Here is a 144,179-nt window from a genome sequence, read left to right as displayed (position 1 = left end):
GAGGGAAAGTGCTATTGCGTTGGAGCTGCTGTAGGGAGAGTGTTAGGAGTGAGTGTAGGCTTCAAGAACCCCAACGGTCCTTCTTAGGGCCACATTTAACCGTGTGCAGTATTGTGGAGGCTGCCTTTTACAGTGGTGCACTTTTTTTTTTTTTTCCAAATCGGCCGTGCAGAGCATTGCGCCCTGCAGTAATACTACAGGGACAGAAGTGGTTAGGCAGGGAGAGTGTTAGGAGTGAGTGTAGGCTTCAAGAACCCCAACGGTCCTTCTTAGGGCCACATCTAACCGTGTGCAGTACTGTGCAGGCTGCTGTTAGCAGTGTTGCACTTTTTTTTTTTTTCCAAATCGGCCGTGCAGAGCATTGCGCCCTGCAGTAATACTACAGGGACAGAATTGTGTAGGCAGGGCCAGAAAACATATATTATTGATTGAATATAGTCAGTGGGCCTTTCCTTAAAAAAAAAAGGGCAAAAATTCTATTTGGCCTGCAGGCTTGCGCCAATTTATTTCCTGGCTGGCAAATCACCGCTCTGCTGCAGTTAATAGCACTGCAGTTCTGTGACACACAGCAGGGCCACAGAACACATTTGTTACTTGATTGAATATAGTCAGTGGGCCTTTCCTTTTTAAAAAAAGGGGGAAAAAATTCTATTTGGCCTGCCTCTGACAGTCCTCAGCGTTCTGGGTACGTGTGTGGTGGGTGGAGAACGTCAAAAAAATCATACGCAGCCAGCTAAGTTTAACAGCAGTCTTGCGCCAATTTATTTCCTGGCTGCGAAATCACCGCTCTGCTACAGTTATAACACTGCACTTCTGTGACACACAGCAGGGCCACAGAACACATTTGTTACTTGATTGAAATTAGTCAGTGGGCCTTTCCTTTTTAAAAAAAGGGGGACAAAATTCTATTTGGCCTGCCTCTGACAGTCCTCAGCGTTCTGGGTACGTGTGTGGTGGGTGGAGAACGTCAAAGACTCCTCACTCCACTACAATGACACATGCTCAGGAGCAGGAAGACTCCCAGGAACTGTTCTCGGGCCCCTGCTCAGATTGGGCAGCAGTGGTTCCTCTCCCACCAGAGGAGTTTATCGTCACTGATGCCCAACCATTGGAAAGTTCCCGGGGTCCGGGGGATGAGGCTGGGGACTTCCGGCAACTGTCTCAAGACCTTTCAGTGGGTGAGGAGGACGATGACGATGAGACACAGTTGTCTATCGGTGAGGTAGTAGTAAGGGCAGTAAGTTCGAGGGAGGAGCGCACAGAGGATTCGGAGGAAGAGCAGCAGGACGATGAGGTGACTGACCCCACCTGGTGTGCAACGCCTACTCAGGACAGGTCTTCAGAGGGGGAGGCAAGGGCAGCAGCAGGGCAGGTTGCAAGAGGCAGTGCGGTGTCCAGGGGTAGAGGCAGGGCCAGACCGAATAATCCACCAACTATTTCCCAAAGCGCACCCTCGCGCCATGCCACCCTGCAGAGGCCGAGGTGCTCTAAGGTCTGGCAGTTTTTCACAGAGACGCCTGACGACCGACGAACAGTAGTGTGCAACCTTTGTCGCGCCAAGATCAGCCGGGGAGCCACCACCAACAGCCTCACCACCACCAGCATGCGCAGACATATGATGGCCAAGCACCCCACAAGGTGGGACGAAGGCCGTTCACCGCCTCCGGTTTGCACCGCTGCCTCTCCCCCTGTGCCCCAACCTGCCACTGAGATCCAACCCCCCTCTCAGGACACAGGCACTACCGTCTCCTGGCCTGCACCCACACCCTCACCTCCGCTGTCCTCGGCCCCATCCACCAATGTCTCGCACCGCACCGTCCAGCCGTCGCTAGCGCAAGTGTTTGAGCGCAAGTGCAAGTACGCCGCCACGCACCTGCACGCTCAAGCGTTAACCGTCCACATAGCCAAATTTATCAGCCTTGCGATGCTGCCGTATAGGGTTGTGGAAACGGAGTCCTTCAAAAGTATGATGGCGGCGGCCCCGCGCTACTCAGTTCCCAGTCGCCACTACTTTTCCCGATGTGCCATCCCAGCCCTGCACGACCACGTCTCCAGCAACATTGTACGCGCCCTCACCAACGCGGTTACTGCCAAGGTCCACTTATCAACGGACACGTGGACAAGCACAGGCGGGCAGGGCCACTACATCTCCCTGACGGCACATTGGGTGAATTTAGTGGAGGCTGGGACAGAGTCAGAGCCTGGGACCGCTCACGTCCTACCCACCCCCAGAATTGCGGGCCCCAGCTCGGTGGTGGTATGTTCGGCGGTGTATGCTTCCTCCACTAAAGCACCCTCCTCCTCCTCCTCCTCAACCTCTGTCTCGCAATCTAGATGTGTCAGCAGCAGCAGGACGTCGCCAGCAGTCGGTGTCGCGCGGCGTGGCAGCACAGCGGTGGGCAAGTGTCAGCAGGCTGTGCTGAAACTACTCAGCTTAGGAGAGAAGAGGCACACGGCCCACGAACTGCTGCGGGGTCTAACAGAGCAGACCGACCGTTGGCTTGCGCCGCTGAGCCTCCAACCGGGCATGGTCGTGTATGACAACGGCCGTAACCTGGTGGCGGCTCTGCAGCTCGGCAGCCTCACGCACGTGCCATGCCTGGCCCACGTCTTTAATTTGGTGGTTCAGCGCTTTCTGAAAAGCTACCCACGCTTGTCAGACCTGCTCGGAAAGGTGCGCCGCCTCTGCGCACATTTCCGCAAGTCCCACACGGACGCTGCCACCCTGCGCACCCTGCAACATCGGTTTAATCTGCCAGTGCACCGACTGCTGTGCGACGTGCCCACATGGTGGAACTCTACGCTCCACATGTTGGCCAGGCTCTATGAGCAGCGTAGAGCTATAGTGGAATACCAACTCCAACATGGGCGGCGCAGTGGGAGTCAGCCTCCTCAATTCTTTTCAGAAGAGTGGGCCTGATTGGCAGACATCTGCCAGGTCCTTGGAAAGTTTGAGGAGTCTACCCAGGTGGTGAGCGGCGATGCTGCAATCATTAGCGTCACCATTCCTCTGCTATGCCTCTTGAGAAGTTCCCTGCAAAGCATAAAGGCAGATGCTTTGCGCTCGGAAACGGAGGCGGGGGAAGACAGTATGTCGCTGGATAGTCAGAGCACCCTCCTGTCTATATCTCAGCGCGTTGAGGAGGAGGAGGAGGAGGATGAGGAGGAGGGGGAAGAGACTGCTTGGCCCACTGCTGACGGTACCCATGCTGCTTGCCTGTCATCCTTTCAGCGTGTATGGCCTGAGGAGGAGGAGGTAGAGGAGGAGGAGGAGGATCCTGAAAGTGATCTTCCTAGTGAAGACAGCCATGTGTTGCGTACAGGTACCCTGGCACACATGGCTGACTTCATGTTAGGATGCCTTTCTCGTGACCCTCGCGTTGCACGCATTCTGGCCACTACAGATTACTGGGTGTACACACTGCTCGACCCATGGTATAAGGAGAACCTTTCCACTCTCATTCCCGAAGAGGAAAGGGGTTCGAGAGTGTTGCTATACCACAGGACCCTGGCGGACAAGCTGATGGTAAAATTCCCATCCGACAGCGCTAGTGGCAGAAGGCGCAGTTCCGAGGGCCAGGTAGCAGGGGAGGTGCGGAGATCGAGCAGCATGTTCCGCACAGGCAGTGCAACACTGTTTAAGGCCCTGGACAGCTTTCTGGCTCCCCAGAAAGACTGTGTCACCGCTCCCCAGTCAAGGCTGAGTCGGCGGGAGCACTGTAAAAGGATGGTGAGGGAGTACGTAGCCGATCGCACGACCGTCCTCCGTGACGCCTCTGCCCCCTACAACTACTGGGTGTCGAAGCTGGACACTTGGCCTGAACTCGCGCTGTATGCCCTGGAGGTGCTTGCTTGTCCTGCGGCTAGCGTCTTGTCAGAGAGGGTGTTTAGTGCGGCTGGGGGAATCATCACAGATATGCGTACCCGCCTGTCAACCGACAGTGCCGACAGGCTTACACTCATCAAGATGAACAAAGCCTGGATTTCCCCAGACTTCTCTTCTCCACCAGCGGACAGCAGCGATACCTAAGCAATACGTAGGCTGCACCCGCGGATGGAAGCATCGTTCTCTATCACCATCCAAAACGGGGACATTTCTGCTTCATCAATCTGTGTATAATATTCCTCCTCCTCCTCCTCCTGCTCCTCCTCCTGAAACCTCATGTAATCACGCCGAACGGGCAATTTTTCTTAGGGCCACAAGGCTCACTCATATAATTTTTCGAATCAATTTTTATACGTTTCAATGCTCTTACAAGCGATGAAACTTTAACTTGAACCAATTTTTCGTTAAACTGGGCTGCCTCCAGGCCTAGTTACCACTTAAGCCACATTAACCAAAGCGATTAATGGGTTTCACCTGCCATCTTGGTTGGGCATGGCCAATTTTTTCTGAGGTACATTAGTACTGTTGGTACACCAATTTTTTTGGGCCCTCACCTACAGTGTAATCATTGTAATTTCTATGTTCTTCGCCTGCACTCATGGTACAGAAAGGTGTGTGGGGTTGGCCTACACTTTTGCTACATAAATGTAACTGGGGCCTTGTCTATACTGCAGCTACTGAAATGTGAAAGAGACTGTTATCTCCCTAAACTGCTGCAATGGGAATGTTACTGGGGCCTGTCTTGAGTGCTACTATTATTGAAATGGAACTAAGACTGCGCTCCCCCTATAATGCTGCTAGTGATATGTTAGTGGGGCCTGTCCCTATAATGCTACCGCTGAAATGTTAATAATTCTGGGCTGTGCCTATACCGTAGCTAATGGTATGTCACTGGGGTGTGGAAACAGAGGCTTCACAAAGACATGATGGCGGCAAGGCCATTTCCCACCAACGCTGTTACTGTTAAGGTGCATATAACCACGGACACGTGGAGAGGACACATAGTGCCTCCAAAACATCCCCCTCCTCCTCCAACAATGAAAACATTCTTGGCAAATACCTTTGCATTGGTCCGTCTGCTGGCAGTCCAAGAATTTCACCTTTAACGACACAACAAGAGAGCACCACCACCATCTCCCCGCCGCGGCCCACTTAATCATGGCCACATTCCGAAAACCAACTACATAAAACCGCTCTACTAGGTCCGCAGTCACCACCACATTACCACCAACGAGGTTACTGTTAAGGTACATATTACCAGTCTGACTGGGGCATGCAGTGTGGGCCGAAGCCCACCTGTATTGTATCTGACGTTAGCTCTGCTGAGTAGGGCACTGCAATGGGATATATTTATGTACCACCGGTGGGTTCCAGGGAGCCACCCATGCTGTAGGTGCACACGGAGTTTAACCTACATCTGTCCACTTGTAAAGAACCCCAGTCTGACTGGGGCATGCAGTGTGGGCCGAAGCCCACCTGCATTAAGCACGACATTACCTCAGCTGTGTTGGGCAATGCAATGGGATATATTTATGTACCGCCGGTGGCTTCCTGGCACCCACCCATGCTGTGGGTCCACAGGGAGTTGTTACTACATCTGTCCACTTGTAAAGAACACCAGTCTGACTGCGGCATGCAGTGTGGGCCGAAGCCCACCTGCATTAACCACGACATTACCTCAGCTGTGATGGGCAATGCAATGGGATTTATTTATGTACCACCGGTGGGTTCCAGGGAGCCACCCATGCTGTAGGTGCACACGGAGTTTAACCTACATCTGTCCACTTGTAAAGAACCGCAGTCAGACTGGGGCATGCAGTGTGGGCCGAAGCCCACCTGCATTTAATCTGACGTTAGCTCTGCTGTCCAGGCCACTGCAATGGGATACATTTATGTACAGCCGGTGGGTTCCAGGGAGCCACCCATGCTGTGGGTGCACACGGAATTCCCATTGCGGAGTTGTTCCTGCTTGTGACTATTTATAAAAAACCCCGGTCTGACTGGGGCATGCAGACACCTTGACAGAATGAATAGTGTGTGGCACATAGGTTCCCCATTGCTATGCCCACATGTGCAGCTCCAGATGGAGGTGGCACAGGATGGATTTCTCATTGCTTCTGTACAGCATTGTGGACCATCGCCCCGCCCCTTTTATGGGGGGGTCGCTGCCTAGCCATGCCAACCCTCTGCAGTGTGTGCCTGCTTTTCCTGTGGCAGACGCACTTATAAATAGACATGAGGGTGGCGTGGCATGAGGGCAGCTGAAGGCTGGGCAGGGACAATTTGGTGTACGCTGTGGACACTGTCGTGCGGGGGGGGGGGGGGGGGTTGGGCAGCATGTAACCCAGGAGAAGTGGCAGCGGAGTGTCATGCAGGCAGTGATTGTGCTTTGTTGGAGGTAGTGTGGTGCTTAGCTAAGGTATGCATTGCTAATGAGGGCTTTTCAGAAGTAAAGGTTTTTGGGAGGGGGGGGGCCCCACTCTTGCCGGTATTGTGGCTTAATAGTGGGACCTGTGAACTTGAGATGCAGCCCAACATGTAGCCCCTCGCCTGCCCTATCCGTTGCTGTGTCGTTCCCATCACTTTCTTGAATTGCCCAGATTTTCACACATGAAAACCTTAGCGAGCATCGGCGAAATACAAAAATGCTCGGGTCGCCCATTGACTTCAATGGGGTTCGTTACTCGAAACGAACCCTCGAGCATCGCGATAATTTCGTCCCGAGTAACGAGCACCCGAGCATTTTGGTGCTCGCTCATCTCTAGTCTCCTGACCTACCGCAGCGATGGACGAAAAAGTGGGACCTGTACGTCGTGTACCAAGGGGCTTAAGAGAGGGGAGTATGTTTGCACCCCCTCACCCCCCTCCTTTTAAACTCATCTGTTTAAAATTTTGTTTAACTCCTTTAACCCCTTAATGCTAGAGGATGTACTACAGAAGAAGGGTATATATGAAGGAGATCGCGCAACGGTCTCTCTTCATACAGTGCGGGTGCCGACTACATCTTAGAGCAACATCTCCAACAAGCCATGCATCAGAGCTGTTAACCTTTTAAATGCCACCAATTCTGACAGCGGCATTTAAATCCCCCGGCCGATGTTCGGGGGTCCGGTATGGCCATCCGCGATAAGATTGCAAAGAACCAAGCAGGAGTCATGGCAGCCAGGGGCCTGCTAAAAAAGCCCCTGGTCTTTCATAGTAGAATGCCTATCAAGCCATGCCCTTAGGGTGGCCTAATAGAATGCCTGTCTGATCACAGTATACTGTAATGCTATGGCATTACATCATACAGCAGGAGCGATCAAAAAGTAAATATAAGTTTAACATTTTGTTTTACTAATTATTAAAAAAATAATAAGGTAATGAAAGTAAAAAAAAAACAAGACAAAAAAAACACCTTTTGCCCTATTTATAATAAAAGAATCTAAATAATATATATCTGGTATCGCTGCGACAGTAATAGTCCGATCTATCAAAATAGCACATTATTATCCTGCACGGTGAATGTTGTCCGAAAAAAAAAAATCCAGAATTGTGTTTTTTTTGGTCACAAGGTCTCCAAAAAAAAAAATGTAACAAAAAGCAATTGAAAACTTTTATGTATTCAAGAATGGTACCAGAAGAAACTAAAGGACGTCCCACCAAAAACGAGCCCTCACACAGCTGTGATGTTGACGAAAAAATGCAGTTATGGCAGTCAGAAATGACGGCAGAAAATAATTTTTAAAAATTAAATATCTTTGATAATAAATAGAGATGAGCGAACGTACTCGTCCGAGCTTGATACTCGTTCGAGTATTAGCGTGTTCGAGATGCTCATTACTCGAGACGAGTACCACGCGATGTTCGAGTTACTTTCACTTTCATCTCTGAGACGTTAGTGCGCTTTTCTGGCCAATAGAAAGACAGGGAAGGCATTACAACTTCCCCCTGCGACGTTCAAGCCCTATACGACCCCCCAGCAGTGAGTGGCTGGCGAGATCAGGTGTCACCCGAGTATATAAATCGGCCCCTCCCGCGGCTCGCCACAGATGCATTCTGACATAGTTCAGGGAAAGTGCTGCTGGTGCCGGAGCTGCTATAGGGAGAGCGTTATGAGTTATTTTAGGCTTCAAGAACCCCAACGGTCCTTCTTAGGGCCACATCTGACCGTGTGCAGTACTGTTGAGGCTGCTTTTAGCAGTGTTGCACAATTATTTTTTTTTTGTATATTGGCCGTGCAGAGCATTGCGTCCGCAGTCTGCAGTCATTGTACAGAGTATAGGGCCAGTACTGGTGAGGCAGGGAAAGAGATATTCAGGCTATATAGGCAGTGGGCTTTTTCCAAAAAATTGGGGAAAAATACTATATTTGGGCTGCCTGTGACCGTCTTCAGTTTACTGCATGTCTGCTGGGGGTAGTAGTCCTAATTAATATGCAGCTAAGCGTTACAGCAGGCTTGCGCAAAATTGTTTCCTGGATCTGCTGTCTCTGTTACATGATCGCTGTCATCCCGCCAGAGGGAAAGAGTATACATAATATTATACGCTGCCTACAGTATCTATCTGCTGGGGGTAGTAGTCCTAATTAATACGCAGCTAAGCGTTACAGCAGGCTTGCGCAAAATTGTTTCCTGGATCTGCTGTCTCTGTTACATGATCGCCGTCATCCCGCCAGAGGGAAAGAGTATACATAATATTATACGCTGCCTACAGTATCTATCTGCTGGGGGTAGTAGTCCTAATTAATACACAGCTAAGCGTTACAGCAGGCTTGCGCAAAATTGTTTCCTGGATCTGCTGTCTCTGTTGCATGATCGCCGTCATCCCGCCAGTGGGAAAGAGTATACATAATATTATACGCTGCCTACAGTATCTATCTGCTGGGGGTAGTAGTCCTAATTAATACGCAGCTAAGCGTTACAGCAGGCTTGCGCAAAATTGTTTCCTGGATCTGCTGTCTCTGTTACATGATCGCCGTCATCCCGCCAGAGGGAAACAGTATACATAATATTATACGCTGCTTACAGTATCTATCTGCTGGGGGTAGTAGTCCTAATTAATACGCAGCTAAGCGTTACAGCAGGCTTGCGCAAAATTGTTTCCTGGATCTGCTGTCTCTGTTACATGATCGCCGCATCCCGCCAGAGGGAAACAGTTTACATAAAATTATATGCTGCCTACAGTACCTATCTGCTGGGGGTAGTAGTCCTAATTAATATGCAGCTAAGCGTTACAGCAGGCTTGCGCAAAATTGTTTCCTGGATCTGCTGTCTCTGTTACATGATCGCCGTCATCCCGCCAGAGGGAAACAGTATACATAATATTATACGCTGCCTACAGTATCTATCTGCTGGGGGTAGTAGTCCTAATTAATACGCAGCTAAACGTTACAGCAGGCTTGCGCAAAATTGTTTCCTGGATCTGCTGTCTCTGTTACATCAGCACTGTCATCCCGGCAGAGGGAAACAGTATACATAATATTATACGCTGCTTACAGTATCTGTCTGCTGTATCAGCTCAGCATTTTAAAAAAATAGAAGCAAAATACTTAAGGCCTAATACTGGCCTTTGGCCACTTGACTGCTTCTGCGCTGTGAATTCCACTAGCTCAGTCATACGCACCTACGTCTCACTACAGGCGTGCGCAAAATTGTTTCCTGGCTCTGCTGTGCGTTCCGTAAGGGAGGTCAGCCTCCAACCACAGGCCAATAAGCGGCACATTTAATTACAGCGTTCTGTTTCTGCACTACTGGTAATACAGCATGCTGAGGGGTAGGGGTAGGCCTAGAGGACGTGGACGCGGGCGAGGACGCGGAGGCCCAAGTCAGGGTGTGGGCACAGGCCGAGCTCCTGATCCAGGTGTATCGCAGCCGACTGCTGCGGGATTAGGAGAGAGGCACGTTTCTGGCGTCCCCACAATTATTGGGTCCACGCGATAGACCTTTATCAGAAAATGAGCAGTGTGAGCAGGTCCTGTCGTGGATGGCAGAAAGTGCATCCAGCAATCTATCGACCACCCACCGTCCACTGCTGCAACTCTGAATCCTCTGGCTGCTGCTCCTCCTTCCTCCCAGCCTCCTCACTCCATTACAATGACACATTCTGAGGAGCAGGCAGACTCCCAGGAACTGTTCTCGGGCCCCTGCCCAGAATGGGCAGCAATGGTTCCGAATCCTCTCCCACTGGAGGAGTTTGTCGCGACCGATGCCCAACCTTTGGAAAGTTCCCGGGGTCCGGGGGATGAGGCTGGGGACTTCCGGCAACTGTCTCAAGAGCTTTCAGTGGGTGAGGAGGACGATGACGATGAGACACAGTTGTCTATCACTCAGGTAGTAGTAATTGGAGTAAGTACAAGGGAGGAGCACACAGAGGATTCGGAGGAAGAGCAGCAGGACGATGAGGTGACTGACCCCACCTGGTTTGCTACGCCTACTGAGGACAGGTCTTCAGAGGGGGAGGTAAGTGCAGCAGCAGGGCAGGTTGGAAGAGGCAGTGCGGTGGCCAGGGGTAGAGGCAGGGCCAGACCGAATAATCCACCAACTGTTTCCCAAAGCGCCCCCTCGCGCCATGCCACCCTGCAGAGGCCGAGGTGCTCAAAGGTCTGGCAGTTTTTCACTGAGAGTGCAGACGACCGACGAACAGTGGTGTGCAACCTTTGTCACGCCAAGATCAGCCGGGAAGCCACCACCACCAGCCTCACCACCACCAGCATGCGCAGACATATGATGGCCAAGCACCCCACAAGGTGGGACGAAGGCCGTTCACCGCCTCCGGTTTGCACCGCTGCCTCTCCCCCTGTGTCCCAACCTGCCACTGAGATCCAACCCCCCTCTCAGGACACAGGCACTACCGTCTCCTTTTTTTTTAATTAAAGTATTTTTTATTAAACTTTTTCACCTTTTGCATATTTTAAAACATTTTTTTAACAAATCTTTCGTTTCCCCTCCCTCCCTCCCCCTCCCCCTCTCACCCACCCCCTTCCCCTCACCCCCCTCCCTCCCCCATCCCCCCTAAGATCTCCCTCTCAACGTTCTGTTCTTTGGGTAAACTGTCTCTGAATGAACACAGTGTTGTGTTGTAAACAATAATAACAGTTCTTGTAACGTATATTTGTTTTCTTCTTTGGTCTTCGTGTTGCTTATCTTCTTGCTGTTTTCTTTTATTGATTCAGGGTTAGATTTTTTGTTGCATTCGAGGGGGGGTCATATTTCTTTTGCCCGTTGCCCGGTCTCTCTCTCTCCAATCCCTCCTTTCTTAACTTTTCCCTATTACTCCTTACCACTTTATTTTATTGTATATCGAGTCTGTAATTTGTTCTACATTTCCCAATAAACTTTATATATATCCATTACATACGTTGTTATGTCTTAGTAAATCCCCGGTTTACTGGTGCCTCCCCACACGGCTCACCACTCCCTATGTATTTGATCCAACATTACTGCTCTGGGCGTGTATCCATCTCAGCCATATGTCCTGATATTTTTGACTGGTCTTACGCTTAGTGTAAATACTCCTTTCCCACGGTAAAATTTGGTTGACCTTATTTTTGAATTCTCCCAGCGTGGGTGGTTCTTCGTCCAACCAGCGCTGGGCTATTGTTTTTCTGGCTATATACAATAGTCTGGCTACCGCTAGTTTTTCATGATCATCTAATGTTAGATCCTGTATGTATCCCAGAATGCACACGTATGGTGTAAAGTCCATACGTATGCCAAATGCCGCGTTAATTGCATTTCTTATTCCCATCCAATATCTGTGCAATTTCGGACATCGCCATAACATGTGGATTAGGTCCGCCGTGTGGGTTTTGCACCTTACACATATCGGGGAGGTTCTCATTCCTATATTGTGTAAGAAGGCCGGGGTGCGGTACACTCTGTGTATTAGAAATATTTGTGAGACTCTGTGTGATTCGCTCAGAGATAGCTTGGGTGTCATTTGTAGGATTTCCTCCCAGTGCGACTCCTCAATGGGCCCTATGTCTGCCTCCCATTTTGCTCTTGTTGATAACGGGTTGTGTGCATTGACCGTGTCCTGTATATGGGAATATAGTACAGATATTTTCCCCGCTGTGGTGGTGGCTTTTCCTATTATGTCCGCTACTATATTTATTGCCATTGTTATTTCCGCCGTGTTTTTTTCCGCTTGTATAGCGTGTCTAAGTTGCAGATATTTGTAAAAGTCACTATTGGGGATGTCGTGGTTTTGCCTTAACTGCTCGAAGGTTTTTAGTTCCCCCCCCCTCCAGTATCTGGTCCATTCTCCTAACTCCCCTGTCTTTCCACCCTTGGAATCCTTTTAGCTTGTTGATTTCTGGCAGGTGCGGGTTATTCCATATGGGGGTATGTTGTGTGCAGTTTTTTATATCAAGCATGTTTCTGGTCTTCCACCATATTTTATGTATCAATAATAGCGTGGGGGCACTTTGACCGTTTTTTTTAAACGCTCCACGTTCCAGGGTTTCAAACAAATGTGATCCGTTAAAGAGATTTTTAAGGATTCTGAAACTAGCGTCGTGTGTTTCTTCTGTCTCCCATCCCCTGAGATGTTGCAGCTGGGAGGCCATGAAGTATGAGAACGGATTGGGCAAGGCTAATCCTCCCTTTTCTTTTGAATTGTATAGCAGTTCTAATTTTATCCTAGGTGTCTTCCCTCCCCATATGAGTTCTCTAAACAGTCCCTTGGCCTTGTGGAAAAATTTTTGTGTTATCCAGTGTGGGGAGTTGTGTATTAGATACAGTAATTGGGGCATCCATATCATTTTTATAAGATTCACTCTTCCTATGATTGTCATGGGTAGTTTTTTCCATATGTGAAGTTTTTGTTTCCATTTTTCCATAAGTGGTTCCAGGTTTATTTTCCCGTACTCACTGACCTCTTTCGTAATTTTAACTCCCAGATATTTAATTGTTGGGGTGCATTTCAGGGTTAATTCTCTGTTGGCAACTTGCATGTCTGGGGTGTCTATTGATAGTATTTCGGATTTGGTCCAATTGATAGCGAGTCCTGAGAAGGCTCCAAATTCTTTTATTGTTTGCATCGTGGTTTCTAAAGATTTTTCCCTGTCCCCTAAAAATAATAACATGTCGTCTGCATACAAAGCGATTTTCTCCTCCATGTTTCCTCTTATGAATCCCACTATTTCCTGGTGTGACCGAATTTTGCATGCTAGGGGCTCTATTGCAAGTGCAAACAGGAGTGGCGATAGTGGGCATCCCTGCCTTGTCCCTCTATGTAGTGGGAATGTTTCTGATGACCCCCCGTTGATGGACACATCCGCCTCCGCTCTAGCATATAGGAGTTTTACTCGTCTCACAAATATTGGGCCACAGCCCATTTTTTCTAGTACCTTCCACAGGTATTGCCACTCAACGCTATCAAACGCCTTGGCCGCGTCCAGTGAGCATATGATTCTGTCTCTGGTATTATCTACGGGTATTTGTAGGTTTAGAAATACTCTACGGATGTTCGTTGCCGTTGATCTTGCTGGTATAAACCCACTCTGGTCTGGATGCACCAAGGTGGATGCCACTTGTGATAGCCGCTTGGCTAAAACTTTTGCTATAATTTTGACATCCGCGTTTAACAGCGATATCGGCCTATACGAGTCCATCAACAGGGGGTCCTTTTCTGGTTTTAACAGAATTATTATTTTTGCTTTTCGCATTGTTTGTGGTAGTTCCCCTTCCTTTTCCGCCCCCGCCCATGTCTCCAGGAGTTGTGGTAATAAAGTGTCTGCATGTTGTTTGTAAAATTCTATTGGGAAACCATCCTCCCCTGGGGCCTTGTTATTTTGCATATCTTTTACTGCCTCTTGCATCTCCTCCAAGTCTATTAGTGCATCTAGAAACTCTCTCTGTTCCTCCGTCAATTTATGTGTTCTTATATCCGCCAAGTATTCCTCGATTTGTTCTACCGTTTTTTCCAGTTTCGAGGAATACAGAGAGGAGTAAAATTCCCGTGCAATCTCTCTTATGGATGTTGCGTCCCTGACTATCTCGCCTTGTGCGTCTTTTAGTTCAATGATGTATGTGGGGCTAGTTTGTGCTCGGGCTATAACTGCCAGCATATGTCCTGTTTTTTCTCCCTCCTCATAATATGTCTGTTTCCTGAACCCATTTTTAGTGGCTGCCGTTTCTAGGACGTATTTATTAAGGGCCTCTTGGGCCTGTTTCCATAGGTTGAGTGTTGTTATAGTTTTCTCTTTTATGTAATTTTCTTCTGATTCTTTTAGTTTGTCTCGTATTTTTTGCCCTCTTTCTCTATGTCCTTTTTTTGCCTGTGTGATTTGCTGTATGTATACCCCCCTCATATATGCCTTCATGGCCTCCCAGCAGACCGTCATACTTGTGGTATCCTTATTTAATATGAAGTATTCCTCTAGTGTTTTTTTCACTATTTCCTTGTTTAATATGTTTAGCCAGTGCGAGTTCAGATTCCATCTTTTTTGGGAATGACTCACAGTGTTACTGTGCTGTATGTCCAGACGTAGGATGGAGTGGTCAGAAACAACTCTTGGTAGATATTCTATCGAGGTTATATCTCTATATATCTGAATATTCCCTACCGCTAGGTCTATTCTAGATAAGCATTGGTATGTGGATGAGTAGCAGGAGTATTGTTTGTTTGTGGGGTGCCGTGTTCTCCATATGTCTATCAATGATATCTCGTTTATTAGTTTACCTAGTGGTGTCAGGTTCCTTTCTTCGTTTGCGTTTCCTGCCCTTAGTCTGTCCTGTGCAGGGTTAATGACCGAATTAAAGTCGCCTATGATAAGGACTGGAATGTCCGGTTTATCTGTTATGAAACCTATAACTTGCCTCATTATCATGTTATTATATGGTGGCGGAATATATACTGAAGCTATAATGCATGTGTAGTTGTAGATTCTGCAGTGTAGGCATATAAAGCGGCCTTCTGGGTCAATTTTTCGTGAGAGACATTTAAACGGTATATTTCTGTGTACCACTATGCTGACCCCCCTGGAGTACCTCGTGTGTGTGGAGTGGAAGCTCTGACCCATCCCCCTATTTTGAACGTGTCCGTATTTTCTTTTGATAAATGTGTTTCCTGCAAGCATATAATAGCCGGGCCTTGTTCCTTGATGACTTGCAGTACCGCTGATCGTTTTGTCTGGTCACTCATACCTCTCACGTTCCACGATACGACCCTTATCCTACTACCCATTTTCCTTGTTTTTTGTTTTCCACAGGGTTATTATTTTCTGGGCGCCTCCACCCCTTTTTGTTTTTATGAGTGAGTCGCACTGGGAGGGTCCCCATCTCTGTATTTGTGTCTCGCCCGTGTCGCCCCGTATATGTGTATGTGTATTACTGTTTGTTCTCCGCATAGGGCTTCTCCAGTAACATTTTGGTTTGGTCCCCCACATCCCCCAGTACAGACATTTATCCACATTTACTATACATATTTTCGTTATTTGCAACACATTTATCATTTGTACATTTACGTTGACATTTCTTCCCCTTATCCCACCCTGAATCATTTTTCTATCGTTTAACCTTATCCCTTTTAACTGTATCTTATCTAATATTCCCCTAATATGCGAGAGAGAGACCAAACAACAGACACCCCCAACATGTAACTCACTGATCCGTTGTCTCATCGGATCGGGGTACCAGTCCTCCATTCTCCTACGCGATGCATCCTGTCGTCCCAGGAGCTCCTTTCAGAAATTTTCGGTTCCCTTTGCATGAACGTTTCTTTAGGTGCAGCCTCTTCATGGTGTCTTGCGCGGCGATCTTCCCCTCCGAATCTGTTCTTCATTTTGATCTATCCAGGCACCTGCATCTTTTGGGTTTTCAAAGAATTGTGTCGTGCCCAGCGCCACCACTCTTAGTTTAGCCGGGTACAGCATCCCGTAGGGCACTTGTAGGTTTCGCAGTCGTCTTTTTATTTCTACAAATGTTGCTCGCTTCTTTTGTATTTCCGTAGAGAAATCTGGATAGAAGGAGACTTTCACGCCATTATATTGGATTTCACCCTTTTCGCGGGCCTTTTGGAGTATGGTATCACGGTCTCTGTAATGCAGTACTTTGATGAGTATCGGTCTGGCTGGAGCCCCCAGGGGGAGGGGTCGTGTCGGTACACGGTGGGCTCTTTCGACTGCAAACATTGCAGTTAGAGTGTTTCTTCCGAACAGTTCGGGCAGCCATGTTTCAAAAAATTCTGCAGGGTTTCTTCCTTCCGTCTTTTCTGGGAGGCCCACAATCCGCACGTTGTTCCTTCTTGACCTATTTTCTAGGTCGTCTACCTTGTTCTGTAGATATTGTATGTCATGCAGATTTTTTTCCACGTCTCGCTGCATCGGCTGTATTGCGTCTTCTACGTCGCTTATACGTTGTTCAGTTTCTGTCAGACGCTCTGATATTTTCCTCATATCTTGCCGTAGCAGGTTTACATTACTTTGCATCACCCCCATCTGCATATTAAGGTTGTTCAGTGATGCGTTGCCTTTAGTGATTTCGCTGAATATTTCTTTCAACGTAGACTCCCTGGCGCACCTTTCGTCCTCCTGCCTTTGATCTTTTTTGGCGGCATCTTCTGCACTTTGGGAGGTGTCTCGTATAGTGCTTTCTGAGGTGTCTGCGTGATTTGCGCTGTGCGTGCATATGCCTGGGCTGCTTGCATTATTCATGCTGTCTTCTGTGTAGTGTTCGTCTGGATTGACACTGTTTGCACCTTTATTTTTGTAGTTGGGGTTGTCTGCCTGACTTGTGACTTCCTGCTTATTTCCAGCATGATCTTGTACAGCATGTAGACTATTTTGTTTTTCCTTGTCCTTGCTGTGTTTAGCAGGGTCCGTTGTTGTGTTTGCTTTGTCTGCTCTTTCCTTTTGACTTTCACTTTCTGCATGTACTGTGTCTGCAGTTTCTTCCTCCCCTCCTGCTCCCTCCGTTTGTGTGCTTCTCTGTGGGCTCTCCCGCTCTCCCCTCTGTTGTTTAGGGCTTATGGAGTCCTGTTTTCTGCCCCCCTCCTCCCTGGCATACCTTGCCAGTTTACGTGCTGTGTCTGCACTGTTTGTGCTGGGCCGCGGTATGAGCGTTCTCGGCTCCCTCCCTCCGGCGCCATGTTGTTTCTGCCTGCCGCCGGCTTCATCTGCCTTCCCCCGCTCCTTGCCTCGCACCATTAACTCTGCTGCTGTCTGTTCTGTCTCCGGAGCTTGCTACTGTGCCTCCGCTGCTTTTTGATTGCCTTTCGGCGTCTCTGGGTCCCGTTAACAGGATGGGAATGTCGGATCTTGCAGGAGCTACTCTGAGATGCGACTATCTACATCTCCGGCCAGGCTCCGCCCCCCGGCACTACCGTCTCCTGGCCTGCACCCACACCCTCACCTCCGCTGTGCTCGGCCCCATCCACCAATGTCTCTCAGCGCACCGTCCAGCCGTCGCTAGCACAAGTGTTGGAGCGCAAGCGCAAGTACGCCACCACGCACCCGCACACTCAAGCGTTAAACGTGCACATAGCAAACTTTATCAGCCTTGAGATGCTGCCGTATAGGGTTGTGGAAACGGAGGCTTTCAAAGGTATGATGGCGGCGGCGGCCCCGCGCTACTCAGTTCCCAGTCGCCACTACTTTTCCCGATGTGCTGTCCCAGCCCTGCACGACCACGTCTCCGGCAACATTGTACACGCCCTCACCAACGCGGTTACTGCCAAGGTCCACTTAACAACGGACACGTGAACAAGCACAGGCGGGCAGGGCCACTATATCTCCCTGACGGCACATTGGGTGAATTTAGTGGAGGCTGGGACAGAGTCAGAGCCTGGGACCGCTCACGTCCTACCCATCCCCAGAATTGCGGGCCCCAGCTCGGTGGTGGTATCTGCGGCGGTGTATGCTTCCTCCACTAAACCACCCTCCTCCTCCTCCTACGCAACCTCTGTCTCGCAATCAAGATGTGTCAGCAGCAGCACGTCGCCAGCAGTCGGTGTCGCGCGGCACAGCAGCACAGCGGTGGGCAAGCGCCAGCAGGCCGTGCTGAAACTACTCAGCTTAGGAGAGAAGAGGCACATGGCCCACGAACTGCTGCAGGGTCTGACAGAGCAGACCGACCGCTGGCTTGCGCCGCTGAGCCTCCGACCGGGCATGGTCGTGTGTGACAACGGCCGTAACCTGGTGGCGGCTCTGCAGCTCGGCAGCCTCACACACGTGCCATGCCTGGCCCACGTCTTTAATTTGGTGGTTCAGCGCTTTCTGAAAAGCTACCCATGCTTGTCAGACCTGCTCGGAAAGGTGCGCCGGCTCCGCGCACATTTCTGCAAGTCCCACACGGACGCTGCCACCCTGCGCACCCTGCAACATCGGTTTCATCTGCCAGTGCACCGACTGCTGTGCGGCGTGCCCACACGGTGGAACTCGACGCTCCACATGTTGGCCAGGCTCTATGAGCAGCGTAGAGCTATAGTGGAATACCAACTCCACATGGGCGGCGCAGTGGGAGTCAGCCTCCTCAATTCTTTACAGAAGAGTGGGCCTGGTTGGCAGACATCTGCCAGGTCCTTGGAAACTTTGAGGAGTCTACCCAGATGGTGAGCAGCGATGCTGCAATCATTAGTGTCATCATTCCTCTGCTATGCCTCTTGAGAAGTTCCCTGCAAAGCATAAAGGCAGAGGCTTTGCGCTCGGAAACAGAGGCGGGGGAAGACAGTATGTCGCTGGATAGTCAGAGCACCCTCCTGTCTATATCTCAGCGCGTTGAGGAGGAGGAGGAGGAGCATGAGGAGGATGAGGAGAAGGGGGAAGAGACAGCTTGGCCCACTGCTGAGGGTACCCATGCTGCTTGCCTGTCATCCTTTCAGCGTGTATGGCCTGAGGAGGAGGAGGAGGAGGATCCTGAAAGTGATCTTCCTACTGAGGACAGCCATGTGTTGCGTACAGGTACCCTGGCACACATGGCTGACTTCATGTTAGGATGCCTTTCTCGTGATCCTCGCGTTACACGCATTCTGGCCCCTACGGATTACTGGGTGTACACACTGCTCGACCCACGGTATAAGGAGAACCTTTCCACTCTTATACCCGAAGAGGAAAGGGGTTCGAGAGTGATGCTATACCACAGGACCCTGGCGGACAAACTGATGGTAAAATTCCCATCCGACAGCGCTAGTGGCCGAAGGTGCAGTTCCGAGGGCCAGGTAGCAGGGGAGGCGCGGAGATCAGGCAGCATGTACAGCACAGGCAGGGGAACACTCTCTAAGGCCTTTGACAGCTTTCTGGCTCCCCAGCAAGACTGTGTCACCGCTCCCCAGTCAAGGCTGAGTCGGCGGGAGCACTGTAAAAGGATGGTGAGGGAGTACGTAGCCGATCGCACGACCGTCCTCCGTGACGCCTCTGCCCCCTACAACTACTGGGTGTCGAAGCTGGACACGTGGCCTGAACTCGCGCTGTATGCCCTGGAGGTGCTTGCTTGTCCTGCGGCTAGCGTCTTGTCAGAGAGGGTGTTTAGTGCGGCTGGGGGAATCATCACAGATAAGCGTACCCGCCTGTCAACCGACAGTGCCGACAGGCTTACACTCATCAAGATGAACAAAGCCTGGATTTCCCCAGACTTCTCTTCTCCACCAGCGGACAGCAGCGATACCTAAACAATACGTAGGCTGCACCCGCGGATGGAAGCATTGTTCTCTATCACCATCAAAAACGGGGACCTTTTAGCTTCATCAATCTGTGTATAATATTCATCCTCCTCCTCCTGAAACCTGACGTAATCACGCCGAACGGGCAATTTTTCCAAGGCCCACAAGGCTCAGTCATATAATTTTTGTAAACAATTTTTATACGTTTTAATGCTCATTAAAGCGTTGAAACTTTCACCTGAACCAATTTTTATTTTAACTGGGCTGCCTTCAGGCCTAGTTACAAATTAAGCCACATTAACCAAAGCGATTAATGGGTTTCACCTGCCCTCTTGGTTGGGCATGGGCAATTTTTCTGACGTACATTAGTACTGTTGGTACACCAATTTTTTGGGGCCCTCGCCTACAGTGTAATCCAATTAATTTTTTGCCCACCTGCATTAAAGCTGACGTTACATCAGCTGTGCTGGGCACTGCAATGGGATATATTTATGTACCGCCGGTGGGTTCCAGGGAGCCACCCATGCTGTGGGTCCACAGGGAGTTGTAACTGCATGTGTCCACTTCTAAAGAACCCCAGTCTGACTGGGGCATGCAGTGTGGGCCGAAGCCCACCTGCATTTAATCGGACGTTACCTCAGCTATGATGGGCACTGCAATGGGATACATTTATGTACAGCCGGTGGGTTCCAGGGAGCCACCCATGCTGTGGGTCCACAGGGAGTTGTAACTGCATGTGTCCACTTCTAAAGAACCCCAGTCTGACTGGGCCATGCAGTGTGGGCCGAAGCCCACCTGCATTAAACATGACATTACCTCAGCTGTGATGGGCAATGCAATGGGATATATTTATGTACCGCCGGTGGCTTCCTGGCACCCACCCATGCTGTGGGTCCACACGGACTTCACAATAGGGAGTTGTACCTGCCTGTGTCTATGAATTAAAAACCCCGGTCAGGTTGGGGCATGCAGTGTGGGCCGAAGCCCACCTGCATTTAATCGGACGTTACCTCAGCTGTGATGGGCACTGCAATGGGATACATTAATGTACAGCCGGTGGGTTCCAGGGAGCCACCCATGCTGTGGGTACACACGGAATTCCCATTGCGGAGTTGTACCTGCCTGTGACTATTTATAAAAAACCGCGGTCTGACTGGGGCATGCAGACACCTTGACAGAATGAATAGTGTGTGGCACATAGGTTCCCCATTGCTGTGCCCACGTGTGCAGCTCCTGATGGAGGTGGCACAGGATTATATTTCTCATTGCTTCTGTACAGCATTGTGGGCTATCGCCCCGCCCCTTTTAAAGAGGGTCGCTGCCTAGCCGTGCCAACCCTCTGCAGTGTGTGCCTGCGGTTCCTCCTCATGGCAGACGCACTTATAAATAGACATGAGGGTGGTGTGGCATGAGTGCAGCTGAAGGCTGCGCAGGGACACTTTAATGTGCGCTGTGGACACTGGGTCATGCGTGGGGGGGGGGTTGGGCAGCATGTAACCCAGGAGAAGTGGCAGCGGAGTGTCATGCAGGCAGTGATTGTGCTTTGTTGGAGTGTGGTGCTTAGCTAAGGTATGCCTTGCTAATGAGGGTTTTTCAGAAGTAAAAATTGTTGGGAGGGGGGGACCCACTCTTGCCGCTATTGTGGCTTAATAGTGGGACCTGGGAACTTGAGATGCAGCCCAACATGTAGCCCCTCGCCTGCCCTATCCGTTGCTGTGTCGTTCCCATCACTTTCTTGAATTGCCCAGATTTTCACAAATGGAAACCTTAGCGAGCATCGGCGATATACAAAAATGCTCGAGTCGCCCATTGACTTCAATGGGGTTCGTTACTCGAACCGAACCCTCAAGCATTGCGATAATTTCGTCCCGAGTAACGAGCACCCGAGCATTTTGGTGCTCGCTCATCTCTAATAATAAATAAAAGTAGTACAGCAAAAAAAAATATATATAAATTTGGTATCGTTGTAATATCAGGTCATTTCTGGTGCACTTTGTACGCCATAAAACAAAATTCACCCAAAGATGGCGGAATTTTGTTTTTCCACTTCACTACACTTAGTTTTGTTTAAAAGTTTTCCAGTACATTACATGGTAAATCGGGAAAAAAAGGACCATGTCCTTAAGGGGTTTGTTCCTTAGTGACCACTAGAGATGAGTGAGCACCCAAATGCTCAGGTCCGCGTTATTCGAGTCGAGCTTTTCGTAAAATTCGAGAGCTCTACTCGAGTAACGAACCCCATTGACTACAATGGGAGACTCGAGCATTTTTCCCCCTTCCTCCTCCTCCTTCCCTCTTCCCCTTCTCCTTCCTGCCAGACCAAAACTTTTCAAATGACGCGAGCTGCGTCGCGGCAGGGAGGGGCCAAAACAGGCACGTCATAGCGGGGAGGAGCTAAAAACTGGGGCGGGGTCAAACACGATTTGATGCTCGTTCGAGTAACGAGCACCATCGAGTACGCTAATACTCGAACGAGCATCAAGCTTGCCAGAGTATGTTCGCTCAACTCAAGTGACCACCTATATGCGTTTTCACATCCTGGGTATCTGTGCCTTACTCTACAAGGCTAAGAAAACATGTCGGCCCTGTAAAATAGAGTTGTGTGGTCGGCAAGTGTGACAGCTCCCCGCTGGTCATGTGATCGCCATTTTCCAGTGGTATAAAAAGGTAGCGATCTACTTTATTCAGACCGCCACCTGTAATCCGTAATTTACAAGAAGCCCCAGGAACATTCGCCCTCCTGCAGTTCCAGGAGCAACTTGTTGAGCGCCTTCTGTGTGAGATCGACGCACCTCAGCAAGCTTAGGAGTTTTACCATTTTGAAGTCTCACAGAGCGCCACTTTTTACACCCCATTCCTGCAACTGAGTCAAGAAATACCAAAAAAAAGTGTTGGGTTTGCAGCAAGAGGAGGAGGAGGATAGATACCCGGTTTTATTGCCCCATGCGCCCATCCCAACCAGATCTCCATAATTATCCTTGTTTTCAGATATACCATGCAGTTCACATTATCACTTTTATCAAAGATTCAGGGAATGCTAAAAGAAAAGGGGGTGGGGGGTTGGTAGGAATTCTTCTCTCGGGAGTCAATTTTTTTTTTAATTTATTTTTCTGTGGGGCCTGGAATTTGTTTAGTTGGGTCTTGAAATCCAGTGGGTGTTCCCTCCATTATAAGCCATGTGTCATGTAAGCAGATTAGGGCTATTGCTAAACACAGAAGAACCAATGCTATGAAATTTGGGGTGCATCTCCCCAGTTGTCCTGCATGAACCACAGAAAACTCACGGAATAAAAAAAAAAATTCTCATTTATTTTTCACCTGCTTCCTAATACATTTTTGCAAAAAATTTAAAAAAAAATGCCCAGAGTGTTCAGTACACACCTAGATAAATGGGCTGAGGGGGTCTAGATTTCAAAATGGGGTCGCTTGTGGGGGGGGGGGGGCATTCTATCATTTTGGCACCTTGATGGCTCTATAAGTGACAGTTTATTCAGTTGTGCCCTGAAGTCCAACGGGTGTTCCCTCCATTACAGGCATAGCCATGTGTCCAGTAAGTAGATTGGGGCCACAATGGGTATGTTTCTGAACACGGGACAAACAGGAGTGTCATTCTTCATTCATATGTATGTTGGACAAACAAAAAAAAGGGAAAAAAAATATTTTTAAAATGACACAATTGCCAAAAATTGTCTATTGTGCAGGTGTCCCATTATTTCAGATATCACACTCTATTGCTTTGAAACAGGGTCCATGTGATATCGGCGGGGTTCATCATGGAACCACAGAGTCATCTACAGAGAACCACATTAGCGACCCAAACCCCACCACGTACCTGCTGCACCAGGTGTCCCTCTCACTGCTGAGGGTCTCAGGTATTATATATCTAGGTGATCAAGGTCATTGCTGGCCAATCAGGGACTCTACTGAATTCTTGTGGACTAGGACAACCATTTGACCATTGCTTGGCAATGAGTACACCCAGTGGCTGCTTGAGTATACTATGATGCTAGCACCATCTTGGAAGAGGGCAATTCCATGCCAGCACCACCTATACTGGTAGAAAACGGTATATGATGATTAACCCCTTAAAGATGCAGCTTTTTATTTTTTTCTCATTATCCTTTTTAGTTTTGCCTCCCCACTTTCAAAAAAATCCTAACTCTTTTATTTATCCATCGACGCAGCTGTGGGAGGACTTGTTTTGTTGCGGGACGAGTTGTATTTTTCAACAGTACTATTTAATGTACTGAAAAACTTTAAAAAATTTCTAAATGGAGCAAAATGGGAAAAAAAGGAAATTCAGCCATCTTGGAGGGGGAATCTTGTTTTTAAGGTGTACACACTGCGGAAAAAAAGACTTTATTCTATGGGTCGGTACGATTACCACGATATAAAAATGTATATAGTTTTTTCTTTTTTTCTCTGCTACTGTAAAAAAAAAAAAAAATCTTTGAAGAAACATAAAATTATTTTCTACCGCTATCTTCTGACCGCCATAACCTTTTTTTTCCCATCAACACAGTTGTGTAAGGGCTCGTTCTTTGCAGGACGTCCTCTAGTTTCTATTGGTTCCCTACTGGAGTACATACGACTTTTTGATCGCTTTTTATTAAGCTTTTTCTTGGAGATGAAGTGACCAAAAAAACCTCAATTCTGGTGTTGTGGTCTTTTTTATCGGACAACGTTGGCAGTGCGGGATAAATAAGGTGTTACTTTGATAGATCGGACTTTTATGGACACAGCGATACGTTTTCTTTGCTTTGACTTTTTTAATGATAAATAAAGGGAAGGTTTTTTTTTTTATAACTTTTATTACTTTTTTTTTTGTCCCCTTAGTAAAGCTTTTTACATTTTTTTGGTCCCCTATAGGGAACATACACATGCGATCATTTGATCGCTCCTGCAGTATAATGTAATATCATGGTATTACATTATGCTGTGATCTGACAGGCGGTCTATCAAGCCACACCACAGGCATGACTTGATAGACAATCTGCCATGGCAGTCCTGGGGGCTTTTAGAAGGCCCCAGGCTGCCATGGCAACTGAGCGGCACTCTGTGATCTCATCATGGGGGTGTTCGGGACCCTGTAAAATCGATTAGGGGATTTAAATGCCGCTGTCAGAACTGGCTCGGCTCCGGATCCCCCTCCATACACACCCCAATGAACAGGATGTTAAAGGGGGTGTACAAAAATCTGAAGTTAACCCCTATCCACATGCAAATTGTTGCAGTTTTTAAAAATGATTGCTAAGGATTGTTCACCGGCAAACACTGCACAGTCATTAACCCCTTAGTGACGAAGCCTGTTTGCGCCTTAGTGACGGAGCCAAATTTTGGAAATCTGACATGCGTCGTTCAACATAGCATAACTCCGTAAAGGCTTTACATATCCCAGTAATTCTGACATTGTTTTTTCGCCACATGTTGTACTTCATTTTGGTTGTAAAATGAGACCGATATAATTTGTGTTTATTTATTAAAAGTACCAAAATTGGAAAAATTTTGAAAAGATTGTCATTTTTTCACATTTTCAACTGTAATATCTCAAATATGTCCAAACATACAGTACAAATTTTTGATAAGATATATATTTCCATCTGTTTACTTTATTCTGAATGCACACTTGAAAAACATTTGCGTTTTTTTTAACCATTTATAGGACGTACAAATTTAACATTACTTTTCAGCATTTTGAGGAACACTTTGTGTTCCTGCACCAAGCCAAGTTTGCAAAGGCTCATGAGTGTCAGAATAATAGATACCCCCCCCAAATGACCCCATTTTAAAAACTGCACCCCTTAATGTATTCACAGAGGGGTGTCATGAGTATTTTGACACCAACAGTTTTTTTCAGGAATTTATTCAATTTAGAGGAGAAAAAATAAAATTTCATATTTTTGCAGATATGTCATTTTAAAGACATATTTTTTTCCTATAGTGCCCATGAAAATGAGGATTTACACCACAAAATGGATCCCCCTGTTTCTCCCGTGTTCAGAAACATACCCATTGTGGCCCTAATCTTATGTCTGGATGCACAACGGGGCCCAAAATGAAGGAGTAGTCGGTGTCTTTCAGAACATAAATTTTGCTTGAAGGCGTTTTAGGCCCCATAGCACATTTGTAGAGCTCTTGAGCGGCCAAAACCAAAGAGAACCCCCACAAGTGACCCCATTTTGAAAACTAGACCCCTTAACGAATTTATCTAGGGGTGTACTGCCCATTTTGACCCCACAGTTTTTGAATGAATTCAAGCCAAGCAAAAGGAAAAAAATGTGATTTTCATTTTTTTGGCAATTCTGTCGTTTTAAAAACTGCTTTTTTTGTACAGCACACACGCGAATGAAGACTTGCACCCCAAAAATGGATACCCCTGTTTGTCCCGTGTTCAGAGACATACCAATTGTGGCCCTAATTTTATGCGTGGATGCACAACGGGGCCCAAAATGAAAGGAATAGTCGGTGGCTTTCAGAACAGAAATTTAGCATGAAGGTGATTTAGGCCCCATTGCCCACTTGTAGAGCCCTTGAGCGGCCAAAACAACAGAGAACCCCCACAAATGACCCCATTTTTAAAACTAGACCCCTTAACGAATTCATCTAGGGGGTTACTGTGTATTTTTACCCTACAATTTTTGAATAAATCTAAGCAAAGCAGTAGGGAAAAAATTACAATTTTCATTTTTTTGGCAGTTGTATCAATTTACAAAATGGGTTTTTTTTGTACAGCACACATAGGAATGAAGACTTTCACCCCAAAATGGATACCCCTGTTTGTCCCGTGTTCAGAACCATACCCGTTGTGGCCCTAATTTACTTAAAGGACACATGGCTAGGCCTATAATGGAAGGAGCACCCGTTGGATTTCAGTGTACAACGGAATAAATTCCAGTCCCCATTGCCCACTTATAGAGCCATTGAGCGTCCAATACGATAAAGAACCCCCACAAATGACCCCATTTTAAAAATTAGACCCCTTAACGAATTCATCTAGGGGTGTACTGCATAATTTGACCCCACAGTATTTGAATAAATCTAAGCAAAGCAGAAGGAAAAAATTACAATTTTCATTTTTTTGGCAAGTTTGTCAATTTAAAAACAGGTTTTTTTTGTACAGTGTACATAGGAATGAAGACCTTCAACCCAAAATGGATACCCCTGTTTGTCCCGTGTTCAAAAACATACCCATTGAGGCCCTAATCTACTTACAGGACACATGGCAAGGCCTATAATGGAGGGAACACCCATTGGATTGCAGGGCACAATTGAATAAATCCCAGGCCCCATTGTTCATTTGTACGGAATAAAAATTGACTCCCTAAAAATCGCCCCCCCCCCACACACACACACACACACACACACTCCGCACCCTTTGCGGCATTCCCTAAATCTTAGATAACAGTAATAATGTGAACTGTGTAGTATTTCCGAAGACAGGGGTAATTACGGAGGCTGGTTGGGATGGATACATGGGGCAATAAAACCGGGTATCCCCCCTCCTCTCATGCTTTTTGGGGGTATTTCTTGACCTCAGTGGCGGGTATGGGGTGTAAAAAGTGGCGCTCTGTGAGTCTCTGTAAGCTTGATGAGGTGCGGAGTGAAAAACGCCAGGCCCACGCAGCCGTAGGTGGAATCCGCTTGCGGAGGCCCACGCAGCGGATCCCAGCTGTGAGCCCGGCTGTGACCCTGTGTATGGCCGTGTAATGTACTGCGCATAACTGCCTACTCACACAGGCGGTCATGCGCAGTACTTTTTTTTTGTTTGCATTTCCCGCACCGTCGCTTAGCGATGACGCGGGTACCCGCAGCCCGTATACAATGTAGTTGCGTATGGGCAGCGGGTATATCTGTGACCATGGTGCACAATAGGCTCTATGTTGCGGATATCCGCAGTAAAATAGAACCTGCTGCGTTCTCTTTTCTGCGAGTGCATTACGCAATTCTGACCCGCTAATGTGAGCGGAATTGTGTAATCCAATGCGATTGATCTGCGTATTACCACGGATCAGACGCATGCAGAATCCGTAATTCCTATCCGGTCATGTGAGACCGGCCTAAGGTAGATCGCTACCTTTTTTTCACGTGACCGGGGACCACTCAACGAGGCCACCCGTCACTGCTCCAGGCTCTCGGCGACCGTTGGTCGCTGGGAGCAAGGAGATTTTAAATTTCCTGGGCTCCTCGACTCCTGCACATGTATCCGGTGTTTTGCCGGCGGTTGCATGTGCAGAATCCAGGAAAGTTCACGGAGGAAGATTGCGTCGGGGTGCAAATACGGAGGCCTACGGTAAAAAATTTTATCTCCTCTCACCGATCGCATCGGTGAGGGGAGATGAACCTTCACCTTTTTTTTACTTTTACGTGATCGCCATTATCCATTGGATAACAGCGAACACGTGATCAGGAACCACTCACCGTGGCCCCCTGTGAAATCTCCAGGCTCTCGGCTAAGTTTTGTAGCCAGGAGCAGGGAGATTTTAAATTATCCTGGCAATCCACGGCTTTTGCGCATGCGCCTGCCATTGTGGCGACGGGCGTGTGCGCAGAAGCTGGGGTATGGTCTGCGGATAAATCCGTGGGCCTTAGGTACGTAAGCTTTTTTAACTTTTTTTAAACTTTTTTTTTTTTACTTTTTACACTTTTTTTTTCACTTTTTACACTTTTTTTACTTTACATGATCACTGCTATCCATTGGATAACAGTAATCATGTCCCAGGTGAAGTCTCTCTGCTCCTGGCTACACATGGCAGCCAGGAGCAGAGGGATTTTAAATTTCCCGGGGCTCGAGCCCCTCTGTGCACGCACCCGATGATTGACTTCGGGTCCCGGGACATCGGGGAGGACTTAGGTGAGTATTTTCACCTCCCCTCATGGATCTTATGCATGAGGTGAGGTGAAACTGACACTTTTAAAAAAACTTTTTTAACGTTTTCACGATCGCCGCTATTCAATGGATAGTGGCGATCGAGTGCCCGGGGACTGCTCACAGCAGTCCCCGGTAACACCTCCTGGTTCCCTGCTACCTTCAGGAGCCGGGAGCCAGGAGATTTTTAAATTTGCCGGGGGCTCCTGGGCTTCTGCGCATGCGCCTGACGTCATCGACCTGTGCGGCGCATGCGCGCTGGAGCAGCCCCTTCAATGGGACAGAAGAGGCAGACTGCGCAAGCGCGTCTAATCAAGGCAGAAGAAGGCTTCGGTCGGCGCCATGGAGACGGGGACGCCAACACAGGGGGTAAGTATATAACTTCTGTATGGCCAATATTTAATGCACGATAATTACAAAGTGCATTAATGCTATGGAATATGTTGCAGCCATATTGGAAAAAGGCAGTCAGTTTGCATCATTATTCTAATACACTACACTTGCTTTGATTGGCCAGTGCTGCTCACATGATCAGTGCTGACCAGTCAGAGCAGCATGTAATGTCTTAGACTACCAATGCATAATAATACACAGTGTGCATCAGGTAGTCAGAGAAGCGGCGTGGACATCTTGGTTTCTCCAAGCCCGAGGGTCACTAATGCATAGAGCCAAGAGATGACTAAGAAAAATATACAATAGTGTCAAAACCAGCTATACTGGTAAAAAAAGTGTATATGGGCAATAATGCTCAGAGCAGCATGACATAATAATGCTGATTGTGAACCAATATGGGGGGAATTTATCATCAGGGGATTTTTTGCTGACTGTTTTTCTGCTGCTTCTTTTCCATTCTCGGTTTAAAATGCGACAAATTCATTAGACGTCTATAAATATGTCTAGTCTACGTTGGACTGGAGTGACTAAGGCCCACCAATGAAATTCATTCCGGTGGTCCACTGCAGCCAAATATTGGCTTAAAGGGGTTGTCCCGCAAAATGAAGTAAAGTTACATACTTCTGTATGGCCATATTAATGCACTTTGGTGAGAATGGTGGCAGAATGATGATAAGAGTGGCAGTCTGAGTAGCTTAGCTGGATTCAGCACCAAAAGTTCTCCTAGTGTGTGAAGTTTCATTGCTCTAGAGTCATTGGAACTGGCTTGGTAATGGATTGAAATAGCCACTTTTTTCAGGTTGCGCGCTGTAATCACATGACAACCCCCTGGATTAAGACCTGTAGCTCGTGAACCAAAGCACTTTGAAGCCTAATATTCTGGCTATCTTAGTTTAGGGTCAGGGTCTATCTTTGTGCAAAGTTTCATTGAAATCTGAGATGGTCGACTGGGAGCGTTGGTTGAACTGACGCGGAATGACCCTTTTATCACCTATCCATAAGTCAATTGTGGTACAACCCCTTTAAGCTGAGCTCTTGCACAAGGGCTGATTAATGTCTAAGGGTGCTTTTTTATAAGGAACCATCTGTTGGGCAACAGATGCTTCCCTTGCTTTTACACAGGACTGACCATCGCTGGCTGAATGGAGATGTATCAAGCCTAGGATCGTTCCGGCCACCCGCCACCATTCACAGTAAACAGGCAGTCATTGATAAGTGGATGACTGCCTGTTCACACAGAAAGATTTGTCGTTTAGTTTTATCCATGCAGAAACTAAATGATGAATAGGAAGCAAATGAATTCTCGTTCGCCGTTCAGTCTGTACATGCAGTTACACTGAACAACTATTGTTCAGGTTCCTAAGATCCAGCGAGAATCTGAACAATGATGGTTCCATGTAAAAGGGCCGTAAGAGTTGTTTCTGCACATTATCTCCCAAGGTTAATACAATTTGCTTGTCTTCTGGTCATTATCCCCCAAGGTTAATATAGTTCACTTAAAAGACTCATGAAAATAGTCAAAAGCAGAACAGGCTGCTAGAACTACGGCAGCTTATGGGGGGGGGGGGGGGATGTGAAATGAATTAATATATGCAAATGTCATACAAGACCTTGCAACAAAATGCTGGAGAGAAATGTTGTACTTCTATTACTTACAATGGTTGGACGATTATCATCACTGCTGTGCATTTCCCTATATAAAGCTCTGGCCCAGGTACCTGATAAAAAAAGAGTGCAATACAAAATGTGACATTTTAAGTAAGAGAAGATGATATCAGAACGGGGCGAGAGTATACTGTGTGCATAATTTCATGTCAATCGGTAGTACAGTTTGTGCGTGACGCTCCATCAAACAAACAGTGACAAATATATAGAAGATGCAATATAGTGGAAATATTGTCCCGAACAACCCGACCAAAGGGGTGGATCTCTGTGGTGTTGACAAATATTATTACATTCCCCAATCAGATCTTACTTGCTACATGAGATCAACCAACTTTAACACTGGAGAAGATCTTCTATTCTTTCGCTAGCAGCCTTCTTGTAGAGGGGCAATCATGATCTGGCTCATAAGAATGGTAAATTCTAAATAATTAAGGGAAATTCTTACCACTGAGTGACAAATATGAACACGGATGAAGATGCCGATCTCAGATACCCGCTATACATTAATGGTAAGCGGAATATCAACAGTTAGTTGTATAAGCTGTTATAAAGTTGTATTTGCTGAGTTACAAGCAAGTCTGTGCTGGATCGATCTCTTTCCTCCTAATAAGGGCCATACTTCCCCCTATTTGAAATATCCTGTTAGAACACATGCCATAACACCCCCCAATGTCGGTGTCGTGTCTTAGCTGGAACGTGCGGGGGCCTGGGCAACGCTAATAAGCGTAGGGCAGTTTTTTCTTACATCAAACAATTTAATCCTCACATCGTGGGCTTACAGGAGACTCACCTTACTATAGACAAAGCTGACTCCCTCAAAAAACCGTGGGTACAGTGGACATGTCTCTCCTTCCATACTTCACTCTCCAGAGGGGTCTCACTCCTTGTGCACAAATCTTTGAGATGGAACCCCATAAATGTCAGAAGAGACCCTGATGGTAGATTTGTATTTGTACATGCAGAAATAGACTCTAAACCTACGTTATTTTATGCATATATAACCCACCTCACAACAACCTTCACCTTATACAGGCTGCCATAATTTTCGCCCACCAGTTCCCCTCGGCTCACGTCATCTGTATGGGAGACTTTAATCGAGTAATGAACCCGACTAAAGATAGGTTCCAGCCGTCCCATGGAGCCCACACTACAGATAGCTCCCCTATGCAACAAATCTTCGATGGCGTGGGTTTGCTGGACCTCTGGCGCCTGAGACACCCTGACACCCTCGAATTCACTTGTCACTCCACAGGCCACAACGCGCTGTCAAGAATCGACTACATTTTATGCTCCTCATCACTTGCACTGTATATACCAGACATAACCCATTGCCCACGAGGCATCTCTGATCATAGCCCGATATTACTAACTCTCAAATTTCCCAGCTCCAAGATCGCCCCTACTTGGAAAATATATCCATTCTGGCTCAAACTCCTGAACTCTAATGACTAGAGATGAGCGAGCACCAAAATGCTCGGGTGCTCGTTACTCGGGACGAAATTATCGCGATGCTCGAGGGTTCGTTTCGAGTAACGAACCCCATTGAAGTCAATGGGCAACCCGAGCATTTTTTTATATCGCCGATGCTCGCTAAGGTTTTCATTTGTGAAAATCGGGCAATTCAAGAAAGTGATGGGAACGACACAGAAACGGATAGGGCAGGCGAGGGGCTACATGTTGGGCTGCATCTCAAGTTCCCAGGTCCCACTATTAAGCCACAATACCGGCAAGAGTGGCCCCCCCCCCCCCAACAACTTTTACTTCTGAAAAGCCCTCATTAGCAATGCATACCTTAGCTAAGCACCACACTACCTCCAACAAAGCACAATCACTGCCTGCATGACACTCCGCTGCCACTTCTCCTGGGTTACATGCTGCCCAACCCCCCCCCCCCCCCCCCGCATGACCCAGTGTCCACAGCGCACACCAAACTGTCCCTGCGCAGCCTTCAGCTGCACTCATGCCACACCACCATCATGTCTATTTATAAGTGCGTCTGCCATGAGGAGGAACCGCAGGCACACACTGCAGAGGGTTGGCAAGGCTAGGCAGCGACCCTCTTTAAAAGGGGCGGGGCGATAGCCCACAATGCTGTACAGAAGCAATGAGAAATCCAATCCTGTGCCACCTCCATCTGGAGCTGCACACGTGGGCATAGCAATGGGGAACCTATGTGCCACACGCTATTCATTCTGTCAAGGTGTCTGCATGCCCCAGTCAGACCGCGTTTTTTTATAAATAGTCACAGGCAGGTACAACTCCGCAATGGGAATTCCGTGTGCACCCACAGCATGGGTGGCTCCCTGGAACCCACTGGCTGTACATTAATGTATCCCATTGCATTGCCCATCACAGCTGAGGTAACGTCGTGCTTAATACAGGTGGGCTTCGGCCCACACTGCATGCCCCAGTCAGACTGGGGTTCTTTAGAAGTGGACACATGCAGTTACAACTCCGTGTGGACCCACGGCATGGGTGGCTCCCTGGAACCCACCGGCGGTACATAAATATATCCCATTGCAGTGCCCAACACAGCTGATGGGCCGTATAGGCTTGTGGAAATGGAGGCTTTCAAAAGCATGATGGCGGCGGCGGCCCCGCGCTACTCGGTTCCCAGTTGCCACTGTCAAATAACTGCACTCTGTTGCACTGTGGACTGGAATACAGCGGTGATGTAACAGCCAACACAGACCCAGGAAATAATTTTGCGCAAGCCTGCTGTAACACTTAGCTGGCTGCGTATGAATTAGGAGGACAACTACCCCCAGCACAGACCCAGAACACTGAGGACAGTCACAGGCAGCCCAAATAGATTTTTTTCCCCAAATGTTTTTGCTAAGGCCCACTGCCTATATTCAATAAATATGTCTTCTGTCCCTGCCTCACAATATATGTCTTCTGTCCCTGCCTAACCACCACTTCTGGCCCTGGAGTATGAATAATTACTGCAGGGCGCAATGCTCTGCACGGCCGATATACAAAAAAAAAAAATGTGCAACACTGCTAAAAGCAGCCTCCACACTACTGCACACGGTTAGATGTGGCCCTAAGAAGGACCGTTGGGGTTCTTGAAGCCTAAAATACTCCTAACACTCTCCCTATAGCAGCTCCGGCACCAGCAGCACTTTCCCTGATCTCTGTCAGAACGCATCTATGGCGAGCCGCGGGAGGGGCCGATTTTTATACTCGGGTGACACCTGATCTCCCCAGCCACTCACTGCAGGGGGATGGTATAGGGCTTGAACGTCGCAGGGGGAAGTTGTAATGCCTTCCCTGTCTTTCTATTGGCCAGAAAAGCGCGCTAACGAATCAGAGATGAAAGTGAAAGTAACCCGAACATCGCGTGGTACTCGTTACGAGTAACGAGCATCTCGAACATGCTAATACTCGAACGAGTATCAAGCTCGGACGAGTACGTTCGCTCATCTCTACTAATGACCAAACACCAATCCACATATCAATGTTTCTAGAGGCCCACGATGTAACACTCACTACGCCCTGAAATGGGATACCTTTAAGGCATACCTTAGAGGATGTCTCAAATCAGCCATTTCCTACATTAAAAAAATCAACATCCCAGATAGACAAAGAGCTTGAGACCCAAACATTGAAAACAGAAAAAATATACATCTCCCACCCTACAGACTCTAATAGAGCAAACTGGCTTGGTCTTACCCGCCTTTATAAACATCAAATATATATCAAAACCAAACGTAAATTACTCTTTACGAAACAGCAATACTTTGAGCTAGGCAACCAATCTAGCCATTTACTGGCAAATCTTATTAAACGGGAAAATAATGCCAACACGATCCTAAAAATCAAAAACCTTCAAAACATAGAACTCACCGATGCACGAGCCATTACATTCATGCTGCAGGGACTCCAATATAAGCATGAAATCATCGCTATAAATTACAATAAACATGGAGTCTTTAGGAAAAGATTATAATTAGAACCTCCAACGCTGATGTGAACGAGCAGTAATGCCGATCTTTCTGTTTCACAAACGTTGAGAAGTAATCACGAGTCCCGAACTCTGGCTAACCACTTCTAGTAAAGGGTCTTAGGATTCACACGGCCAGTTTTTTACACGTTAGTTCCATCCGGTTACAATATGGATGAAACCTGCATGTGAAAAACCACTTGCTGCCAGATTGAAAGATTGCTGCTTGTCCTATTTTGGGGCAATTCATTGCAGGGAATTGCTCATTACTTTCCATGGGATTGTTGAAAAAGAAATCATATCACACTTACATGGCGTGTGCTTTGCATGCGAGTGCAATGTTGTTCCCCACATGCATGAAGCTTACATAGATGCAATGGCTTTTTAAGCAGAATCGCATTTCACTGACATCAAAAATCAAATCAAGTTTTATCATCAGTCCAAATTTCTCAGACTGATATCGCACTCACCTGTGTGAGTCCAGCTTTAGTATTACGTGGGCTGCATTCACACGAACGTATATCAGCTCGGTTTTCACGCCGAGCCGATATACGTCACCCTCATCTGCAGGGGGGGGGGGGGGGATGGAAGAGCCAGGAGCCGGAACTGAGCTCCCGCCCCCTCTCTGCCTCCTCTCCGCCCCTCTGCACTATTTGCAATGGGGAGAGGCGGGACAGGGGCGGGGCTAATTCTCAGAACTTAGCCCTGCCCCCGTCCTGCCTCCTTTCATTGCAAATAGTGCAGAGGGGCGAAGAGGGAGTGGAGAGGAGGCAGAGAGGTGGCGGAAGCTCAGCTCCTGCTCCTGGCTCTTCCATCCCTCCCCCCTGCAGATGAGGACAATGTATATCGGCTCGGCGTGAAAACCGAGCCGATATACGTTCATGTCAATGCAACCTTACTCTCAGACTTTGTTCCCATGTTTTCACAGTCGGCCAATATACGCTGTGATCTGATGAATTGGATTCCAATGCATTAGATCACATGGCCGTAATCCCGCGACGTAAAAAAGCGCCCGGCTGGTCCACTATAGCGCCAGGCGTTTTTACATCGGGCCCAAAAGATAGTCCTGAAACTATCTTTTGGGTCGGAATACATTGGTCGCTCCTATGGGAGACAATGACAGCGGCCAAAAAAGGGAAGTGGGAGGGAGTTTAGCAGTGTGACTGCAAAACTCCCTCCCTCTTCTCCTCTCCCTCCGGTTGATTGCAATGGGTGGGACGGAGCTAAGATCCCACCCCTTCTCTGCCCCTTTTCCGCAGCCAGCAACGGGAGGCGGCGGGATGGGCAGTGCTTAGCTCCGCCCACCCCCATCCATTGCAATCAGCCAGAGGGGAGGAGAGAGGAGGTGAGCCGGCGAGGGGGAGGGAAGGGTGATGGCATTGCGGCCTTGGCATATATGCACCAACGTTAGATTTGTGCGCCCGTTCATGTGCTTTTACTGCTCAGATCGTAGTGTATATTGGCCGGCTTTGAAAACAGCGGCCAATACACGCTAGTGGAAACAAAGCCTCAGGTTGGGACTGATCTAGAGTCTGTATTTAGGCAGATGATCTAGAATTTGGCTTGTGGTCTCTATTTTGGAGGGATCTGGATCGGGGTAAATATACAGTGTTTGGTCCTGGGCTTTAACCCTTTGCAATCCAATTTTGGATTCAGGGTTTCCTAGCGGGCTTTCTCTTTCAGCCATTATACAATGGCGCCATCTGCTGGCTACAGTCAGTACTGCAGTATTGGACATGCTGGAGAGGCCCCTGACAACAGAGCGGCCAGTAATATTCAGTAAGAATACCCTGCCAGATGTCTTCCGACATCGGAGCTGTACAGCCTTCAATCAGAATGTCTTCAGACGTCAAACAGTGGTTTGGAAAGGGTTAAACCCATGCCATCATAAATATGTGGTGCAGGTTTAACCCTTTCCAATCCAATTTTGTATTCAGAGTTTTCTAAAAGACTTTCTCTTTTTGCTGTTATACAACAGTTCCATCTGCTGGCTAAAGCCAATGTGTGTGCCGGAGAGGCTCCAACAATGAAGTGTCTGGCAATAGCCGGTAAGAATACCCTGTCGGACGTCTTATGACATTGGAGCTGTACAAGCTTCAATCAGAATGTAGGAAGACGTTAGACAGTGGATTGGAAAGGATTTAAGCTCCTGCCAATGGTGGAGTAAAATAGTGGCAGCTGCCCAAATGACCCCTTTTGATGATCCGCTGCTACTAAAATTCCCAGTGGGCCCGTGCAGGGGCCACTCTATCTGCTCCTGGCCTCTGCCGGCCATGCTGCTCACCCACCAAGTTCCTAGTAGGGCAATGATGGGACATGCACATATGATTGCTGATGCATCAAAAACTGGCTTGTGTGATTGCTCTACCCAGAAGTGAGCAGATGAACTGCATAGACTGCAGAGGTTGGGAGTGGGAGGAACAGCACAGCAGGTGAATATAACTTTTTTTTAACTATACACAAAAGGCAACGCTACTGCAGGAAGCACAAAAAGAGGTATACCATTACTGTGTGGGTCCCTGGCGTTACTACCACCTGGAGCACTATCGATGGGGAGATCATGGGGACGTTTTGTATAACAAAGTGAAGTCCCTGGAAAATGAAAGTTAAAGATGTCTGTGTGTCAAACTCTGCACAGATAAGTTATGACCAGAAGTCATCATGACGGCCTGGGCTGGATGAAGAAAAAGGGAAAGTGAACAACTTCAGTCAAAGGACATAATGGTACTGTAATCATTTACACGGTCTGTAAAGTGCCTGTGTAGATCTAGTATATATTGCTATGTGGTCAGTGTGTTCGTGGGGGTAATATTAGTCTTTGCATAGTATTTTTTTTTCTTCTAGGAACAATATGGTGGTATAATGTGGTCACAGTCTCAGGTATACCTTGGCCCTCATATAGTGTTAATATTGATGTTTGTAGTGGTCTTGTTGCAGTGTCAGTCTGTTGGTATTGATCACTATGTAGTGGTAATATGTGATCACAGTGTGGCGGTATGATTTGGCCCTTATATAGCATTATTATTGGTGATGTAGGTCTTTGTATAGTGGGTTTTGGTGATATGGCGCTAATTATACCAGCTATGATGATTACAGTGATACTGCGTTTGGTTTTTGTAGTTCATTGCCAGGGCTGAATCTACGTGCGTATTTGTGGCAGAGTCGCTACGGATTTTTACTCCATTCTTCCAGGCAGATTCAGAATGGAAAGTTCTGCAGCAGAATCCACAATATTAGCGTAGCCTTAGGGTACGATCACATGTAGCAGATTTTGGTGTGGAGCCGCACCTCCGTTCCTGACTGTTTAATGCCTTCCATGGTGCGAGCGTGGCAGGTGACAGTGAGGGGGCTCTGCTGTCACCCATCAGCTACCTGTGAGGAGACTGCGAGGTGCTGATAGGTTGCCATGGCAGTGGGAGGCTTGATAGAAGTGTTCATGTCACGTAGCCTATCAGATCTCGTCTCTGTATCAGACCTGGTCTCCGGCAGAGTGAGATTGGCTGTCGTCATAGGCATAATACACTGCATTACAGAAATAATACAATGTATTATCCTAGCAATCAAACAATCGCATTTTCAAGTCCCCTTAAAGTTTATCAATCCAGTGTACAATAAAAAGAAACACATAATATGTATCACTGCGCTTACAACAACCTGAGCAATTAAAATACACTCAGTTAAAAAATAAAAATCACACCCTCAGAAGAAATTGTCATTTTACTGTAAAACTCGTCCTGCGGTTCCATCTCAGGCAGATGTGTAGATGATGAGAGTTGTGGTGATTAGATGGACGGTCTTGTCACCGGAGGCCCTAAAAGTGGTTCCCCCCTTGGCCTATAAGAGGCTCTCGGAGGCTCCTTGTGTGTAGTGACCTCTTCTTCCGCTTGTAGAGCTTGTTGACCGTTAGACGCCTCTACGACGCAGAGAAGAGAGATTTCAGCTCGTTACCAGAAGGGGGCGCATTATTGGGATGGGAGGAGCTGGATGGTCACAGCAATGAATTGTCCCCCACAATTCAAAGATTGAGCAACTGGGCCGACAGTCGTTTGGTTTTTAGGTGAGCCAAGAACCAAGCGACTCCAACAATGTGTCGCTTAGTTCCGTATCAATGGCAGCTTGTACTCCGGACGACTATTTCCCAAATTCACAGTTTCCAGCAATTATTTGGGCGATAAATCGCCCCGTGTACAGGCACCTTTAAATGATTATAAAGTCAGTGGTTATTATTTGAAGCGGGGCACCCTGTAGACGGTTGTTTGGTCTTAGTCAATGTTGTAGTTTTTTCCTGGGAGCTGCCATATTGGAGATACACACTTCCTTCCTGTATAGTCAGTACAGCAAGGAGTGCACTTTATGGCAGCTCAAATTAATGGGAGTCAGTTGTCATAAATCTAAGACTTTTACAGCCCCCTCCTCCAAGGGAGTTGCATATAGAGCCTTTCTCTTGTATATTCTGTTGCTGTACTACTTCATCTAGACTTCCAGCAGTCCAATATGGTGGTCGTTAACATCCTGTCCACTAATGATAATACAATGTTATTCCTCATTCTGTATCTCCATATGCAGCAAAGCGAACACGTGAGCTACAGCAAACAGGGAACATCAGCTTATTGTGACTGCTCTAGAGGCCAGTGTGAGAACTGCAATATCTCAGGAAGTTTGTATGTGGATAGAAAAAAAAAACAAACTTTGTATAATTAAAACCAGATTAATAATGTATTTTCTCACATTATATTCCCCTTATCAGCTTCCGCATACACCAGGCCCAAGATAGCATGGGCTGCCCTTATGATCAGACTTTCACACCATCCAAACTTGGAAGAACAGGACTCCAGTTCAAGGTGCTGTAATGAAATCAAGCCCAAGAAGGAGCCTTACCAAGAGGTCACAGTCTAGATTTGTTCTCATATTCTTGGTTTGTCCACATTGCTTCCCTTGCTAGTAAAACTACCCACTCGCAGTTACCTTGTGGACTTATTTCTCCAATTCTCTACAATCCCCAAAACAGCACCGCATCTATGCAAAGGTTGGTTGTGGTATTACAACTCATCCCTATTTACTTCAATGGAGCCAAGCTGCAATACTAGACAGATTCATGGACATGTGTCTGGTGTAGATAGAGACACTCTGGTGGGTCTTCTGCTCCCATATCCCTCTCATAGCCTCATCAGCCTGAAGTTTATCATTTAAAAGAGCTTGCCCTACTTCCTAAACTGATGACGTATACTCAGGATAGGTCATCAATAGCTGATCAGTGGGGCCTGCTTCCTGGGACCCCCACTGATCAACAGGTTGCCAGGGCCAGTGGTCTAATGTATGGAGCCGATTTATTGCTGGAAGCATAGAGCACCATACATTGCATAGTGGCCTGGCTTGGTACTGCAGACCTAATCCCTTTAGCTTCAATGCGACTCAGCGTTCAGTACCACAACAGGCCACTTTGCAGTGTACAGAGCTGCTAGCAATCAGCTGATCAGAGGAGATTCTGGGCGTCGGACACTCATCAGTTATTGATTGATGGTCTATAATCAGGATAGGTAATCTTAGAGATGGGTCAACTCCTCTAACACGGTTTATTGAAGGGATTTTTAGCCCAATCTAAACAAGCAAAGCTGCAGTGTAAAGTATGGTGGAATAGAGCATCAGCCCGAGTTTGGAGTAGAATTAAACAGAAGCAAACCCTGAATAATTCCAGTAACACAAGGTATATAATGCCCATTATATAAATAAAGCACACGGTGTTTAATGTCAATAATTTATTAGCAATTTAATGTAAATGCAGTAACAGTCATTCCTCCATCTATAACAATAAGCGAGATACATTCATACCTGAGCACCACCGCCTGCAGCAGCCCAGGAGCACCGTCTATGACTGAGGCCGCAGAGGTCGGACAGATAGAACCCAACGGCCTCCATTCACCAAGCAGCAAGGAAAAAAGAAACATTAACGATATATCCCCAGATTGGGATTGGATGGCAACAGATCTTCGGATACTGCAATCCTCTGGATTTGCGTTGCCAACACCCATGGATGCCATGAGCGTTGGCCCTAAAAGAACATTTCCTCTTTAGAAAAGTCATAATAATATAAATTTAAAAGTGGTCGTGCAGGATTGGAAAAACAGCTACTTTCATCCACAAACAGCGCCACACTTGTCAGAGTTTGATACTGCAGCTCAGCTCAGTTAAAGTAAATCAGGCCAAGATACAATGTTACACATGAGGGGACAAGTGTGGCGCCATTTTTTGAATAAAGCAGCCATGTTTCTTTAATCATGTACAACCCCTTTAAAATCACCCTCCAGTTTCAGGACAAAATTCTGCCCTGGGACTGAAGGGGGCGCTGTTCTTCTGTGCGATGTCCCTCTGATCCACTGGTTTGAGAACCTGTTTTTTTTGCTGTGCAAGGTCATTGCTGCACTTTTCTAGCTAATGCAGAATGCTCTCTGATTGGCCCACGCTGGTGATGCCAGCAGTGCTGCCCAATCAGAGAGCACATAGGGTGCATAGGTAGTCTAACACTACCAATGCACTGTAGGAATTAGGTAGTCTGAAGATTGTCGGCCATCTTGGATAACTGAAAAAGGGACCCAGAACCAGTGGATTGGAGGGATCAGCACAGAAGACCAACAAAAGGTATTATTAACTGCCACCTCCAATCCTAGGAGAAAATTTTATCCAGACACCAAGTGGTCATTTTAAGTCCTTCAGATCAAAGGATGGGGAAGCCGAACAAGGAGGCGCTATCTAGTGTAGTAAACTTGGTTTGGTAAGACCAGACTGAAAACACCACAAATGTCTATTAGTCTCACCTGGAAGAGTTGTGCTAGAATGTGCACAACTACATAAAGCACTTTAGAGATGGTGAGGAGCTGCAAGACGTTCCTAGGTCATCGGGAGAGACTTCCCCGGGCTCAAAACCGGGTACAATACTGAGAAGACGACAAACCAACTGTAATTGGTGCTGCTCCCAAACACCTGACAGGGTGGTCGACAAAAAACTTTCAGAAAGAGAAACAAGCTGTAGGCTTCTACCCCAGAATGGGGCTTCCTCAGGCCTGAAGAAGATATTTGTATTTGATTTTGGAGCAAGTCCAGCATTGTCCTCTGTCAGGTGTTGGGGTGCAGCACTAATTACAGTTGGTTTGTCTTCTTCCAAGTCCTTGAGATATCATCTAAGCATTTTCACAACTTGAGGATGTCTTTTTTTAGAGGAGGAAATGGACTTCAAGGTCACAAGAAATGGAGAAGAGATGGAGATGCTGGCGAGTCCATATTTTATACTTTATGAGATGACGTATATCAGAACCCTGTTCCTTGTGCCACGATTGTCCACAGAAAGAGGACTGGAAGAGTTTAAAAGACACATTTCTCAGATAGGAGGTCATGGAGTTAGTCATCTCCATAGAAGTCATGTATGGTCTGAAGTCCAGCACTGGACAAATAATCCAGGAATAGTATAAAAGTATGAGGACAAAGTGTCTCGATATCAATGTGTCCTCCTAGTAACGAGAGAGTCTTACCCAGAGAGTGCCCATGCCACCCAATGCTACATAGGATACAACATTATACAGTAACATGGAGGGCGACGCCACCTGTACAGGAGAGCACCACAGTGGTATCAGGAAGACCAAGTAGTCTAGAAAATAAATAATACTCCATCTGCTTCATATAATACAGACAAGATCTGATAAACGCGGAATCGACGACAACCTTCTCTACCTCAGCGGAGATTATACACAACGGGGGAGGGGAAATTAATACTGTCAGATCTCCATTGGAAACACAAGTCCGGCCCTCCATCAAGGTCTACAGTGATCATCAGTCATGGGAAATACACTCCCTGCAAATCCCTGAGAAGGATTCAGAAGACTGAACTGCGGCCGAGGCGGCGCGTCGTCACTGGAAGACAGAATTTTTGCAGAAACAAAGGATGTTTTTGATTTGATGTTGCAGAGATAAAATTCACCATGATGACACAAGGCTCCAGTCCATTATGTGAGGAGGGGGTGGAGGGGGTGACATATCTTCTTATTCCAAGTCTGGATGCAGTAATACAAAAAAAAAAAAAGTGTTCTTCGGAGGAGTCACACTTTTTGCGGTCATCTTCCAGTCTAAGACATTAAACGCCACTCATATCGTTCCCATCTATTGTGCAGGTCTCGTCGCGTAAATCGAACGAGCCTTCATCAATCAGTTAAGTCTTGTTGGAGGTAAAAAGTCCTGGGTTACCACCACTAGGGGGTGTATTTTCGTCACCTGGCCCAGCTGTTGAACTGACTGTCCTGGCTCGCTACGGACTTGACGCTGCAGCGCTTCTTGACAATCATATTGATGTAGGCTCTCATGATCTTTGTGATCTCTCCCACCTGGAAGGAATAAGGACAAGACCAGGATGGAGAGTTACTAAGAGAATGGATAAGAAACATCCACCAGTCTACCGTCTATACACTCATGGTCATTACAAATCAAGCAGTGGTTGGAACCGAATGAAACTTTCTAGTATAGGTGATAGAAGACTGATCGTGGGGGTCTTGCTGCCGAGAACGGGGGTGCCATGTCCCCTCTCCTCCTCAATGTGGGATCACTGCACCCCCTGCAGTCAGGAGATTGAATGGAATGACTGTTGCACATGCACGGTGCCGCTCCATTCATTTTCAATGGGGATGCCGGAGATAGAAATAGCTCTCAAGCTAAAGTTGTCAGTCGCATTGAAAAGAATGTAGTTGCGCTGCGTATGTGTGACCGCCGCTCCGTTCAGTCTCCACATTACTGTGGGTGGGTGCAATGAGCCGAGGGGGTGATGAGAAGAGGCGGGATACGGGATCCCTGTTCTCAGAGGCGAGACCCCCATCAATCAGACTTTGTAAGCTCTTCTATGGATAGGTAATAAAAGCGAATTCTGGTACAACCCCCTTAACCCTTTCCAATCCAATTTTGGATTCAGGGTTTCCTAAAAGGCTTTCTCTTTTTGCTGTTATACGATGGTGCCATCTGCTGGCTAAAGCCAGTGTGTGTGACCAGAGAGGCTGCGACAGCGGAGTGGCTGGCAATAGACGGTAAGAATACCTTGTCGGACGTCCTCTGACATTGGAGCTGTACAAGCTTCAATCAGAATGTAGGAAAACGTCAGGCAGTGGATTGGAAAGGGTTTATACTATTTTACTACACTACTAACTACAACTACAGTCTGTTATAATCTATTACTACTAGCACAACTAGCACTGCTTCCATTAATCCCAGATTATTTCTACCACCAATACTGTACTAATACTATACTTCCACGCCTCTGCTGCCATTACTAACCGCTTGGCTGCTCCCATTAACCCCTACACTATTTCTGCCATTAATACTTTACATTACTAATACTATAGTACATACTACTACTAATACTGTATTATTATGGGTTACTACACTCTTTATTCGGAAGGCCCAGTCTGGCATGACTATCAAACAGCACCTCGTGATCAGCACATCGTAATGGGGCCATTTAGGACTTGTCTGCTGTCATGGACATCCCGCACCACTGTGTATGAAGCACGGCGGCCCTCGATCCCATCACATGCAACATCGCACCCAGAGGGCATACATGCACCCCATTTAGGCTTAATGCTTGTGATTGCTTGCTATGGGCAACAAGGACCGTCTTATTGTTACACAGATTTGACAAATAGGGCCCTTTTTTAAATCTATGACGACGCTAACCTGGACTGTTTCAAAGAACATTTCTCTGTCGTCTACTGTGATCTTGAAGGTGTTGGGCTGCGGAGCACCGAAGAAAATGATATGTTCATACTGAAAGGTCTCCAGTGGCTTTGGATCTCCACGTTTGTAAACAGAAACATTTTCTGCACTGACCCCGAGCCACAGATCATTGGGAAATCCTCCTTCCTTATACTGTAGAAGAAGAAATGCCATACCAGTTATTTGTATTCACCAAACACCATGAATGCCGTGTACATAGGGGGGCGGTATTATAGTAGTTATATCCTTGTACATAGGGGGCGGTATTATAGTAGTTCTATTCTTGTACATAGGGGGCGGTATTATAGTAGTTATATTCTTGTACATAGGGAGCGGTATTATAGTAGTTATATTCTTGTACATAGGCGGCAGTATTATAGTAGTTATATTCTTGTACATAGGGGGCAGTATTATAGTAGTTATATTCATGCACATAAGGGGCAGTATTATAGTAGTTATATTCATGCACATAAGGGGCAGTATTATAGTAGTTATATTCATGCACATAAGGGGCAGTATTATAGTAGTTAAATTCTTGTACATAGCAGGCAGTATTATAGTAGTTATATTCTTGTACATAGGGGGCAGTATTATAGTAGTTATATTCTTATACATGGGGAGCAGTATTATAGCAGTTATATTCTTGTACATAGGGGAGCAGTATTATAGCAGTTATATTCTTGTATATAGGGGCAGTATTATAGTAGTTATATTCTTGTATATAGCGGCAGTATTATAGTAGTTATATTCTTGTACATAGGAGGCAGTAGTATAGTAGTTATATTCTTGTACATAGGGGCAGTATTCTAGTAGTTATATTCTTGTACACAAGGGGCAGTATTAAAGTAGTTATATTCTTGTACACAAGAGGCAGTATTATAGTAGTTATATTCATGCACATAAGAGGCAGTGTTATAGTAGTTACATTCATGTACATAAGGGGCAGTATTATAGTAGTTATATTCTTGTACATAGGGGGCAGTATTATAGTAGTTATATTCTTGTACACGGGGGGCAGTATTATAGTAGTTATATTCTTGTACACGGGGGGCAGTATTATAGTAGTTATATTCTTGTACATAGGAGGCAGGGGGCAGTATTATAGTAGTTATATTCTTGTACATAGGGGGCAGTATTATAGTAGTTCTATTCTTGTACACAAGGGGCAGTATTATAGTAGTTATATTCTTGTACATAGGAGGCAGGGGGCAGTATTATAGTAGTTATATTCTTGCACATAGGGGGCAGTATTATAGTAGTTCTATTCTTGTACACAAGGGGCAGTATTATAGTAGTTCTATTCGTGTACACAAGGGGCAGTGTTATAGTAGTTCTATTCTTGTACACAAGGGGCAGTGTTATAGTACTATTCTTGTACACAAGGGGCAGTGTTAAAGTAGTTCTATTCTTGTACACAAGGGGCAATGTTATAGTAGTTCCATTCTTGTACAGAGGGACAGTATTATAGTAGTTATATTCTTGTACATAGGGGGCAGTATTATAGTAGTTATATTCTTGTACATAGGGAGTAGTATTATAGTAGTTATATTCTTGTACATAGGAGCAGTATTATAGTAGTTATATTCTTGTACATAGGGGGCAGTAGTATAGTAGTTATATTCTTGTACACAGGGAGCAGTATTATAGTAGTTATATTCATGCACATAGGGAGCAGTATTATAGTAGTTACATTCATGCACATAAGGGGCAGTATTATAGTAGTTATATTCATGCACATAGGGGGGCAGTATTATGGTAGTTATATTCTTGTACATAGGGGGGGGGGGGGGGGGAGTATTCTAGTAGTTATATTCTTGTACACAAGGGGCAGTATTAAAGTAGTTATATTCTTGTACACAAGAGGCAGTATTAAAGTAGTTATATTCTTGTACACAAGAGGCAGTATTAAAGTAGTTATATTCTTGTACACAAGAGGCAGTATTATAGTAGATATATTCATGCACATAAGGGGCAGTATTATAGTAGTTATATTCATGCACATAAGGGGCAGTATTATAGTAGTTATATTCATGCACATAAGGGGCAGTATTATAGTAGTTATATTCTTTTACATAGGGAGCAGTATTATAGTAGTTATATTCATGCACATAAGGAGCAGTATTATAGTAGTTATATTCATGTACATAAGGGGCAGTATTATGGTAGTTATATTCTTGTACATAGGGGGCAGTATTATAGTAGTTATATTCATGCACATAAGGGGCAGTATTATGGTAGTTATATTCTTGTACATAGGGAGCAGTATTATGGTAGTTATATTCTTGTACACGGGGGGCAGTATTATAGTAGTTATATTCTTGTACATAGGAGGCAGGGGACAGTATTATAGTAGTTATATTCTTGTACATAAGGGGCAGTATTATGGTAGTTATATTCTTGTACATAGATAGCAGTATTAAAGTAGTTATATTCTTGTACGTAGGAGCAGTATTATAGTAGTTATATTCATGCACATAAGGGGCAGCATTATAGTAGTTATATTCATGCACATAAGGGGCAGTATTCTAGTAGTTATATTCTTGTACATAGGGAGCAGTATTATAGTAGTTACATTCATGCACATAAGGGGCAGTATTATAGTAGTTATATTCTTATACACAAGAGGCAGTATTATGGTAGTTATATTCTTGTACACGGGGGGCAGTATTATAGTAGTTATATTCTTGTACATAGGAGGCAGGGGGCAGTATTATAGTAGTTATATTCTTGTACATAGGGGGCAGTATTATAGTAGTTATATTCTTGTACACGGGGGGCAGTATTATAGTAGTTATATTCTTGTACATAGGAGGCAGGGAGCAGTATTATAGTAGTTATATTCTTGTACATAAGGGGCAGTATTATGGTAGCTCTATTCTTGTACACAAGGGGCAGTATTATAGTAGTTCTATTCTTGTACACAAGGGGCAGTGTTATAGTAGTTCTATTCTTGTACACAAGGGGCAGTGTTATAGTAGTTCCATTCTTGTACAGAGGGACAGTATTATAGTAGTTATATTCTTGTACATAGGGGGCAGTATTATAGTAGTTATATTCTTGTACATAGGGGGCAGTATTAAAGTAGTTATATTCTTGCACATAGGAGCAGTATTATAGTAGTTCTATTCTTGTACACAAGGGGCAGTGTTATAGTAGTTCCATTCTTGTACAGAGGGACAGTATTATAGTAGTTATATTCTTGTACATAGGGGGCAGTATTATAGTAGTTATATTCTTGTACATAGGAGGCAGGGGGCAGTATTATAGTAGTTATATTCTTGTACATAGGGGGCAGTATTATAGTAGTTATATTCTTGCACATAGGAGCAGTATTATAGTAGTTATATTCTTGTACATAGGGGGCAGTATTATGGTAGTTATATTCTTGTACATAGGGGCAGTATTATAGTAATTATATTCATGCACATAAGGGGCAGTATTAAAGTAGTTATATTCTTGTACATAGGGGGCAGTAGTATAGTAGTTATATTCTTGTACACGGGGGGCAGTATTATAGTAGTTATATTCTTGTACATAGGAGGCAGGGGGCAGTATTATAGTAGTTATATTCTTGTACATAGGGAGCAGTATTATAGTAGTTATATTCTTGTACAGAGGGGGCAGTATTATAGTAGTTGTATTCTTGTACACAAGGGGCAGTATTATAGTAGTTCTATTCTTGTACATAGGAGCAGTATTATAGTGGTTATATTCTTGTACATAGGGGGCAGTATTATAGTAGTTATATTCTTGTACATAGGGGGCAGTATTATAGTAGTTGTATTCTTGTACATAGGAGCAGTATTATAGTGGTTATATTCTTGTACACAGGGGGCAGTATTATAGTAGTTATATTCTTGTACATAGGAGCAGTATTATAGTACTTATTTTCCTGTATATTAGGGGGCAGTATTATAGTAGTTATATTCCTGTACATAGTGGGCAGTATTATAGTAGTTATATTCTTGTACATAGGGGGCAGTATTATAGTAGTTATATTCTTGTACATAGAGGGCAGTATTGTACTAGTTATATTCTTGTACATAGGGGGCACTATTATAGTAGTTATATTCTTGTACATAGGGGGCAGTACTATAGTAGTTATATTCTTGTACATAGTAAGTATAATAGCAGTTATTGTCCTTCCACAACTTCTTTTGGCAGGCAGCTCATACCTCAACATCAAAGAGCGTGGATCCATATCCTGGCCACTCAATAACGATCACCATATAATTCACCATAGCTTGGTGCTGGGACATTCCGTGAAGACGACTCCATTTCTCCGCTATACTGGTGCGAGCTGCAGATAGTTCCTCTTTTACCCACATCTCCATCATCTGTTCTTCCTCCATCTTCTGTTTCTTCATAGATCCTACTTTAAAGCCCCGTTTCAAGGTTCCCTCTAGAAAGCTGGTTCTCCTCCTCTCCAGCGTCTGACCAGATGTGCTGCTGATCTTGGTGGCCTGAAGAATCTTATTCTTTAAGCGCTGAACTGGGTAAACAGTCTCCATTGACCATGTGACTTTGGAAAAGTCTCCGTGTTGATATTGCAGTCTTAAGGCAGCCAAGTGCTGTAAAGTGTCTTCAGGGGCCGGGAAGTGACCACTTGTAAGACTTTCATGAGCCTAACAAATTAAAAACCATCAAATGCAGAAGTAAAAATCATAGTTGCTTCGATGTGCACACAGTCATACAAAAATAATGGTCAATCACTGAGTAGGACCGCCCACTGGACTCTTTAAACCCGGAATGACCAGAGATTTAAATCAATAAATGACAAATTATTCTGAATCCTTTTCCTGCAGAATTATCTATTAATCTGCTCGGCTTCTCCTGCTCTATAACTTGCTGCTGGTGGTTTAAATGGCTTATTCAACATAATTGGTTCCTTTTAAATAGGACTGACCTGCTCAAACATGAAGGCGAACTCAACACCTTCTTTAGGAACGCTCTGCACATCCAGGAAGCAGTAGAGCTTAAAATACAGAGTCCACTGACCCGCTACCTCGTCTTCATCCCCCGTGCTGGCAAGTCTGAGGAAAAAGAAACAGAGCACCACAAGATGAGGGTTATGAGAGATAAAAACCTGCACGGGAGTGGAAAAACTGGAGAGGTCATTAAAAAGTATGTCTAGCTGTATGGACTGTACAGTTTACCATTGCTTATCTTGCACCGAACCTGTATTGTCCTCCAGAGCTGAACTCACCATTCTGTTGGTGGTATCCATGTCAGATTATAATTGGGGTAGTTCAGGCAGCCACCTAGGGCCCAAGGCTCTCAGAGGGTCCATAGTCTCCCAAACTGCCCAACCATCTAAGAAGCTTAGCAACCTGTATAGCAGCATCATCACAATGCAGTCAGGGTCTACATAGCCCTATTCTTCCATTCTTCAGGAGACGGGGGAAAATTGGGCTATACCCGGCCCTGGACCGCCTTGTAATGATGCTGCAGCCAGCACCTGGAATACAAGTGAACCATGTGTGGCACAGAGTGCTAGGGCAGCAGAAATGCAGTCCTAAGCACTTGCTCACGACCTGAAGGTTGTGAGTTCAATCCCTGAATGGTTCAAGTAGCCGGCTCAAGGTTGACTCAGCCTTTCATCCTTCCGAGGTCGGTAAAATGAGTATACAGCTAGGTGTGGGGGGGGGATAAAGATTTATTTATTTTTATTCAGTGTGACCAGTGTTGTAGGGATATGGAGGAGCAACAGAGGGGCACTATATGTGGAAGCACAGAGGGGGCAACAGTATTTGTGGGGACACAGAAAGGGCTGCATTTGTCGATTGGACGGAGCTCTTTTATTTTAATGCGCACAGTGGGGGTATTATTACTATTCCAGAGCAGGAAGTGGACATTATAACCTTGGGAAAGGGCCCCAAAAGGAAAAAACATAGGACATAAAGAAGAAAAAAACTATTAGGGTGCATTCACACGGGCGAGTGTCATTTTTCAGCAAGTGCGATGCGTTTTTTTGTTCCTGTAGTTAAAACTGATAAAACAAAAATCCATCGCACCTCGCATGCAAATCGCACAGCATGCAAGGATGATGCAAATCACACAGCATGCAAGGATGATGCATTTTTTAAAGCTCCCATATAAAACAGATGATTCTTTGTGAAAAGAAATAATAGAATACGCAGCGATGAGACAAAAGTTGCTCATGTGACCAAACAGATAGAAACCCATAGCTTCTTTTCACATGCGAGCTTCTTCTATATATCACAAATCGGATGGAACTCAAGCATGAAAATTGCCCATGTGAATACAGCCTTCATGGTCATTCACACGTATCTGCGCAGCGTAATACATAGTCAACAGAACCCTCTGATTCCAATGGGTTCACTCATATGAGCATATTTTTTCCCACAATTTTTGATTGCGTGAAAAAAAAAACCCACCCATTTTACACACCATGATAGGCCATTGAGGAGAATGGAGTGAATATGCATTAAACCTGCGTGCTCACTAGGTATTTGCACAGTAAATACATAGGCCCTTCCGCATATTTTTTGCCTGCGCAATTATGCACTGTATTTGTGTGCAGAAACACCAGCAGGAGTCAGTGAAATACGGGGAAGTAAGCAAATTTTCAGTCGACTAAATCCAAAGTACATTTACGCAACCGAAATGAGTTTACACCCATGTCAACGAGCCCTTACTGTAGGTCAAAAAAGGGGCATTATTTTTTGTGGTGGGCCCTATAGGGTAATTATTACTGTGACGGGGCACTATGACTTTGAATCACTAGTACCTTAGGAGGCACGTATATGGTTGACTATAGTTATGCCATCTGGCTCAAGTTGTGCATGTAGTCTACCTAATCCGCCACTGGGGTGGTATTGTGCTGCAAAGACCATGCACTTATGATAGTTGCGAGTCATACTGCACCCACCGATATTCAGCCAGTCAGCTTGTAATCACTGGCAGCAACAAAGCATTAGCCAGTACAGAAAGCACAAGTGTGTATGGGGATGTTTTACAAGTAAGATAATGTAGGACTTGATAAAAAGCTTAGCAAAAAGTAGAACCTGACCTTTCAAACTTTGCAAGGACGTCCGCCACGATAACCCGACTCTCCACCGCCCGGTCTGTCTGCTTGTTACGTTCAAAGAGGGCAAACATGTTACGACTGTCATCCATAGACAGGCCACGGATTAATTTCTCCACCACCTGCAATGACACAGATCACCCAAAATCCTCACTTAGGTTCTACAGGCTTAAAGGGGCAAACATGGAGTCATGATTGCGTCCAATTTGTATTGATCCGTGAGCAGTGCCCCCCCCCCCTAAAAAAATGGCGACTGCAGGCAGCCAGAAATATAGGATTTATCTCAAGTTCTATGCAGAGAATTTAGGATCTCTGATAAATAGATTAAGGAATTAAACAGCACAGGGCCGTTATTAGGGAGAATCTGACGCATTCAGCTAAAGGGGCGTCACAGAACACCCGACTCCCAAAACCTGTCATTACCATGACTTACTGTATAGTACTATTACATTCTGTCAACTATGGCTTTCTTATTTGGTGACTGTATGGTGGTATTATGTAAGCACCATATGGCGATATTTTACACTGCACTTTGGGGTCAAGGCTCTAATTTCCATATAAGGAAGCGCCAATTGTGGGAAGGTCGGGGGCTCTAATAAAAGAGTCTATCAGAATTGGAGGGGATTTACTTCCATATATGACCAGCTGTTAAGGTATACAATTCCGTAGTCCTCTATACTAACCTCTCCTGCTGTGGTATGAGAATTAATACTGATCTGACAAGAGCCTCCACCATGACAGTAGACCGTTGTGGTCATGTGGCTGCGTGTGAGCAATGCAGAGATCTCTTCTTGTGATGGAACTAGCTCCCTACATTTAGTTTTCTTCAGAGCATCAGCAATGAAGTGAGCAAACTGCTCAACCTCCGTGCCAGGAAAGTTGTCCCGCACTCTGCAAAAGAAAAAAAAAATTAAGTCAGACATTTCTTAAAAATTTTAGACTAGTACTGCATGTCTATCTGCATCCACTAGGTGGCAGTAACATGAAGGCACAATGGGCATAACCATTACAGCTTTCTAACAGCAGCTGATTAGGGGGCTCCCAGCAGAAAGTCCCCTGATCAACTTATTAGGTGATGACCCAACTTCCATTGAGAAAGAATCCATCCCCTGCATAGTAGGATTAGTCATTTGGCAGGCACCATTAAGAATTATAGTATCAAATTTGGGGGAATAATCAAAAAGCGTCCATCTCCACAAAATACAAGCGACAGGAACACTGAAAAAGCAAACTGCTGAAGAACAATATGCTTTTCACCAAAGGATCTCAACCATACCTCTTAAGGTGGAATTTAAGATAGCGCAGGATCTCTCGGCCAGGCAGGAAAGTGCTACTCATACAAGTGAGCAGCTGCCAGTGGCGCAGGTTGCCCGCACTGTTGGGTTGAGGGACGTGATTGGTCTGTTTGATCAGCTGACAATAAACTTCATCTCTTAAGGGTTTCAGGTCTTGGCAGGTCTGCAGGATGCCCTGGATTATTGGGACTGGATCAGGGACAGTCTCAATCTCCTGGAGGGAGTTGAAGATCCTCACCGCCTCGTCCTGCAGCGTTGTGTAACCTTTCTCCTTTTGCACTATAATGGGAACAGAGAAGACAGCATTCAGGAGGTGCATGAACTAATGTGCATTGTTTCCAGGGACTTGTGCGTCTTAGAATCATCAGTGCTGCTTGCGAACCTGTAATAACAGAATCTTTATACCTGAGCCTTGAAGTGCAGCCAAGTTTTCAACAAGTTTTCTATAATGCACCAGGTTCTCCTTACCCTCGTTTGCACCTAGTTTCAGGTCTGCAAGTTCTGATTTTCAGGCGGTCTTCTGCATTTTTCTGTTGCTCTGCTGTTTGCTATCCACTATCAGGGAGGGGGGCATATAGCAAACCTAGCATTCTGCCAGTAGTTCACTGTCCTGACTTCCTTGCCTTTACTTTCAATGATGGACTGCACTCTCTCTGGTCTAATCTGCAGGGAGGCAGTATCTAAATACCTGCCCCTCTCTTCTCCCAGGACAATTTAGGGACATCCAGAGACAATTTGTTAGTAAACCCACTATAGTGTGTAATGTATGCAAACACCCACACTCTCAGTAGGAGAGGCAGAGACTGCAGAGATCACTATCACAGTGTCTACAGATTTGTCAGCCTGTAGCTTTTAAGTATAGGGGAACTGCCTGTGAAGATCGCTCCTTCTCCTGTTGCTATGGAAACATCCCCATGTCCTAGTTACTAAGGAAGCTCTCTGTACCTAACAGTGGATTGCAGAAAAGCTGGAAGGGAGACCCCTAATGGCAGCCACTTTAAATGTGATTACAGTGGTAAAGCAACAGCAAGTATATTAGAGAAATGAGAGACTAACATGCTAGTAGATGAGCAGAAGTTGTCTAAAAAGTTTGTGTCCCTTTAAACTGCTAGACACCAAACTCACTATGAGGAGAAACCCACAATGTATTGACTGTCATACCAGTAAGGAAGGGGTTAAAAGTATTTGTTCACTCATGTTTCTCCTAAGCCAAAAATTGTAGCGGAACTTTTCTTAGAAGCCTGCATTGTACTGTTCCTCTGTTGTTCCTCTTGGAAATGTATATATAAATGGGGAACAGGGCACTACCATATCGCTTCTCCATAGGCTGTTTTCCCTATATAGTCCACCACTGTCAGCACTGGTTGGAAAGTATGAGACTTTAGAAAGAGACACCCCAATGAGGCCAAATACGCATCTGATACTAAGGATGATACGTACAATTAAGGTTGATGTCCCCATAAGGCAGTGGTAGAAGTGGCGAGTGCAAAGGATGCTGGGTGTATCTTAAGATTGGGTTTCTTCTGTACGTCTGCTCTACAGCTTCACTGTTCAGGCTGTTCTCCTGCAAGGGAATAGTACAATTAGCACATTATTGGGTTCTGAGGGGGTGGGACATTTGGACTACTGAAAGTTAAAAAAAAAAAAAAAGGAAACTTGGCATTGACATAAAATATAACAGTTCTTATCTCTAATCCATATGCTCCATTATAGAGTATGTTCGTAATAGAGTTACATCCTGTATTATACTCCAGAGCTGCACTCACTATACTGCTGGTGTAGCTGTGTACATACATTACTTTTCCTGTACTGCTCCTGAGTTACATCCTGTATTATACTCCAGAGCTGCACTCACTATTCTGCTGCTGGAGTCACTGTGTACATACATTACTTATCCTGTACTGATCCTGAGTTACATCCTGTATTAATATCCCAGAGCTGCACTCACTATTCTGCTGATGGAGTCACTGTGTACATACATTACTTATCCTGTACTGATCCTGAGTTACATCCTGTATTAATATCCTAGAGCTGCACTCACTATTCTGCTGGTGGAGTCACTGTGTACATACATTACTTATCCTGTACTGACCCTGTGTTACATCCGTATTATACCCCAGAGCTGCACTCACTAATCTGCTGCTGGAGTCACTGTGTATGTACATTACTTATCCTGTACTGATCCTAAGTTCCATCCTGCATTATACTCCAGAGCTGCACTCACTATGCTGCTGCTGGAGTCACTGTGTATGTACATTACTTATCCTGTACTGATCCTGAGTTACATCCTGTATTAATATCCCAGAGCTGCACTCACTATTCTGCTGGTGGAGTCACTGTGTACATACATTACTTTTCCTGTACCGAACTAGAGTTACAGCCTTTGTTATAGTCCAGATCTGCATTTACAATTCTGGAGGCTTCACAGCTGTACTCTCCCAGCATCCCTCCCTTCATTACTACTTGCACAGATCTTGCTGTGACAAATTGAATTCTCGGAAGAGTCATCACTACACTAGACAATGTACAGTAATCCGATGTAGGAAAAACGAATGCCCCTGAATTTTAGGGGTTCAGCTAAGCCGCTAGAGGCAAGTCTAAACAAGCTTGTTGACTGTTTCCAACTAAGACCAGCAAACTTTTGACTGCAGCGCAGTAGGTAAACTGCATAGAAGCATTCAAAAATGGGATATTACTCTTATGGAATGCTTCATCCGCTCTGCGCGATACACCTGAACATATTCTTTAATCTTGCATTCACCTTGATGTCCCGGATGAGTTGTTGAGTGGGAGTCTCTATGGGGGATTTGCTGTCAATCACTCCCTGGATGGCGTTGGCCCACCTCATGGCCTCATTGAGAAGCTTTGTATACAGCCTGTAGGAATGTTTCCTCCCGTACACGACGATATTCCAATAGCCTACAGACAAGAAGAGTTGAGATTACAGAGCCGGGTACAGAGAGGACGGAGCTTCCCAGCACAGATCTGCTTCTTGTACCTGTTTCTGTGTGAGTCTTCTCATCCGGCTGCACCACGGAGCACAGGCTGTTCAGGACCAGGGTGCCCAGTTTGGATGCCATTCGTTCGGAGGACTTGTAGTAATCCAAAGCATTTCGTGTCAGCACAAACCAGCGACGTTTTAATTTGAGCGACGCCATTTTGCTGCTGTTCTGTACTTCTTTATGGAGCCAACCTGTGAGAGCAGAAACATGAGCGACGCAGGAAATCAAGAAGGGAGAACGTATCCCATACAACACGGCCAATCTGCAGCCGAACATATCAAGATCAGCATTCAGAGGGCAAATATACAGGGTGGGGTCAAAAAGTGTGCTGCAGCACTTTATCTCTGTACTGGTGCCCTATATTGTAATAACAATAGCCTACTTGAATAGGCATGTATGCGCTACACGGTGCAGTGGAGTATGGGCCTCCGGGTGCCCCGGAACATGGATTTCAATTTTATGTTGTGGTCTTTGTAAAAGGCAAAGTTGGAGAGTAGCATGTGAGAAGCAGAGATTGATTTTCCGCTTCTCTCCAAGTCCCGTGGGACCACCGCTATGACTGAAGTAAGGAAAGCGTACTTGAAGTAGTCTCCTCCTGCTATGATACATGGCAGGAGCCATCGTTGGGTTCTATAGACATCTGTGTGTCCCTCTCCAGCAAATAAGAGGAGTCAACCACTGACAGCTGAAGGGCCACAGGGCTCAGGCGCGTGCTGCAATCTCAGTTGATGGAAAAATAAAAATGCTATGGCTCTGAGAACGAGGCAGCGCAGCAGCGGAAAAAAAAAAGTGTTTTTAATGTAGATACATAGTAAAACATACAAACACCAATACGTTGGTCATTAAAGCGCAAATAGGCTTTGTCACTGAGACTCATTTACCTCTCACGAGAAACTCCTGTCCGTCCACCTTGGCTTCTCCTCGAGGTTTCTGCAGTAGAGAGATCCAGTGGTGCATCTCCTCTGGAATATCCGTGTTGCAGTGAATGACGCGGTTCGCAGTGATTATCACAAAGGAATTTGGTCTGGATTAAAGAGATATTACAGATAAGGATCAGTAATAAACAGCTAGGACCCACATTGTATGGAGCGGGATTGACCCCCGATCCCCTTCCATACAAACCCTGAACCTCCATTATGTAACTGTATGTCATGGAGTGTTAAAGGGTTAAAAAAAAGTTTTAGAAATGTATTGCTGTAAACTGTTCATGAACCCAGATACTCCAGAGTGCAGGCCAAACATTATGAGGTTACTACAAGGGTAATGGATTGTCTTTATTTGCAGCACTGCTAATTTAATTGACAGGAATATAAAGCAGCGCTTATTACCTATCCGGACAGTCCGAGGCGCAGACAGAATCAATGAGCCCCACATCTAGGGTTCCCTGCAGGAGACAGAAAGAGGAAATGGATGCATGGGATAATGACCGACCGCGGCACCACAACTCTGCAGGAGACGTGAAGCAACTGAGACTCCTGAGAACAGCGAGTGACTCACACAAGGCCACTTACCACAGCATTCTTGGGGTTGGCTTGTTCATCCCTCATATCTCGCAGCTGTTGGGAGGTTGCGCTGTGAACTCTACTCAGGACATTAAACCAGCCGCTGCAAGAGGTGAGAAGGGGATAGGGCTGGGAGTTAGACTTCCCGAGCAGCGATATTGGTGAGCTGACTAATAAGTCACCTAACGGAGAGGAATTGTCCACTCCTACGCATTGTATAAGAAGAAACAAAAAAAGTTGTGCCACTTTCCAATGTCCTTGTTGTTTCGATTTCTCACCACTTTATATTCTGTATAACAAGCAGAGCTCTAATGTGTGACAGCTGAGTATTTGTTACAATGGATTAGTCAAGAATATGCTGTGAGCCATGTACTGTAGGACAAGCTCACTCGTGTCCGGATCATTTGCTACAAGGTATCCGTGCAGATAAATGTGCATCATCCATCTGTTCCATTCTCTTAGGATTTCCTAGTCAAGGTACATTGTGTAAACCCTCAGCAGTGAGATCTCTACAAGCTTTCAGCCTCCGGATGTCAAAAGGGCCACTCCAGCGAGAACACACTGGAGAGGCCCTTTTTTTCATCACCCGATTGCCTGTCACACTCTGGAGGTCTTCCCTACATATTGCAGTTACTTTCTTGCAGTGCAGCCCCTGTCTGATGCTTATCAGGCACCATCTGGAGAGTGAGATTTGTTTTACTTTCACTTTCAAATCTATCCCATGATGCATTAGCTGAGGCTATACCATTTCTGCCTGCTGTGGGAAGGGGTGGAGGTAGTTTATCATTATCTTCTATATTTTTTTAAATACTCTACAGCCCATACGTTTACAGTCAGGAGGAAAAGCTGTGATCTCCACTATTATATCTGTGTGATCATCAGTAACTGATAGGAGTGCATATGTCCCCCTCTAGGCAGTTTCTGTGGTAGATCTTACACAAGCTGAGAATTTGACTAGAAAATGAATCCATAACCCCCAAGTAGATCTGAGCTGGTCAGAATGGAGATCACATGACCATCTGAGGAAAAAGAGCAACAGTAGTACTGGACACAGTAGGGATCCGGGTGTGGGGAGTATTAGCTGGTTTGTTATTTTTCACCATACAGGACCAGTTTAGCTACAAATTTAAATAACTTGGACAACCCCTTTAAGCTTTAAATTTACATAAGGCTCAACTTGCACCTTATCATAATCAAGACAACCCTTTTCCACATGAGCTACTATGGAGAATGGAAAGAGCTCGCACTCTGACAGCCTCGGCTCTCCCAAATGTAGCATTAAGTGCAGAACATATTTTAGGCGTTATAGTAGGCAGTGAATAAGAGGATATTATAATGTAGCCTTTACCTCGCATCTTCTGGAGTTTCTGCAACAATATGATACGTTCGCTCCTCTGTAACAATATCCAGAGCATTCTCCTTCTCATGAATATCAATGATGGCTCTAAAATGACAGCACACAGTTATCAGAGGCATATACTCTGTATATAATATACAATGCATGCCTCCAGCTCTCCTGGGACTCACTTGGCTGTGCGGACATCAATGGTGCCTCTTAGACGTTCTTCACTATCATTCTCAAAGTACATCAGCTTGGACTCTCGTAGCACAAACCAGCGGCGTTTCCAATTGCGTCGGGACAACGTAGACATCCCACCGCCCTTCTTGTAGAGCCAGCCTGATTTCAGAGCCTCCTGCTTAGTCCGGAACCACATGAAGGTTTCGTCTTTGAGGACACACCACCGACGTCGCCACATGTTCATAAGGCCACCAGCTAAAAAAAGAAGACGAGAACAGTTTGTTGTAGCTTTACGATGAATAGAACTAGGCTTTCCTTTGCTAAGAGCAAATTCTCAAGTTTGCTATTCTACCCCTGTGGCCAAATACCTTGGCCGTGGCAGCACGGCTTGTCTGTGCCACCACCTCCTGGTTCCCCACCAGTCCCCCACTTTGCTTTACCCACGACTCTGGACCAGAGAAACGATGACAGGACAAGACTGATAAAACCCACTATTGTGACCAAACTTCAAATTATTAATCTAGCAGCATGCAAACACCTTAAAAGGAGCACCAAGTAGAACGTTCTAGTATAACCTATTAAAAAAAAAGAGCCTTGACCTCAGTCACAGCATCAGACCTATGTATGGAGATGTTCCTAGAGGTTTTCATTGCTGGATAGATTTTGGGGGTAGAGATTTTCCTCGACTTCTTGTCAGTTCTCCCATTGACGAACACTACAATAAGCCTCTCTACTGTCTGAAATGTGCGCAATCTATTATTCCCTGCTATCAGCTAACTGCATAACAAAGGCAGGGTAGATAGAGAGAGTTCATTTAACATAACTTTCTAGTCTTTTCGATATTTTGAAATCAAGGTAAATTAAAGGGCTTGTCTAGTTCTGAAAAATCAATTAACGCAACCCTCCAGGTTTGGGACAAAACTCTGTCATGGGTAAGGAGGGGGAATATTATGTGGAGAAGTTGTACTCTGCCATCTATCACGTTTTTGGCTATCCAAGGTGGCCAACGCAATCTTCAGTCTAGCTAATCTGCACAGTGCAATGGCAGTTTTAGACTACCAAAGCACTCTACCTGCTTTCCGATTGGCCATAACTGCTCATGTGATCAACACTGGCCAATCAGAGAGCAGTGCATAGTGTGCATTAGGTAGTTAGAAAATTGCTACAGCCATCTGTGACAGACAAAAACAGGGCCCGAAACCAGAGGAATGGCAGAAAACAGCAACAACTGCAGGTAATATACCCCCTTGCCTCAGGACAGCATTTTATCCCAAAAAACAGAGTCGCTTCATGGAATTTTGATTTTATAGATTCTCCCGTTTGCTTCATCTATTAATTAGAGTGCAGAACTGTTACAAAGAGTCGACCTGTCTGGAGTATCTGGCAAATCTGTACATTACATTGACAATATACTGATTTCAATGAGAACAGTGTAATGCTTTAATTCTCCTGCGGAGGTGCTGTAGGGGAATTCAACATGTCCTAATCTGTTCCCACACAGATTACCAACAGATGTCTAAATTGCCCAGCAGTTTTATACCCTATAACGACTTCCAAGGTAACAGTCTAATAAAAAGGCAATATAACATATATGACGTTAAAATGATCTGTTAGGTACATATAAACCATTACCTTTCATATACAGGTAACTGTGAAAATAGGGTGGGCCTCCTCCATTAAACAGAGTGACACGGGAGGTCATGAGCTCTTCATCGGTGTCAATATGACTGTCTTCTTCATCACTGTCCAAGAACTACAACAAAAATGTTGAATAAATGTCAATCGTCCACAACGGAGGCTTTTCATAACCATTCTGTAATCTCAGCACAAACACTTCCTGCAAAACTCAGGCAAAACACTAACATCCAAGTACAGTAACATTAAAAACCTTTTCTGTGGCCATTGAAATACAGATGAGCTCAGAAAAGTCAATATAGCAAGTGAAAAAACAGAACTATACACATCAACCCAAGACAAGTAACGAAATGCAGAAGCTTCGGCCAATAACAAGGCAAGACCAGAACTGGCCAGTAGGGAACATTATTTTTGGCCCGGAAAACTCACCGAATCCATACTGCCACAATGTGATCCAAAGCTACCAGGTTTGGAGATACGAAGAATCTCTTCATCAGTTAAGTGACCATCACTTGAGTTCCTGGCATCAGTAGAACCTGGTGGACCTTCATCAAACTCTTCATGGTCATAGTCTGACTCCACATCAGGCGGATAACTGTAGATGGGCTCCTGTGCTTCTTCACTGTTACTCTGGACATCTGACAGACATTGATAAATGCTCTCAGATTTGTCAGAAAGGGCGCTATACACATCTTGAGTAGATGGAGGTTCTAGAGGGGACACCTGTGAATCAGTAGAGTTGCCTGGAATTTGCGTGTAGGTTCCATTCTCTGAGAAGCTCTCGCTGGTCTTAAGGACATCATCATACTCATCCAACAACAACATTGGGGGTGGAGGAGGTAACATCTCATCATCTGCATGAAATCCTTCATCTACCTCCTCTTCAGCTAAAGGTGCCACCAAACTTCCTTCGACTCCATTCTCCACACTGTTGGCGCTCTCATCCAAGTTTCCAAAGTCCAACAGCTCCAAGAACTCTTGAGCCACCCGAGAGGCTTCCTTCTCTAGCTTATGGATCTGTTCCTCCCGCTGTCGTGTCAACTCATTACGGGTATCCACACAGGTGATGGACACTCCGTCTATCTTCTGTTGCTGATGCAGTCTATCGATCTCTTTTTCAAGTCTCAAAATCTCATCCATCTGTCGTTTTTCCTCTTCTTGTAGAAGAAGGTTCTCCAGGTTCCGGGCTTTCTCCTGTTCTTCCTAGAAATAAATGTCATAAGGGTTAATACTACGTAGATGTTCTTGCCAAATATGTAAAGCACATGGAAATAGGAGTGATTAAAAATGTACTATTGGATGGGAGAAGGATTGTATTACCAATGAAGAAATGTATCATCACTCTGGTACGTGGCCACTCGACTCCCACGCCCCAAAAAGCAGACTCCCTTTTGCTGGACACTTTCTATGCCTCATTGAGACAAGACTGACAAGAATCGCTAGCTCATGAAATTCAAAAAGTGGCCAAAAAAAAAAAAAAAATCACTTGGCAATGTACATTTATTGAGGTCTGGCGTATGGTCGATCTTTCATGGGATGATGCTGAAACTGTTGCCTTTGATTTTAACGATGATATTCTTTTGTCATCCGATGTGCCGAAAGGTGTGGGAGCACCCATCCAATAGACTTACTAAGACCCAAGTCTTAGTAAGTCTATTGGATGGGTGAAGTCTAGAAGGTCCAGCATAAGTCTATTGCTGATAACAGAACAGGGAAATATGGTGGTAATTGGTTTTGTTTTTTTGCCGAAGCATGGGGTTGGACACCTATTTGACCAAGCTGGTATGGACCGCTATCTTCTCCCAGTGCATAAATGATCTACAAGGGAAAGCATGAAGGGTGCATTTGCAAGACTCACCTGCGCAGCCCTGAGCTCAGCCTCCAGTCTCTCCTGCTCTCTAAAAGAGAATGAAAAAGCAGCATTAGCAGATAGAGTAGACCAACTCAAGCCAAGAAAGATATTTGAAGAACTTGAGTCTTTTAAAAGATTTTATGAAGAGTGTGTCTATTGTGCATTACTAAGCAATTAGTGCTGCTCATAGTAACCACAGTTTATGGATAGCTATACAAGAATTGGAGCTGCAACCAATCCACGAATGGTAGGAAGAGTTTTTAGACCCATTACCTTCTCTCTTCCTCTTCTCTTCTTTTCCGCTCTTCTTCCATCTTTCTTTGCTCTTCCAGTTCTTGTCTCCGTCTTTCTTCCTCTTCTTTTCGCTTTCTCTCTTCCTCCTCTCGCCGTCTCCTCTCCTCCTCCAGCATTTGATAATACAGATGTCTCGCAGTCCTTCCACGCCAGTGCTTCTGAAGCTGCAGAGCAGAGTGTCGGAGCCTCAGGTATGCTGTTTTACAGAAATGAGCGCGGTAATTCTTCTGAATTGTGATGATGCTCAGACGCATATGCTTATACTGCTTCCTGCAAGGAGAGGGAGGAAGTATGTGAGTGGATCAATTTCACCAAGGACACTGTCAATAGCCATGTCTTAGTTCCTGCTCTTCCTATATACTCCATAGAGTAATAATGTGGACGAGATTATCCACCACATTGTTCATTGGGGGAACTATTATAGTGGTTATATTCTTGTACAGAAGGGGGCAGTATTATAGTAGTTATATACTTGTAATAGAAGGTAGTATTATAGTAGTTATATTCTTATACATAGGGGGGCAGTAATATAGTAGTTATATTCTTATACATAGGGGGGCAGTAATATAGTAGTTATATTCTTATACATAGAGGGAGCAGTAATATAGTAGTTATATTCTTATACATAGGGGGGCAGTAATATAGTAGTCATATCCTAGTAAATAGGGAGCAGTATTATAGTAGTCATATCCTTGTAAATAGGGGTAGTATTATAGTAGTTATATTCTTGTACATAGGAGGCAGTATTATAGTAGTTATATTCTTGTACATAGGAGGCAGTATTATAGTAGTTATATTCTTGTGCATAGGGGGCAGTATTATAGTAGTTATATTCTTGTACATAGGGGCAGTATTATAGTAGTTATATTCTTGTACATAGGGGCAGTATTATAGTAGTTTAAATTCTTGTACATAGGGGCAGTATTATAGTAGTTATATTCTTGTAAATAGGACGGAAGTATTATAGTAGTTATATTCTTGTACACATGATACAGTATTATAGTAGTTATATTCTTGTACATAGGAGGCAGTATTATAGTAGTTATATTCTTGTACATACGGGGCAGTATTATAGTAGTTATATTCTTGTACATAGGAGGCAGTATTATAGTAGTTATAATCTTGTACACAAGGGGCAGTATTATAGTAGTTATAATCTTGTACATAGGGGACAGTATTATAGTAGTTATATTCTTGTACACATGATACAGTATTATAGCAGTTATATTCTTGTACATAGGAGGCAATATTATAGTAGTTATATTCTTGTACATAGGAGGCAGTATTATAGTAGTTATATTCTTGTAAATAGGACGGAAGTATTATAGTAGTTTTATTATTGTACACAGGAGGCAGTATTATAGTAGTTATAATCTTGTACATAGGGGGCAGTATTATAGTAGTTCTATTCTTGTACATAGGGGCAGTATTATAGTAGTTATACTCTTGTACATAGGGGCAGTATTATAGTAGTTATATTCTTGTACATAGGTAGCAGTATTATAGTAGTTATATTCTTGTACATAGGAGGCAGTATTATAGTAGTTATACTCTTGTACATAGGGGCAGTATTATAGTAGTTATACTCTTGTACATAGGGGCAGTATTATAGTAGTTATACTCTTGTACATAGGGGCAGTATTATAGTAGTTATATTCTTGTACATAGGTAGCAGTATTATAGTAGTTATATTCTTGTACATAGGAGGCAGTATTATAGTAGTTATATTCTTGTACATAGGGGGCAGTATTATAGTAGTTATATTCTTGTACATAGGGAGCAGTATTATAGTAGTTATATTCTTGTACATAGGGGACAGTATTATAGTAGTTATATTCTTGTACATAGGGGACAGTATTATAGTAGTTCTATTCTTGTACATAGGGGACAGTATTATAGTAGGTATATTCTTGTACATAGGAGGCAGTATTATAGTAGTTATATTCTTGTACATAGGTAGCAGTATTATAGTAGTTCTATTCTTGTACATAAGGGGCAGTATGTATGATATAACCACCTCAATATCTTATACCATCAGAGATGCTAACTTAAACCTCTCTTTAACCTACACCAACAAATATATTAACCACATCTCCACAACCTCCTGCTCTAACCCCTTAACATCAGCATTTTTATGAACTGCTTTATTCCCCTTTGACCACCAGGGGGGGGGGGGGGGGTCCTTTTACACATAGCAAGAAATGGTTTGCACAATTGAACAATGACAGAATTTGCTTGTACAGCCAGTTTGTACAGGCAGATAAAATTGTTAAAATTTTCTTGCTCAATTAACGACTTAACGATCGCTGTTTACATGTAACGAGTTGAATGAGTGATGGGTGATGGATTTTTTTTTATCCTTGCATAAAATGAACAATGAATAAGTAGAGAACGAATTATCTTTTGTCGTTCAATCATTGATTGTTCAATGTAAACCCAACCAATCAAATTCACACGATATAACCATTTTTTGAATGGTAAAAGGTCCCTTAGTCACCCCAGACAAAAAGGGACATCACCAATAATCCCTAAGCTACCTCAACTGTCAGGAGAGACAGGCTATTAAATCACTAATCTCCATAGTTCCACAAGCCGTGGTCAAGGTAGTACCTGCATAATTAATTTTTCCCCATTTGAGCTACTATTTATGGATGACTCTTGCATGGACGGAGGAACAGGAAAGTACTTGCATCTTACATGTGACTCATATCACTTCCCCTCTTCTCCGCTGCACTGATTTCTTACAGCAACAAACACTGCGCCGTCCTGAATCCTATTAGTCAAACAAAAACATTACCTTGTCCTGCATCCTGCCGGCTGACCCCAAGTAACAGCAGGGACTAAAAATAGGACAATGCATTTATCACCGTCACCTACCTCCAATCTACGGTCACCATTGCCGAAACGGTCAGGATTTCTACTTCTTCTCTCAATAGTTTGAATGTTCTTATGTGTTATACATAGAAGTACATGTAAATAAGGAAGATAGAACAATACCTCTGCAGCGCCACCTATTGGATGGCAGCATTCCTGCAAATCAATGTCCGACCCTTTATACAGGTCTTTGAAACAAAGATTGGGAATTGAACACCAAGCCAGAATCCATACACAGACAGCTGTTTCGGGGTTTTGACCCTCATCAGTGTGCAGTAGGATCCTGGCTTGATTAGCAAGAGGCCTATGATGTGGGTCAAGAGGGGCATCAACTCTCCTTAAGGAGAGCACCTAGAAGGTCAGTGAGGAGACTTAAGGCCATTCATGCAAAGGCCTCTAACTAGCTAAGCCAAAATCCTACTGGACACTGATGAAGGGCAAACATCCCGAAAAACAGCTGTCTGTGTATGGATTCTGGCTTGGGTTTCAATTCCCAATCATTGTTTTAAAGGTCGAACGTTGATTCGCAGAAATGCTGCCATCTCATAGGTGCAGAGGTATTGGTCCATCTTCCTTATTTGCATATATTTCCCAGAATGGCTTTATAAGTCTACTCACTCACCTTCTAGGTTCTCTACTTAAGGAGTGATGATACCCCTCCCAACTCACATAGACGTATGTGATGGGAAAATTAGACTAAAAGCACTTGGGGTCAGGATAAATGGAATGAAAGAACTGCAGGAATTACTTAAGAACAATGGATGAGGTTTATCAAAAGTGTTGTAGCATGCATGGCTGAGTCTACATAAAACTGCCCCTCTTAGGTCAGCCTGTCCAGATAATCTTCCTGCATGAGGCAACTGCCAGAGGAGCAACATGAATTATCCTCCTGGCTCTGTCTTTTCCCCTGAGGTGCTGCTGTCAGTCCATTTGAGTCCCCGTAACACAATTATTTTGTTCTGGGCCGGTAGCCGCGTACCCAGCTCGGCCCTGGGGCCGGTAGCCGCGTACCCAGCTCGGCCCTGGGGCCGGTAGCCGCGTACCCAGCTCGGCCCTGGGGCCGGTAGCCGCGTACCCAGCTCAGCTCTGCTATAGTACTGTTCACTGAGCTCTTCTGGGTATGCTGCTATCTTGCTGCTTCCTGCACAAGCAGAATACAGGCAGACTGCTCATCAGTGCAATATACATATATAGAGATTGCTTTTTTGATATGACTTGAGAAGGGAAGGTGGGGGGGACAATTACATCTGACTTAAGCCTGAACTAGTACCATGTACTCCTCTAATTGGCACAATAGTAAAACTTCCCCATTGTTGCAGACATGGATGAATCTGATGAACCCCACATGCTCAGGAGTTGGACCATGTCTGGTAAATGGTGATATGCATGCACTACTCCGCCTCGGGAATATCTTCAATGTCATTAAATATAATGTAAAGCGTTATTGTGGAGCGCACAAACCTTACCTGGCAATGTATCCCTGGATATAGGCTCGGATGACCAATGCTGCCCTCTTCAGCTTCTGATCTCGACTCTTCTCCAGACGCTGCTCCAGAGCCTCTTTCAGGAACACCTGTGGGTGAGCAAAGACCCCCTCTGAGTGAGGCGATGGGAGCCATATGACAGGTGGGAATAGCAGCAGTGTGATCTGTGCCGCTCTGTACTTCTCACCCTGCAGCACCAAGAGAAGCCTGGAGCTATGGGGAGGGGTTGGGCAGAGGAGGAGTAGGGGGTGATCGAAAAGATATGAGTCAGTGAGCGAGGCTGGTCACTATTCACACATGAGAAGGGAATGCACCACACTAGCAGTAAGCACACAGATGAAGCAGAGCTGGTCAAATGTAGCAGAGCTTGTCAGATGCAACAGAAATTGTCAGACGTAGCAAAGCAGAGTTTGTTACACGTAGCATAGAAGAGCTAGTCAGATGCAACAGAGCTTGTCCGTTGCTACCAATCTTCAGGATATCATACTGTACCATGTCCTCTTACATCATTTACCTTCTAGGGCATCACCATTTGGAAATTCTCGGTATTAGTATGGTAGATTTACCTGCAGTCCTATGTCAAATCTACTAATTTGACATGATCAGTTGTGCCAAACTATAAATTAAGCTTGGATACCAGTAGAGAAGAGTTTGTCATGTTGATATCCTACAAAGTTACGGTCTTTGATTTGCTATATGACGGCAGGTAAGACTACTAAGTGATTACAGCGCATATACAATACAGCCCAAAGTGCTAAATGACAAACTCAGCACAACTATATCTGTATAGGACACACAGGATGGGTTTGCAGGAAGAGATTCAGACACACGCAAGCAACATAAACATACAAGATGCACCAGAGTTGAGACAAACCACCAAAAGACCCCCAAAACAGACATGAAGAACACAGGACAAGCTTGGAAAATACAGGCGTAATGATCTGCAGACAAACACCATGGAAAGGGTCCCAAGTAGGTGGCAGTGCCCAGCAGCACTCATTACCCTCCGAGCAGCATTTGGTTCTCTATACTGAACAAGTGATTGCAGCTGTTTTATTTGGTTGAAAAAATACGACAAAGAATCTGCCCCCCTCCTTGTGCTCCCGGCTTCCTTCCAGAAGTTGTTCCTTCCGTTCACAAACAATCGACGGGAGAAAAAGCACATGGAGCCGAGTCAATGAGCTGGCTGGAAGTAGGTGCAAGTACGTATGCTCTAGAGCAAGGAGGGGGTGCAGGCATAATAAGAACAATATTGAACAAAGCAACATATAACGGGGGTGAACCTGAGGTCTAGCCCCTCCTGAAAAGGGTTATTTACTTTAGAAAAGAACACAAGTCAATAAGTGGACCCTGTCTATTGTTTGATGGCTTCAAAAAGTGTATCTTGCTCTGGAGGACCTAGAATAGTTTTGCATTACACTTATGTTCCACCGATTTTAATGGAAATCATGCAATACTACATTTCACCTGTGGTGGTGCTGCAGGGGACTTGAACGCTTGGTCTTGTTGATCGCTGCAGGTCGCAGCAGAGGGACAACCCATGATCAAGTTACAGTTTGTGGAAGAGTCTAATAAAAAGGGTTTTTCCAGAAGAACACCACTTTAATTTGTTACAAATGACGGAGGGTGACTGTAGGGTCCTTAAATGGGATAACGGACAGACATCCATAAAACTCCTTGCCCCCATAATTACTACTTTTGGGGTCTGTATTTTAGGATACATAAATTGTGTAACTTTAGGCTGAATATCAAAAGCCACTTGCGGCTGAGACACCACCCAGCTACAATAGCCAATGGCTACACGATCTTACTGAAAGGTTGGCAAGACTATGTTCCTATTGACAGCAGAGATATGGTGGAGTCATACAAAAACACAGCCCGACTAAGTGGTCAAATAAGCGACCATGGGCGATTATCGGTCTATGTACACAGTCCCCCAACTGGGCACTGATCAAGATGTCATTTAGTAATCCCTAGACGTTCCGTTTCAGTGAGCTGAAGCAGAACTACTATGGAGCAGCTTCTCGCTCATTTGAAGTGAACATGAGTTGTTCAAAAGTTGGAGGCGGGCGGCGGGATCCCTGCGCGCTCCACCTCCATTCTCTGACAGACTATTGCTCTTGTGTAAAAGCACAGTGGTGATAGCCGTGGGACAACTGTTGGGTACTTGTAGAAGTCCCTTTAGCCTTCAGGTGGCCATACCCATTTAATGGACACCGCACAAACCTGCCTATCAGCTAATGTTTATGGGACCACAACCCCAATGGCAAATTTCAGGAAAGAACGATCAAGGGAAATTGGATTTCAACTGCCTGATCCTTATGTTCTCAGCACATAAGCTGCCGCCGGAGGTGTCTGGCAGCAGATTTTTCCTCTCCACATTCAGAACACACGCATGCTCAGCCAAACCTGCACATCTAGGCAGATGCTGGGTGAGAAAACTGTCAGATGAGCGACCGATCAGCCAACTGCTATCTAAGCTCTATAGGCAGCCTTATACTTCTAGCTATACTCAGCATCAACATATTAGGCTACACAGTGATTACTGCCATGTAATGAGATGCAGGGCTGACTATGGTGCAATCACATAGGCCATTCACATGCATTAAATGGATATTCCCTGTTGGAACAAGTTATCCCCATCTGCAGGATAGTGGAGAACTAGCTTATCAGTGGGGGTCCGACCGCTGAGACCCCCACCAATCCAGAGAAAGGCGGTTCGGCCGGCTGTCAAAAGGAACAAAGCAGAGGTCATGTAGGTGCGCCGCCAGTCCATTCCATTCCCTTCAATTAGAGCGCCAGGGAATGCTGAGCTCTTGAATCCTTTAAAGCAGGAGTCCCCAACTCCAGTCCTCAGGGACCGCCAACAGGTCATGTTTTCCAGATTTCCTCAGTGTTGCACAGGTGATGTAATTGTCGGTCCTCAGACATTGCCTCAGGTGTTCTTACCATAGGATATCCTGAAAACATGACCTGTTGGGGGTCCCTGAGGACTGGAGTTGGGGACCTCTGCTTTAAAGGATCCGATGGAGCGCTGTCCTGCATACTGAAACATACATTTGTAGAACAGCCTCTGACATCGGAGTGCTGTCCTGCATACTCCATTCATTTTCAGTTTCTCTAATGATTAGATAGATATGAGACAGGCCCACCGATATGCATGTATAGACTTCTGCAGAAATATCCTATTAATGCCTGAGGAAGAACGCCAAGTAGATATGGAAGCTTTTTGTTAGCCATTAAAAGGCATCATATCTACAATATTACTTGGTTTCTCTTACTGAGAACAATCGCAGTAAAATAGAGTACGACGTAGGTCAGATTTGCTTGGACCTACATTACGCTCGCCGTGTGGATACATTATCAGACAGTTTGTAGCTTAATCATTGCATAATGAAAAAAAGTACAACTCCTCATCTGACCACATGACAATATGGACATATTTGTCGCAGATGGACGCTGCACAATAAGGGTTAAGAACAATATTAACTGCAATAACACTTCTTGACTGTTACAAGAACGCATCCCATTCAATGCTCAACTACGAACACAGAAAAGGCGCAGCCTGTGACCTTGGGCAGAACAAAGGGCTTTCTGTGCAGCATGCCCGAGGCAACAAGCTCCAGATCCCCTCCACAATAGCCCAGTGTAACTCTTTAGGCATGGCAGGCATCCACCAGCTCCAGGCTTGTGCCACCCAACTGGGGCGAGCTACATGTGACTCCCCGCCAGCTCTTTCTTTGACATATCTCCATGTGATGTCACCTCGCCTATGACCCACACAAACCCCCCGGCCCACAGCCTCATACCACAGGGTGTAGTCACCGCCGTCACAGGGCAAACAAATCAGTCATGGCGGTTTATCACTTCTAACAAAGAGACTGTCTCCCAGCACAGAAACAAGGCTCATTTCATAACCAGCAGAATATTTAACAAGACGTTTCATCAGAAGAGAATCCAACACTAATACAAAGCTCATTCCAATCACTAAACCATTAACCGGCACCGTATAAAGCGCCAGTTGTTGTAGAACTAGAATTACCAGCACAGCTACTGCTGATGAAGCTCCACCACAGCTATAAAACGGATCTAAATCCATGCTGTATACAAGAGGCAGAGCGAGAGTGTCATGGTACATAAGCTATATATGGCCGCTATATAGTACTATATTTATCGAATAATGGCAACGATATGTTCCAGTCAGTGTCCAAAACAACTTCTCCCCTAGAAGAAGTTGTCAGAGCGGATGAAACTGTATCTGTGTGATTGTAACAGTGATATAAGTAAGTGGTTACAAGATCAGAGCAAAAAGGATCATTTATTATGGAGAACCGACCCCTTGTAGGGAGGATCTAGTACCTTGTTGTACTGCCTCTAGCTTGGATACAAGATGTGATACAGGTGGGCATGGATGCTCTAGTACCCTGTTGTATCGCCTCTAACTTGGATACAAGATGTGATACAAGGGGGCATGGAGGCTCTAATACCCTGTTGTACCACCTCTAAGCTTGGATACAAGATGTGATACAGGTGGGCATGGAAGCTCTAGTACCCTGTTGTACCGCCTCTAGCTTGGATACAAGATGTGATACCAGCAGGCATGGAGGCTCTGGTACCCTGTTGTACCACCTATAGCTTGGATACAAGATGTGATACAGGTGGGCATGGAAGCTCTAGTACCCTGTTGTACCGCCTCTAGCTTGGATACAAGATGTGATACCAGCAGGCATGGAGGCTCTGGTACCCTGTTGTACCACCTATAGCTTGGATACAAGATGTGATACAGGTGGGCATGGAAGCTCTAGTACCCTGTTGTACCGCCTCTAGCTTGGATACAAGATGTGATACCAGCAGGCATGGAGGCTCTGGTACCCTGTTGTACCACCTATAGCTTGGATACAAGATGTGATACAGGTGGGCATGGAAGCTCTAGTACCCTGTTGTACCGCCTCTAGCTTGGATACAAGATGTGATACCAGCAGGCATGGAGGCTCTGGTACCCTGTTGTACCACCTATAGCTTGGATACAAGATGTGATACCAGCGGGCATGGAGGCTCTAGTACCCTGTTGTACCGCCTCTAGCTTGGATACAAGATGTGATACGGGCGAGCATGGAAGCTCTAGTACCCTGTTGTACCGCCTCTAGCTTGGATACAAGATGTGATACGGGCGAGCATGGAAGCTCTAGTACCCTGTTGTACCGCCTCTAGCTTGGATACAAGATGTGATACCAGCAGGCATGGAGGCTCTAGTACCCTGTTGTACCACCTCTAGCTTGGATACAAGATGTGATATGGGAGGGAGGCTCTAGCACCCTGTTGTACCACCCCTAGCTTGGCTACAAGATGTTATACGTCCAGGCATGGAGGCTCTAGTGCCCTGTTGGGCCTCTAGCTTGAATACAAGGAGGAATACAGGTTCAGTATTGTGTCCTGCCACATATCGCTTCACATTTGCTGTAACTGAGCCTCTAGATCGTGCAAGCTCGTAGGTTGTTGAATTTGGCTTCCCAGATGATCCCATACATGTTCTATTGGTGATAAATCTGACAACTGGGTAGGCCCCGGACGTGTGGCAATGTTGTGGGGACATTCCTGAGATATATAGTCCAATAGATAGTCTAATAGATTGCCTTCAGAAAAACAATATACTGCATTACTTCAGGAATGCGATATACTGTATAAACAATCAAACAATTGCTAGTTCAAGAACCCTATGAGGACCACAAAAAAAAAGTAAAAAATATTTTTTTTCTATTACAAAAAATAAAATTTTGTTTAAAAATAACTTTTTCACATTTTTAACATAACGTGTATTTGCTCCTGCCACATGCATAAAAGCTTGATTAAATTATTCTGCACAGTGAATGCTACCAGAAAAAATATATACACCAAAATCATGCTTCTTTTGTTCATCAGGTCTCAAAGAAAAAAAAAAAAATATTATATATATAAAAAATAAATCATACAAACTCGTTGATGGGAAAACTAAGATTTTCGCCACAGGCTATACAATGTATATCCTCCCCACAAAACTGTGCAATTGTTCTTAGAAATTTTTTTTTTTTAGTTCTGCCACTGGAAAATACAACCCATCCTGCCAAAAACAAGCCCTTATGTGGTTAGGTTGACAGAAAAATAAAAGAGTTATGAAAAAGTGGCCGCATCCTCAAGGGGTTAAAAAATAAACCAGCATTACACAAAACTCCTGCTAGTGGTGGCTGCAGGCCAGTAATGGTATAACATCCTGTTTTGGTGTTTTACCTTAGTCTTTCCAAGCTGCCATTCTTTCTTGGAGTCATCAAAGGTCTGCAGGAAAGCTGCACATCTTCCCCGATCATCATCGGTACCAGTAATATTCTTCAGGAGCATCTTATACCTAAATACAAAAAAAATTAAAGGGGTATTCCAGTCACAGACTAACATTTTATAATCTAATGTACAGCATCACAATAAGTCATTCTATAATAGGTTCACTGTAATTGGTTTAACCAATTTCATTATTTTCAAAAAAACATGTCCACTTCCTCTAACATCTTGTCCGCATTTGCTACTTTCTTCCCTGTCCATAGGCTCCAATATTCTTTGAGCAGTGCATGATGGGAGGACAGGGGAGGAAGAATCATACTGTATTGCTCATGTCCAGTTCAGAGTGCTGGAAAGTCCTGTCTGTCTGCTTCAGCAGGGAGGTTGGTGCCAGTAAGTTGTAGGACCTGTGAGCTGTGGGCGGAGCTACAGATCTGGCTGTGAGGCAAGCTCTATGCATGCTGGAAGTTGTAGGTAACAGTCTATTGCTGGTTTACTGCGGAAGTAATGTATGTGAACACCGCAGAAGATCGGAGTCTGCACAAAGAAGAGGGTCCAAAACCGCTAGATAAAAAGGTTGCTACTACTGAGCTGTATTTCCTAGATTTCAGTATTTTCAGAATTTTCATGTTGTGTCCGGAAAACCCTTCTAAGTGTCAGTATTTTTCAATACAATAAATTCCAAATCAGTGAAAAAGTTTTTTTTAATTGCAATTCCCCAAATTACAGTAATATTAAGGTCAGCACCACCTTAAAGTGACAATGCAAAGATGACACATAGTGCCAGTCCCACTAATTATCCTAAAGCTATACATCCTATAGCACAGCTTATATCAAGGACTTTTCCAGTTTTATGCTAATAAAGTGTAATTGCTGTATAATGAATATTCTGTAATTTTTTAATATACTTTCTGCTTTCAGTGTATCTGCTTGCTGTCAGTGACTGGGAACATTCTTGTATGGGCACTTATAACAGTAATAACACTAATCTATAAGCCCCTTGTATGTGCTCACCTACTCATGAATTCTGGGTACTGCCTGCGTACAGGATACCCTGCCCTCCTGATCTTCACCGTCTCTAACATTCCGGAGTACCTCAGCTGATTTAGGACCACATCTGGATTGAACAGGTCTGGCAGCTAAAAGGGGAAAAAAGAAAAAAAAAAGGATTAATGAATAAAGGGGTAAAATCAGTTAGCAGGGCTTCGATGTTTGTGTGAGAAGTTCTGTAACTCTTTTAAATAATTTGGGGCACATTTATAAAACGTTTTTCGCTTTTTTTTTTCTAATTGTAAATTTTGCGCAAATATATATTTGCGCAAATTTTGCACGTTTTCTCATTTCTTCGTCAGCCCCACCACTTCTTCAAAAAGTGTGTGTGTGTGGTGGTTGTGGTGGTGGGGGGGGAGGGGGAGGGGCAATCCATGACTGACAGATTTTTGTATAATTTACGCCAGGAGCTGGTATAAAATTATACCAGAAATGTACACCCAGTCAGACCTGGTGTACATTTCTGTCTAGGTACATGGAGTTACCGGGAATGCACTCTATACATGAAGAGACCTGTGGCTCTTCATGTATTCCGTGCACCATGCATATACATTGTACTAAGCTCGATGCAGGAAATGCCAGATTTAGCAAATTTCCCCCTTTATGTTTTAATTCCTTACCATTTGTAAGATCTCTGCTTGCTTCCATGGAACACAAACATTCCCTTCCAATACAGCCTTTAAAACTTATATAGACCCAATACCAATGACTGAGGGCTTGTTTACATGCTCTGAGCTACAGACGGAAGCACAAATCTCACACGCGATCGTTACAATGTATCGATGTAAATAAAATGTATCAGTCTGGGGTCCAGGATGTTTAGCTGACAAAGCACTGTGCAGACTGGAAGTAGTTTTAGCAGACTCGGCTAAACAATCTTAACCACTTCACGACTGCCTGATGTAAATTTATGTCACGCGGTCATGAAGAGTGTATGGCGTGGGCTCGGGAGCCTCATCTGCTCCATACCCAGCGGCTATCAGCTATTAAAATAGTCCGATATTATATGCAGAATTGCGATTTTTTTTTTTTCTTATCTCAGTTCCCAAAAAATTTTAAGATAAAGTGAGCGAGACAACATATGTTTCCCAAATTAATTACAGCTCACTCTGCGAAAAAAAAAAAAAAGGCTCTCACACAACCCAATCGATGAAAGATGTTAAACAGTTACAGATCGCAGAATATGGCGGCAAAATATTGCTTAAGAAAATAATTCTATTTACTTTTTAATAATTTCAAATTATATTAACTTGGCATCACCAAAATTGTACTGACCCACTGAGAAGATGTGAAGGGATAACTTGCTGATCAGTTGGGGTCTCACTGCAGAGACCCCCATAATCTTAAAAACGAAGGAAAAGGAGATTGAATGGAGCGCTGGTCGAGCAAGTGCGCTGTCACTCCATTAGTTTTCAACTAGACTGCTTTAGATACCATGTTTCCTCAAAAATAAGACCCTGTCTTATATTCATTTTTTGCCCCAAAAGAGGTACTAAGTCTTATTTTCGGGGAATGTTGTATTATACTTACCTAGCAGGCTCGGTCCAAGTCCTTCCCACTGCTTTCCGGAGCTCACATATGCTGAGCTGCGGCATTGATTGGCCAATTCATAACTCCTACCTCCACAACACGATGACTGTGATTGCTTCTTCTACCAATATTCAGCCAATCAATGCAGCGCTCAATGAACCAATCACAGCCATCGCTTTGGTTCACATCAAGCGCCGTATTGATTAGCTGAGCAGTGCTCGAGAACCAATCACAGACATCGCTTCCTGGAGGTGGGATTTATGAATCCCGTAACCAAGAAGTGATCTTCTATGGGTGAATAAGGACTGCAGGACACATAGCGGAGCTCCGGACAGCAGCGGAATGACCCAGACTAAACCTGCTAGGTAAGCATTCCCTTTTTTTTGCCTTTTTTATGTAATGCAGCTAGGGCTTATTTTGGGGAAGGGCTTATATTTCAAGTCTCCCAAAAATCAGGGTAGTGCTTATTTTCAAAATAGGTTTTATTTTCAGGGAAATGGGGTAGTTGAGGTACGAGCACTCTGGTATCTCCGTCAGCTCCATTGAAATAAACAATGCGGCAGCTGTGTTTTCACAGCCATTGCTCCGTTTACTGTGACTTCACTGTGGGTAGGAGAAGTATCCCCACAGTGACAAGAAGAGGGGGACATAGGAACCCCTTTTTTTAGGATTGATGGGGGTCTGAGCAGTGAGACCCCCACTGATCAGCAAATTATTCCCAATCCTGTGGATAGGAGATGACGTGCAATTCTGGTACAACCCCTAAATAAAAAAAAAGCAAAAAAAAAAAAACAACTTTTAAACAAAATCTGAACATTTTTGTAAATGATGCAGAATTTTGAACAGCGTTCTAGACTCCTGAATTGCAAGTAATAAGACTGAGGATAAATAAATGTCAGGATAAGATTAGTATCCTAGAGTAAATAGAATTAGAGGAGTAGCGAATGGTACATGGCTGTACTCACCTTCTCTGTATTGGGTTTTATGCAGCGGATGAAGAAGGGGTTGGAGGTATTGAGCATTGCCATGAGCGAGTGGAGGGACTCCTTAAAAAAAATGTTAAGGAAAACTAGATCAATACCAACAATGATTTTAGAGCAGTGACCAAAATATGCAAACTGTCTGCACGCTCACTGATTCAGTACCAAATAAATACAAAGGGAATCTCCACCTTTTATCATCACATCATTTTTACATCCAACATTCTGCAATGATTTCCCAATATATCTTTATAAGGCCGCCTGCAGACGGGCGAGTCGGATCCGGCGGCGAGGATTATCGCCGCCGGACCCGACCATCTGCAGAGAGCAGCGCGTAGTCACCCGTGGCTGGGCACTGACGTTTCTGTGCGGGCTCTGCGAGCCCAGCAGAGAAATAAGGCATGCTGCGGTTTGTTTGCCGCGCAAGATTTTGTGCGGACAAACCGCAGCCGTCTGCCTAGGATTGTGTTTGCTAACGCAATCCTATGGCAACTTCCAAGGGTGGAAATTCCGCGGGAAATCCCACTGCGGAATTTCCGCCTGTCTGCAGGCGGCTTAGCAGTCAGATCCACTGAACATTTTTCTGATACACTTCGCCAAATCCCTCTTATAGTAGTAGAGTTATATAACAACGTTCTGGCTGCCTGCAGACACCACTAGGGGGAGCTCACTGCATACTGTTATACACTGAACCAAATAATAAGTATATATCGTAAGCCTCCTCTTAAGACAGTCAGTCAAGAGATTTGGAACTCTGCATCAAAAACAGACAGACTGCCGTAAAGATATATATTGCTACTATTAATTTCCTAGTATATTATTGAATAGGAGTGTGGATACAAGCAAGTTGAACAATCAGCACGGCACTTACTCTGAACTGTGAGCTAACTGTTGGCTTTTTCTTCTGTGTCCCCATCTTCAATGTTTCCGTCCCACATCTGCTGGAAACTTTTTCAAATAGATCATAGATAAAATCCAACCTAAGTAATGAAGGCAGAAGTTTATGGGGATGCATTTAAATCCCATGTTGGACCTGGGTCAGATGCCCCCACGTGGTGGATCTTCCAATAATCTTACCTGCTGTCTCTCAGCATGTTCAAAATGTCATCACGGAACGTGTCCCTGTTCTTCTCCAGGAAGCCGATCACATCATACATGACCTAAAAGGACAAGGACAGAGAACCAGACGATAGGCAGCTGCACAGCACACCTGTACAATGCTAAAAATTGGTCTTGAATGTTCTTGGCGTTTATGGGTATGTGCACACGGCAGAATCCAATGGATCCCACCTCTAAGAAACATGGCAAAACTCAGTCAAGCCGCATACTCTATGTTGAAGTAGGGCTAAATCATATCCGGGGCTAAAAGGTTGCGCTTTCATACTCCATTATGGGAGCAAGAAAACACCACCCAGTGGCTGAACAGCACAAAATTATCTGGTGTCCTGTTGCCATGCCAACCCGTCAGCCCTCCGCGATTACATCACGGGGGTCCGATGATGTCACAGAAGGAGCACCCTCCCTCTGTGAACCCTTTACATGCTGCTATCTACATAGATCGCAGCATGTAGGGGGTTAACAGCGGGGATCGCTGTCCTCACGCATCTCCGCTGTTGCAGCGGGAGGCTGGCTATCAGTAACAGCCAGCTCCCGCTGCGCGACGAGCTCCATCCACAGGACATAAGCTTACGTTCCGATGGCGTTAAAGGGGTTGTCCGGCCAGAAACATTGCATGTCATTACTTCTGTTTGCCCATTTCCATGCACTTTGTAATATACATTGTGCATGGAAAATGAAGCAAACAGAAGTTTTGGACTTAGCTGAAGGGGTGCCCAAAACTTCTGTTTGCTTCATTTTCCATGCACAATGTATATTACAAAGTGCATGGAAATGGGCAAACAGAAGTAATGACATGCAATGTTTCTGGCCGGACAACCCCTTTAAGTACCCTACATCCGTAAACTTTAGCTTTGTGGTGTTAAGGGGTTAAGGCATTTTTTAATGGAATTCAGCAACTGGGGTTCTGAATGGAAGATCTGATGTGGATGTAAACCTGCCTTCACCCCTGTGAATGGGCAAAATGCATGTGAGGAGTTTTCAACCCAATTACACATGGATCTGCATCAGATCTTCCACATATGGGTTTTGCCCATTCACAGGACTAAATCAATGTGTGGGTCTGCAGCAAAATACTTCACTTAGCCTCGGATTTCCACCAAGGTTTTAGAGGCAGAGTCTGTGTGGAAAAATCTACACTGAACTCCGCCGTGTGCGCACCCCATCAGAACTGGTTACTCTGTGCGCCAGGATCAGGGGGATTTAAGATATTTCACACCCTTACCTCGCCTGCATAGTGCTTGATGCCAAACTGGTTCTCCGTTACTCTTGGCTTTACATAATGTGGGTTGTTCTAGAAAACAAACAGAAGTCGCGTATTAAATTATAGCAGAAATCATCAACATAGATTTTCGGGGAACTTGTGTGAAACTGACCACAAAAAGGTCACAAAAACTTGCACTGAAAAAGTGAGAGGAGTTTCTGAAGAGGTTGGGGATATTTTGGGAAGGCATTGAAGAATATAAGCTTCAGGGCTCCTTCACATGGGGGTATTTTACATCAGTATTTTGTGAGCCAAAACCAGGAGTGGGTCCAAAATATGGAAGAAATGCAAATATTTCCATTACACTTTCTCTCTACTCCTGGTTTGGCTCACAAAATACTGAAGTAAAATACACCCGTGTATAGGAGCCCTCAGTTTGCAGATGCCCTTAAGGCCCATTTACACTGGACGAGTGTCGGGCAAACTATGCCTGACACTCGTCCCTGTGTCTCTGCGCTCCCGTGCTCCTGCACGGGAGCTAGCACAGCTGGCTCGTGCATGGAGCGGCCAGCAGGTGCACGGGGCAGTGCAGGAGATTTCTCTCCTCTCGCTCCCCCCGCCCCTCTTTCACATAACACAGCGGCTGTTTAAACTTGACAATGAGCTTCATCGCTCATCTTTTATGCAGCATAAAAGGAGTGATGGAAGATCATCGCTCATCGTGCAGTTTAAACAGACGCTGTTCCATAGCAAATGGCCGCTGTGAATCTCAATGGAGAGGGGCAGGGGAGCGAGAGGAGAGAACTCTCCTGCACTGCCCCGCATCCCCTGCAGAAGCACGGGAGCGCAGAGACACAGGGATGAGCATCGTTTGCCCCACAATCGTCCAGTGTAAATAGGACTTTAGGTGGAGCTTTCTGTCATTTAAATACCCCTATTTAACTCAATGTTAAATTTGCCTTTCGTAAACCCCTTCCAGTGGCAGCTTCAATTAGACAAACTGTTATCATAAAACTGTGTTTGTGGGGAGGACTTGATTAAAAAAAAAAAAGACACACAAAGTCATGGCTACTATTAAGAAGTTAATTGATGCGGGATTTAGGATCTTTAAAAAAGTTGTCACACTGTAGAAATAAATTCTGAAATAAATGACAGGAGACGCACAAGGAACAAAGACCCAATTATGTATCAGTCAGCTGGCAGCACTTACAGCATGCTGGTTATGGAGCTTCTCTAGCAGGGTGAAGTCTGTGCCTTTGGGAAAACGACTTTCCTCATTGATTAAAGCCAACAAGCCAAGTTTCTATAGACACGACGAAAGAGAGAAGAAGGAGTATGAATTATGGATGGCAGGACAAGCAAGAACATTTTTCAGTCTGCACATGATCCTTCCAGAAACAGAGAACAGATCTCACCTTTTCCACCAAGTCCAAACATTCGGCATTGTCCATCCAATCAATAGCTTCCCAGTTGATCCCTTCCCTGCAACAGATGTAGTCGTATTACAAGTGAAAATGAACAAAAAAAAACAACTAATATGAATTTCTAATATACTTTGCATATTCATTTCTTACCATCTAAGGCTCTGCTTGCTGTCAGTGAATAGAAACAGTCATGTTCACATCCTAAGATACTTTTAACCCCTTAAGGACCAAGTGTGCTAAATATACAGCACTTGGTTTGGGGCTTTAATCCTTGCTGACAGCAAAAATACGGCACAGAATTAAAGTCTCTGCTTCGCAACCAAGCAGGAGCAGGTAGGAGTTTGTCAGCTGTTAGTCGTCCTCCTTTCCTGGATATAGAGCGCTCAATAAGCACTATGTACTAAGAAGTGGAAGTATAATTTCCACTATGGGACCCGGTGATCACATGATAGCCAGGTGCCACCGTTAGAGCAGAGCTGCAGGTTCCTAGCAGACCCTGATCAGCTCCAATAATGACTATTGTCACTACTGGGGAAGATTTTTCCCTGTAACTGGGGGCTCCTGTGAATTCCCCAGCTACAGTGAAAAAAAAACGTGTGATTTAAAAAAAAAAAAAAAAAAAATGTGAATGACCCCTACAGGTCCTATATGAGGTCATGGGGTGTCAGATATTAAAGATGGGGTGTCAGATATTAAAGATAGTTACAAAAAAAAAGGAAAAAAAAATTAAATTACAGAATAAAATAAAGATATATACATAAAAAAAATGACCCAAAGTCAACCAAAACAGTCGCCGTATGTGCCCTGTAATTCAAAACCATACATATTATTTATCAAAACGCCCGAGACAAAATAAGGTACCCAATTCCCATAGTATATTTACGCTATAATAAAGTAATTTAAACAAATTTAGCTTTATACCCCCAATAAAAACTAAAATGGAAAAAAAGACTGAAATAAAGAAATATGTATTTAAAAAAAAAAAAAATAGCCCTATATGTAAATGGAAAAAAATGCAGCAAAAATAATTTTGGTAGGTCAAGAAGAAAAAAAAAAAAAAAAAAAGGGCAGTAAAACCAGCGCATGAGTAAAGTCCCTAAAAAGTGTCTGGTCCTTTAGGTACAAAACAGCCTGGTCCTTAAGGGGTTAGACAACTGAGGCTTTGTTACAACGATTAGTCTAGTGTTTACATCCACTAATAGCACGCAGCAAGATTAAAAATTGTGAGAGAGATTTTAAAGAACATATTAGAAGCTACAGAACGTTTCCTTTTACAATTAATCTCCATTTACATAAAACCGAAAAGCTTCCTTAGGCTGCATTCATACGACCGTATAATCGGCTGGGTTTTCACGCGAAGCCGATATACGGCATCTCTCTCTGCAGGGGGAGGAGGCTGGAAGAGTCGGGAGCAGTGCTCTGAGCTCCCGCCCCATCTCCACCCCTCTGTATTATTTTCAATGAGAGGCGGGACAGGGTGGAGCTAATTCCCAGAATTTAGCCCCGCCCCCATTCCTCCTCACATTGCAAATAGTGCAGAGGGGCAGAGAGGGGGCGGGAGCTCCGTGCACTGCTCCCGGCTCTTCCAGCCTCCTCCCCCTGCAGAGAGAGACGCCGTATACTGGCTGGGCGTGAAAACTCAGCTGATATACGGTCATCTGAATGCACCCTTAAAGGATTTATCGTCTGAATGCACCCTTAAAGGGTTTATCGAAGGAAGCCGCCACCGGTATACACCAGGGTCAGAGCGGAAGCATTGCTCTGACCCCCATGTAGCAGCTGGCGCTCGTAATTGCAAGCGCAGCTCTCATTGCACTCAACGGGAGCTGCACTTGTAATTGCAGGCACGGCTCCTATTGATTGCAATGAGAGCTGCACTTGCAATTATAAGCAACGGCTGCTACACAGGGGTCAGAGCTGGATAACCCCTTTAATTGATACTATGCATTTAAAAAGAACTTTGAAAATACTCAGTTGAAATTTACAGTTTCAGAACTACAAATCCTGCGCATACAATGTGTCTCCATGGTACCAGACTACAAACACACAGTATGTTGCTAAGTCCTGCAGTTCTAATCCCTTCTATGCACGAAGCCAGGTAACACACCAGTGTATTCCAGCCGTATTTATACATCTATACTGTGAACATGTATCCCGGCCTGACCGCGGGTATCCCGACCTGAACTCTGATCATCATAAATTCCTACAACACCCAGAATTCAGGTCAGGATAAGAGCAGTCAGGCTGGAATACAGGTCCATATTACAGATGCCTCAGTGCGCCCGAAGTACACCGCTGTAATATCAGCCTTATTCTTATTAACATACATTTGGTAGGTCGTAGGGAGCGTAACTGCAGAGCCAGACTACACAGGATTAGCTTGTAGTCTGTTACCATGTAAGCACTCAAACATTTCCCATTGTCTTGTGCAAAGTTAAGACAATTTGCAGAGCTGCTCCTCCATTACCTGTTATATTCCAGCTGTTCCAGGGAAAATATGTGTTTGTTGAAATATTCCTGAAGCTTCTCGTTGGCATAATTGATATTAAACTGCTCAAACCGGTTCACCTGGACAAAACAACAACATGGAGTCAAAAGTCGCACAACCTGGTCCATGTCCTGTCAAAACCCTTCCTTTCATGAATAGTCACCCTCTATAAAAGGGATTGTAAGAGACAAAAAACTGTTACCTGCCTAAAACTGAGACCAGAATTGTCCCTGGGCTGTGTCTGAATGATAGCTCAACCCTATTCCAAGTGAGCTGCAATACCACACACAGCCTACAAAACAAAAGTGGCACTGTTCTGGGAAGGAAGCAGCTACTTAAAAAAAAAAAAAAAAAAAAATCTCATACAGATAGATACTTGGCCGTTGCCTTGAAGGAGTTATCCAGGGACAAATTTTCCCCAAACTGGCTCAGCCTGCTCTAGTAATAACAGAAGACACTCATCTTCCCTGCGCCCCCGCAGAGGCCACAGGACCTGGAGTCTTGTTGTCATCACTCTGCTCTTCGAAGTAAAGATCAGCAGTGATCAAGCAGAACAAAAGCTGTCGGGGTGTGGGGAAGGCGAGTATGTCTTCTGTTATTACTAGAGCAGGCTGAGCCAGTTTGAGAAAGAAGTGTGTCCCCAGATAACTCCTTTAACCCCTGTTGACATTAATAAAGAGTAATTGCTCATGTGTGACTGCTTCTCTAATAGCAATGGGGACCAGGCACTCCGCTCTCTTAGAAGTGCTCTGACCCCAATAGAACAAACCTGTATAAAACGCAAGTTCAATATCTTTGCCAATACATTGCTTTACTCCTCTTGTACTGATTTTTTTAGAGATATTTTGTAGTGACCCAAAAATATTACTACATAATTGCATAAATGTGACTTTAGCATAGGGTTCAGTTTAAACAAAAAGGAGAGCACTTGGTAAATTTGATCAATACAAAAAACTGGCAAGTATTTTGTATAAATGTAGATCTAAAGTCAAAATATCCAAACAAACAGATCTACTAAAGAGTGGAGAGCAGCAGACACCCCAAAAAAGACCCCAAATACTAAATAGTTAGTAATCCGGGGGAATAAAAGACATCCACCAACCCAAAACACCGTGGGGTAAAAAAGTTTTAAAAAGTTCTACTTTAAGACCCCTTTTAACTTTTTTACCCCAGGGTATTCTGGGGTGATGGATAGAGTTTAGTTTAGGTAAGGATAGAACAGTTCAGTGACTCAGCTCCTTTCACAACCAATCAGTACTACGCTGAGTGGAGGAGTAAACGTTATATAAACGTTACAGTAATGTTTCAGAAGTTCCAGAGAGAGTAGAGATTAAGAGGAGAGTAGAACGTTGTGTAGCAAAGTGTCATCTTACACATTTTGCTTAGGGGACAAATTCATCACAGTTCCTAAAGGTAATTTCTGGATTTGACTTCTGGAGGATAAAAGGTTCTTAGTGAAGGGTGAATATTTTTCAGGGCCGTGGTGTAAAAATAATCATCAGCAGTACAGAAGCAAATAAAGAGGCAGCAGCACTTCTAGCCACCACCTTCATGATAGTATTTTGGAAACTTGGATTGTAAAAGGATGTTTGCCATCATTATCTGGACACTAAATAAACGCGAGTTAACCTTTACCCATCCTGTTTCCCTGAACCACTTCCACTGTGGGCTTCTTGCTACACCAAGACATCACATCAGGGAGTCGAGACCAGCTATTACAATTAGACGATAATTTGCAGTGTAGTATAGCCAGATAGGAGAGGGATAAATACCGTAACTACCACATTGAATATCACCTCCCACTCTGGCATACTACATTTTATTCTCTATTCAGACAAAGGCCAACTACAAATTCTTGTAGTTTCCTGTTAGAGAGTAGTGCATTATGGGAGACAAACTGCATACAGATTCCAAGAATGACCCAGCAGGATTTTTGCTTTCACTTTTGGTGTGTCTGAAGTAGAAATTAACGGATAGCTCCGAATTAGTACAAGGTAAGGAAAGACATGTAAAAGTGGAGTTTTGCTTGAAGGCTGCCTCAATAATGGAAGTTACCTGGAAGTTTTCAAATCCAAAAATATCCAGAATCCCAATAGACTTGAAGTTTTCTTTTCCCCGGATACGAATGTTTATTTTCCCAAGCAGCCAAGAGAAACACTGAGCGTAGAGCGCCATCGCCAAGGAGTCTCGGGAGTCTATAGCCTGGGGAAGGTAAAGTTGGGACCATTTACAAGTGAATGCACATTAATGACAGGTTCATGTGAGGAGGCAAAAATTCAGAAGGAATTTGGGGCAAAATCCTCAATAGAAATGGACATACTGTGGATTTAAAAATCCTTACCACATGTCAATTTCCAGGGCAGACAATTCTGTAGTGTGTGAATCAGGCTTGTTGAGATCTCATCCACATGGCTGCTACTGTAAAATTTGGGGAGGATTTTCCATGTGCAAATCCATACCATACAAAAATCGGTCTCCTTAGGCATTGAGGCTCTAAACGGGTTGCTGCTACAAATGGCACGGATATAGTGGGCAGACTCTCTGTACCTACATGTCGTTAATGACATATAGGTACAGTCAAAGCGATTTGAAGTCAGTAGCCTTGACAGTATGAGCGCAAGATCCCCGAGCCTGGAGGTCAGGGGACATGAGACATGAGATATACCTGGGGTACAGGTGCGCTCATGAGGTTCTAAAACTGCAGTTGATTGTAGTGTAAAGGCTATTCTCAACCTCTGTGAAGGTGAGGTCTATGATTTACTCCCACACCAGGGTGATCTTACTGAATTCCTGATTTTGCAGTACCTGTTCCACTGTGAGGGGAGAACTGATCTCTTCACCCCTTAAAATCATGGATCTTTGGGTGAGAACCTCTGAAAGCTGGAAGGAATCCAATCCCAAAAGGTCGGCGACTTCACACAAAACTGAAGGAGAAACAACAAGAGTTTCCATCAGAGACACTATGCAATTTATTGTTGCAGCTGTCAGCAGTTTCATGCTGACTTTAGGCTAGTTGGCCATTTAAATGACATCTGTACACACAATCAGCAGCCATGTACAGGGCGCCCCACCCGCTGGAGGCCTGGAGGGAAATTGGCTAAAAAGCGGTATTCACACGGGCAAGTGCAATTTTGGGCAGTGAAAAACTGACTCTTTACATGTCATTTTCATGCGTTTTCCTCTGTGCTGCACTTTTCAGTTCTTCTTCTCCTCGCATGGTCCTCATAGTAACCTGCGTTATAAATGCATTGCACTCGCATAAAAATAGCATGCAAATCGCACAGCATGCGATTGCGATATGTTTTTTTAGACGCTCTAATAGAAAATGGGCGATTCTTGAAGAACTGAACAAAAATGGGACACGCAGCAATTTTTCTACTATTAGTCCAAGGGTGTGAATTAACCCATTTTTCTTGGGGGAGTTTAGTCTCTGAATCAGACAAACCCACATGGGAAAATAAAAATCGCCAGTGTGAATACAGCCCAACTCCAAGACTAATGAACACATTTTTATGAAATTTGGTCAAAATATTCCTTACTCAATTAGAATTAGGAATCCCTCATAACGTGTTGGAGGTGTCCTCAGTTTGCAGTCAAGCACGCCAGAACCCAACAAAACCATATTGCTGAATGTTCTGGCAAACATATACCGAGCGTCATTCCGCGGCTGCACCGATCTGCACCGAGCGTCATTCCGCGGCTGCACCGAGCGTCATTCCGCGGCTGCACCGAGCGTCATTCCGCGGCTGCACCGAGCGTCATTCCGCGGCTGCACCGAGCGTCATTCCGCGGCTGCACCGAGCGTCATTCCGCGGCTGCACCGAGCGTCATTCCGCGGCTGCACCGAGCGTCATTCCGCGGCTGCACCGAGCGTCATTCCGCGGCTGCACCGAGCGTCATTCCGCGGCTGCACCGAGCGTCATTCCGCGGCTGCACCGAGCGTCATTCCGCGGCTGCACCGAGCGTCATTCCGCGGCTGCACCGATCTGCACCGAGCGTCATTCCGGGGCTGTATTTTTATAACTAGCTAGATTCTGGGGCTGTATATCTATGGAGATTGGTTCTGAGGCCATATTTATAAACAAATTGCATTAAAATGTGTTCATTAGTCTTGGAGTTCTAGCCCATTTTTCTGGGTCTCCAGCGGTTGGTCCACCCTATATCACAGATTTCTCAGGGATTTGTTCAGACCACCGAGTATCTATATCCCCATGTACACACAACTGCCAATGATCAAGCAGAATCAGAAGGGAATGCGTTGTATCCAGAATCTCTCAGTAGTGCAGCCTCAGGCTTTGGACCTGCAAGTCCAAGCAATTATATCACAGCATAGGAGTAAGGTATTAGAAAATGGTCTTCACATTTTTTATATATGCTAAAGTAGGTTACTTTAAGGTGGAGAGAGATACTTGTGTAAAGCAGTCTAAAACATGTGCAACTATTTGTCCTTGTATTTTGTAATGATGCGTGGCACCACTTTACAAGAAGTTACCACCCGGAGGTACTTATTACTGAGACTTTTACTACCATTCACTACACTTTATAATGCTTATCACCTGCTTTGGTTGTGATCTGAGCGCCCCCTGCAGTCATGAACTCCAGATTCCCTAGTTGCAGCGTACCAGAAAGCAGCTTCCATACTTCCCGGATTTCTTCATCACTGAAATCCATCACTTGCAGTGCAGTCTGCGACCAGGATGAAAACAGACGATCATTACAGAGGAGTCACAAGTTAAAAGACAGAGATCGATAAAGTGACAGAGACCTCATTCTTCAATGTAATTTCACTTTGACTCGAGATTCCATTTTTTTCATTTGGTTCTCCACTTTATATATTAGACATCTAAAGGAAGTCTGTCACCTACATGTCACCTAGTAACCCAGTATATGGTTATATATGCACTGCCATAAGGAACCCAGCGTTACCTTCATTTTTTTGCCAAAGTGTCTCCTATGTGAAGATATTGGCCAATTACTTTCTCCTGTGCCATATGCTTATGAGCCCTGGAGAGCCGGAGGTTGACTGCCCATTGGACGTCCCAGGGCTCATTAGCATATAGTGCAAGAGAAACTTATTGGCTGATGTATTTGCATAGGAGACACTTTAGTTAACGATAATGCTGGGTTATTTATGACAGCGCATACATAACCGTATATTGGGTTAATAGGCCAGATTTAGATGAGACTTCCTTTAAAGCTCACATATGCTGTAATGCAGGGGTGTAACTATAGGGGGTGCAGAAGATGCGGTTGCACCCGGGCCCAGGAGCCTTGAGGGGCCCATAAGGCCTCTTTTCTACATATTGGGAGCCCAGTACTATGAATAAAGCATTATAGTTGGGGGCCCCGTTCCAGGTTTTGCACTGGGGCCCAGAAGCTTCAAGTTACGCCTCTGCTGCAATGTCAGGTCACTCAACCATAAATTGACTAAATAGTGCTATAAGCCCCCATTGTATTTTACACTGATGCAGTGCATTGTGACTATGAAGCTGCGAGAGGCTGCAGAGTCCTGTAAAAACCTGAGAGTTAACAGTAACGCAGCAGAAATTTGAAATCATCTTTGCATGTGAATAGGATAGAAGATAAAACCAATGATCATACGGCATAACGAGTACTGAAGCTTTATGCAGTTACAAGCGACAGAAGCCCTCTACTAATCTAGTCAATGCCTTTACAGAGCAAGTCTACAAGAGTTCATGGATATGGAGAATAACGTAGCGAGAAGCTCATTTGTAAAACATTTCCAATTTAAGTTATTTAACTCACCAAAACTTTGTTATACATGTCTTTATCATTGAGTCCTTCAGCTGTTGAACACCCAGAGGAGCTGAGATACTGATAGGAGTGAGGGTCCAGGAGGGAGAGCGATTCTGTAAGGAGCCAATCATTAAGCAGCAGTTATTAAAAAGGGAAATCCTGCCAAATTTTCTATTACTTTAGGATTATGGTTTTTGTTTTTTTTCAATATACCTATAAAAATGGTCAGTCTGATTTTTCTGTAAGTTGTCCAAAAAAAACTTAGAAAAAAGTTAACAATCCTGCATTTGCCCATTAGGAAAAGAGATTTCTTTTTTCTCCCTTTTTGCATTTTTGCCCACATCTTCCAAGAACCATTATTTTTTACATTTTTCCATAGACACAGTCGTAGAAGAGCTTTTTTTTTTTGCGGCACAAGTTAATTTCTTTTAATGACATTTAATGTACAGAAAAACTTTTAAAAATGCTAAAATTGGGAAGAAAAAAATAAAAAATAAAATGCAAGTGTGCCATTTTTGGGGGAGGGTGGCTAATTTTTACAGCGCTCACAATGCGATTAAAATAACATGAAATGTGCTGCCTGGGTTAGTCCCATTACAGCAATAGAAAATCCATAGAACCATTTTTTTAATGTTTTTCTATTTTTAAAAAGTAACTAAAAATTATTCTTATAAGCCGTTTTCTGTCACCATATTCATAACTATATTCATAACGATTTCTTTCATCAATTGGGCTGTGTGACGGCTTGTTTTTTGCAGGGTAAGCTGCAGTGTTTATTGCTACCATTTTGGGAAACGTGTCTTTTTGATTACTCAAGGATTCAAATTTCTTGGAAGTTAGGATAGAAGGAAAAAAATAAAAATAAAAATCACCACAGTTCTGGCATTCTGTCTTTTTTCTTCTTTACTTTTACGGCCTTCACCATGCAGGATAAATATTGTCATATTTTAATAACTCAGACTTTTGTGTACAAAGCGATACCAAATATGTCAGGCTTTTCAATTGTTTACATTTTTTTAATCGAGAAAGCAGGAAAAAGGTGTGGTTTTTTTTTTTACTTTAAATATATCACTTTTTTCCACTGCTAAAAACTTTATAAACACCTTTTTTTAATATTTTCATTTAGTCCCTAATATGGGACTTGAACTTGTGATCATTTCATCGCTTGTACTGTATAGTGCAATACTTTAGTACTGCAGTGTATAATAATTTTTGGTGTTGCCCATCAAGCCCTGCCGCGCGTAGGGAGCAAGGTGATGTGTTTTTTATATTTGCCCGCCCCGACTCCCACATTCACCTCCCACTTAATTTATGGTGCTGTAGGGAGGTGACAGCTTCCCTTTAAGCTTTTACATGTTCCTTTTTACCGACAGCAAGTAGAGATCTTACAAGTGGTGACAAATTCAACCACAAGTATCTTGGACATTTGCAGAATCTATTTCAATACAACAGATAAAGGAGTATTCCCCTCGTAGATATTTATTGCATATTCACAGCATATACCAGAAATGTCTGATCGCTACCGTTCCCAGTGGCAGGACTCATATCCATCTCTAGAATGGGGGGACTCCCGATCCTCTCCCGCCTGCCACTGGGTGCTGAATCTGGGCTGCAACTGAATGGAATGGTGGCCATGATAACTGAAACAGTCACATGGCTGTGCAACATGGTTTCCGTAATTCCAACAGAAGTGAATGGGTGTTATATCCATCTGATGCTACGCTGTTTCCATGTCATAAATGACGCGGCCTTTTTTTTTTTTTTTTCCTTCCCCCATTTTCGTTTTTTCCTCCCCCCTTTAAAAAAATCATAACTCCTTTATTTAGTCATCGACGTCGCTGTATGAAGGCTCATTTTTTGCAGGATGTCCTGTATTTTCCGTTAGTACTAATTCGGATCTTATTGATCATTTTTTGACTTTTACTTTTGAGTCCCCCTGGGTGACTACAATATACGATGCTTTGATCGCTCCTGCAGTATGACGTAATGCTATAGCATTATGTCATACTGCATTCTGACAGGCAGCCTATCAAGCCACCCCACGGGGATGGCTTGATAGGCAGTCTCCCAAAACAGCCCTGGGGCCTTTTTAGAAGGCCCCCGGCTGCCATGACACCTGCACGGCTCCCGCGATCTCACCGCAGGGGGGGCCGTACGGGACCCCCGAACGTTGTTCGGGGGATTTAAATGCCGCTTTCAGAATTGACAGCGGCATGTATACATAGAGGAGCATTAGATTCTCCTTAGGCTGCAAGTACTGATATCCCTCTGCAGAATGTACCACCCCTCCCACTCCCCTCATTTAGGACCTAAAGAATGCTTGCACCAAATTTCACGCTCGTACAACACCAGGAAGTTACATTACATAGGGGTGCACTTACTTTTGCAATTAGCCATGAATACTCGAGTTGTGACTCTACTTTTCCCATTTAAGACCTAAAGAATGGATGTGCCAAATTTCATGTTTGTACAACATTGGGAAGTTAGAGAATTAGTGGTGAGTCAGTCAATCAGTGCTTTCACCTTTATACTGGGGCATAACTATAGGGGATGCAGTTGCACCCGGACCCAGGAGCCTTAGGGGGCTATGAATAAAGCATTCTAGTTGGGGCCCTGTTACATGTTTTGCATCGGGGCCCAGAAGACTCAAGTTACGCCTCTGCCTTTATATATACATATAGATTAGTAAGAGATACTAGAACTCTACCTTTTTCTTCCTTATCAGCCCCCGCGAGTAGAGCATAGAATATGTGATAGTTCCTCTCTCCAGGACTCTGCCGCGTCACTCTGGTCTAGTCATGGAAAAAAATAAAACTGGAAGGATTAGAAGTGTTTATATGCTATATAATCAACAAGAATTCATCACCACCTCACAGTGGAATACATCCTCAGACCGAGAGCAGGAGTAACTTACCTTCTCCAGTAAATCTGGTGAGCAAGAAATTAAGGAAAACAGGAAAAAATATTAAATATCAAAGCACTGACAGTGACCTCACATTCTCCAAGTGCAATGTTAGAAGTAGACACTAGAGGGCAGTCATCCTCTATGTTCTTTTGGAGTATATCCCTCCCTAGGCTCTTCAGCAGCAGACTTTCTATACAGGGGTTTAGTTATAGGGAGGTTCCCTCTCACCCATTTCAGGAGCCCTGTACTATTAAATTACACGAGTTGTGGGGGGTGTTTGTTACAGAGCTTACATCGCGGCACAAACTACACCTATAGTTAGTTCATGATATATACATTTATGTGACACACAAGACTCATCTACAGTCACAAATGACCAGTATGCGGTTCTATTCACATCATGTTGGAGTCTTCAGTCAGTGGTATATTATCAGGAGGGTTTCCCGCAATGCTGTATACCCCAACAAAAGGCACTGACGTCACTATCTACACATATACCACTCATAGGTTGCCATGTTACACTGTATACTGCTCAGTATACTTTGTTTTACTGTCAAAATAGAATAGCGCGCCCTGCTACGCCATTTTATATAAACTAAAAATAATATTGATGCATACCGCAGGGATGCTCTCTAATTCTTGGCATCCACTGGGGGAATATAATAGAATGGAATCCAGTTGATTTATATTCTAGGAGCTTCCTCAGTGTATACTGCAAACACATGGCTCTAATGTGATGTGAACAAACTAGAAGACCTTTCAGTATCGATTTCTAACATATTATAAAAAAAATGAATATTAGTGATCAGCAGCTGATGTTCTGGTATGCTCAGTTGTTCATTTATTCACACATTTCCAGGAGGAATAACAGAGGAACGACACCATAGAACTCTAAGAAGAGATGTCCAAGAATAATTTCATGGGAGATTCAAATGTTTTAGTAAATTGACATTTCAGCGCAGGAGATAGGTCCTTTTAAAAAGAGCAATGGAAGGGCTTAGACTTTAATATACACTCATTGTCAAAATGGAGCAGAACGTTCTCTGTGTGATTGTAACATTGATATAAGTAAGTGGTTACACTATCAGAGCAAAATGATCATTTATTGTGGGGAACTGACCCCCTGAAGGGAGGCTCTAGTACCCTGTTGTACCACCTCTACCTTAGATACAAGATTCACATTTGTACAAAGAAAGACTAGAAGCAATGGAATGAAACTGACAGGGAAGAGACACAGATGAGATATTAGACAATCAGGGGGATGAATGAGTGGAACAGATTACCACAGGAGGTGGGGAGTTCTTCCTTAATGGAAATGTTTAAAGGAAGGCTGGACAGACATCTGTCTGGGATGATTTAGTGATCCTGCACTGAGCAGGGGGTTGGACCCGATGACCCTGGAGGTCCCTTCCAACTCTACCATTCTAGGATTCTATGAAGATGTGATACAGGCGGGCATGGAAGCTCTAGTGCCCTGTTGTATGGCCTCTAGATGTGATATGGGGGAAGGTATGGAGGCTCTAGTAGCATGCCCTCACACATCCACTAGTCCCAACACCTCCTAACAGTCTGGTCAGACGCTCCTCTCTACTGGTTGTCGGGGGCGTCCTGAGCCCAGTCCCCTCGTGTGCCCTCACACATGCACTGGTCCCAACACATCCCAACAGTCTGGTCAGACACTCCTCTCTAGTGGTGGTCTATAGGGGTCATCCTGAGCCTGGTTGCCTTGTGTGCCCTCACACATCCACTGGTCCCAACACCCCCTAACAGTCTGGTCAGACATTCCTCTCTACTGGTGGTCTGTCGGTGGGTCCTGAGCCCGGTCACCTTGTGTGCCCTCACACATCCACTGGTCCCAACACCTCCTAACAGTCTGGACAGATGTTGTGCTTTACTGGTTGTCGGGGTCATCCTGAGCCTGGTCGCCTTGAGTGCCCTCACACATCCACTGGTCCCAACACCCCCTAACAGTCTGGACAGATGCTGTGCTCTACTGGTTGTCGGGGGCGTCCTGAGCCCGGTCACCTTGTGTGCCCTCACACATCCACTGGCCCCAACACCTCCTAACAGTCTGGTCAGACGCTCCTCTCTACTGGTGGTCTGTAGGGGGCGTCCTGAACCCGGTCACCTTGTGTGCCCTCACACATCCACTGGTCCCAACACCTTTTAACAGTCTGGTCAGACGCTCCTCTCTACTGGTGGTCTGTCGGGGGGCCTGAGCCCGGTCACCTTGTGTGCCCTCACACATCCACTGGTCCCAACACACCCTAACAGTCTGGTCAGACATTCCTCTCTACTGGTGGTCTGTTGGTGGGTCCTGAGCCCGGTCACCTTGTGTGCCCTCACACATCCACTGGTCCCAACACCTCCTAACAGTCTGGACAGATGTTGTGCTTTACTGGTTGTCGGGGTCATCCTGAGCCTGGTCGCCTTGAGTGCCCTCACACATCCACTGGTCCCAACACCCCCTAACAGTCTGGACAGATGCTGTGCTCTACTGGTTGTCGGGGGCGTCCTGAGCCCGGTCACCTTGTGTGCCCTCACACATCCACTGGCCCCAACACCTCCTAACAGTCTGGTCAGACGCTCCTCTCTACTGGTGGTCTGTAGGGGCGTCCTGAACCCGGTCACCTTGTGTGTCCTCACACATCCACTGGTCCCAACACCTCCTAACAGTCTGGTCAGACACTCCTCTCTACTGTTGGTCTGTCGGAGGTCCTGAGCCCGGTCACCTTGTGTGCCCTCACACATCCACTGGTCCCAACACCTCCTAACAGTCTGGACAGATGCTGTGCTCTACTGGTTGTCGGGGTCATCCTGAGCCTGGTCGCCTTGTGTGCCCTCACACATCCACTGGTCCCAACACCCCCTAACAGTCTGGTCAGACGCTCCTCTCTATTGGTGGTCTGTTGGGGGGTCCTGAGCCTGGTCATCTTGGGGGACAATTCATCAATATGACCATCCAGCTTCTCACATCCCAATAATGCGCCCCTCTCAGACTCCGGTAACTGGGTGAAATCTCTTCTCTGCGTCGTAGAGGCGTCTAGTGGTCAACAAGCTCTACACAAGCGGAAGAAGAGGTCACTACACACAAGGAACCTCCGAGAGCGTTTTATAGGTTAATGGGGAAACACTTTTAGGGCCTCCGGTGACAAGACCGTCCATCTAATCAGCACAACTCTCAGCATTTGTATATCTAGCTGAGATGTAGTTGCATGGTTTCAGAATAACCTGGACCTCTGTTTCAGACCACCTGTCACAAACAAATGAGCGGTTCAGCCAGCAAGGTTTGCATAGTTCTTAAAGAAGTGAATGAGAGCTATGGCATCATTAGCACAGCAGTAATACATTGCTTCCGTAATTCGGGGAGTTACAGACACAGCAAGGTGCGCTCTGCTACGCCATTTCTGTAACTCCCATTCACTTCAACGGGAGGCAGTTACTGTTCGGGTGGTCGGCACTATAGCAGCGGATTCCCATCTCAGCTATGAAAACCGAGGAAAACTTCTAAAGGCTCTTATTAAAATGATCATAAACAGAGATTTTGAAAAACATGGAGGAATTACTACAGAAAACCCATTATATTGGAACATTGTATAAAACATACGTCTCATTATACATTGGAATAAGCTGTATCTCCTAAATTCTGAATACCCTTTAATGATAACAGGCCTGACTTATTAGGAGAGGAACTTCAACTTGAGACTAGTTGGGTCCCTGACAAGGCATGTTCCCCATTTTGTAAAAATATGCCGCCGACATGGGAAAAAGAATTAAACAAAATAAAGGAACTTCTCCTTCCCGCTCTGAACCTATATACCAGCTCATTACAGTACAGGAGGTGAATACTGTAGATTCCTCAAACTCTTACACATTTCCTTAAATTAGAGGTAAAACGCAGCTTCCTCCTCCCTGCCGATAGCTGCTTTCATTTTTACAAGTAAAAACAAAAAAGTCTCACATAAGTATCAGCAGCTGACATTATAGAGGATGGCGGCTGATAACATATCATACTGTACAATTATAACATGTATGGACTCCATGCACCAAAGGTTCATTGATTCACATCACTGCTAACACATGTGCCAATACAAAGAGCAAGAAATGATGCAGAATTTTACTGTATTATAGTAGTCATATTCTTGTACATGGGAGGCAGTATTATAGTAGTTATATTCTTGTACATAGGGGAGCAGTATTATAGTAGATATATTCTTGTACATAGGGGCCAGTATTATAGTAGTTATATTATTGTACATAGGGGGCAGTATTATAGTAGTTATATTCTTGTACATAGGAGGCAGTATTATAGTAGTTATATTCTTCTACATAGGGGCAGTATTATAGTAGTTATAGTCTTGTACATAGGGGCAGTATTATAGTAGTTATATTCTTGTACATGGGAGGCAGTATTATAGTAGTTATATTCTTGTACATAGGGGGCATCATTATAGTAGTTATATTCTTGTACATAGAAGGTAGTATTATAGTAGTTATATTCTTGTACATAGGGGGCAGTATTATAGAAGTTATATTCTTGTACATAGGGGGCAGTATTATAGTAGTTATATTCTTGTACATAGGGGGCAGTATTATAGTAGTTATATTCTTGTACATAGGGGCAGTATTATAGTAGTTATAGTCTTGTACATAGGGGGCCGTATTATAGTAGTTATATTCTTGTACATAGGGGCAGTATTATAGTAGTTATAGTCTTGTACATAGGGGGCAGTATTATAGTAGTTATATTCTTGTACATAGGAGCAGTATTATAGTAGTTATATTCTTGTACATAGGGGGCATCATTATAGTAGTTATATTCTTGTACATAGAAGGTAGTATTATAGTAGTTATATTCTTGTACATAGGGGGCAGTTTTATAGTTTAGATGGGCTGATTTGTCATTCAGCTTTATGCAACCGAGTGACGAATAAGAAGCGAACATATTCTTGTTAGTCGTTTAGTCGTGGCATGGACTTACACTGAACAATAATTCCAGCGGGGATCTCAATGATTCATCGGCCCATGTAAAAGTGCCCTTAATTATGTTATGTACAGTGCCGCGTAATATGTAAGCGCTATATTAAAAAAAAGGAAATCGTTAGATTGTGCAGTATATTCTGACTACACTTTAGTGCTGCTGCTACTAATACAGTTATTTTCAGCCACCTCCACGTCTGCAGACAGCCCTCATGTGTTCGGCACGGGTGAGGATCTGGTCGTTCATGTGACTGCGGTTATTTAGAAAGTGAGAATTGAATTTCTGCTTTCCCTACATGAGACAATACAAACCTGGGCAGTCCCTTTGTGGGAAAAGACAGAAGTAATTAGGTTCTCTGCACAGCAGCCTATGCTGCCCGGGACCCAACCTGTCACTAAATGCTCATTTAGTAGGATACAATCCACCACGCGGCCCCCCTGGATGTGGCCCTGCTGGGAGAAGTGCAGTTGGACGAATTTTCCAAAACGACTTGAGTTGTTATTATAAACAGTCTTGGCATTTCCAAAAGCTTCAAGAATTGGGCTGTGGAAGGAGACATAACAGAGGGTAAATCCAGCAAGTATGTGCACACAGCGGGGTCATATCAATCCTCTAGATACACAATATGTATGTGGGAGCTGGATAAACAGAGATATAATTTGTGAAAGCTTGCAAACCCTTTGTCACCACATCATGCCAAACAGAATAATGCATACGAGAATTTCCCTAAATTGAGTTATTGAGGGTTAAAAGGCTGATAATTTCATAGTTGCATCAAGCATACGGTGCCATAGCATACTAATTCCACAAAATCTTAAGGGGTTATCCTAAAATAGACGGATAGGTTATAAATCTGATTGGTGCAAGTCTCACTACAGAGACCCCCACCGATCCCGAGAACAGCTCTTTGCACCCACCCACAGTGGCATCAGATAGAATGGAGCAGTGATTGAGCATGCACGGCCATCTCCATTCATCTCAATGGGGCTGACAAAACCTCAGCTACCTCCTTTAGCCCCACTGAGGATAAATGGAGCAGTACTGCACATGTGCAACTGCTGCTTACTTCAGTCTCCTCTTCACAGGAGCGTACAACTAGTGCTCAATGTACTATTACTGACCTGCTCTCCATGATGGCCTCCTCCACGTGTGTCTGATTGTTTCCTCCTCCTGCGCAGCTCTGGCTCATCGATGACAGGAATTTAAGGAGTAGTTTTGTGCTTTCCGTTTTGCCGGCACCGCTCTCTCCACTGAAAGAATTTTTAGAAGACTGAATGGTATACATATTTATATAGAAGCGTCTAATGGTTCAGATGTTATGTACTACCAGGAAAACTCAATTAAGTCTTGACCACAAGGGCCAGTTAAGTAATCCTATTCTTGTCTGTAGGGGGTAATATTAGCGGATAGATATGTACATAGGACGATAGTATTATAGTAGTTCTATTCTTGTACATAGGAGCAGTATTATAGTAGTTATATTCTTGTACATAGGGGCAGTATTATAGTAGTTATATTCTTTTACATAGGGAGCAGTATTATAGTAGTTATATTCTTGTACATAGGAGGCAGTGTTATAGTAGTTATATTCTTGTACATAGGGGCAGTATTATAGTAGTCATATCCTTGTACATAGGGGGCAGTATTATAGTAGTTACATTCTTGTACATAGGGGGCAGTATTATAGTAGTTCTATTCTTGTACATAGGGGGCAGTATAATAGTAGTTCTATTCTTGTACATAGAGGGCAGTATAATAGTAGTTCTATTCTTGTACATAGGGGGCAGTATTATAGTAGTTATATTCTTGTACATAGGGGTAGTATTATAGTAGTTATATTCTTGTACATCGGGGGGCAGTAAATTAGTACTATAATGCTGCCCCCTATGTACAAGGATATAACTACTATAATACTGCCCCCCTATGTACAAGAATAGAACTACTATAATACTGCCCCTCTATGTACAAGAATAGAACTACTATAATACTGCCCCCCTATGTACAAGGATATAACTACTATAATACTGCCCCCCTATGTACAAGGATATAACTACTATAATACTGCCCCCCTATGTACAAGAATAGTAGTTATATTCTTGTACACAGGGGGCAGTATTATAGCGATTTGTGCTTGCAGAAGTGAGATATAGAGGGGTTAAAAACGGACTCGCACTGGATTTGCCCTTAAACTATTTGCAATCATTTTGCCCCATACCTTATGAGGACGCACTGGCTGTCACGTCTCTTCCACAAGCAGCAATAACATTCATTAGCTATTGCAAATATGTGAGGGGGAAGCTCCCCTAAATGATGGCGACTGTATAAGTCTACTGCGCTCTCATCGTACAATCCTGTGATTTGCTTGTAGGGATTCACTGAGGCCAGTATGGAACCGATATTGGTCTAGAGAAAAGGAATAGAAGTAGTGAATAACATTCTCTACTAATACTGCACAACAGAATACTGAAATCTAATGAACACTTCCACATAAAGTGCGACATTGTGACGCGAGATGGAGAATAAGAACTCCGTTGCACTGCATTAAAGCTCGCATCCACTTTGTATGAGACTTGTCCTATATCATAAAACAAATAGTTACTTATCAGCCAACAAACTTGCCCACATTATTTCAGGTAAATATGTCCAGGTGTAAATCATTAATGGCCTATCGTCACAATAGGCCATTAGGAGCAGATCGGTAGGGGTCTGCCAATTGGAACCTCCATTGATTAGCTGTTTACTGCCCTGTTGTTCTCAGTCACAAAGCCAATATCTGCAGTGGCCTGGTTTGTAATTGCAGGGCAAGTTCTCATTGAAATGAATGGAAACTTGCACTGCAATACCAATTCAGGCCACTGCAGTGGAAATAGCGCTGTTTGCTTCTTCCAGAAAGAAACTCTGCCCAAGAGCACAGCTTGCAACTCATGAACTCATTAAAGTCAGGAGTGGTTCTGAGCTGTTAGATGTAAACCAGAAACAGGCAGAGATCTTGAAACTGACAAAATACATTGATCTCTAAGAATCATACAAAGTTGTAGAACATTCCATTATACGACGGCTGAGCCGTTAGATGTATCCTTATTAGAGAAGTTCAAAGTAGCAGCAGAGAAAGTAACCAACAAACTAATAAATATTTAATGACGCTGTGCATTCCTTCGTGCAGGTCGGCAGTGCAGAACTCACATAGATTTTGTCATCTCTGTAACGTTGATGAAGATTCAACATGATGGCTGCTTCATGCAGGTCAGCCAGTAAGGACATGTCCTCCACACCTTCCCTGTTCGTCTGATGCATTGGGAGAACCAAGTCCCTGGTAAGAGCGCTCCGGGGGTACATAAACTCCTGCAAAGACAGAAGGAAAGGCTTTTAATGAGAAATCACATACAGATATAATAAAGGTTAAAATAAATAGTTATATTCTTGTACATAGGGGGCAGTATTATAGTAGCTATATTCTTGTACATAGGAGGCAGTATTATAGTAGTTATATTCTTGTACATAGGGGGCAGTATTATAGTAGTTATATTCTTGTACAGAGGAGGCAGTATTATAGCAGTTATATTCTTGTACAGAGGAGGCAGTATTATAGCAGTTATATTCTTGTACAGAGGAGGCAGTATTATAGCAGTTATATTCTTGTACAGAGGAGGCAGTATTATAGCAGTTATATTCTTGTACAGAGGAGGCAGTATTATAGCAGTTATATTCTTGTACATAGGAGGCAGTATTATAGTAGTTATATTCTTGTACATAGGAGCAGTATTATAGCAGTTATATTCTTGTACATAGGAGGCAGTATTATAGTAGTTATATTCTTGTACATAGGAGCAGTATTATAGTAGTTATATTCTTGTACATAGGAGGCGGTATTATAGTAGTTATATTCTTGTACATAGGAGGCAGTATTATAGTAGTTATATTCTTGTACATAGGGGGCAGTATTATAGTAGTTCTATTCTTGTACATAGGAGGCAGTATTATAGTAGTTCTATTCTTGTACATAGGAGGCAGTATTATAGTAGTTCTATTCTTGTACATAGGGGCAGTATTATAGTAGTTATATTCTTGTACATAAGGGCAGTATTATAGTAGTTATATTCTTGTACATAGGGGCAGTATTATAGTAGTTATATTCTTGTACATAGCGGCAGTATTATAGTAGTTCTATTCTTGTACATAGGAGGCAGTATTATAGTAGTTCTATTTTTGTGCATAAGGGGGCAGTATTATAGTAGTTCTATTCTTGTATATAGGGGGGCAGTATTATAGTAGTTATATTCTTGTATATAGGGGCAGTATTATAGTAGTTATATTCTTGTATATAGCGGCAGTATTCTAGTAGTTATATTCTTGAACATAGGAGGCCGTATTATAGTAGTTATATTCTTGTACATAGGAGGCAGTATTATAGTAGTTATATTCTTGTACATAGGAGGCAGTATTATAGTAGTTATATTCTTGTACATAGGAGGCAGTATTATAGTAGTTATATTCTTGTATATAGCGGCAGTATTCTAGTAGTTATATTCTTGAACATAGGAGGCCGTATTATAGTAGTTCTATTCTTGTACATAGGAGGCAGTATTATAGTAGTTATATTCTTGTACATAGGGAGCAGTATTATAGTAGTTATATTCTTGTACAGAGGGGGCAGTATTATAGTAGTTATATTCTTGTACATAGGGAGCAGTATTATAGTAGTTATATTCTTGTACATAGGAGGCAGTATTATAGTAGTTATATTCTTGTATATAGCGGCAGTATTCTAGTAGTTATATTCTTGAACATAGGAGGCCGTATTATAGTAGTTATATTCTTGTACATAGGAGGCAGTATTATAGTAGTTATATTCTTGTACATAGGAGGCAGTATTATAGTAGTTATATTCTTGTACATAGGAGGCAGTATTATAGTAGTTATATTCTTCTACATAGGAGGCAGTATTCTAGTAGTTCTATTCTTGTACATAGGAGGCAGTATTCTAGTAGTTCTATTCTTGTACATAGGAGGCAGTATTCTAGTAGTTCTATTCTTGTACATAGGGGGCAGTATTATAGTAGTTATATTCTTGTACATAGCGGCAGTATTATAGTAGTTATATTCTTGTACATAGGAGGCAGTATTATAGTAGTTATATTCTTGTACATAGGGGCAGTATTATAGTAGTTATATGCTTGTACATAGGAGGCAGTAATATAGTAGTTCTATTCTTATACATAGAGGGCAGTATTATAGTAGTTCTATTTTTGTGCATAAGGGGGCAGTATTATAGTAGTTCTATTCTTGTATATAGGGGGGCAGTATTATAGTAGTTATATTCTTGTATATAGGGGCAGTATTATAGTAATTAAATATTCTTGTATATAGGGGGCAGTATTATAGTAGTTCAATTCCTGTTCATAGGAGGCAGTATTATAGTAGCTATATTCCTGTATATAGAGGGCAGTATTATTAGTAGCTATATTCCTGTATATAGAGGGAAGTATTACAGTAGTTCTATTCTTGTACATAGGGGCAGTATTATAGTAGTTATATTCCTGTATATAGAGGGCAGTATTATAGTAGTTATATTCTTGTTTGTATGAGGCAGTATTAAAGTTTGTGCTGCATTTTTATTACCTCTGCAACTTTGGAATCTTTACCCATTAATGTAATATTCCTTTTTGACAACTCTATGTGTTAGTTGTAATGGTACACCGTTTTATGTAAATAAAATTATTGAAAATGGGTAACACATAATTTGTAATTCCAGCAGGCGACGTATTGCTGACCAATTCAATGGCACAAGTGTTCGCCATCTACTGGCCTTTTAGTAAATTACAAGTGAAAGAAACATCGATCTGAATTCCCAGCATGGCTTGTTACTGGAATTCTGCTTTTATAGCTTTCAGTCAGCAGCTATAAACTTGTAATGTCTGACATCAATGGCGTCCTGCAAACCACACGCAGATTAGTGGCTACCAGCTTTTCACATCGCATCTTTCTAATTAAAGGCACCGCCTGAATTCCGCTTTTCATGTCAATGTGATGTTACAATACTGCCTGCATGTGTCAAGAGTTTACAGAAAATGGGGCTTTCAATATGTAATACGAATGACCAACACAATTACAATCCTCACTGGTTTCGCAACACTTAGAAGTTGAGATTATAAAACGCACAATATTCCCGGGAAATTCCTTAAGTCGTCATTTTCTGTCACATTGTTAACATTCTGCTGTTTCTGGGAAAGATGAATAATGTGTAAAAGGACCTCTAATCCAAAAGGGTATATTTCCCAGCTTTCCAAACTTCCCGATTGCTACATTTCTGTGTAGTATTGCTCCAGAAGCAAGCAGATTCCTGAACGGCAAAGCTGGAGGACTACAAAGGACTTATCACAGAGCTTTCCCAAGACCTGACTGGCCAATTCCTGTATTGCTTCAACACCCAGTAGATCCCTCCCTAAGAAGTATATGGGAGAGAACATCTTTGGGAGCTGTAATGGTGGCCAGAATGGCCCAGGCTGCCCAGCTTTCCCAGAGATCAAGTTTAGAAGTGGAACAGTCAATTAAATAAAAAAAAAAAAAATTTAAAAAATTAAGGTTAAAAATAGTAATGTACAGAATAGACGATTCTAAGCATTTCTGCAATATGCTTTAAAATAATCCTATTCTGTGCATTTTTTCTTGAAAACACTTCTGCTACACAGCTAGGTGAAGACATTGCTAGGGAAATCTATATTCGCTCAGTTGCATAGCACTAGTAGAGGGTGCTAGGCTGTGGCTGCACTATTCTCTACAGTACAACTGCAAATAAAGTGATATATTGAGAACAGCTGCGTTATTAAATGTTAATTATGTCAGATTTCTACTTTAACTTATAACCCTTTTACAACTGTGCCCCCTGCTCTGTCCCCCAATGCTGGTTTTGTACTTCTCCGCTGGTCTTGGCAGCTCTGTTCCTGGGGGTGCACTGTGAAGGAGAAGCCATTCTATGCTGCAGATGGCTTCTCCACATCGGACCTGATGCACTGTCAGAACCTTGGACATTGGGTGTTTATATCAGAATATGATGCACTGAGCCCCCAACAGTGCATTGTGTCCAATGGGGGATCGGGCGCTGAGAAGCAGAGAAGCTGTCTGCAGCATAGAATGGCTTCCCCTTCACAGTGTGTTGCTGGGGACAGAGCTGTTAACACTGGTGGGCATGTGTAAAAGCAGCGCAGGGGGCACAGTTGCAAAATGTTTTCTTACTTAATTAAACATAAATCTAAACATTATAATATAACATTGATTAATAAAGTTTTATAGTTAGAACCACTGTGTCTGCAGCTGAACTAGAGAGGACAATGCAGAAACAGTTGAGTGAGTGCACTTCTACTACTTACTGCTATGCAGCAAGGAGAATATGAATTTCCTTAGCAATGTCTTCACCTAGCTACATAGCAAAAGATGTTTTTTTTAAAGAAAAATGTACATAATAGGCTAAAACAGCAAATCGTAAAAGTGCTTATAATGACCTATTCTATACATATAAAAAAAAAAAAAAATCAAAATGACAATTACATTGTTACAATGCCGCCTGCAGTCGGGCGGGTCGGATCCGGCGGCGAGAATTCTCGCCGCGGGACCCGACCCGAGCGCCTGCAGGGAGGAGCGCGTACTCGCCCGCGCCCGGCAGCCCCGGTTCTTTCGTGTGCCGGCGCATGCGCAGACTGGAGCCGGCGGCCGGGTGAGTGACGTTTCTGTGCGAGGCTCTGCGAGCCCCGCACAGAAATAGGACATGCTGCGGTTTGTTTGCCGCGCGACATTTCGCGTGGCCGTCTGCATAGGAGTGCGTATTGTAATGCACTCCTATGCAAGCTTTTAGTGGCGGAAATCCCGCCGCGGGATTTCCGCCCATGTGCAGGCGGCCTAAACAGAAGAAAATTGTATTGAATGTAGAAAATGCTGAACTTCAGACTGATACATTTTTGTAGCAAACCATCCCAACAATATTTCTGCTGCAGATGTGCTCAGCTCACGGAGGATTGCCCAGACTAGATACAATTATAAGAAAGCTGCAGTTGAAGAGGTGTTAGGACACTGCAGATTGTCAGCTTCTAGAGGTAAAGAAAAATCTTTCCTTGTAGGGACAGCAGAGATCTTGGTGTGATGAAGCATATTATACGGGTTTTCTTGTTTTAAAACTTTCTAAGTTTTACTGCAAAGCATCTGCACTGTAGATGAAGAGTTTCAGTCTACACGTCTGGCGCTTCCAGAAGGTTTATGATCGCGGCAACGGGCGGGCGTGAATTATTCCTGATCTATAAAATGCCATAAAACAGCTGGGCCGCCCTTTACATCTACAAATGTCACTCAGAGCCACAGGTACAGCGTAGACTGAACTTTACAATAGATTTATAACAATTTGTCAGAGTGACATGTGCCCCCCCCCCCCCCCCCCCCAACTTTGTTAAAAGACTCTGTAAAAAAAATATATATATCTACAGGCAGCATTGCTTCTTGCGGTCCTTTTACACTGAGCAATTAATCGGAATGAGTGAACAAGTCGTTTAAACTTATCTGCGTGTGTAAAACGGACACAAATTGCTTTGAAGTTTTTCGTCCTAGCTTGTTTAGTCTAAAAATGAAAACCTCTTATTTGTATAATGCCAACTTATTCTGCTGCGCTTTTTACACCCTACCAAGCTGGGTACCAGCCTCAGAAGGAAGGAAGGCAGAGTCAGCCTTGAGCCGACTACCTTAATAATGCAGGGATTGAACGCACAATCTTCAGGTCATGAGCGAGAGCTTAGGACTGCGTACTGCTGCCCTAACACTCTGCGCCACACAAGGCTCTACCATTGGTTTGTCAAGTGAGTTTGGAAATACCTGTATGTACTTGAAAAAGGCCTATTTCTGTAAAGGCCGAAACGCGTCGTACGTCTATTAAATTGTGGAATATTACTGCTGCTGATTTTTATCTACACGTCTGCCGGGATTGGGGGTGCCTGAGCATGGGCACCTCCGTGAAGTAAGTGATATAATGTCTTAGATCACTGCTGTGGTATTAATTAACAGATAACGCCGGAGCGCTGAGATTTTTCTCTTTTGTGTGCATTCTTTTCCTCCATCATACATTATGATTGGAGTTTTCTCAGGATGCTCTCCCACAATCCATGAGATTTTCATCTGATTGGCGGATATTCTCCTTTGACTGCTCTCCTATCATCTAAGAAGATCTACATTATCTCTTTTGAGGATATCCTTTCAAAACTTCTTTTTGAGTGCTTTATTTATCTTTTACTGTACTTTATTAGTTAACCCTCTCGGAGCGCCACCTATCCATATCTTTTATAGCAGGATAATTGCAACTTTGGCACTCGCTCCCAGAATTCTGGTTTAACTGCCATGTTGTATATGCCCTAATGACTTAGAACCATATTTTGCCAGTGCTGACGTCCCAACACTTGAATCCCTGCGAATCTCCAAAATGCCCACTTTATTACTTATTTACATGAGCAGCAGCCCCATTAAATCTCTATAAATGTTGCTTCAGGCCCTCCAAGCATGAACCTTATTACCACAAACTACAGGCCTGGGACCTGAGGCTGCACTAACCAGGTCTAGGATAATTACACCCCAGGATACTGAAGGAGATAGAGGTAAATACTTAATCACTTTTCATAATCTTTGAAAATTACTGGAGAACAGGAGAAGTCATAAAAGATTGGAAGAGGGCAAGTATTGTCCCAATCTTCAAAAAAAGGGAAGACAGTGGACCCAGGAAACTACAGGCCTGTGAGCCTGACTTGTATACCGGGCAAGATCAAAAATTATGAAAAAACAGCATACAGTATATGCAAGTACTTGGATGAGAATGGAGTAATTAACTGGAGCTAGCATGGGTTTGTAACAAACAAGTCATGTCAGACAAATGTAATTTTCTTCTATGACAAAATAACAGAGTGGGTTGATCAGGAAAATGTGATAGATATACAATAGTATATCTTGGCTTTAGTTAAGCATTTAGAGAAGCATAGAGCCTATATCACGTGAGGCAATTATCCCCTTCTACACTTCCTTAGTCAGGCCTCACCTGGAATACTGTGTCTAGTTCTGGGCACCCAAAATTAAAAAAATAAATAAAGAAAAAAAAGAAAAAAAACAGCAGAAAATTCAGCCAAGAGCTACCAGGATGGTGAGCGGTCTGCAACTCATGTCCTACAAGGAATGGTTAAAGGATCTGGGAATGCTTAGCGTGCAAAAGAGAAGGCCGAGAGGAGACTTAATAGCAGTCTACAAATATCTGAAGGGCTGTCACAGTGCAGAGGGATCAGCCCTATTCTCATCTGTACAAGGAAAGACCAGAAGCAATGGGATGAAACTGAAAGGAAGGAGACACAGATTAGATAGTGAGGGGGATCAATAAATGGGACAGGTTACCACGGGAGGTGGGGAGTTCTCCTTCAATGGAAGTCCTCAGAATCCTGTGAATCCTGCACTGAGCAGGGGGTTGGGCCCGATGACCCTGGAGGTCCCTTCCAACTCTACCATTCTATGATTCTATGTTCCCTTCTAATTTCTGCCAGGTGCAGTGTGGTCATTCTGTGGATCCAACCTATCACATGTACAGAACATCCCTATGATAAACACATGACTGCCGCCACTCAGGCCAAACAATGTAGACATTATTTGTGATGCATCACAACATTGTATCCATGACAACATTGTAAATGACAAATCAGAAAAGAACAGGTCATTAGACTCTCTCAGTAGTGCAGCCTGAGGGCTTATTCAGACAGGCGTATATCAGTCGGGTTTTCACGCCCAGCCGATATACGCTGCCCCTTTCTGCAAGGGTGGGGGGAGGGGGCTGGAGGCCAGACAGGATAGGAGCTAGTGCATTAAGCTCCCATCCCCTCTCTGCCCCTCGCCACTGTTTGCAATGGGAGAGGCAGAACTTAGCTCCGCCCTCGTCCCACCCTCCCATTGCAAACAGTAGCGAGTAGCGGAAGCCCAGTGCATTAGCTCCTGGCCCGTCCAGCCTCCTCCGCTTGCAGAGAGGGGCAGCGTATATCGTCCAGGCGTAAAAAAGCCCAACCAATACACGCCCGTCTGAATAAGCCCTCAGGCTTTGGGCCTGTAACTTCAAGTGATCACATCTAGGCTGAGATATAAGATATTACAAAAGAGTTTTCACATTTTAAAAGTTCCCTCCACGACCTTTGTAAAATTTTCTACGGAGAGCTGCATTTGACAAAGGGTACTTTTACACAAATTATCGTTTGAACAAGCAAATGACATCAGATTTCGCTCAGTCACTTGTGCGGCCTGTTTAGACTGGCAGATACATCGCTGGCTCATTCAAATGAGAAATTGTTCAGCCTTTTACAGTCGCTGTAAAAGGGACTGAATGAGCGCTGCTTACACTAAACGATTAGTGAACGAACCAACGAGGATTTTTATGTGTGCATAAAATGAACAAGTGAGGAAAAAAAATAAAAAACCTCATCGTTCAGCTGTTTGCATTCATCTCAACTGGACAATCATCATTCACTTTCGCTTTTTTTTTTAAATAATACACAATCGTTGCGTCTAAAAGAACTTTAAGGGGCCAAGTTTCCTCCACCCCATGCATACTGGCCATGGGCTTTTAGAGACCACTGCCCAAATACAAGACCAGTCACTCAATCCCTAACTACAGAGTTGCACCATGAATATTATTGCTCAACTCAATAAGGCATTATGTACTTTTCAAAATGCGGTAAAATTTCACCTTTTCAACCTCTCATTGGCCAACACCGGACTAGAAAGGAGTTGCAAGCATCAAATGACTGACAGATTTGTGCAACATTTATCACTCAGCTCTGAAGTATAACTTGTGTCTGGAGTGACGCTGTACAGTTCTGTAACAAAGGTTGCAACCAGTGCCATTAAAGTGTACACTTTCTGCAGCCCTGTGAGCGGTCGCAATTTCCAAGTTTTAACAAATGTTATCTAAACACAAAATAACATTTCTTTCATCTAGCATCAACGGGACTGGTCACATGCAGGGTCATCAGATATTCTAGGTTAGCAGATCATAGACAGATGTCTGCCCCTTCTTTCAAACTTACTGCACTCTTTCAAACTTTCAGATGACAGATTGAAAAGGATCTTTACTGTACTCTACTAATTCCAAGGGGTCTATGCCTGTAGTCATTGAATGGAAACCTATCAGATGAAAGTCTGTCCTAGTCATGTGATGACCACACAGGTTTGCTACAACGCAGATTTAGGTTACCATACTTTAACGGGCCGTGCACAGTGAAAATTAATATTAAACAACAGAAAGCAGAGGTCTTAAGAAATTCCAAATTGAATGAGGTTTTAGGGGAACCTGTTCCTACAAGATGCATACATATTCTTTAGGGCAATCATGATCGCTTACACTTCACAGTAAGCCTTGAGAATATATATCTATCACACACACACCATAGGCATTCCACACGGTCATGGAATGTGACATTACACAGACATACATGTAGTTGTCATTCTTCACATACCTGGATTTATCACTGTGGAGCCTTTTTCATACCATTGTGTTATAAGCTTAAACACTTGGTTAACCACAGACCGCTCTGCTTCTCTTACTCTCCTCATAGCACAGACTGCAAATATCTCCTATGTCACACTAGGACCTCTCCTCCCCAAACTAAAACATCACAAGTGGAAAATGACAACTTTCCATTAAAGCGGTTGTCCAGGACTTTTGAGTTTATCTATTGGTGACCTATCCTCAGGATAGATCATCAATAGATGATCAGAGGTCCGCCGCTCTGAATCAGCCGATTCCCGGCACCGCTGTCAGTATGGACACCGCAGAGTGCGGATTGCACTGTCCACAGTACAGAGGCTCAAGTTGATCTTGCAGGTGCAGCTCCCCTTGAATTCAATGCAATACCAACTCAAGCCACAAGACTACAGACAACGCAATCCATTTCTAGAGCTGTCCACACTGACAGCGGTGCCAGGAATCAACTGAGCAGCAGGGATCGTGACTGGTGGATTCACACTGATCATCTATTTATGATCTACCCTGAGGACAGATCATCAATAGAACAAAAATCTCTAAAGTCCCAGACAACGCCTTTAAGTCTTGATTAAAGAGTAGCTGCACTTTCAACAGGTCACAGAGGCATGTCAAAAGTTTTAATCATTAGGTTCCCACTGCTAAGAGCCCTGCTGATTGCTAGAAGGAGGGGGCTGCAGCATTCATCCAAGCACGGTGTCCCTTCGGGCCATCTTCGCTGTTTTTTTGGCTCCTCCTGGCAGCTGCAGAGGGACACAGAGGTATACAGAAACTTTCTATAAGCAGCAAAGATGGCCTAAAGGACACAACGCTTGGTTGAGTGCCGAAGCCCTTGTGTTCTAGTGATCAATGGTGGTTTTAGTAGTGGGCTCATAATTGACCTAAACTTTTGACATGTCTGTCAGACATGTCAAAAGTTAGTTGAAAGTGCAGCTACTCTTTAAATCTCCTTGGTTTCAGACAACAAACTTTGTGTAGTCTGATCCTGCAGCCGTATTCCCCTCCATCTGCCCCCTACAAACACGTGCCAAGTTAGCAAGAAATAGCGGACAGATAAAATAGGTTTTTGCAAAAAGCTGTCTAATTGTATTGCTGTCATTACATGTACATCTCAGCTTTCCTAAACTGAATGCAGAAACCCCAACTTTCTAGATATTTGCCATCAATGAATGAGAACACACATTTATAGGCAGTAAACCTATATCTATCGATTCCTGCACTCTGCTCAGAAGTGTCTACAATTGGTGGCAGTCTACACAATGCTGTGTGAGCTCAACAGCCAGAACTCCAGAATGGATACATTGTAGCAAACTATCAAAAACTTTTGTGCTGCTGAGGTGTTGAGCTCACAGAGCATGGTCAATACTGGTAACAATTGTAGACACTTGTCACAAGAGAGCAGGACTCGATACATATATGTTTACTACCTATATGTGAAAAAGAGTGTTCTCATTCACTGACAGCAAACATTTTTTGAAAATGGAAAGATATTGATATGCAAAGCATACTGCAACAATGTAGATCTTTTCACAAATACAGCAATTAGAGAGGTTGGACCACGAAAAAAAAGCATTCATTATCCATTGATAGAATAGGTGATAAATGCATGGTAGCTGGAAGACCCCACCTATCATTAAGATGGGGGCTTTGAGCCCTTGTTCCCAAAGAGTTTCAATAGAATGGTACAGATGTAGCAGCACCAACACATCCTGCTTTAGCGCTCTTAAGTTAATGAGTCGTTACTAAGTGTGGCTGCCAAATGCGTAGCATGGCCACCATTCAAAGTGAATGGCAGTGTACTGCAGTCTACAGGCGGTCTGTATAAAGTGCTGCTGTATCTGTAGATAGGTAAAATGTTTTTCCTGGGACAATCCCCTTAAAAGGCGTGGTCCCAACATAAAAAGTCATTCCCTATCAAAACAGGGAAGGGGATAACTAGTGGACCAGTAGTGGAGGGGTGGGGGGGCTACCATGGGGACCCCTACCAATTGAGGATGCAAGTCTTCCAGGTCCCTGAATAAATGGAGCAAAGATCACTATTGCTTCACTAATGTCAAATGGGACTGACAGAGAGCCAAGAGCTTAAATTCAACTATATCCCGCAATCTCATTGAAGTGAATAGACCTGCAGCACACATACTCAACTTCTGCTCCATTCATTCAGAGACCTTCAGGACCCCTGTTCTCAATATTGGTCGAGTGTCCTAGATGTGGGTCCCCCATTGAACAGCTTGTTATCCCCCATCCTGTGGATAGGGAATCCATCTTTGGTTGGGACAACCCCATTAAGCTTTATTTATAGAAAATTGGAAAACCCCTTTAACAAAAGATGAATTTTCCATTCAGATAAAATTTGGTGTAGTTCAGGGAGGGTAAAGGTTTCTGTGTCTTCATAAAGAGGTCATGTTCACAACTCCCTGAGAAAACTCTGGATGGATCTTCTGAATCAGCACAAAGCAGGAGTGAGGAAAGTTGCCCAGTGTTACCCAATTATCACTTTCCGATGCATGATTGACCACTTTGTTCCTCATTTCAGTTCATTTCTCCACAATTGCGGTCAGTCTTCCCAGAAGGTCATCTACGGTATGTGCAGGCAAATAAAAGAACTTGATGATTGCTATAATATTTGGTCACCAGAAATCTACTTTAAATGAATCATCCCTGTAAACTATCACCCCAAAATAAATCAAAGCAAGTGAGGTGGTCTTAGTTCAAAAATCACATCCGATACCATGTGCTTTAGACCTCAGTGGTTTGGCCATCCTCATGTGTACAGTACATCGGTCCAATGCATAAGATGAATTTCCATCATTACTGCACCATCATCAACATTTGTCCAAGTAGGTGCCACTTCAACTTTATAGATAATAGTCTATTCCATATGATGGCTGTCATCAATATCCTCAGGAATGTTGGTTCAACCAATGAAAAGGTTGACTCCATCCTGAAGAATATGGACCAAACCCATGTGTTGGCTTCACCCTCAAATATAGCCAAATCACAGGGAGCTTCAGATCTAAGTGGGTGAAAACCATCATACATTGGTGGCAGCTACCTCATGAATATTGGTGCAACCCATGAAGATTTTGCTGCCACTTCACCCTCAAACATCGGTTGAACACATAAAATGGCTCTTGCCACTTCAAACTCATGACTATTTCAGTGCAGCCCAGGTGCAAGCCACCATAGTATCATCATGAAAATTGGTTGACTCCATAAACTATACTTATACTCATTGTCAAAAATATGTGGTGTATTCCACTGATATCCTTATGAATATTAATCACTCCAGAAATAGCTATTGACACTTCATGATTATTAGCCCAAGCTAGAATTCTGGCTCTTTGTAAATTTTGCCCCAACCAACATGGTGGCTGTCATCACTGTATCTTCGTGCATGATGATGTACCCCATACAATAGCTGCAGCTTATAAACATTGGCCCATTTCATATGGTGGTAATCACTACTGTATGATCAAGATGATCAGTTCAAGCCATTAAATATCTGCTGCCATTTCATGAGGATGAAGAGGTGGCAATGAATTTATGGGGTTGACCAACATCCAAAAATATATAGTGGTGGCAGCCACTTTATAATGTACACGAGGTTGAAGTGGCTGCCACCGCTTAATGAATATTGGTCAACCTCTATAAAGTTGCTAGCACCACTTAATCCTCTTGGACACTGATCCAATCAATGACTTTGTAGCAGTTACTTTAAAGTATGAACCAATGTTGATAATGATATAGTAGAGGCAGCCACCACATGAGTTGGACCAATGATCTTAAAGCTGATTGACTACCAAGAGGGGTTCTTGAAGTAGGCTTTATTGGCCGCCATAGTGTGGAGACCCCATAGCCGGCATCAACCGAGTCCCGGACCTTGGGTTTGTTAAGTTTCTTACAGCAATTAAGGAGAACAGTTCAGGTGTTCTGCGCAGTCACTGAAATTACCAACACCCATACTGGATTATTGGGTTTCAAAACCGAATGCATGGTTCAAAGACCTGTAAATACGGGATATCTGCAGTCTTTTCCAACCAGCTAACTAGAATGACTCTTCTACCGAGGAGCTGAACATTGCCGGGGAGGAGGTACTGAGGGAAAACTCCAATCTGACTTCACCATCTACTGCTGCCTTTCCAAATCAACAGAGGACACTCAATCCATAGGACTATTGCTGCGTTTCTGCAGTATAATCCAGGAGATACTCCCTTCTGCCTCCCTCCTCAGCATTGCTGTTGCTCTACTCCCAACTTCCGGGCACTTCCATTTCACAGTTGAAGATCGCAGTTCTCGTCCCCTCGTAAAGCAAACCGTACCATTGCAACAAAACATAGTATCATACAATAAACAAGCCATATCCCCCTTACACATCTGCATACCTGTAAACTACAATATTAGCCTTGGAGTCACAGACCAACCTCACTGTGATTAGTTCAAAGCAGAACATTTTGCCTTGGTCACGGTCCATGCGGCAATAAGATTACTTTTATGATAAAAATCTCAGACAAAGATGAGTCACACGATCATCAATTAGTCACTTCCAGGGAATAAATCTGTCAAATTGTTTAAGTTGACTCTACTCAGTGAACCACCGCTGCCCCATTCCCCTGGTCCCGGCCACTTCCTCCAGGAAGCTCATTATCCTGGTCTATTTACTTCTGTTTTCAACTAAAAAACATTGTTTAAGACCATAGAGGGAAAAAAACAAACAAACATCACAGCAATTAGAGATGAGCGAGCGTACTCACTGAGGCAAACTACTTGAGCGAGTATTGCCTTATGAGAGTACCTGCCCGCTCGTCTCTAAAGATTCGGGTGCCGGCGGGGGAGAGCGGTGAGATGCGGGAGTGAACAGGGGGGAGCTGGAGAAAGAAAGATCTCCCCCCGTTCCTCCCCGCCGGCATCCGAATCTTTTGAGATGAGCAGGCAGGTACTCGCATAAGGCACTACTCGCTCGAGTTGTTTGCCTTAGCGAGTACGCTCGCTCATCTCTAACAGCAAGGTTGACGAAAAGCCGGAACCGGCAAGATTAGCAGCTTAGTACAGTAGCCAAAATCATTTGCTTTGGTTCCTGCAAGATAACTAGGAAAGAGGATACCAAGGGGTTTACCACAGATGTGAACCACTAAACCCAAGGCATGTTTGACCCACTTCACACTGGGTTCAAGAGACAGCGGCCTAGATAGACTGCCATCCTACCAAAAGGAGTTGGACACAAGAGCAAGGATCAGAAGTAGTATTCATTTCCATACGTTAATACTCAGCGGGGCTTTTTTGGTCCCAATGACATCTGACACTCTCCATGATATACTTTCTACTAACGTCCGATACACTTCAGCTGCTATTTTCCTCCATTCACCCTGCAAATGTCTGGCAATTCTCTCGAAGAAGATGCACTAGTCAATCTACAATGGTGTGTCATTATTGGACAGTTGAGCAATAGAAGAACGTTCTATGGAGTGATGAATCACGCTACTACATCTTCACATCAGATGGATGCACCTGGGTGTGGAGGATCCTGGGGAACACCTTCTGACTGAGTGTTTTGCGCCAACAGTGAAGTATAGGGGGGATTCCGTTATGGTCTGGGATGTTTCACATGGCATGGTCTCCGTCTGTTGGTTGTAGTGACAAGAACCATAAACACAGAGATGTACCTTGACATTGTAGGCAATAATGCGCTGTGGACAATGCAGCAATACTCTGGGAATGGTCGGCCATACTTCCAACAAGACAATGCTCCTTGTCACAAACCCAACTCTGTTTCATGTTGGTTTGAGGATATCAATGTTCCACATTTGGACTGGCTGCACAGTCTCGAACTGAACAGTCTTTGGGACGAACTGGAACGTTGGGTCAGGGAATAGAAAACGGACACCGTTCATATGAGAGAACTCGCCAGGTGTTTGCAGGATGAATGAAGGGAAATACCAGCTGAAGTTTCTAACCTCTCCAAAATTGCTCTTTACTCTCATTTCTATCTTGAGGGAGGAGTGAGTGAATGATATCTGAAATTAAGGATCCAACAGTGTCTCATAATGCATTTATATACAAATAATTACTACAAGACTCTGCTATGTAAGACAAGGACCACCTGCCTTACTCAACCCATTGTGGAACTACAGATCTCAGCAAGCCACAGAAAGACTACTATGTTTTTAATCAAAAGATATTTGCATATCAAACGCACCCGAATTCAAGGGGTTTATAATGAGAAGGACAATTTGGTCCAGCCACCTGAACATATGTATTCCCAGGATGCCATTTACATTACAAAGACCTTGCCTCATAGGCTCTTGTTGACGATTCATTACAATTCGTGGCCCTCCTCATTTAACCTGACAACATTCACAGGTAGGTTAACTTGTATTAAACAAGTTAATGAGCAAACTGCTACAAAGTGATAGACAAATACTGCCTCGGTAGATTATGGGTAATAGCATGCAAATGAGGAATCCCAGGCAGATCAACCCTGTGAGGTGTCACCTGTAATGTTATCACTGCTAAATAGGCCATTTGGTCTGTGTAAATGACATTACCTGTGAACTAGATCAGACCTGGCAGAGATCAAAGCAAACCGAAGGGGTAATGACCCCACAGAGGAGTTTCTGAAGGAGTCTCCTGGGAAAATGACTAAAAAACAGGCGCAAATTGGTCCAAGTTCCCAGGCTTTAAATGCCACATAATGTGACAAGCGTGTTCCATAAGTGGCTTAACGCGTCCTCAGGACACAGTGACTCCATATGGCTTGTGGAGGAAAGACATGGTACCATGTTAAAAGTTTTTGCCTAAGGCCTCATGTCCACGGGGAAAATCGGGCCCGCTACGGATTCTACATGTAGAATCCGTAGCGGGTCCCTCCTGACCCGCGGACATGAGCGCTAAAAATAAGAATTTATAAGAATTTACCTATCCGTAGCGGGCGGGGATGCTCTGCTCTTCCTCACGGCCGGATCTTCTTTTTCGGCCGGCAGATGAATTCCTCACGCCGGCGGCACGTCGCCGGCACGTCGTCGACGTGCCGCGTGCATGCGCCGGGCACATCCGCCGAGCCGAAGCAAGGGAGATGCGGCCGTGAGGAAGAGAAGACCTTCCCGGCCCGCTGCCGGTGAGTAAATTCTTTTAAATTCCTATTTTAGGTCTCCCGCGGATCCGGACGGCTTCTATAGGCTTCAATAGAAGCCCGCGGGAGCCGTCCCCGCGGGAGACCCGCACGAAAATGGAGCATGGTCCAGATTTTTTCATGCTCCATTTTTTTTTAAATCCCTTTTATTGACCATCCGCGGGTATTTATCTACCCGCGGGTGGTCAATGCATCCCTATGGGGTGCGGATCCGCGTGCAGGTAATCCGCTGCGGATCCTAAATCATATTTTTCCCGTGGACATGAGGCCTAAGAATTGATTGAGAGGCGGTTTTCATGTGCGGGTTCCATCCGAAAGCGATATGAATGGACTCACATAAAAAAGATTTTAATGAGTTTATTCACATGAAGCATTTTTCTCACAGTCATACTGCAAGTTAGAAGAATTGCTGCATGCCCTATTTTTGGGGCAATATCGCCCACTATTTTCTATGGACGGAAAAAAAAAAAAATACATTGCACTTGAAGCGGATTCGAGTGTGATTTTTATGAAAAACATTCTTGAAAATGTTATGTTCTTGCAGAGCACATCGCACTCACGTAGAAAATTGTATGTCTATGAGCAGGATATGGGTGCAAGTTTCCCATATTACGGCCCCTGTATTTTACGGATGTCAAGAAGGTATAGGTACTAAATAGACAGGACTTTGAGAGCCAATCGGAGGTGCTGGAGTTCCCGATTCACAGACCGAGATACTTGTCAAGGGGAAATAGAGGATAACCTTGGAGGTGAATGAAGGTTAACCCTTAGAGGGAAACCGTATATTACATTCCACAATATGTATTTCTGTAAGACAATCCAGTTATTAGCAAAGTATTATTGATATGGTGTGAAAGTCATTACAGTTATTACAGTATATCTTGAGAGTCGAAAGGGAAAGTCCATTTGCTTACTTATATTTTTGTGTTCATACATCAATATTGTATATTTTGGTTACTCCATCTGCTGCATGGTATCCTGAATCCTGAGACACTGGAAGTCGCCCAACTTTCCAAGGCATAGGTATAACTAAGAAACCGTTCAGAGTTCTTTTAATAATCTGCTAGTAAAACTCGAAATTTACTTCTACTTACAGTCTTTTATTCCAATCTTGGCAGAAATACCCTCTAACGGACTATTTGAGGCTTCTTGTAATGAGCCAGAATCAGAGATTATTTTTCTCCATGCCATTGCCTGAACACGTCTGCCGAAACCAGTTCTATATAAATCCTAAATGCAACGTGTATAAATATAGATCTTGGTTTTCGGCCTATTTTCTCCCTGGAGTTTCGGATTTCTCATTTTCATCATGACAAGGGGATCATCTGTGGCTCATCGCAGACAGAGTAAACCACATCCTGTGCTTTATTAACTATCCCAGGACCTAGCGAAGGGCATTCACACCCACGAGAAATACACGGGGATGCACGCACCCGGGGAACGGCGCCAGGCTGGAATTCCCTGACTTTTTTTTTTTTGTAGAAAGAATGACGTTTTAGCACGAGGGGCGCAACTTAGGAATGCGAAGCATCTTGTACAATAACTATTCACATCTGCGAACAGCTGGCTATCTGGGTTATGTCAGCAGAGCCCAGTACAGAATCGATTACTAAATGCACTGAGTGGTGGACGGACCCGAGGCAGAACAGTGGGAGATCACATCAGGAATCAATGGGATGCACAGAGTTAAAAAGCACTTTAACAAAAAAGGACAGATTAGCATGTTTTTTGGTGGCAAGAAGGGAAGGGGTAGATAATGGCTGCTCTGCTTTCATCTGTCTTGCACGCTCAGAGTATGATACATAGTAATTACTGCCATGTGACCAGCTGCGGGCATGCAGGCTTTATGTAAAAAGTTTCACAACTTTCTAAGAGCCCTTTTACATGGGACGACCCATTGGGTGCAGATGTAGACAGGTCGTCCCAACGATGATCTTTTCTGGGCTTTTACAGGAGGCGGGGTGGGCCGGAAATCGTCCCAGACCACCCACCTGCAACTTTTTCTCGTTAGTCGTTCAGTCTGGGAATGCATTCACTCTGAACGATAATCATTCACGTTTCCACTCGGTTTTTAAATGGACATCTGGTATACGTTTGTCTGCGTTTTGATTATTTAGCAGAAGATCAACCAACTAGACAAGTAACTAGTTTTCTAAGATTTTCCTCTTATTCTTCATAACAACGTATACTTTTTGGTAGAAATGTATAGAATTATATACAAGTGTATAAACTTTTAATGGATATGGTTTTTAATACGGCTGCAAATAACACATACGGCTGCAAATTTTTTTTTTTTACATTTTTGTGACATATGTCTATACGTACACAGAAACCGCATCCGTCCCCCATAGACTATTATGGCCTCCGTTAAACAGACTTTTCTTTTACTGCACTCCGAGGGATTGAATAGCACAGTTTACTATATGACTGCAGGTTTAAATGGGCCAACATTTGCTTGTTTTTTTAGGTGAGCTAAAAACCAAGTGACTCCGACAAGTGAACGAGTCTCGCTCGCTTGTACAGTCGGGTCCCGTGTTTACATAGGCCATCATTCGCCCGTAATCGCCCTTTTGAGTGAATACGGTGGCGAACATGGGGCCGTGTAAAGGTCCTCATAGACAATGTAGCTGTAAAGGAGACACTAACAACGAAGCACTAAAAGGAGCAGAGCTGATATAGGGAGCAAAGCGGCAGGTAAGTTAGCGATATACTCCATGAGATACGGCTTTCCTTCTATTTCCTTTCTTTTATCCCCCACATCTTACCTGTCCATAATCACTTGTAAACAGAACGTCTCCATCATTGCAAGAGGTGACAGTGGCCGGCACCAAACTGCCATTCATGACAAGCCAAACATGGCCTCCCTGCAATAAAGGAGGGGGAAAAGGTTAAAATGCATGTCACATCTGATATTCTTAGCAATTCTATAAACATTCTCTACTTCGATCACTTCAGAATAATAAAAAAAAACAAAAAACAGAGCTCAATAACAACTACCATAATACTGCCCTCCTATGTACAAGAATATAACTACCATAATACTGCCCTCCTATGTACAAGAATATAACTACCATAATACTGCCCTCCTATGTACAAGAATATAACTACCATAATACTGCCCTCCTATGTACAAGAATATAACTACCATAATACTGCCCTCCTATGTACAAGAATATAACTACCATAATACTGCCCTCCTATGTACAAGAATATAACTACCATAATACTGCCCTCCTATGTACAAGAATATAACTACCATAATACTGCCCTCCTATGTACAAGAATATAACTACCATAATACTGCCCTCCTATGTACAAGAATATAACTACCATAATACTGCCCTCCTATGTACAAGAATATAACTACCATAATACTGCCCTCCTATGTACAAGAATATAACTACTATAATACTGCCTCCCTATGTACAAGAATAAAACTACTATAATACTGCCTCCCTATGTACAAGAATAAAACTACTATAATATTCTTGTACATAGGGGGCAGTATTATAGTATTTATATTCTTGTACATAGGGGGCAGTATTATAGTAGTTATATTCTTGTACATAGGGGGCAGTATAACTACTATAATACTGCCCCCTATGTACAAGAATATAAATACTATAATACTGCCCCCTATGTACAAGAATATAACTACTATAATAATGCCCCTATGTACAAGAATATAACTACTATAATACTGCCCCCCTATGTACAAGAATATAACTACTATAATACTGCCCCCCTATGTACAAGAATATATCTACTATAATACTGCCCCTATGTACAACAATATAACTACTATAATACTGCCCTCCTATGTACAAGATGATATCTACTATAATACTGCCCCCTATGTACAAGAATATAACAACTATAATACTGCCCCTATGTACAAGAATATAACTACTATAATACTGCCCTCCTATGTACAAGAATATAACCACTATAATACTGCCCTCCTATGTACAAGAATATAACCACTATAATACTGCCCTCCTATGTACAAGAATATAACCACTATAATACTGCCCTCCTATGTACAAGAATATAACCACTATAATACTGCCCTCCTATGTACAAGAATATAACCACTATAATACTGCCCCCTATGTACAAGAATATAACTACTATAATACTGCCCCCTATGTACAAGAATATAACTACTATAATACTGCCCCCTATGTACAAGAGTATAACTACTATAATACTGCCCCCTATGTACAAGAGTATAACTACTATAATACTGCCCCCTATGTACAAGGATATAACTACTATAATACTGCCCCCTATGTACAAGAATATAACTACTATAATACTGCCCTCCTATGTACAAGAATATAACCACTATAATACTGCCCTCCTATGTACAAGAATATAACCACTATAATACTGCCCTCCTATGTACAAGAATATAACCACTATAATACTGCCCTCCTATGTACAAGAATATAACCACTATAATACTGCCCCCTATGTACAAGAATATAACTACTATAATACTGCCCCCTATGTACAAGAATATAACTACTATAATACTGCCCCCTATGTACAAGAGTATAACTACTATAATACTGCCCCCTATGTACAAGGATATAACTACTATAATACTGCCCCCTATGTACAAGGATATAACTACTATAATACTGCCCCCTATGTACAAGGATATAACTACTATAATACTGCCCCCTATGTACAAGAATATAACTACTATAATACTGCCCCCTATGTACAAGAATATAACTACTATAATACTGCTCCCCTATGTACAAGAATATAACTACTATAATACTGCCCCCTATGTACAAAAATATAACAACTATAATACTGCCTCCTATGTACAAGAATATAACTACTATAATACTGCTCCCCTATGTACAAGAATATAACTACTATAATACTGCCCCCTATGTACAAGAGTATAACTACTATAATACTGCCTCCTATGTACAAGAATATAATGCAGAGCAGTGACAGTTATCAGCTGGGCCCTAGTTTAGGCTTTGCCAGGCTCCACAGCTTCAGCTGACATCTCTGCAGAACGCTTCATGAAACCTTATAAACCAAGCACTGTGGGTAAGTGCATTGTATGAGGTCTGATAGACGGATCCTTAAGATGACATTAAATCTCATGTCACCTCTGCAGCAGAACAGGCAAATGGGCAAATAGAAAATGATCCGGGAGGAACACGTTCACCCGAATAGATGTGTCACTGCAGAGTGTCATCTCGGGGATAACCCAGTCAGCACAATGGGCTGTAGGCCACCATGATTGTCACCTCCAGGGACTGAGTGATGGGATGACTGACGGCCAGTCACAGGCACACAGACCCAGCAGCGAGGGGGGGGGGGGGTGATGCTCTTCTCTCCTTCTTGAGCTGCAGAGATTTTACACCAAACTGCAGACTCTGCACTTCAATAATTTAGAAGACCATATGTTACTTACCACATATTTAACCCCTTGCACCAACGGCATACAGACAGGGTTGCATAGCAAAGATAGAAATGTGGCCCTTTCAGCTGCTGCCTGACACTAGCACACATCTAGCTCCTGGGACAGGAGGTCCTGATGCCTCATCACATTTTCATAACTATCATTTCCCAGGGACTGGCCCCCAGATTAGTAGCATATGCTACCTCTTTTATATTTTCATCTGTGCCTTAAAGGGGTTGCACCAAGATATAGGGGATAACTTTTTGATTAGTGGAGTCCAACTGCTGGGATCCAATTCCACTGATCCTCATGACAGGAGTCCCGAAGGTCCCCGCATGGATAAAGTGACAAACACGCATGCACAATGTCACGCAATTCATTTCAATGGAAGTGCCATAGATTGCCAAGTGCTTGAACTCAGCAAAATCCCGTGCTCCCATTGAAATGAATGGCGCGGCATGCATGATCAGCGATGCATCTCTCCCTCTAGTACTCCAAGTGGCCACTTTACTGTATGGACTCCTGCTGTAGTATTGCTGCTAATTAGATTAATGCCCCAGAGAACGACCGTCACAGAGAGCGGCGAGATATGAACTGATAGGGCCAAGTTAAACTGACTGTGCGGAGGCGAGCCAAGAAATCATGGCGAGTTAAAGGATCGTCCATGGGGCTGCGCGCCACCGTCATCCAAAAAATTACTGTGTGCGCGCAACTATATCCTCATACTGTACAGCCATGTATATAATAACTGATCATTTGTAGCACTCAGTCATGTCAACCTGTCAGCGCCGTAGCCAATGGGAATAGTAAAAGGGGTTGTACCAGAATTTTAAGTAATCCCCTATCCACAGCATAGTGTATATTACTTGCTGATCGGTGGGGGTCTCATTGATGAGACCCCTGCCAGTCTCAAGAACGAGGGTTCCGTGTCTCCTGTCGTCCTCGCTGAAGGGTTACTACCGCACTGAGGAGGAGACCAGATGGAATGGTGCACTTGTGAGATCAGCGCTCCATTTCACTGGGCCTGATGGTATACCCAAGGGGGAAGGGGTTGACTTGCTGATTGGTGGGAGGTCCCACTGCCGAGACCCTCGCCAACCTCCAGAATGGAACTCTCATGTCCCCCTATCCTGCCACTGCTTCATTCCCCGGCAGTAATGTCATTCTGAATGCAGCGCTGGCAGCACATACACACTTAGCACCAGACGTAACCTGAAGCTGCGGGGCCCCAGTGCAAAATCTGGAACTGGGCCCCCAACTTTAAAGCTTCATTGATAGTATTGGTTTGCAATATGGGGAAGAGAGACTTAACGTGCCCTCTAGGGCTTCCCGGGCCCAGGTGCGACCACACCTTCTATACGTACGCCCATGATTAGCACTCCATTCATGTCAATGGGGCTGACGGAAATACCCGAGTGGGTGGCGCTTGGACATTTCGGCAGTTCCATTGAAAGTGAACGCTATATTTAGTCTCCTCCTACATCTGAAAATACTTCATATAATACTGGTAATTGGTTCCAAAGCCTCCAAAAACGTCAACCAAACTGAATGCAAAAAAGGACGATTAACGAAGATGAAGCAGATAACATACAGATAAGCCATATATTCACCATTTTACGCGGTCAGTTGTTTGCTTGCAGAAACTGAACGATTAACGAGAAGCGAACAAATTCCCATTACTCGTTCAGTCGGACAGCATTTACACTGACCGATAATTGTTCACATTCTCACTGGATACAGGAGTCTGTACGATTTATCGGCCCGTGTATAATGGCTCCAAGAGTCAGGAAGAGCTGCTGGAAGCTGTAAATCACTTACTATGGTGAGGACAGCAGCTTCTTGAGGGTCTGTCAAGTAAACCGTGCACCAGAAAAATAACACGCAGCTGTAGTGGCCCGAAGTACATATATCTGGCCCATCCATAATTGTCAATAACTGCTGTAAATGTCATGTCTTTAGTGTGGATGCTCTGTGCAAATTGTCTTGTCACTAGTTATGTGTAAGCTGCAGCAAGAGGGTAATGTCTATGAATGTCTGGGATATGTCTGGAAAATGTAACAATTTGTGATGTCACATAAGCATGATTGATATATGCGTTTGCAAGGTGCAAATGTGGTCTTCACCAGTCTGAAAGGGGCAGAGTGAGTGCCAGCCACATGGGGGTACTTCAGCCCACATCTTGTGAAGAATGGAAGCAGAGGAGCGGTACCCTGGAAGTCTATGCCCAGGAACCCTACCCTGAAGAGAGAGAAAGTGAGTGTGGAGAAGAGAAGGAGAGCGAGCCGGCTGTGCAGTGTCTAGAAGCTTCCCACAAGTTATTGTTCAGTGGAGTGTTCTTGTCCTCCTCCGGAGTGTGTGTGTCCAGGAGTGGAGTCATACAGATAATTTGGACTGTAGGCCCGGTGTCATCCTGTGTTTCCTCCATTACCTCTGTCCTTGTCCTTTCTGCACTGGTGGGTGAAATTACCCACAGAAAATGGTGATTGTATCAACCTATCTTCTAGTAAAGTTGCAGTTGTTGACTGTTCCCAGCAACTGAGTTTATCAAGTTAACGATTTTGACTCTTATTTCCCGTCGGACATCACGCGGAGTAAGGAGCAGCGGCGTCACCCATGACAGAATTCTTCAAGTCCACACCACCATTTATTCAGGTAACCACTACCCTAGTGTTGCCTGGAGAGGACCATCTCTGCCTTGGCCAAGGGTCACAAGTGTCCCTCAGGGGAGGAGTTTGGTAGTGCCACCGTGACAACCCTAAAAGCTACCCTGCCATCTCCTCAGTGGTGTGGCTCGGTCGCTGCAGAGCCACCCTCACTGTTGTCCAAAGGAGCAGCTGATGGCGATAAAGGGCAAAACAGAACATGTATTACCACACGGTACTATAGAGAGGCGCTGCTAGACCGTCCATCAGTGCAAGCGCTGTAGTAATAGTTTTACCAGTGAAATGTCCATGCCGATTGGCTGGATTTTCCGGCAAAACGCACAAGCCACAGATCCAGACCATTTGTGATACTTTATGTGGAGTCCAACTTCAAATTACAACGTCTCGGGAATGTCCATTGTACGCTAGAAATATTGTACCCTGAGGTCATTTAATATTACATATACACACTTCTGCAAGAGCTCATTCATACAGAGTTATAATGTCACAGATCTACCTTGAATGTTCCTGATATAGATAATCTGCATGACCAAAAGTACCCTGCAAATAAGGAAGATGCAACAATACCTCTGCAGCGCCACCTATTAGAAAATAGCATTCCTTCAAGTCACTGTTAGACTCAAGCTTTATAACAATGACTGGGAATTAAAAGGCAAGCCAGAATCCATACACAGACAGCTGTTTGGGGTTTTTTGTGAGCAGTAGGTTTCTGGCTTGGCTAGTGAGAGGACTGTGATGTGGGTCAGGAGAGGTATCATCACTCCTTAGGGAGAGCACCAAAAAGGTGATGAGACTTATAAGGCCATTCATGCTCCTCTGGGTAATATGCAAATAAGGGAGATGGAACAATACCTCTGCAGTGCCACCTATTGGAAGGCAGCATTCCTTCAAGTCAATGTTAGACTCTTTATACAAGCACCTTCACACGGGATAACTGCCGCTCCTTGCTTTCACACAGGAGCGATAACCATTTAGAAAATGGAGACGGAGCGCGCCAGAGATCTCTTCTGGCCGACCGTCTCCATTCACTGCAAACAGGCAGTGGTTCCAAGATGAAGGACTGCCTGTTTACACGGCCAGATAGTCGCTTGTCTTTTTTTGAGGAGTTATAAACCAAGCGACTCCGACAAGTGAGCGAGTTCTCTGTTGGTTATGTGGGTACACAGGACGACCAGCGCCCCAAATTTGCGGTTTCCAGCAATTATTCAAGTGATAATCATTGTGAAGTTTGACCACAGATTTGCATGCGGATCCAAACATGTATTTAGTCCCATTGAATAGGGCAAATCCATGCGTGGCCACAAAAATGGTTTCCACATCAAGAACTGAAAAGGTCGGCTCTTTACCGCAATGCAGTTCTAAATTCGCAAGCGAAAGAAAAAAAATACATGCCGCATAAAAACTACAGCGAGGATTCCCATAGCCTTCAATGGGATGCAAGAAGGGGGTGGGTTCTAACACTCTTTGCCGCAGAATCCACGTTCCAAAACACAAACATGAACGGGTCCTGCAGTCGTTAATATTTAACGTGTATCAATAATATAAGCCAGATGTACATTAATATTGAAAATTGCATTAAAATCCTCAAAAATACAAAATATCATCCAGAAAATGTATTCAATAGAGTAATAAGTACAACCAATAAATCCCCCGCATTCTCCTGCTCAGCGGATGGATGGGTTATAGCAGTCGGTACACGGGATCATTTAACCCTTTATTAGGTCATAGTCAGAGGCGTAATTTGAAGCTCCTGGGCCCCAATGCAAAACCAGTAACAGGGCCCCCAACTATAATGCTTTATTCATAGTACTGGGATCCATGTGTCACTTACTGGACAATTTTACCCAATATTTAATATGGGACCACAAAGAAATTGCACCGCACTCACACGTAGATGCGATTTTCACATCCGTGAAGATGGCGTGTACCGCGATGTGTTTATTCTCTCAAAAACTCATCTCGCTCGCACAGGGGAAAAAAATAAAAATTAAAAATTGCATGTTCTTTAACGCGATAAAGGTGCGAGCATCTCAGAACGAGATCACGCTTGGCCGTGGGCACACGGTGGACTCACAGGAGCAGATGCATAAACCGCAGTGTGTATAACGCAGCGTTTTACCGCTGTGTGAGCCAGCGTATCTCACACACCCCGTCATGTGCAGTTTTACTGTTTTTGCTTTTCATTTCCCCGCTCGATCGCTTAGTGACTTCGCATATAAACGCCGCACATACTCAATAGACTTGCGTATGTATGGTGTTTATTAAACGCCCATAAAGAACATCGCATGTAATCTGCAGTAAAATAGAACACGCTGCGTTCTTTTTTTATGTGCGTGTTATATACACAACTTGATCAATGAAAACAATGTACTCTCATTGGTCCATTCACCGCGAATGATGCGTGCCTAATACGTGATTAAACTATGCACACATGAGCCCTAGTCCAGTACCACGAAGACAAAGGCAATGCCAATATCTGGCAGATCAGTGTTCAGCGTGTGTAACCCATCCTCCCCCCATTACTTGTATCTCCTCCTAGGCATGCTGCAAATAAGGGTGTGTGTGGGGGGGGGGGGGGGGGGGTATCAGCGCCATCTATCCAGCCCCCATGATCTTCCATCCCCTCCGCCCCCCACATCTCTGACAGATGCTGCACTTATCACACATCTTATTAATACGGTGTCAGATCCGCAGGAAGAAGCTCCAAGGAGGAACACTGCAATCAGGCAGATACGGTGCTGCTGGCAGCTGTGGGACCCCCAGTAAATAGCTGCGTCTTGTTCACAGCAGGGGGAGCCGGCATCACCAGGGCGCTGCAGGCAGGTACAAAGACAGACCTGCAGGGAACTAGTGGGGGGCATATAGAGGGGGGAGAACACGCCAATGCCCGCAGCCCCTTCATAAACTCTCTGTAACCTTGTTTTGTTGTTGAGATTGCAGCTACGTGATCTGATTCATTCTGACCTTATCTGGCGACAACCGCAGGATATGCCATAATCCTCGACAGGTGGGGGTCACTCGTCAGCACCCCCACCCATAGGGAGAACAGACGCCTGCTGACTCCTGTCCGCCAAATTGTCCTTTTCTTTAACACCCTGTGCACGTCACTTCTTTAAGAACCCCCCCATCCCTTCGTTCTCCCGATTGAAGTCCCTATGTAACTACCATATTTTTCGCTCTTTCACTTTTGTGGAGAGTCAGTGCGTCTTATAACGTGAACGTGCCGAGATTCACGCTGGCCAGAGCGTTCGCAGGTCCGCTCCATAGCCACCCGTACGTACCGCTGGTTGGTGGCGAGCGCCGGCGGGAACTGTTGCTGCTCCCCGTCTCCACCAATCAGCTTACTCCTTTCATTGTGCCGTACCACGACCGCCACTGCTCCTACTGTGGAAGAGAACAGAAAGTCCCTGGGCGAGTTCAAAATAATTTTTGCCCCATTTTCCTGCTCTAAAACTTAGATGCGTCTTCTAGAACGAAAAATACGGTATTTTGCTTCATTGACGCAAAAAAAAAAAAAAGGGATATTCCAAAGACTGGACTTTTCCTTCAACTTAGGCAAAAACTGATAGACCAATGGAAGTCCCCGCGATCACTAATCTGAGATCAGGTGTCCCATTTCTCGGTGGCTTCTCCCACGTGACGTCCGACTGAACAGAGCGCTGGCTGCGAACGCACGGCCGCCGCAGAATTTATTTGGGGCTGATGGAAACTCTCAGCTGGGCAAAGTATTAGGTCCGGACAAAGTTTCTCTGGATGTGATGAAAAACAAACATTCACTGACAGCAAGCAGAGTTTTTAAAATTTGCTAGGAGTTGGAATCTAAAGTAGATTAGAAGGTTGCAAACAGAGCGTCCCACCTGTCCGATTAATGGCAGATGGCGAGAACGTGACCACCTCCAGCGCTCAATGAACACAACAGTGTTTGTGCAGCTAGAACAAAGCAGTCTGCGGCTTCTCTCAGGGGACGAGCTAATTTAATTGTCTGTTTCGTGCGTTCAGCGAGCTGCAGTCAGCGCCTGATTACAATATCCTGTAGGATTCTAGGAAGCGGACTCGTCTGCAGCCCCCAACGTGGCATATGGTGACTACTCTATTACAGGGGGTGGCGGTGGCTGGATATGAGAAGTGGAGAAAGGTTGTGTGGGTTATATTAGGCACTACTGAGATATTACACCGGCGGCCATCACTGTCCAAAGGGAAATCCTATAGTCAGAGGTGGATGTCATTAGGACAAACTCATCATATCAGCCACACAAAATACACACCGGTGTGGCAAAAGTCCTGGGATAGCGGTCTGTAAGTAGATGATTATGTGGCGTTACCGCAGGTGATGCTCGGGGTGCCCGCACCTGTATAAGTAGTGAGGGGCTATCTGGTGAGGTTAAACATCGGCCAGCGCGCTCATGGCAAGGATTTTAGGAAATGGAACAAGGCATGATGGGGGCGCCAGACGGATGGACGGTCCATTTATAAAGTTGTGCAGGCATTTAATATTCCTCGATGCGGTGAGTCTAGTATGCACCGGGAATACCGGGGGGAGAAGGCATCGCCACCCACAGGGGATAGCACAGTGGCGGCTCACGGGTGCTTAATGATGGTGACCGGCGGCATCAGGCTAGAAGAGTGACTTTATTGAAAAACATTCAATACAGGAGACCCCACATACAGATCCCGCAGGTCAGGGCTTCGTTCTGTACCTTCCATGGAAGCAGTAGACCCTCCAGATGCCTCTGTTACACCACGATACCGGACACAGTGCCTCACTTGGACACACGAGGTTGCCTACTTGACCCTAGAGGACTGACAACATGTGGCGAGGTCTGATGAGTCATGGTGTCAATTGTTTTGGGCTGATGGTGGGGTTTGTGTGCGGCTCAGACCCTATGAAGCCATGGACCACAGTTGTCAACTAGGCACCATGCAGGCTGGTGGTGATGGCTCCATACCGGTGCGGTGTGTTCTCACGGCATGGGTTGGTCCACCGGTCCTCCTAAACACATCACTGCCCGATGCCTATGTTCCACTGCTGGGTCACCATTTGCAGCCCTTCATGTACCCCACGATGATGGAATATTCTAGCAGGATGATGCACCATGCTATCGGGCTCAAGTTGTCCAGAATTGGTTGGAGGAACATTCTGGAGAATTCCTATGAATGGTTCCATCAAACACGCTTTTAAAGCAACAAATCCACATCAAGTTGCTCTACTTCACCGGGTTGGAGAGGGTCACGATATTAGTTCCTGTGGCTTTGGGTACTTCAGTGTATGACCCACGATCTCATCATATCCATTACCCAAAAGCCCATAGTTTCATCACAACCATTGGCTACAAAAGGTCACAGTGTCCATCCCAATCACTATAAACATCCCACAACCCTAAATATAGTCCAGGGCCATAATGAGTCCAGTCATTAGATAGTCGTCTTAGTTACAATAATGATAAATGACTATTACTGTCTAGTCCACCGCAATCACTTCCTTGGATCACACTGGATTTGTGCCGTCAATAGACGCCAGACTAATGTATTTTTACACGGGACAACGGTCCGCTCCTTCAGCGCCCAACAGCCGTCCTATCACTCCTGCGCTGTCACATGGGAGCGATAGTCATTCCCTGAACAGAGGTGGAGCGCGCCAAAGAGCTCTTCCAGCCGTCCACCTGCAATTTGAGAAAACAAGCCGTCGTTCATAGTCGCTTGGTTTATAGGTGAGCTGAGAACCAAGCGACTGTGGCAAGTGAGCGATTGACATTCGCCTGCCAATTCGGCGCCGCGTTTACAGCGGATGACAGTTGACTTTTTTTTTTTTTAAATCGATTATCCAGGTGACTTTTGGCTCGTGTAAAAAGTACCCTAAAGGCGGAAACTCCTCACAACTTTGTATGTTATCAGACGGCTCACCGAGATAAGCTGAGTCAATCAGTGTACAAGGTACCTTTGTGGGGGCGATTATCCCCCAAATCATCATTGAGAACGGCAGATTTGGCGACGATTGTCCTGTATACATGCCACCACCCACAGGGCAACAAGTGAGACATCTCTCGCCTGTCGGAGTCACTTTGTTTTTAGCACAACTAATGGGCCATTTACACGGAACGATTGGCGCTCAAAATTTGTTCATACTAATGAATTTGAGCGATAATTGTTCCGTGTAAATGCACAAAAATTGCTCACTATTTGTTTGTGGTTTGTTAAGCTGACTTTTCGGGTCACTGGCGTCTGGGTGAGGGGAAAAAGTCTCCTGCTTTGTATGAGTGCCAACGACCTTAGTCGTTTGAAAGACTGAATGACTGCTGGCCCGTGTAAAAGGGGCATAACAACCCAGTGGCTGTCGGGCTGTGTAAATAGGAGCGGGTCAAACCACGAACGACTTCTGTTAACAGTGAATGGAGGCGGGTGGGCGGGCACAATTCCCCCTCCCCTTACTTGAACGACTATAGTTATGGTCACTGATACGGCTGTTGGGTGCCAATGCAATTTTTTGAAGGATAGTCATTCCGTGTAGAAGGGCCTCAGGGTTGGGATACTTTTTATATGCACTTTTACTATTGATCATGGGGGCACATTTTTGAAATCCAGTCATCCCATTGAAGAATAGGACAGCCAGCCTCGAAATGGCTGATAACAGGGAATACTAGTTTCCGTTACGCTACACATTAATGCTTCTGGAATCTATGCGACCGCCTCATTAGCATAATATATAAGTTATTGTACCAGGAATTCTTCCTTCTAGAAATTTCCCTTCCTGTAAAGATGACTGAAGGCGGCGCAGACAATGGGCGACATTCATCTGGCGATACATTTACCCGCGCAGCGAGGGCATCACACTGCGTTATTGTGTTTATGACGCGGGCGATGAATCATTTTAAGGACTCGGTGATGACTTTGGTTTGGTCTCCCAGACAAATAATTTCTTTCTTGAGTGAACCGCGAGAATCGTTTTAGTCACGGTAGAGAAAGCTTCTTCATACGAGGACTCAAGAAATAGTCGCATTTATCACCCTTATAGTCACATGACGAACTATACTCCCTCAATACGCCACACCGACATACGAGACGGGTGAAGCTACCAGCAGCCATCACCAAATTCAGGCTGCGCAATTCTGTGGTGACATGCGCCATAAAGACCCTTTTGCATTATTGGTATATTAATTGTGCAAATAAATCGCTGCCCCCACCTCTCACCCGGTCAGCGGGCCTCCCCCCCCCCCCCCCGCCCTCTCACCAGGCACCAAGCCAGCAACCCCCTCTGCTTGCAGTCAAGTGGGGTTACAGAACTCAGGAGAGTTAAACTCTTTCTCCAAAGCCTAAGGCCACTCTCACACACGGCATTGGCAAAACGTGATGTTACCACCACTTTCGGCCGCAGGTTACTGCGCCTGACAGCAGTCTTTAAGCACACCCCATCATTGTGACGGGTGATGAGAGGTGCTTACAAAAAAAAGCAGACGGCGCTTGAAAACATCATGCTGGAGTGCAGGTCTGCGAGGACCCATTGAAAGCAATGGAAGCACTGTACCGCAATTACCACAGTGTTCACCACATGTGTGAGCAGCAAAACAGTTCAGACCCTTTAAATGTATCACACAAATATATGAAATCTGTCTAAGTTGTAGAAAGGCGCTCTAATTTCTTTTTGCTCAGCAGGTTGCGCTAATTTTGTAATCATCCATATCTCTACTTTCCAGATCATGAAACGTACAAGTATTTGGACATTGCGGATCTCATTGCAACATAAAAGAATCCAGGATGTCAACAATTCCGCCTTCAAACACGAACTGCTTCCTGTACAGAGGCAACAACTGGCAGATCATCTACATTTGTCTCCTGTGACCTGACCCCAAGGATGTCCTAATAAGTAATAGCCCCCCTCCATTTACACTTCCTCCCACTGACTCATCAATAGACCCCCCTGCTGTTCCGCATTCCTACGAAACTTCAGCCTGTGACTAAGGGGTTAAACCAGCATGAGGGATTAACTCAGTGAGCAGCCCACGAGCCACAGAGAGGTGTTTCTAATATTCAGGATGGGTGTATTAGGAAACCCGCTGAGCGGTGGCTGCATTGTGGAAGCTGATTGGGAGGGGGGTGATAATTGATGACATGAAGTCCCCGAAACACGTCCACTACAGACTAAAAGGGGCGGTAGGTAACCCAACTTTCCCAGACTCCTGAATGATTCATTAGTTGAATGATGCAACATACTGGGAATCAATGAGACCAAAAAGGGGAGGCGCGGGAGTCAAGTATGTCTCTCAACTAGTCCGGCCGCCTCTTGCAGAGTCTGGGAAGCTACGGGGGATTTAACAGGAAAAATAATCCATATTAAAGCTTTAACAAGAGTGGTCACCCAACTTTCCCAACTCCTGAATGCCTAAGGACCCATTGCATTATGGCTCCACTGGATGCATGGGTTGGCTGCGGCCACTGCTACACTGCTGCCCCAAGACACAATGAGAGAAACTCAGTGTCCCCGGTGAGAGCACCGCTCTTTCCGTCTCTGCCCTGCGGCTCTGTCCTCCCCTGACACGCACTAACAGTGGACGGCTGATGGGGGGGGGGGGGGGGGGGGTGCGGCAGCTGAGACTGACAGCATTAGAGGGCTGTGGAGCACAGCAAAAAAGTGACAACAGAGCCGTCTGATGGGGGGACCTGAGCGGACATGCCAGTCCCGTCCGGCAGATGTCTTAGCTAGTAAGGGGGGAAATGGAGGGTGAGAGGTGTGCAGCCAATCCGCACATCAGGGGGCGTGACCAGCCACTAAACCGGCCAATTGGCACATCTGGGGGCGTGACCTGTCACTAAGCCTGGCCAACCCATGTCTCCACCCATACTTCCGGTGTAGACATAATGCAGCAGTACTGGGCCCGTTCACACTGTAGATTGCTCTCTGTATACAGGGAGTCCGTGGCCTCGTGCAGCAGGTCCAGTTGTGCTCAATGTTCATTAAAGTCTATGGGGACGGGGAAAAAAAAAAAAAAGAAAAACCACAAACACGCATCAGCATTCTTTTTTTTTTTTTTTTGCACACGGTTTTCTGTGGGTTCTGACAAAGCTTGGGCCTTCTGAAAAACGGATGCAACACAGACATAAAAAAACAAACAAAAACAAAAAACAAAAAACAAAAAAACAAAAAAAAAAAACACACTTTTTACAGACCTAAATTGCATTCCTCCGTGTGAACGAGCCTCCAGGTGCCACAACTGGTTTCTGCAGCTGCTAATAGCGCCACAAGTTAGACAAGAATGATTAATAAGGATACGATCCCACGTGGTGGTGGTGGGGTGTCACCCAGCTTTCCATGACTTCTGAACGGCTAATCTATCTAGAAATGAACAGGGAAGAAAGCCAGGACTATCACCACCCAAAAAGTCAGACTTGGCATGCAGGGTTTAGAAAAACTGGGTGCGATCTGTAATAAGGCGATGTCACCAGAACCCCAGTAGTACCTCCAGATGTTTAGGAGGGAAAGGAAAAATCAGGCACTTTACACATTCGCCAAGATGAGGGATCAGACTAAAATATTGCGCAACGCACTTTATTACAAGAGACTACAACCACCATCGTCATCGGGCCGGCGGGGTGGAGATGCAGAATCCTGGTGAGACCTGGGAGACAGATCTGCATTTTAAATCACTGAATAGGCATAATAGCAAATTTTCGGAAGAACAATGGCGATCTGTACGGCGAGCTGCGTGAGCGGTCACCGGTGGGACATCAGCCTGCTGGCGGAGGGAGAGGCCGGGACGGCAGAACACGTAACATGACGGCTTCTATCATACAAAACACGGGATGAATAAATGATGAGGCGGATGGCAGGAATCTGCTAATGGAAGAGAAAGCCTGGGGGGAGGGGAGCAGAGATTGGAAAATGGGGGGTATATTCCCAGGGAGGTCTGGTACAGGAGCGGAGGTAAATGACAATGTCATATCATTAACTCCTACTGCTCCAGGCAAAGGAATTTAAATGCACTATGATAAAATCAATGAAGCGTAATGTAGACTGGGCGACCGCTGGTTAATGGGGGGGGGGGTTATTAAAGGGGAATGTCGCTTTTTCACATAACCTGCGCTAGGGCTGAGCTAGCACTTAGAGCGCATTGTTAGATGCTTCAGGGTAAATCACGTTCTGTGATGCTCAGCAGCGTTGGGCACTTATATCCCACAAATGGTGCAAAGTAAGTCGCCTGAGGGCGTAGGGCGGCCGATACCTCCATCAGGTTCATTTTTCAACTTGAATGGAGGTGAGAGGTTAAAGTTGCGCCATTGTCTTAGTTCCTATTCATTACTGAAGTCGAATGACTTATGTAGCCATTTTCATAAAGTGTCAAAGTTGCAGCATGGTGCAAATCGGCCTTGGGCAAAAAACGACAGTTCTAAGAGACTTCCATTTGCTATGGAAAGTGAATGTGTCACATTAGGGTTCATTCACATGCGACATTAGGAAATGGACCAACTGCAGCACCGCTTTCTGATTGGCCAGTGCTGATCACATGAGAGAAGGTACAGTGCAGTGATGGTGAACCTTTTAGAGACAGAGTGCCCAAACTGCAACCCAAAACCCACATTTTGGCAAAGTGCCAACATGTCAGGGGGCGGGGCTTATCATGACGTATGATTTTACCCGTCGTCGTAAAAAGAACAGGGCCGCTTCAAAATGGACAGCGTGCAGCATTCCCGCATTCAAAAGCAGTCAAAATCTGCACGCTGTCTATTTTGAAACAGCCCTGCCCATTTCTGCCACATGTAAACATACCCCAGTGATAATAATGACACCGCACAGCGGCCCCCAGTGCAACAGCGACACCCCACAGCGGCCCCCAGTGCAACAGCGACACCCCACAGCGGCCCCCAGTGCAACAGCGACACCCCACAGCGGCCCCCAGTGCAACAGCGACACCCCACAGCGGCCCCCAGTGCAACAGCGACACCCCACAGCGGCCCCCAGTGCAACAGCGACACCCCACAGCGGCCCCCAGTGCAACAGCGACACCCCACAGCGGCCCCCAGTGCAACAGCGACACCCCACAGCGGCCCCCAGTGCAACAGCGACACCCCACAGCGGCCCCCAGTGCAACAGCGACACCCCACAGCGGCCCCCAGTGCAACAGCGACACCCCACAGCGGCCCCCAGTGCAACAGCGACACCCCACAGCGGCCCCCAGTGCAACAGCGACACCCCACAGCGGCCCCCAGTGCAACAGCGACACCCCCCTTCCCCAAGACCCATATGCTTACCCCCTGGCACTGATCCCGATGCAAACTGTGAAGTTAGTGTGCTGCCGGATGCCTCCTCCCCTTGCTCTCATGGAACTAAGTAGTAGGAGACGTCGGGGGAGGAGGATCCCAGCTGCACACCGACGTCACAGTGTGCGCCGGGATCAGCGCTGCTAGCAGCGCAGCTGAGTGAATGCCGGCAGGGAAGCTGCGGCCCCTGACGGTATTCACAAGTGGTAAGCGGCCGATGGCGGCGCGTGCCAGCAGGGAGGACCCTGCGTGCCGCCTTTGGCACGCGTGTCATAGGTTCACCACCACTGGTATCGTGAATTGGTAGTCTAACACTACCAATGCACTGCAGGGGATTAGGTAGTCTGAAGTTCGCATCGGCCATCTTGGATGCAAAAAAAAAACAAAACACAGGACTGGAAGCGGCGGGTGGGAGGGGACACCAAATGCAGGTAACATATCCCCTGGTCTCTTCGGTCCTGGGATTGACTTTTACTCCAAGACCAGGGGGAAGAAAAATTGCTCTAAAGATTCTTGGCGAATTGGGGTCAGCTGCCGTCACCCCAGACTCTTCGGACCTAAAGTGGAGTTGCACTTTAAGCATTGGGAAGGTCTGCAGAGCGGATTCACTTCTGTGCTTTGTTCTGTTCTAGAATGTCACCATACAAGGTGCAGATGACTATCTCCGTCCGCAGCGCCCGGCCCCTCGCTGCACAGCTGGGGAGCTCACATCCTACTTTTGTGCGTCCAACAATGGCCGAGACGTCTGGGTCCATCATTACAGCTTATTTATATATAGAGCCAGAGCATTTCCCCACACAGACGGGATATCCCAGCCGCAGATGACAGTACGGTTTCCATGCAGCAATACTACTGGGCTCCAGTGTGACACAGGTAACCGGTCCCTCTGATGCTGGAGTAGAGCAGGCATACGGACTGCCCTGAACGTGCACTCCAAAAACATTGGTGGCGGCGGGTGGGGGGCGGCTGAGACAGTCAATCACACATTGCCCAGTTTTATTTTAGATATTCGCCATTTAAAAAAGGTATATAACCAGAAAAGGACTACCGAAAAGACTTTATGCCACAGCAGGCGCTACGGACTTAGAGGGGTGGACCCATCTTAGCGTTTGATGGCTGAGATAGGAATCCGGGGGCGTTTCCTGACCCCATCACCAAGTGATACAAAAACCAACAGTGAGTGGTAGGGGCCACTTGCTTGACACCTTCACAGCACCAGGAGCCGAATCTCAGAAGAGTCAGTACTGGGAATTGGCAGTTTTCATACTGGCCACTAAGCCCAGGGACTTGTTCACACTCATGTCTGGCAGTTCCATTTTTCACTTCCGCCCTACGAGCCAAACAACTGCAAATGCCGAAGCACTGGATGCGGCTCCTACTGGACCCGAACAGCACCAAACGAATCCCATTGACTATATTGGGTTCCATTTGGGGCCGTTATGCACTTTGGCATTTTTTACAAAATAAATAGCGCAGCATGAAGCGCTGTTCTGTTATTTTCACGTAAATCAACATCAGACACTTAGAGAACAAAGCCTCCGCCACCGATGTGAGCAGTCTAATGACAGTCGGCTACTTCTCTGTTCTGAGAACCCTTCAGCAGTCATCTCATCAGGATTACCAACAGAGGTGACATCTATATACATAGATTACACAAGATCCATCATCCACAATAGCTGATGTCACAGCTCACCTCCTCCCCCTCCTTGCACATGGAACTCTGCATAGGTCACAGAGCATGCCCAGAATAGTCTCCTATAGAAATGAATGGGTCCCTTCTTGTCTTTTGTATGACGAGTGCATGAGGCTACTGTGAAGGCATCTCTCTATAAAGCATGTATCTCTGCAGCAAAGGGAAGACGGCCGCCCCGCAGTCCTGTGCGGACAGTAGAAAGGAAAAACAAAACATAAGTTCTGCAATCGGAAAACAAATTAGAAAAATGAGAAATTTTTCGTCATGTGGTTGTAGGCCGAAAGCACATGGCCGGGTCGGATACTGTTATAGACAGTATTCAATGGGGCCTATTCTCTGTGTATTGCGCACGCAGATACGCCCGTGTGAAGCTGGCCTGAAGCACCTTTCCAAATAGATCTGACAAGAGCTTAGATCACTGCATCTCTGTACAATAGCAGTACTGACATCTATAGGGGGCGATATAAGTGTACCACAGTGCTGCCAGGACGGAAGGTCAGCCTCATACGGCAGCCTTCACTGTAAAAAAACGGGCCGCGTGTGCGTGGCCTCAGGGCGCCTTAATGGGCTCATTCTTATCTCTGCACATAAAAAAATAAATAAAAAAATAAATAAAAAACACATTATATATATATATTAGAGATGAGCAAACACGTTCGGCCCCGCCCCTTTTTCGCCCGAACACCGAACTTTGCGAACACTTCAGTGTTCGGGCGAAAAAGTTCGGGGGCCGCCGTGGCAGCGCGGGGGGGGGGGGGGGGGGGGGAGAGGGAGAGAGAGAGGGCTCCCCCCTGTTCTCCGCTACTGCCGCCCGCGCCGCCGCGCATCTCCCCGCCCCCCGGACCTTTACGCGCGAACACTGCAGTGTTCGGCAAAGCCGGTGTCCGGGTGCGGATGTGTCCGTAACGGACACGTTCGCTCATCTTTAATATATATATATATATATATATATATATATATATATATATCCATCCTGCTTTATTTTTTGCATATTTGCGGACCAAAGGGGGGAAGAGGGGGGGAGGGGGGGGGGGGGGGGGGGAGTGGGGGGAATGCGCATGCAATGGGATGTGGGAAATAAAGCACAAAACCGCAGGGAAAAGAATGGACGTGGACCTCATCAGGCCTAATAGCCTTTTAAATTGGGACAAGGCAGTCCCCATGTTTACATGCTGTATGTGCAAAAAGTACAGTAAAATGTGAAACACGTGTAAAAGCCTCGTACATGGTGCAAATACGTCGCGCTGAAGCGGGCCCAACTGTGCATACGCTCCTGTAAAGCCGCCTTCAGATGATGTACAGCCCAGTTTACCTGTTCATGCATAAGGTAATCTGGTCGCTGTATGGGGGTTCATACAGCACGGTGTGGCGCTGCCACTTAAGCACTGTATTGCACATCACTAGAGCATTGTATGGCGGTGGGGAAAAAAATTAAAAAAACAACAACCATAAAGAATTAATAATTTTTGCCATTAACTTGGCTGGCTTATGGCACTGGTTAGGCACTGTATGGCACTGGTTAGGCGCTGTATGGCATCATCATCTGCACGTACTAATATCCGAGTAGTGCCAGTAATACGAGCAACCAGCACTGTACGCCCCGTCTACCTCATTCCTGTCCCTGCCCATTATAGATACTTGGCGCTCCCACTGGAGACGAGTCACGTTGATCCCTTTTTCCCCTAGGAAGCGGTTTCCGTGACTCACGCGGTGGCAGACGGTCACCCCAGGAATGCGGCTGCAGATCTGCTTACAAACCAGGTTGACATAATTGGCAGCTGATCAACAGCCAAGATCACCTAATGACCAGCGGGCGCATCAGCCGGGGCCGCCTGTAATAATACCGCTCACTGTAATCCCTCCGCGGCCCCGGGGGACGGCATTTGTTACTCTTCAGACCAGATCTGTGTCATTATTACTTGCTAAATCCGGGACGATAAACTCCTAAATGAGCAGCTACTGTATTAACCCCGTGAGCGCCTAGCACTGTAGTACATGAGTCGTGCACCCAGCGCCCATTGCTAGGGCTGAATACCACATTTAGGCCACTGTCACACCAGCGTTCCTTCTGCTGCGTATTACGTACATTTTTTTGCACGCACAAAATACACAGCACTAAACCTCCACGTATTTCAATGGAGCCACTAACACTAGCGGGTTCTTTTGCGCCGTGCAAAAAAAATAAATACATTTAAAAAAAAAATCAGTTAGCGTAATACTGCATTTTCTATGTAGGTTGCTATGCCACTGGGTTGGGAGGGAAGTTGTGACATCAGTTTGCTGGTCTGCGTTTTTACTGCGCTAAAATACGCAGTAAAAATGCAGGCAAATGCGCACAAAAACGCTGCACCACATGCAGTATATTGCTGCGCAAAAGCAAAACCGTACACTCGTGTGAGAATGGCCTTAGAGGTGCAGCATTGGTTAAGCTCCAACCGTACACATTTTTTTTTACATCGGCTCTGCTAAAATAAAAGGCCAGACCCCAATACAAACTGTATAACTCCCTCTCCTCCGATATAACACTGCGCATAAATGTACCGCCAATCACAATGGAACTGTATGTTCCTGAGCAATCTCCTTGTCCGGGCACATGCAATACCGCCACGGACATGCTCCGATTGACTTGCAAAAGGTACGATCGTCGCCCGCTCCTGACAGAAAGCACTCACTGTAAAAGGGCCCCGGCTCAGTGCATCCCCATTAGGCGCATACATGTGTTATAGCACAAGCCTTGATTGTATCCCTAGCCTTGTGATGATCGCATGTAGATTGAAGATTCACATAGTGACCCCTATAGGTGAGCTAGGAGAAGTACACTTCAGGAATTAAAAAGGTTTCCAGATTAGTTCATGACTTTTGAGTATAGAATCCAAACTCAGGCAGCCCAAAAGTTTTCTGTTGGCACCAACTTTTTTCTGACTGAAGTCTTTGGGAGTTTATATTATGTGCTTCTTAACACCCAATAAAACCTGTCCGGCTCCTGGAGTGGCTGTATTACAGGAGCCAGGAGGTAAGTGGCCCACAGTCATAAGTATATAGTCTATTAGACTGCATATAAGGTCCAAGCTTATGAATGTAATGGCTCAGAATTACTGGTGGATTGTTAGACATTAATTTGTCACAGTTGTGGGAAGGGGGGGGGGGGGGGGTTAGTCCTGGCGAGGTGGATTTGCCACAGAATTTCGTGCGGACTCTCCGCATTCTGCGGTATTTACAGTATCAGCACAGTGGATGAAGTTTGGAAAATCTTGTCCAAAAGCTGTGGAAATAATCCACACAAAACCTGTGCGGAAATTGACACGCGGTGCGGAATTCAATTCGGCAGCATGCCAACCTTATCACCGTTTCCACTGCGAATTCGCCTCTTCTTGATGACGGGGTAAATTCCGCACAGGAATACAGGATAAAACCTGCATAAAATGGTTCAGGTTTGGAGGAAAATTTTCCACTGATCTTCTGATGAACACCCGCTGCAGATATTCTGCTGCAAATCAGCCCCCATGTGGACCCCGCCTTAGGCCTCCGCCACACTAGCACATATGGGTCGTTGTGCTGTCCGTATGTAGTCACAAATAGCCTATGGACGCTGACATTGTTTCATGTGGACCGATGATCGGCGTAAAAATCTCATTGCATATTTATACTTGTCCATATCATGGACAAGAATTGGGTCATCGGGGAGTCCATCTATCGGGAAACATACGGATGGGTGTTCGAGTCGCGTCCGAACTTCTTGGGCACAAGTTGCTTACATGACAAATGTGCATCTGGACTTAGTGGTACCTACCCGTCCTCTCTCCCGATACTACAGCCCCACGGTCCTCCCATTCTTTGCGTAGAAACAGCTACCACCTGACCACTGTAGCCAATCAGAGGCCGCAACGGTCACATGCCAATCTCCTGGCATCACGGCCCAGAAGCCAGGAGATATGATGCCAAGAGAATGGCACCTGAGCACTGCAGCAGTCATGTGGTGGCCATTTCTAAGCAAAGACCGGGAGGATGGGCAAGTACCTCTGCTTTGTTTTTTTTTCAGATAAAAATTGACAACCCCTTTAAATGAGTGACAAGTTAGGATTTTCCAAGCAATTAATTGTCAGAATTTTCCGACTTTCCTTTGAGCATAAAACCGTCGCAATTATTTCCACCTTCCATACAAGTCGGTTTTGTGTCGATGACCATCTGTATTTTTGTCCCTCAAAGAATTAAATAAATGAATCAAACATTTAAAACTTTTAGCTGGGGAACAATATGACAGCGGTTATCGCTCGTCTAGACTGCGGCTGAGCGACGGGGGCACGAGAGGAGGCAGAGTTAATTAATTCTCCGCACAGCCAGACAGCAGATCTGCAAAACGACCAAACAAAGTGGACACTTTCAGGAGAAGAGCGTCGCACGTTCCCAGGTAAAAGCTGAATAAAGACGTAAGGACGGTGGGGGGGTGATGAAGAACAAATAGGCATGAGGAGAGAACAAAGCATTCTTCTCTACCGACTGGAGAACACAAGGCAGCGAGGACTGGAGATGAAGCCTCAGCATCCCCACCGCACTGCAGGAGAAGAGAAGGCTTGGCACATTTATCAGCACAGGTCCATTGTGCCAGGATGCCAAGAACATTTCACCTTCATGCCCTGCAGACTCATCAACCATTTGCATCTCATGAGGATTCTGGTGGCACAAAGTCCTTTTCTCGGAAGGGACTGCACCTTTTTTGGTGTCAATATTTTGGGGTTGTGGGGTGGGGGAAAGAGGAGGGGTTGTCACCTGGTCTTCAGCATGACAGAACGAGGTTTACAAAGGATAGTCAAGTGATATAGAGCCAGTGACATCATCAAGCCTGAGGTGATGTCATCTAAGTACACAAGATACCTCATCAATAGGCTTGAATGTCATTACTGGTGGAAAATAATGAATTCATCGGATAGTCTCAGGAGGGGTTGATGGCATAAAAAAGGAAGGGAAGGCCTTCCCAATTAGGCCCTACGACGCTGGTTGTTTTATGCAAGTTGGCCACTTGGTACCGTACTAGCTAGACAGACTATTGGGCGCTACTTGAAAATCTACGATCCCCCCAGCCAATGCATTTCAGGCCTCATTGTCAGGCATTAAATCTAGCCGTCACAGAGTAATTAGGGTGCAACGATTCCTATACGGCCAACACGAGGTGGGTGTTGGGAAGGTTTAGGTTCCATATTACTCCAGCGAGATGCGAAGGAGGCCTAAAGTTTACATAACACATTGCATGAAGAGTGGAACCATCACGTGATAAGATCTCAACTTTCCATTGACTACTACAGGATGAAAAAGACTTAAATCACGCGAGAAATCCCACATGCCATGCAACAGTTATGAAGCCATCACGGCGCATTGAGTTGCACAACGGACGCTACTTTTTCAACATTCCACACATTCTAGGTCATTAGGAATTCCTAATATTTCATAAGGGGGAAAAAAAAAAAAAAGTTGTGTGACTCAAACACCACAAAAGTAACCTAGTAGACCTAGAGGCGCTGGCTGGAGACATGAAGGATTTAGTTGGCTGACTCATTGGGCCATCACCACCCCGATGACATATTGCACGGTTACTAGATGTAAGGGGTTGCTCCACATTGCTTGCCGATATTGCTACTATTTTACTGGAGTTTCCCTTTAAATACTCCATGTAATGATCTTCATTGTTATAAACCTTTTAGAGGTTGTGATGTAACCGCAGTATTGTGCAGGGCAGGATACGGTTGTCATATCACACGCTTGCTCAATATTCGTTATCCCGTAACCCTCAGTGGCCAGGAAAGGTAATGTACATAATGCACAAGAAGCGGCCGGAGTCCTGCAATGCAGTTCTATAGAAGCTCATCATCACAAACTAGTGGAAGTGACCTCTAGAGTGTCCTGAAAGGAGGATGGGTGTGGTAGTACAACCCACCCTTGTGGCTCCTGGGATACCTACCTGGTCCGTACATTCAGATCATCCAAAAGTAACCACCAACCTAATCTCAACCACTAATGATAAAATTTACCACCAATTCACCAACATCGGATCATTTTCTCACCGTAGACTAAAATTAGGTTGAAAATTACGTTTTTTCTTTTTTTTAGAAACCGTAACCCACAATCGTGGTCAGAGTTCCCCAAACCCACCACCGACAATTGTATGAATATAAAGCGTTCCAGGTTGCGGGCGATTTCAGCACTATGACAGCATCGATAGCGATTGCCCTCACTTCTCAAGAAGACTACGGACGTGAAAGCGCAAATGTCCCGTCACCTGAAGCACGCGTTCCGCACTTACCTCGCTGAAATGCTCATCCATTTTCCTGCAGCTTCGCTATAATCCAGGTTTCACAAAAATCCAAGGAACCGGCAATATTTTAATGGTTAAAAAATAAGGCAGCCTCCAAATTGTCGCGGATACCTGATGGGATAGATGATAGAGGGTCAGTGAGAGCTAATAGTCCATGTGCTGCAGCGCTGGAGGCACCGGGGTCGTAGGGGGCTTAATAGGTATCCAACTCCTCATATTCCAATACAAAAGGCTGATTTGGGAAGATCCGCGTCCTACTCCCCGTGTCCTTTGTTCCCAATGACAGGGGTTAATTGGGGACAGAAGCCGGACCTGCACCCCACCGCCCTGTGCAGGAGCCGCATAGCCTTCAATGGAAGCTCCTTGAAGACACTCACATCTCCTTGTGATCCTGCATTGACCGAGGCTTTAACTGAACTCAGCTGCTCTCAGACGGCTCCTCCTATGGAGGCCAGGCTTGTGTGCAAACCCCTCCTGCGCCGCCGCCGCTCTTCCCTAAGACCCCCTAAGACTCTCACAAAGACTTACCGGCATTGTGTGCACCACAGAGGCAGCAGAACTGTGTGATGTAGCAGAGCTGAGATTGTCATGGCTCATCAGCGGTGATCCTACATAGGGGAAATCTAGTGCAATGTAACTCATTATACAGAAAGGGCGGATCTCACTATAAGGGCTTCTTCTCACAAAATCGTATTTGCGTGCATACACTATACGCACGCGAACCGCAGAGAATGGAACCCATTCATTTAATGAATTGTGTTCTGCACGTGCGGAAAAAATAGGACCTGCACCATCATGGGAGGAAGGCTATGCGAGGTGCGCAAATACGCAAGGGGAAGCGTGAAAC

The 144,179-nt window shown here is 44.8% G+C and overlaps 1 protein-coding gene across 1 annotated transcript; it reads right to left on the bottom strand.

Annotated features, from left to right (window-relative positions):
- Positions 1 to 40,075: 40,075 nt before the first annotated feature.
- LOC136576338 (unconventional myosin-X-like) lies at positions 40,076 to 143,709 on the bottom strand. The gene is made up of 41 exons (XM_066575540.1): positions 143,321 to 143,709; positions 118,754 to 118,852; positions 99,508 to 99,666; positions 98,540 to 98,727; positions 97,446 to 97,574; positions 96,743 to 96,867; positions 91,353 to 91,366; positions 91,146 to 91,230; positions 88,448 to 88,551; positions 87,238 to 87,367; positions 85,487 to 85,605; positions 84,737 to 84,883; positions 82,661 to 82,761; positions 80,185 to 80,251; positions 79,980 to 80,072; positions 78,791 to 78,859; positions 77,527 to 77,609; positions 77,321 to 77,429; positions 76,435 to 76,515; positions 73,904 to 74,028; positions 72,848 to 72,962; positions 66,566 to 66,672; positions 62,205 to 62,495; positions 61,938 to 61,977; positions 60,509 to 61,282; positions 60,077 to 60,197; positions 58,453 to 58,699; positions 58,274 to 58,369; positions 56,935 to 57,028; positions 56,752 to 56,807; positions 56,305 to 56,447; positions 55,420 to 55,614; positions 55,183 to 55,340; positions 53,862 to 53,985; positions 52,403 to 52,700; positions 51,810 to 52,017; positions 51,112 to 51,248; positions 48,985 to 49,111; positions 48,254 to 48,703; positions 44,040 to 44,231; positions 40,076 to 42,703 (listed from the first exon to the last, which is right to left on the bottom strand). Exons 1-41 carry the CDS (start codon positions 143,339 to 143,341, stop codon positions 42,590 to 42,592), a joined length of 6,135 nt encoding a protein of 2,044 aa, XP_066431637.1. The 5' UTR covers positions 143,342 to 143,709; the 3' UTR covers positions 40,076 to 42,589.
- Between the last annotated feature and the right edge of the window lie 470 nt (positions 143,710 to 144,179).

Source organism: Eleutherodactylus coqui, chromosome 8 (assembly GCF_035609145.1).
Source record: "Eleutherodactylus coqui strain aEleCoq1 chromosome 8, aEleCoq1.hap1, whole genome shotgun sequence".
Lineage (NCBI taxonomy): Eukaryota > Metazoa > Chordata > Amphibia > Anura > Eleutherodactylidae > Eleutherodactylus > Eleutherodactylus coqui.
Note: the sequence above shows the minus strand (reverse complement) of the source record. Positions and strands in the feature narration are given on the sequence as shown.

Bases quoted from the DNA above. Each gene is read 5' to 3' on its own strand.
- LOC136576338 (XM_066575540.1), bottom strand. From the start codon at position 143,341: ATGGATGAGCATTTCAGCGAG. The intron at 118,853-143,320 runs GTAAGTGCGGAA...CCTTTATTGCAG, and splicing joins TGGATGAGCATTTCAGCGAG to GGAGGCCATGTTTGGCTTGT. The intron at 48,704-48,984 runs GTCAGTCCTATT...TTAATTTGTTAG, and splicing joins TCGCCTTCATGTTTGAGCAG to GCTCATGAAAGTCTTACAAG.